The sequence below is a fragment of the Podarcis erhardii genome (assembly GCF_964252035.2).
Source record: "Podarcis erhardii genome assembly, chromosome: 7".
Taxonomy (NCBI): domain Eukaryota; kingdom Metazoa; phylum Chordata; class Lepidosauria; order Squamata; family Lacertidae; genus Podarcis; species Podarcis erhardii.
In genome coordinates this window covers 60,699,985-60,842,689 of record NC_138511.1, presented here as the reverse complement: position 1 = coordinate 60,842,689, position 142,705 = coordinate 60,699,985, and the positions used below count along the sequence as shown (strand labels likewise).

The window sequence follows — 142,705 nt, the reverse complement described above, 5'->3', positions numbered from 1 at the left end:
TCGCTGAAACCATCAGCCCAGCAGTCATGTGCAAATTCTCGCAAGATCTGAATCGCAAGAGCTGAGCTACTGAATCAAGTCATTGAGTGATTAGAGGAGCTCTGCCGGGGAACTAAGATAAGCTTTGCAAGAGGTGAGCGGCACCGTTGAGATTCTCACAACCAAACAGAGCAGGAGAGGACAAAATGACTTTGGCCTCGTCCAAACTTCTGTTTGGTCCCTGACTTCTGAGCATGGGTCTAAGAGGTTTTGCTTTGTTTACCAGGGGAAACCCGCTATTTACTGCTTAATTGGAGCAAATATCAACTGAGTTTTCTGAGAACTGACGTTTGTTCTGATTCAGCAGTAAATAGCTGGTTTTCTGGGGAAACCAGTGGGACAAAAGAAAAACGTCTTGGAGCTGTGCTTAGAACCCATGGACCAAAAGGAAGAAATTGTGGGACAAAGGGAAGTGTGGATGAGCCCTTAGTCTCCTCCTGCATACTGGGAACGGCTTCCCAAGGTGGAGCCATGTGAGCCATTTGATTCTATGTGACACAAGTTCTAAAGGAATTACCGTATTTTTTGCTCTATAAGATGCACTTTTCCCCACCTAAAAAGTAATGGGGAATGTGTGTGCGTCTTATGGAGCGAATGCAGGCTGCGCGGCTATCCCAGAAGCTAGAACAGCAGAGGGATCACTGTGCAGCGCTCCCTCTTGCTGTTCTAGCTTCTGGCTTAGCCCCTCTGTCCCTTCCCCCACCTCCCAGAAAAGCCCCCAAGAGCCGCGCTCCCTTTAAGCTGCACTCCCAAGGAGAAAAGGCCTGCAAATGCCGCACACACGCTCCACACAGCTTGTGAAAGGGAGCGCTGAGGAGAGCCTGGGATGCATACAGGCTCTGCTCAGCGCTCCCTTTAAAGAATTTTTTTTCTTCTTGCATTTCCCCTCTAAAAAATAGGTACATCTTATGGTCAGGTGCGTCTTATGGAGCCAAAAATACAGTATGTTGTATCCTTGTATGCTCCTGAGCCCAATTCAAGGTGATCGTCCTTTGCCTGAAAGCCCTAAATGGTGTGGGGCCCAGATACCTGAAGGATCCCTTCTTCCTGTACCAAGCTGTGCATTAAGATTGTCAGGTGAGGAGATATTTCTTGGTGTTCCATGTTTAGAAGGCATTTCTCATGCATCTGCAAAGGAGAGGTGGTACACCAGCTCTGAAATGCCCTCTGTCCCAAGGGATGTGCTTCCCCTGGCACAAGCACTGCATTCAGGCTAACACCTTTTTGTTTGCCCTGGCATTTTAGATCATGTTTTCAGCTGGTTGGACAGCTTTATTCTGCTTAGTCTCACTGCTCTGTTCTTGTAATTTACAATTTTGCATATGCCTTTCTGTTCAGATGCAGGGTGATGGTTTATACAGTTTATAAATAAGTAGATGATGATGATGCCATCAAACCAGGTACCTTGTATGGCTTCCATTGCACGACAACTTATTCACTTCTCAGATTTGTAACTGGTCTTCCAGCCCTCATCAAGTGGCTATTTTCTTCTCCTTCTCCTCAAGCAGCAAATTTGTCTCCAGACAGCCCCTGGGCATGCTTCCCTTCTGCATCTCCCTGGCAATGTATAGTTGCAGGTTGGGAAGAAATACATAAAGTGGCAACATCACTCTTTGCATTTCATGGATGCTTTAGTTAAGATCTCTTCATGGTGGGGGGTTGGACTAGATGATCCTTGGGGTCCCTTCCAACTCTTTGATTCTATGATCTGTTGCAACTTGTGGGAGGGGGGGGAGTGCTAACATTGGGCTTTGTGGGTGTCATGTCCCGCCCCAGCCAACATGACCTGTTACAGCATCTTGCTTTTGCTATTTCAGCCGGTGAAGACCCACCTCTTTGTACTGGTCTCTGAGCAAGGCAGAGGAGGGGGGCTCCCTGCACTCTGGCTACCTGGGACTTTATTGGTTTCTCAGTTTATTGTGGAGCTGTTGCTGTCTTTTTTTAAAAAAATCTTGTATCATTATTAGTTTTATATTTTTCATTTGTGATTTTCATTCTGCCCTGGGACCTTTGATTATAAATGTTCCTAATAAATAAACACACACTGGGGAGCTATGGGGGAAGAGGCTGCCATTGGCAGCACCCAGTTATTGATATTATTGCACTCAGCCAGCGAAATGTTGTCCCTCTAAATCTAGGCTCTCTGACTGGGGAGAATTACGACAGCTTCCCAAATACGGGACTGGAGGGCAGACTTCCTGCTTACCTTCCCCTGGCGGCTGAAGTGGAGCAACAGGGACAAGGAGATGCTTAATTAGAGATAAAAGTAAATAGAGTGGAGGAAGGAGAGCCGAGTATCCTGTTTCTGTGAGTGTTTGCCTACCGTCCTCTCCAGATTTATCTGCCTCTCTCTGGCAAAGCCAGGAATCTCAGCAGTCACGGGAAGACTGCATACATGGGTCTAGTGTTCACAAGATAATAACACATAGCCAGACTTGACACTGGCCAAGGGAGGATAGGGAGGAGGATTTGAGCAAGTTTTTTAAAAAAAAAAAAAATGGCTGCATCCTTCTAGAAACTGGTTGCTCCAGAAGTTTTGAACTACAACTCCTGTGCTAGCTAAGGCCAATGGAAGTTGTAGTCCAAATCAGCTGCAGGCCCCCAGATCAGAAAAGGCTGGAATAGATGACATATGAAAATCAGGAAAAGAGGAATGTTTTTGCCTGATGCCTAAAGATATGTAACAAAGACACCAGGTGGGTGTCCCTGGGGAGAGCACTCCACAAACAGGGAGCCACCACCACAGAAAAGGCGCACACTTGCAGGCTCCAGGTCAGTTCATATGAGGAGAGGCAGTCCATTTTGCTGGTGTTTGTATTGCTGTTACTGCTTTTAACCTGTCCCAAGCTTTAGAGTAAGAAGGAAGGAAGGAAGGAAGGAAGGAAGGAAGGAAGGAAGGAAGGAAGGAAGGAAGGAAGGAAGGCTATGTGTCTCCCTCCCTGCTAGAGAGCATAAGAACCACATTTTCTGAAAAGCGTAGCCACAATGGATCTTCAGCATTCTCCAGTTACAAGGACTTCCAGACAGTGGTGTAGCGTGGGGGTGCAGGGGGGGCCGCCGCACCGGGCGCAACATCTGGGGGGGCGCACTCGCTGCCTCCGGAGTCGCCGAAGAGCCTCGGGCGCAGGCTGTAGCAGAGCCCCATGTCTCGCGGAACCGACGAGCTGTGCGCACGTCCGGGCTGAAGGCGTCCGGCAGGCAGTGGCTCTCAGCGCTCGCCGCGGTCCCCGCGCGTCAGGGCCGCGGAGGGTGCACCAGGCAACCCTTCCTCACAGCCCCACCGCCGCCACTGCTGCTGCTGCAGCTGCTGGGCCATGTTGCATTTTCCTCGCCTCTCTGCCCTCCTCCTCCTCCGGGCAAGCGGCGTCGTTTGGGCGGCAGCGCCAGTGGCAACTCGCCTCAGATCACCTGACATGGACCCGCCGCCGCCGCCGTGGCTACCTTACCGTAAATACCCCAGCCCAGGCAGCAGCAAGAAGAAGCTGGCAGCGGCAGCAGGTTAGGGGTTAGGGGCGCAAATTACTTGCCTTGCCCCGGGTGCTGACAACCCACGCTACGCCACTGCTTCCAGAGCAGCTGTGTTAGTCTATTGCAGAAAAACCAACCAAAGAGGCTCATGGCAACTTGAAGACCAACACATTCATTATGGCATCAGCTTCCATGGACTTCAGGCCACTTCATCAGATGTAGCTCAGGATAACACTTCATGCATCTGATGAAGTGGGCTGTAGTCCTCGAAAGCTTCTGCCATAATAAATGTGCTGTTCTTGAATGTGCCACAAGGCTCTCTGTTCCAATTGCAAAGATACTTTGACGATACCAAGGACAGTTGGAATGAAAGAGCTGCCTTCACTCCTCTCACTCCTGCCTTTTTATTTGTTTCTCTCCTAAATACACAACAATATGTTCTCCTCCTGTCTGGCAGGCAAGAGAGGAAAATATCCCCTGGAGTTTACACCTCTCCTGCCTTAATTCCTGTGGATGGGCAGCCCCCATCTCCTGAGTATGTGCAAAACCTGAGAGGCCTTCTTGATTGACCACTGTCTTCTCCATCCATCCCCCCACCCATGCCACTCACCATCCAAGGGCAGAACATACAAATGGCATGTACTGAGCATGCCTCTGTTTGCTTTCAGCTGAATCTGGTCAGGATTGAGCCCCAAGATCAGTGGAGGCCTAGATGCATTCAAGGAAGTCTGTTGAGATCAGCTACACTCTGGGATTTCCAACCAGGCAGCCCAGAGTGTAGCCAATCCCAGTGGGGTTTGAAGCCATGGCCATGCAGCTGGCATCCCAGTACTGCTGGAGTGAGCTGGCATCGTTCTTGGCAGCGTGGCTCAAGTTCAAGCCTGGCTGCAAGGGGAAAACAAACCACTTGGCATCATGGTGACATCCCACTCCTGTGCCACAGAAATCCAGTTTCCACAGCATGGAATCTGGGGTACAGAAGTAGTAAGGACTGTTCCACATCTCTGAGAAATTGAAATCTGACATGTAACCTATATCTGACCCAAACCTTAAATAAAACACACAGGTCCATCCAGTGACTGTGTAGCCTTGGATGGAAGAGAAGTGAGTCAAGAGCCCCTAATCCTCTATGGGGATGGGATGCAAAGAGACCCAAAGGTATTGGCAGATCAGGTTATCTAACTTAAATGGATTCATGGAAGATTTGTGGCTATTGGCCATAGCAAGCCCATGATGTGCCTTTGGTAACTCCAAAGCCTGTCAGAGGAAGCCGTGTTTGCATTCATTCATTCATTCACTTCTACTGCCATGAGCAGCCAGAGGCACTCAGGAGTCGAGGTAGTTTAAGGCACCCCCAAGAAGAGCTGGCCGCCTGCTGTGGACAAAGGAGGATGGATGGGATCAACTGTTTGGTCGGATCTAGCAAAGCTCATTGATTTAAAGAACACTTAGGAAATATATATAATATTTCCAGAGCAGCTGTCAAGTTAAAAATCATAAAACAAGACACACCCGCACAATTAAGAAGAAAAGAACACTTAAAACAATGCAAAAGTTTTAAAGCCTGAAAATTTTTTCCGAAGGTCTTGTGTAAGTGCCCAAAAGACATCAATGCACTTCCATGAGGAAAACATCCCCCAAGTGGCTGTCAGCATGCAGAGGGCCGGGAGGCCAGCTGGCTAGCCCTGGCTGGGCCGTCTCCTTCAAGCCGCCCCGCTGTGAGGAACATCACCTCTGCCCAACATAAATCAGCGACCCGGGCTTACTCAGCCAGGACACACTATCAACAGATCGAACTGCACACATAGAATAGGTGTGAGGTTTATGGAAGCATACTACAACTACAGATTTATTAAGCATAAATGAGGACAAAGAAACATGTCGTCTCTCTCTCATATCATCTCAGAGAGAACAGCAAAACATGCAACAATTCCACACGCCTGTTCCTTAAGGTGGAATGGAAACATCAACAGTGGCATGCCACTCACTGCTGTGAAAGGCCCAGAGCTGGTCCAAGACATTGTACTACTTAAAGGGCAGGGTGCACTTAAGAAGCACATCTTTACCAGGACTTTGACACCTGAGATATATATTTTAGGACCCACACAATTCTTTTGATCATAAATTATTTTAACTGAGTTCAGTATTGTAGTTTTACACCATTGTAGCCTGTCCTGGGACCCTGGGCAGAAAGTAAGAATAATAACGGCAGGCCACTTCCCATTCCACTACAGAATCCAACCAGACTGGTAGGTGGGTCTTACTTCAGTGCTGGTGATGATGGGATGACAGTGTCGTCCACGGCCTCCAAGGGCACGATAGCTTAGGGGGCCCAGGGCTGGCCATCTAGCACAAACAGTGGTGTCCCCCAACCCCATGCCATTGCTCCCCCACCTCTCTGAGGCATGGACGTAGCCAAGATTTTTGTTAGGGGGGCAGGACCAATGTGATTGATTAATTAGTTAAGCATTTTTATTGTTTTACTTGATCTGGGGGGTGCAGCTGCGCCCATGCCCTGAGATGAATGCTTCTCTCTACCTAATGGAAGGGCTGACCCAACCACCTCCGTTTCAGGCAGCCAGAAGTGGGTCTGAGGCTACACATGTGAGCAGAGTCATGTTGAACAAGGGTCACCTTCCCATAGGCGACGCCAACATGTGAATTGTGCCCAGAAACAGAGCAGCAGCTGGCAATGGTGTTCTTCAAGCACTGGCAAGGTATCATCAGCTAGTCCCAGTTAGCCGCATGGCAGCTGTGCGTTCTGAACTAACTGTACAAGGAATGGATCCTGCCATTTTGTGCGTTCTCGTGTGGCTCTTAACAAGTGAGCCAAGCTGTGTGTTCCACAGGAAGGCACACGTTGCAGATGACCCTTGGGATCCCTTCCAACTCTACATTCCTATGACTCTATATAATGTTTACTTGTAAGGATCTCACCGTTGGCGCAGCCTTTTACATTCCTCGGTGTCCTGTTGCTCCCATCCCTCCGTTAGCCTTTCAGCAGGATATGCCATTTTCCCTACAATTCTCTGCCCCCCTCCCACTGCCATCCACCTCCCTTCCAAGCAGTTGACGGCTGTGCTCTGCTGCAGATAATGATTTTGACATTTAAATTGTAAAGGGAGGAAGAGAAGCCGGGGTGCGCCTTCTGCTCAGGCAGAATTTGCTTCACATTTCCCTGATGAGACGTGACTGCCATTTGCTGCCTTCAGAAGAGCACGGAGGTGGAGGGGATAACAAGGAGGCCCGATTCTCATGGCCTGCCCTTAGGCCGCTTCCTCAGGCATGGTGGGGCTCAGGGATGCTGGTGAGAGTCCTGAGCCCTTGAGAGGCTGGAGGAGGGACAATAAGCTGAAGATCAGTCCCAAGAAGACAGTAAGTAGGGAGTCGATGCTTCCATGGATCCAGCTTTGCCGCTCAAGGAGCCTTGTTGACCAGCTGGGGCTGCCCCGCCAGCTGCAGACACCTTGGGGCAGAGGTTGCTGCAACGTGGCAGGACTTTGGGCTGTAACACTTTTGGCTTCTCTCAATGTCTCATTTTCCCAGTCCTAAATTCAGTTCACTTCATTCCTGAATCAGTTTGCAATACATACATACATACATACATACATACGTAAAACGTAAAGGTAAAGGACCCTGGTTAAGTCCAGTCAAAGGTGACTCTGGGGTTGCGGTGCTCATCTCACTTTCAGGCCAAGGGAGCTGGCGTTTGTCCACTGACAGCTTTCCAGGACATGTGGTCAGCATGACTAAACTGCTTCTGGTGCAATGGGACACCGTGATGAGTGCCAGAGCTCACAGAAACACTGTTTACCTTCTAGCCACTGTGGTACCTATTTATCTACTTGTACTGGCATGCTTTTGAACTGCTAAGTAGGCAGGAGCTGGGACAGAGCAATGGGAGCTCACCTGGTTGAGTGGATTCGAACCGCCAACCTTCTGATTGGCTAGCCTAAGAGGCTCAGTGGTTTAGACCACAGCGCCACCAGCATCCCTTATACAGTGGTACCTCGGGTTAAGTACTTAATTCATTCTGGAGGTCCATTCTTAACCTGAAACTGAAGCACCACTTTAGCTAATGGGGCCTCCCGCTGCCACCGCACCACCAGAGCATGATTTCTGTTCTCATCCTGAAGCAAAGTTCTTAACCCAATGTACTATTTCTGGGTTAGCGTAGTCTGTAACCTGAAGCGTATGTAACCTGAAGCGTATGTAACCTGAGGTACCACTGTACATACATACATACATACATACATGTGTATGTGTATATGTGTATTTTGAAAACACTTCAGTGCTTATTTCTCCAATTATGCACATTTTGGGCATGCCATTTTGCCTAAGATGCATGCTAAGGTTGCCATATGTCCCCTTTTTCCAGGACACATCCTCTTTTTCATGGGTAGAGTCGTCATAGTGATCCATAGTTAAAAGTAGAAGTTGGCAGGTGTGTCCTCTTTTCTGCTCTTCAAAATATGGCAAGCCTAAATAATGCATTGCTGTATGTTGTTTTCACAAATATATGCATTTACATGCACACACTCCCCCACCCCCCAGTGTACACATTTTGGCATGTGTTTTGGCTGGAGAACACCTGTTGCAAAATTCAAAGAAGTGTGAACGGCAAAGGGGTGACACGATGTGCTTTGTGTGTTCCTTCAGGAAGTGCAAACGAGGCCAGTTCACACACTGAAATGTGAACTGAGCAGCATTTCTTTCCCCCCCCCCCCCCGCCCCCCACCCCTGGCTACCAGTGCCCTCGATCAGGGGAAACCAGGCCTTAGCGACTGTCAGAGCTGGGCGATTTAGAAGGGGTCTCCAACAGGCCTCACTGTCAACCACGGCTGTAATAGGGACCATGTGCTATTGATTTAATGGCAACTAAATTGATCTGATGTTTTCATTAGCCTAAACAAATTCTCGACACACAGGTTCATTCAAGATGCACTCACTGGAGGAAGCAGGGCAGTCAGATCGCCTTCCCTTTTCTTCGTCGAAAGATGATTCATCAGGAACAGCGCAAACGCTGACCAGAGGCTTAATAAGACCAGGTCTTTGAATCTATCTGGCAACCTTCATGGGTGAGACAAGGGGGAAGTCCCTTCAAGAGAATACAGCAGTCTCACAGAGGGAGGAGTAAAGGAGCTTATATGGCAGGCAGGGCCGGCTCACTTGAGACAAAACACAAAATGCCCCCTGCCTCTGATACTTCCTCTGTCCCCACACCCTCGCTGCCATAGCCTCCTCCTCCACTGCTACTGGAGGCAGCTTGGGGCACCGAACACAGTGGGGCAGGGGAAGAAGGAGGAGCAGGCATCAGGGGGGCAGAGGAGGGGTGTCAGGAGCAAGCCAGCAGTAAATCACACCGTGTGAGTGAAGATAACTCTTTATTAGAGAAAGCAGGATCTGCACAGGAGTGCAAGGCCTGATGAGCACAGCATCTCATCTCCAGTAGGTCTTGCCCCTACGTTGCAGTTTTGGAGATTTCCACCTTCCCACAGTTCCCTAAGTGCCCTCCTCTTCAGAGTTTTCCCAAGCAATCTGAGACTGTGCCTACCTGCCCTTCCCCCTCCCACTTCATGCCTTTATGGGTACTGGGAGATCAGGCAGGAGGGGAGCTTGTCGCAGTATGGTAGAACGCCACGAACCTGGTGAGTACAGGTATCTTTTTTTTCTAGAAAAAAAGCACTGGAGCACACAATAGTCATCATGTTCCTCCCACTGGTCCGGTCCACAAATGAGGTGGAGTGAAGCAGCCACCTTGAGCAGGAGAATCCCATGATGTGGTGTACCCATGGATATTCCACACACCCCTGCTGCCATTGCTAGGATTGCATGGCTGTGGCTTCTGGAGAGATCTTGCAAGAATCCTGCAAGACCTCACACAATCTTGCTGGAAGCCGCAGCAACAGTAGCAGCAACAGCAGAACCCCAGTAAGTGAGGCTCTGGGGGAAGGCAGTAGCTGTGTCACATTCCCATTTTGCCTCCGGCACTGAAACAGGGCAGGCCACCCCTGGCCACAGAGCTCGTTCCCCAGCAAGGCTCTTCATATGTCCTTGTGCAGTTGCCTGTAATCAAACAGGCCATTTCCAAAGAAAAAAAGCCTCCCAGGAAGGAAGGGAAAGCGCTATCATCTATTCTCACTAGAAGTGACTGACACTGCCCTTTTAATCAGTGCTCATTGCATCATGAAAAAACATCACCGTTCATCTGCCTTTAATAGGCTTATTCATTTGCCCACTTAGACCCATGTCCCCTGCTCATTAAAACTCCATTCATAGCAGGGTGCTATTTCATGAAGTTCATTTCCCTAAGAGCTTCCCCCACCACCACCACCAATCTGGCTCGATAAGGCTGTGTGGTGTGCCCAGCCAGATCGACATTCACTCATTCCCTCTCTCTCTCTCTCTCTCTCTCTCTCTCTCTCTCTCATTGCACAGACCTGCTTTTGCCATTTCCCTTCCTTGCCATCACTCACCCCACCTCTGTGCACTTGCTAGGTTTGGACGCCTGCTTCTGCAGCATGTGGATCAGCAGGGGTGCACACACACACACACACACACACACACACACCACTGGACTCCTTCCACAAGCAGGTTGGAGGGTGATCACAACAATCTGGGCTTGCAGCAAAACTAGCCCACTGGCCCAACTAGTGGGGGGGGGCATCAGCCAGCCATGAGAGACAGAGGGAGGGGAGTCAGCTCTCTGGAATCACAGAGTTTGTTTGAAACCAATATGGGGCTAGCATGCAGCAGCATTTGCCATCTCGGCCCCCTTCCGCCAGGTGCACTATTTTAGATTTCAGGGAAGGGATGGTCAGACCAAGGTGCTCAGGGAAAACCTTCATGCAGCCAAGATAAAAATACCCCAGACCAAAAGTTGTCTATATTAAGGGGGGGATTCACAATAAAATGCTTCTGAAATTTAATGAAGACTTAAAAAAAAAGTTTGTGGAGATGCAAAGCACTGAGAGATGAGAAACAGAGAGAAACCAAAATGGAGAGATTCCCTCGCCTCTGTTGCTCATACTGGGACTATTAATGACACATTATATACTATGGTGCTGGAGGAGACTCTTGAGAGTCCCATGGACTGCAAGAAGATCAAACCTCTCCATTCTGAAGGAAATTAGCCCTGAGTGCTCACTGGAAGGACAGAACCTGAAGCTGAGGCTCCAATACTTTGGCCACCTGATGAGAAGAGAAGGCTCCCTGGAAAAGACCCTGATGTTGGGAAAGATGGAGGGCACAAGGAGAAGGGGACAACAGAGGATGAGATGGTTGGACAGTGTTCTCGAAGCTACCTGCATGAGTTTGACCAAACTGCAGGAGGCAGTGGAAGACAGGAGTGCCTGGCGTGCTCTGGTCCATGAAGAGTCGGACACGACTAAACGACTAAACAACAACATACTAGATGTTGAAGAAGCACCAGTTGAAGAAGCCCCTTCTCAAGGGATCCAGAGCCAGGATTATGCCCTGTGCAAGCACTTCGGCTTGCAGGGGTGGAGGGTGCGGGGGCAAATGCTTAACTGCTCTGCCATATCTAAAGCAACAGCAGCAGCAGCAACCATCAGCTGATTCTCCCTGCCCATTCAGAACTACCCTATGAGGGAGAGTCTGATTCTCAGCAAGTTTCCTCTCCAACATGCTAGCTTTGCAAGTGTGAATCCCCAATCCCCACACACACCTGAATCTGAAGCGATCCTGTCCAGAAATAGATACCTAAGCAAGAAGGGAACAAGAAGCAGCAGATGGAGATTAGCAAATGCAGGTGGGACAGTGGCTGGTTGGCCCAGGAGGAAATCTGGTTTGAGGTGGGGGGGTCCCCTGCCAGGGAAGCAGACCACAGAGAGCGGCTGCCTCTGCCTTGCTACCCCAAGCCTTTGGAGACCAGAGCCCCCTCCTTCTGCCTGAACAGTAAGGAGAGAAAATTAGTCATCCCCCTATTGACATCCAGCTAACCTGCTTATTCTCCCCTAATTATCCCACTGGTCCCTCAGCCAGCCACTGATTGGAGTTCAATGACAATAACCATCCACCACTCAGATGCCGCCCAGGGTGCTAATTAAAGGTTGCTCTTGATCTTGTGCGTTCCCCTCATCAATGAGGACCAGGCTCTTGGGAGTTTGCTGCTCCTTAGCTCGGGGGGGGGGGTGACATCTTTGGCAAAGGCCTCAAGGGGGTTCTGGGGGTCATGCTCTGATGTAGGTGAGTGTGTGGTGACCTGAGAAGAGGCAGTGGGGGGCAGGGAGTGGCTTGGCCTACGATCCAACTTTTTCAAGCCCCAAAACTGGACAAAAGTGTCTTCCAGGGTGGGTCGCGTGACCCATGCCTCACTCATGCACTGAAAAAGTGTTTTTTTTTTTTTTCGGCATGAGAGGACACAAGAATTCAGAACCCAAAATGGCCATTACAATCTCATGTGAAAAAACAGGAGGTCTGGGGGTTTTCAGGGCATTTGGCAGGTATGGCTTTGGCTAACTGGCATAGGGCCTGTGTAGAGATGGGAAGGCCTCAGGGGGGGACAGAAAAATTGGAGGGGTCTGTTTTTTTCCTGTCCCCCCCCCATTTTTTCCATTTTCTTCCAAAGCCATTTTCCCCCCAGAAAAATTGGAGAAAAACCAGTTTGATATAGTTTGAATATTCCACACACTTTTTCTTTCGATTTTTCTGGGGAAAAGCAGCTTTGGGGAAAATCGGGGGGGGGGGGACTGGGTTGTTGTTTTTCAAATTTTTCGAGGGTTTTCCAGGCCTTCCCATCTCTAGGCCTGTGTAAGGCTTGCTGGGAGGCATTGCTGCTTTTGAGGCAAACAAAGGTTAGCCACACACACACGCCCTAAAAAGTTCCTACTCTAGACTTGCATTTGCTTTGCATGGGCCTGCCACAGCTCTGGGGCTCCACGCACGGGTGTGTAGCCACTGAACTTTGCTGCACAACTAGAATCCTGCTTATGGAAGCCACCTTTGCCTTTTTAATTTCCTGCCCTCCCCAGCTGGGCTTCAAGTTCCTGCAAACGTATCTGAGGTAAGTAAATGTGTTAAATAGCAAATGAAGCAAAGCACAAACCCAACTTATTTCCAGCAGTCACCTCCCCTGCTCACTTGTTGGGTGTCATGAACTGGCAGGGCCACAGGGAGGAGGAAGGGGGTCCTGGTGAGGGTTGTAGCAGGACTGGGACACACTGGGGCAAACTGGGGAAGGGGAAGGAGTGGGTGCTGTAGGAAATACTCACAGGGTGATGGAAGCTGGTGAGGGGATGGGGGTCCATGGGCATAGTCAGGATTTATTCTATGGGGGCAGGTTTTATGCTGTGGGAGCAGAACCGAGTTATTTGTGATCAGTTAGTTAAGTATTTTTCTTTACAGTGATACCTCGCAAGACGAATGCCTCGCAAGACAAAAAACGCGCAAGACGAAAGAGTTTTCCATTTTTTTAGTCATTCCGCAATACGAATTTCCCTATGGGCTTGCTTCGCAAGATGAAACGTCTTGTGAGTTCTTGCGAGTTTGTTTCCTTTTTCTTAAAGCCGCTAAGCCACTAAGCCGCTAATAGCCGCTAAGCCGCTAATAGCCGTGCTTCGCAAGACGAAAAAACCGCAAGACGAAGAGACTCGCGGAACAGATTAATTTCATCTTGCGAGGCACCGCTGTATTTACTTGATTTGGGGGCACAGCTGCCCCCGTTAGCTATGCCCGTGTGGCGGTCAGTGCACAGGAACCAGAGCAGCAGGACCCATCACCAGAGCCAGAGGGACCCTTGTCTCCACAAACACAGTGGGCTCTGAGCTGTAGGGAGCAGTGGGAGGTGCTGGGTCTGCTCAACTGCCCATGATGGTTAGACCATGGCTTGGATGTTCCAGGGAGCTCTTTGGTGTGGGATTGACTTCCAAGTGCCTCAACCCCTGGATTGACTGCAGAGGTGGGAACCTGGCCTCTCTGGCCCTGTTGGCCTGCTGGACTGTGTAGGACTTGTTGCCGGATACCTTGTGGTTCAGGACACGGGGTATGATGGCTTCCAGCATAGGGTGGTTTTTGTTGGTGTAATTTGGAAAAATGAGTGAAACTGCACTAAGTTCTTGGGCAATGTCTTGAACTGCCCACCCCCTATGTCTGGATTCTGCTTAGCGTTAGCACCCCAGCTGCACTGGGTGGCTTAGAAACAGTCCAAGGCTAAATGCCTGGAACATGACTCATCTACCCTCCCTTCGTCTAAGGAATGTGTATACAGGCAGAGGTGGCTATAAAGTCAAGGCTGCATTCAGAGTGTGAGGTATTCATTGAGAAAAGGTTTTTGTTCAGTGCAAGAGATCTATGGAGAAGTCCTCCAGGCCTCTCCACCTCACCCTCAGACCCCTCCCAGCCACGTCCCTTCTCCCTAGGCCACACCCCTCACCAGCCCTGCTTTGCACCCTCCCTGAGTGTTCTTGCTTGGCTGGGAAGTGCCCTTGAACTCTGATCATGCCCTTTGCTTTTATAGCATTTCACTTCCTGTTTATATTGTTCTCTGAAGTCCCTGTGCCCTCTTTAATTCCATTTTCCATTTCATCCTTCTCTGGTCCGCTTTCATTCACCATTACATCAATCTCTGCTCTAATAACTTTTATTTGCTCATCAAACAATTGCTAAAGCATGCCAACAGTGAATGGAATGTCCAGCAATGTATATTTGCCATACTAAACATTCTTCACCTTATTCACAAGTCCGTCTCCACCTTAAGACCTTCAATCTCCCATCTCCACCTTAGGATCTTCACAGTGTTCTCTCTTATCAAAACACATTCCTTTCCCACAGAGGAAATATGAAGTAGCACCATTTCAATTTCAAGGCAACGCTTTCGTCGGGAAAACAGAGAATTAAAAAAATTAAAATTCTTAGCACTCAGAACTCCCTTGATGGTTTAAAACTTTCTTGGTTCAAACAATTAGAACATGCTTTTTGTTCTGCCTTCAACCCTTTAATGTTTATTCTTCTTAAAGTCCCTTGCTTTTATCAATGGAAGATGGAGAGTGGGGTGTGAGTGTATGGAGAAAGTAGCCTACTGCACAAAGGGAACATTTACATGTTGTTGCTCTGGTCCTGGCCACTGACAGAATAGAATGGGACCCTCAGGCAGCTCTAACAGCTGCAGAAATCATGATTCTCACTTTAAAGAGGAAACATGACTAGTCCTTTCTCCTCCCTTACTGGCCCTCCCCCTGTGCCTTTAACAGCCCAAACCAGAGGAATTCAAGAAGAGGTTTTCCCTGCCACTCTTCTCCAAGGAAGACCACCAGTGAAATAATGCCTGTCAGGCTGCTATTGAAGGCACAATAAGGTGGCAACCAAACTGACAATTGTCCAGATAAAACCAGACACAGCTGTAAGACCCAAACTCGCCTCTTGGCTAAATCCAGTGATGCACTGCCTTGCCATTCAGAGTCCGGGAGAGATTTCAGGCTGAAAGGAATGAGTTTCTCTCTGATGCACTGAGTTGGTCCAAAGTGTTAGGCTGGGGAGTGCCTGAAGCTGCCTTCACCAACCTGGTGCCTTTCTGATACATTGGAACTACAACTCCCATGAGCCACAGCTGGCTGGGACTCCTGGAAGTTGTAGTCCAAAATTTATGGAGGGCACCAGGTTGGCAAAGGCTAGCCTTGAGGGAGGCAGGGAGATTCCATGGGACTCAGTCTCTGGCGGGGGTCAGGGGGAATCCATCTCACCCAGGAGAGAGGGTAATTCCCTGGGAATTGGACCAGTGAACAGCATTCCTGTTGAGTTTGGGGGTGCTCAGCAGACACTTCTTGCCTGAGCATCAGGATTATTCTGATCACGTTTGCACAGACCGGGAGATTTATTGACTAGTCTCTTCTCCATCACAATCCCAGGAAGAATTTCCTCCAAGCTTTGCAGAGCAAAAGTGGCCGGGAAGGAGAGAAAGGAGGGTGGGAAAAGAGAAAGAGAGAAGGGGAGAGAGAGACGACTTCAATTGTCTGTTAATTAAGTGTTTCGAATTGGCCGTGGCTCTGCGTGGCGTAATAGGGCATTAGAGGGCAGGAATGGATTTTGTGCAGGCTTTTTCAGCAGCGACAGGATGGATCAGGAGGAGAGTGCACAGCGCAGAGTTCCAGCAGCACCGTCCATGCATAGCTCTGCTTGGCAAGTAGCACTGCCATTTGGCAACTTGGAAGGCGGGTTGGAGGAATGGGATGTGACAAAGGCAAAATCATCCCTCTGCTGACAAGACCCATTGCCACTGCACCAGCAACATTTGCTGTCCCCTCTCCTTGAGTTTTCTACCCCACTTGTAACTAAGAACTTGAACCTACCTGGGTTTGCTTGTTTCCTCCTCCCTCCTAATTTATTTTCCTTTAGTATCATACCTTTTCAGTAAGTCTGGGGGATGATACTGCATTTTTATTTTTATTTTGTGAGAGATTTATAAGCTGCTCTAGCAGCCTTTTATTTTGGTGTAAGAGCAGGGTTTGTTTTTTTTAATACACAAATCTTTAGACAAATAACAACAAGCACATGTTATTATAAGGTCACAGACCCAGTAAAACAAATTAAAACTCCAAAACCATGCCATTAGTAACATACGCTGAGTTAAAATATATGGTACTTATATAAATAAAGCACAGAAGCTAACCAAGATATAATTATATTAACAAAATCCTTTTACCCGTTCTTGCAGCAGCAGAAAAAAGAAATCTAGCAACTGATTATGTTATTATTCTGTTCATGCCAGCCAGTAAATAGGCCAAATACCATTCAGAGGTCCTTCCCTGGGAATTTAAGTAGGCGGAGAGTAAATGATCTACTCTGTAATAGCTGCATACATAGAGCGCATGCAGTCATGTCTTCATTGCTCCATATAAATGCCTGTCGCTGGCAGTTGTGGCTGGTGCCCATTGGGACTGGTGGGGTGAGAAGCAAGGAGCTCAACAATAGGTGGCGCCAGAGCAAACAACAGGCAGGATCCAGCTCATTCTAGTTTTGCTCCCCATCTGCACTATACATTTAAAGCAGTATCATGCCACTTTAAACAGTCATGGCTTCCCGCAAAGAATTCTGAAAATTGTAGGGTGACGAGAGTCGTTGTGAGACCTTTATTCCCCTCACAGAGCTACAGTTGGCAGAGTAGTTTAACAGCCAGTTCCTTTTCCCAGAAAACTCTGGAAATTGTAACTCCATGAGGGGAATTGGTAAAGGTAAAGGGACCCCTGACCATTAGGTCCAGTCGTGGCCGACTCTGGGGTTGCGGAGCTCATCTCGCTTTATTGGCCGAGGGAGCCAGTGTACAGCTTCCGGGTCATTTGGCCAGCATGACTAAGCCGCTTCTGGCGAACCAGAGCAGCGCACGGAAACACTGTTTACCTTCCCGCCAGAGCGGTTCCTATTTATCTACTTGCACTTTGAGGTGCCTTTGAACTGCTAGGTTGGCAGGAGCAGGGACCAGGTAATGGGAGCTCACCCCGTCGTGGGGATTTGAACCGCCAACCTTCCGATCGGCAAGCCCTAGGCTCTGTGGTTTAACCCACAGCGCCACCCACATCCCATATGAGGGGAATAGGTGTCTCCTAACAACTCTCAGAAGCACTTATGCTCTGGAACACTAGAGGTAAGCTCTGGGATAGCTGAAGTTGTCTCTCTCACCCCACCCCACAACTTGGAGGGGGGCATGAGCTTCTAGGCAGACTTGCTTCTCCATCACTTCTCACTGTAATGATCTAAGGCAGCCCTCCCAGCCTGGGTCCCCTCCAGGTGTTTGGGGCTGCACCTCCCATGTGCTGGCTGGGACTGGTGTGAGTTAATAGTAAGAAACATCTGGAGAGCACCCAGGTCAGAAAAGGCTGGGCAAGGCTCTTTGAGCTCAAGTCACCCGGAATCAAACAATTCCTTATGTCACACATCTACAGCCTGGTTCTGTTTGGGGTAGCAACCACTCCCACCAGCCCTAGCCAGCGCATGGCTTATGTCCTCTTTGCAATCACATCTAAAGGGCTGTCACATGGAAGATGGAGCAAACTTGTTCTGTGCTGCTCCAGAGGGTGTGACCCAAAGCAATGGATGCAAATAAGAAAGGAGATTCTGACAAAACATTAGGAGGAACTTTCTGGTGGTAAAAGACCCCTGTCAAAGGCGACTATGGCAGGAGTCAGCAAACTTTTTCAGCAGGGGGCCAGTCCCTCAGACCTTGCTGGGTGCCAGACTATATTTTTTTGGGGGGGGGGGGGAAATAATGAACAAATTCCTATGCCCCACAAATAACCCAGAGATGCATTTTAAATAAAAGGACACATTCTACTCATGTAAGAACACGCTGATTCCCGGACCGTCCGCAGGCTGGATTTAGAAGGCGATTGGGCCGCATCTGGCCTACCCATGGACTATGGGGTTGCGGTACTCATCTCGCTTTCAGGCCGATGGAGCTGGCGTTTGTCCATAGACAGCTTTCCGGGTCATGTGGCCAGCATGACTAAACCGCTTCTGGTGCAACGGGACACCGTGACAGAAACCAGAGTGCATTGAAACGCTGTTTACCTTCCGGCCACAGCAGTACCTATCTATCTACTTGCACTGGTGTGCTTTCAAACTGCTAGGTGGGCAGGAGCTGGGACCAAACAATGGGAGCTCACCCCATTGTGCGGATTCAAACCGCTGACCTTCCGATCGGAAAGCCCAAGAGGCTCAGTGGTTTCGACCACAGCGCTACCCACGTCTCTTTTCTGATAGTAAGTGCTGTTCCAACAGTTGAATGGACTACATCAGAAGGTTGTGGACTCTCATTCCTCGAAAGGTTTTTAAACAGAGGCTGGATGGCCATCTGTCGGGGATTCTTTAGCTGTGATTTCTGCATTGCAGGGGGTTGGACTAGATGGCCCTTGCGGTCCCTTCCATAGAACTCTACGGTTCTATGATTCTACGGTTGCCAGGCTGCAAATGTTTCACTCTTCTAAAAGACGGCCCCTCTGCGTTACATTCTGAGCTTTGAAGCAGGGAGAGGGGGGTGTTTGGGGGTGGTGTCTTGGCTGATACACATTAAAAGGTTTGTTTTCATGTTGTAGTCTCACTACTTACACAATCAGCCTGCTCTCTCTGTGTGGCTGCCATGACATGATGCAGCTGCCAGAGGCTTCGCTGGAGCTTTGCTGCCCCCTGCTGCTCTGCACTGGGAATGTGAAGTAGTTTTCGAGAGTGGGGCTGAATTTCAGCCTAGCCAGAATGCTCCAGCAAGTTTCTACCCTTCCACATGCCAGTGTGGTGTAGTGGCTAAGAGCGGTGGACTCGTAATCTGGGGAACCGGGTTCATGTCTCTGCTCCTCCACATGCAGCTGCTGGGTGACCTTGGGCTAGTCACACTTCTCTGAAGTCTCTCAGCCCCACTCACCTCACAGAGTGTTTGTTGTGGGGGAGGAAGGGAAAGGAGAATGTTAGCTGCTTTGAGACTCCTTCGGGTAGTGATAAAGCGGGATATCAAATCCAAACTCTTCCTCTTCTTCTCTCATGCCACGTTCATGGCCATCTCCACTTGGTTGCTGATTATTTCTCCAGGATTTGGGAGTCCGCTTGGCGGAACATCCAAATGGTCTCCTGTCCCCACTCCCATTATGAATCCACTTGCAGATTGTTTCTGCGCATGCAGCCCAGGAATGGGATCTGGGCCTGTGCACTAAATCCTGAGGATCACGTGTCATGAAAGCTTAGGCTACAAGATAGCCTTCTCCAGGCTGGTGGTGCCCTCCAGAACATAGAACAATAGAACAATAGAATTGTAGAGTTGGAAGGGATCTCCAACCCTAGTCCAGCCATCTAGTCCAGCCCCCTGCAATGTAGGGACTGATGGGAGCTGTCATCCAAAACATCCAGAAAGCACCACCAGCCTGGGGAAGAGTGCTGCTCTATGGAAATCTATTAGCCTTTAAGGTGCAACTGGACTCTTAAGGGGAAGGGCTACAGGTCAGCAGTAGGGCATCTGCTTTGCATGCAAATCCCAAGCTCGGTTCCTGGCACCTCCAGGCAGGGTGGGAAAAGCCTGAGGAGCTACTGCCAGTCAGCGCAGACAGTACTGAGCTAGATGGACCAGTGCAGCCAGACTCAGCATCAGGCAGCTTCCTACGTTCTTCCGGTTTTTGTTGTTTCCACCTGCCTCACGGGAAGGTGTCTTCTGTTTCCCTGTCTGAGCAAAGAAGAAAAGACTCATGGGAATGTCTCCTGCTCAAGCTCTGTTGGGTGGAGCAGGAGCTGCACAAGAGACAGGCCCTTCCAGTTAGCCCCCTACCCAGGAGCGATGGCTCCCCTCTGACACCCCATGCTCTGCCGGCAGCATTCGTCAGCAGCGTATTTCCTTCCATGGCAGCTGCCACCTGCATTAACATAATTAATTATATTAGGGGCTGGTGGATTAGCCAATTATGAATGTGCCGATGTTCTAATTTTCCTTTAATTAATTTGTTTTGTTTACAATGCAGCAACATCTGTAGTGTCCCCACTGGACTGTACCAGGAATGAGGCAGGACGTTTCTCCTGGGGACTGGGAAATTTCTGCATGACAGAACTGTCTTTGAAAATCCATCATTTATTTCTAGGTTGATGTTTAAATACACATTTGAAGGGGCCAAGCAACTCTTGGCTGCATCTGCCAGCAGCCATCCTCTCTTCTGCTCATCAACATCTATGAAATTTCTCTGCTTAATAAAACTTACCAAACATCCTATAGCAAGAGTTGCTTTGAACTGCTATCCGCAAAATCCATTAACACAGCTGAGAGATTTAAGTGCTGTGTGGGTCATTTTCTCCCTATTATCATTTTCTCAGTATTTGCCCAGCCATGCCTACACTAAGTTTGAAGATATATATTAACATTTCTAAAGGGATGGAGGCAGCTTAAAAGAGGAATCAAATTTCACTTTCATTGCTGGTCAAAAAGGTTTTTCAGGTTTTGTTATTGCATCAGAAACCTGCTGCACCTGTTTGGCCAAATAAGACCATAGGAAAAAATAAATGTATGTGTATACTCCTGGGACAGGACTGATGCCTAAGAGAACATTTAGTTCTCTGGAAAACTATTATCTGACACAGAGCTTTTAAGTGCAATCCATGTCATGGGACACAAGTGGCGCTGTGGTCTAAACCACTGAGTCTAGGGCTCACTGATCAAAAGGTCAGCGGTTCAAATCCCCATGACGGGGTGAGCTCCCATTGCTTGGTCCCAGCTCCTGCCCACCTAGCAGTTCGAAAGCACATCAAAGTGCAAGTAGATAAATAGGTACTGCTCTGGCGGGAAGGTAAACGGCGTTTCCATGCGCTGCTCTGGTTCACCAGAAGTGGCTTAGTCATGCTGGCCACATGAGCTGTACACCAGCTCCCTCGGCCAGTAAAGCGAGATGAGCGCCGCAACCCCAGAATCGTCTGCGACTGGACCTAACGGTCAGGGGTCCATTTACCTTTACCTATGTCTGGAAAGAGCGGAGGAAAGCCAAGTAAGTATAAGCCCTAAATCTCAACAGGAAGTGATCTGGCCATAGCAAGAGACTGATGTCTAGATGCCCCACTTTCAGATCACCTTCTTCCTATCCTAGTTGAGGAAACAAGGTCCAGAGTGTGGCCTGCCACATGCATTGGGCTGATGACATGCTGGGTTGTCATGGCAGTCATGAAGTCCTGAGCCACCCCAGAGCCAGGCGCCTCAACATGGATGTTGATGTCCACCAGAAACAGCAGTCTGAGTCCTCAACACCGCTTCCAAAACCAGCTCTGTCAGCTCAGGCAGGCAGCCTGCTAGGTGGTAAACCAGCAGAATCCCTAATCTGTGCCAGTTGCCCAATGCCAAGAACAAACCATCTAGACCCCTCCTCAACTGGACAGAGAGCCTGGAGAGAGAGACGGAATCTATGCAGGCTACAGCAGCCCCCCTTCCCCGACCCTGAAGTCTGCCCTATTGCTGCACTGAGTCCCCAGTTGGGTGAGACCAACTCATTCTTGCTCACCCACCCAGAGCTCAGTGATACAGACCAGATCAACCTCCTCATCCACAATCAGATCATAGATGAGGGAGGTCTTCAGAGCCAACCTAGCATTATTCAGCAACAGCAGCCACTCACCCAAGGGCCACCGGTGGAGCTACCTGTTCCGGCACTGGGAGCAGTGTACATCCAGGGGCATGGCTAGCGCACATCCCAGGGGGCGTGGCGGGCACCGCAATTCCTCAGGTGTGGGGCTGGAGCTGGCACATTGCAGAGTCACCAACTGCCTCTGCTATGTGCCCCTTACCTGGCCTGCCCTACTGCCCACACCATAGCTCCCCTTACGCTCAGTTGGTTCAAGCACGGTGCTGATAATGCCAAGACTGCAGGCTTGACCCCCGTAAGAGACAGCTGCATAGTCCCCCCTGTTGCACTGGATGAATCACAGGGTCTCTTCCAACTCTATGATTCTGTACAAAACCATTGTGATTGCGGTCACCCCACTCTCCCCAGCTTCCCTCTGTTATAAGAATTTTAAGGTCCCGGATATAGAATAAATATTCATAAATGCACACATATCTAAATTTATGGACCATGTATCTGAAATAGTACAGGAGAGCGATCCTGAAGCCATTTTGATTCTCCCAATGACCTCAAATATTCCTCTGCAGTAAGGGAGGCAAATGGGGAAAGCCTTCCCATTGTCTTTTTGCTTACAAATCCTGACAAGGGCATATTTGTGTATGAATAGGGTGAGCCTGTGACCTGGATTCAGGAACCAAAGTATTAACCATCACAAAAGAATGGCCAGTCTGCCCAGGTAATGTAATCAACGACCATTATCAGGTATCCTGACCGACAGGATTTCTGCTGTAGACCACCTCCTATGATGTATGCATGATGACTGGGGGTGGTCTTTGGCTAAGAGGGTTGGGCAATGTCAAAAATCTTTAAAGGTTCCTGCACACTTTTGTTCAGCGTTCTTCCCTCCTTGGGAGGAGGGGAGGGAACTCTGTTGCAACAGAAAAATAAAGATCTGCCTTGCTTTCCACTGGATCCTGCCTCCATCCATTCTTCTCATGGACTTAGGGGACTCAGATTCCCATGGGGAATTGGGCAGCAAAAGCCAAACCCCAATTTTTACATCACCTCCCTCCCACACAACAACAGCAACAATACAAAACAAAAATCAACCACAAAAATTAAACCCAAAACAGGTAGAAACACTTTAAAACAGGGCAAGGCCATCACCCAAAAGGTGATGTGAAAAGGGTGGCTTGCTCTGGTGGTGAGCCTGATCCCACAGCAGCCCACTTGTATTCCACCAGTACATTACTAGAGGATGTCAAATATAGAATACATATTTATAACAGTATAATTAGCAAGAGAAGATATTGTCTTAAACGTAGAATATATCCTCTGCTGTTGCTGCCAATGGTAGCTCATGAGCAGCCTTAATTTGCTGGCCTGTGACTGGATCCCATCCGAAAACAACTCCTCTCTGAAAGTGCATCATAAAACATCTTACTGAGCAGAAGGGGACACTGAGGTGCCAATGGTGTGCTCTGCCCAACAGGGGGCAGCAGAGAGACCTCTTTCCAAAGCCCTGGGGGAACTGAAGGTGGAATAATAGACCGATGCACTTTAGCACCATTTCCCAGCCAGATCAGGCTTGAACCTCTCCACCGCGTTCTTGCACAGAGCAGATAGAAGCTGTTCACAGGGAACCTCATTAGGAGGAATTAACACATCAGCCTTTGACAGCCCAGCAACCTCAAGGTGTTGGCAAAGGCTGAACTAACTGAAGAAACATCTCCCTCGCACCCACCCCCTCCATTTTATCCTCACAACAACCACCCTGTGAGGTAGATTAGTCCAAGAGACAGTGACGGACCCAAAGACACCCAGGGAGCTTCATGGCTGAGTGGGGATTTGAATCCTGGTCTCTTCTTGGTCTTAGTCCAGCATTCTAACCACTGCACCAAACTCTCTGGTTTTCACACGTCCTTCTGCAAAGCTAAAGTAGCTTTTCAACCAGCTCCAAACAGATCCAGTCCCACGGTTGTTTCCCTCTAGGTGGATCATCTTTACCACAGGGATGAGGAGCCTGCGCCATAAGAACATAAGCAAAGCCCTGCAGGATCAGGCCAAAGTCCTATCTAGTCCAGCAGTCTGTTCTCGCAGTGGCTGAACAGATGCCTGTGGGAAACCAGCGAGCAAGATTCTCCTTTGTGAATTGGGTGGCCATCACTGTGTCCTGAGGGAGTGAGTTCCATAGCTTAACGATGCATTGTGAAGTACGTTCCTTTAACCCCTCCTGTATTCCTGAATACTGTATTCCAGTATTCAGACCCCTGAGCCGCCTGAAAGAAAGCCTGTATAGGGAAGTTTTAAAAAATGTTTTATTGTGTTATTATATTTGTTGGAAGCTGCCCAGAGTGGCTGGGCAACCCAGTCAGGTGAGTGTGGGGGGGTATAAACAGTAAAATTATCATTATGCAATGGGACGTCCCTATTTTTACCGCAGAAATGTTGGAGGGTATGGTATCTGTCCCTCCTTGGCACAATCCCTGCTGTGTCTGGAAGCTCCCTTCCTCCTGGCCCTCCAGAAGCTTTTGCCCTACTAAGCAGACAGGAGCAACACCATCAGTTAAGGCTGCACTTAGCGCTGAAACAGAAAGTTTCCTGGTTATCAGCAGAACCCACCACCACTACCCCCTAGCTTTGTTTGCTGTCCCAGGGCACAGAGCGGGAGACAGAAGCTAGCATATGCTGGGGCAAAGGAGACCGCTCCTCAGACACCTGGAAGTTCTGCAGATGAGCCGCAGCCCTTTGCTGCTTTCTGACCATCACATATGCTACCCTGAAGCCAAAAAACACTTCTTGGGTTGTCTGTTTGAAAAGCAGCAAAAATCAGACAGCAAGGGGGAAACAAACCCAGTTTGTGTTCAAACTGGGTAGGAGGTCAGGGAGGTGGGGGTGGAGAGAAAGAAGCAGGAAAAAAGCAGCTGCTGTTCCAAAGAAGCTGCAAACAATGACACAGTTAGGGTAGGTTTAGACTCTGGACTTAATATCTTACCAGGGCTGGGAGGGGCAGTCTTTTCAGACATCAGTTGTGTGTTATTTACCTCCGTTCCAAATGTAGTAAGCTAGCCCAGTTCATACTCATTCTGCTGCTTGGGGCCCTGAACTTCTGCCCTGATGATGGCACAACTGGCCTTAAAACAAGGCTGCAGGGCCAGCGCAATACCTGTTCTGTCTTCATAGAGCTGTCCTCTGGGCACAAAGTGTTGCATGGTCAAGGGATAGGCAACTGAGGTGGGATTGAACATTTGGGCTGGAGGGTGGTGAAGGGAGAGAGTCCCATATTCTTTAGAAGTAGTTTTCCTTTTCTGATTCCTCTCATGTGCCTTGAAGGGGGTGTCCCAGGGAACGTTGGCCAGAATGATAGAAGGCTTATTCCTTACAAAGGCTGCAGTGAACAAGTGTCTTGTGGTGAAGAGACCTTTTTAGTTGCCCAGGAATTTTAGATTCTAGATCATTGTTGGGAATGTGCTGTTTTGCATTTGGGTGTTGGTGTTGTTTAATTGTCTTGTGCTTTATTATGTTTATTTGTTGGTTTCAAATCACGCTTGTATGTTCTGCAAATTAATTTTGTTCACCCTTTTGTAGGCTGCCATGGAATCCTGTGATGAGAAGGTTAGAAATATTTAAAATAAAGGCCGCATGCTCAGAGACATTAGTGAGCAGCATTGTGAGGGAGAAGGGGCGGCGGTGGCGGCAAGGAGAGTCCCGCTTATCAGTAGATGGGGACTCTGCTAAGGCATGAAGGCTGCCCAGCAACACCAACCCCTGAAGGCAGTCCAAAGGAGAGCCAACACAAGACCACACAAAAGTGGGTCTGGGAAGCAGTGGAGTTCACCTGACTTACCTGGGGTCCCAGCAGGGTACCTGCAACATTTCAAAGAACTGGCACTGCCTGCTCTGGGCCCTTTCATTGGAGCAACAGAGGTGAAGTGTGAGAAAGGACTTTTGCAGGTCGTATAGAAATCGCAGAATGCCCGACTTGGAGAGACCAATTAGATTTTATTTTCATATCTGGAAGCACTTTTTAAATTGCTCATTTAAGCAGACTTTTAATATTTATAATGACAATTTTATTATTAGGCTTTAAAATAAATAAAAATATGCTTTTTAATGTTTTCATCACCTTTTTATTATTGATGTTCTATAATGTGTTTTTAATGTTGCACACCACCCTGGGATTTTTTTTTGATAAAGGGCAGATTGTTTTTTTGTTTATCAAATGAATGAATGAATGTTAGTGCAGCTTTCACCAAGCTGAGGATTACACAGCATGGATCTCACAAAGTGATCTCTAGTCTGTGAAAGTTTATGATGTAAGGCAGCCTTTGCAAAAGTGGTGTCCTCCAAAGGCTTCCGACTACAGCTCCCATCAGCCCTAGCCAGACAACCTTCCTTCCTTCCATTCATTCATTCATTCATTTTGAATAGCATTTGTGCCCTGCTCCTCAGGGTCAGAAAGGCTTCCAGTGTGGATGATTTAAAGTAAAGGTAAAGGGACCCCTGACCATTAGGTCCAGTCATGACCGACTCTGGGGTTGCGGCACTCATCTCGCTTTATTGGCCGAGGGAGCCGGTTTACAGGGTCATGTGGCCAGCATGACTAAGCCGCTTCTGGCGAACCAGAGCAGCGCACGGAAACGCTGTTTACCTTCCCGCTGGAGCGGTATCTATTTATCTACTTGCACTTTTGAACTGCTAGGTTGGAAGGAGCAGGGACCAAGCAACAGGAGCTCACCCCCGTTGCGGGGATTCAAACTGCCAACCTTCTGATCGGCAAGCCCTAGGCTCTGTGGTTTAACCCACAGCCGTGTCCCTTTGGATGATTTACAATAGATTAAAAAAAACTGAAAGACTTGCAACTAAAAGCTGCAACACAAAAGGGAAAGGGGTGAAGGGTGAAGCAGGGGGAGAGAAAACCCAGGCACCAGTTCTTAAAGTTAAATAGTTTTCATAATGACCAGCTGGAATTGAAAGATTGCATTCTCTTGGAATGGAGGATTCTCTCAGGCTACAATCCTTCCTTCCTAGGTACTATATGCAAAGTGGAATTGGTAGCATATGTTGGCTATGTTAATAAAGTTTTAATTTAGGCACACCTGTGCCTCACCATATAATGTGGAACTGATCATTACTCCCGCGAACAACAAATGCAGCCTATGGAAAGTAGAACGGTGGGTTTCAAGGCTAGTAACAAACAAGCATCATTTTTAAAGAGCAATTATCTCCCTCCATCAAATGGGGTAATAGAGATACTCTAATTACCAGACACGACTATTGGGCAACTGGGGATTGTAAAGTTCGCTTTTAGCAGCAGCCATTAAAAGACACTCTCTCTCCCTCCCCCTCCCTTTATTAATTTATTTAAAGCACCTACCCCATGCATTTGCCCAAAAGGTTCTCAGGATGGCTTACAAATCAACAAGAAAAACTGCCATTAGACTATTACTAGAATAATTACCATTTATACTAGTTAAACACCAGCAATCCATAAGCAGTAAAATGATATATAGTTCAGCTAAAAGCAGGCCCCTTCTTGCATTAAGAGGATGAGAATGAAAACGCATCCTCTGCTGCTTTTTGGAAGGCGAGGGTGGGCTTAGTCTGCCAGAGCTTCTTGGGAATTGATTACAAAGCGATGACCCTACCACTAAGAGAGAGACTTGTTTAATTCTGGGCGAGGAAGAAACCTCAAAGATCGCTGTATGCAGGCAAACACATCCCACATAAGTAACTAATCCTCACTCCTTAGGTGATTCAGACACTAACTAAAGGCCTTTGAGTTTAAAACACCACTTTGTAATGGTATTCAGAAACTAATCAGGGGTTTTAGCACAGGGTACTGGTCTACCAGATCAGAAGGTTGGCGGTTCGAATCCCTGTGACGGGGTGAGCTCCCATTGTTCGGTCCCAGCTCCTGCCCACCTAGCAGTTCAAAAGCACGTCAAAGTGCAAGTAGATAAATAGGTACCGCTCCGGCAGGAAGGTAAACAGTGTTTCCGTGTGTTGCTCTGGTTCGCCAGTAGCAGCTTAGTCATGCTGGCCACATGACCCAGAAGCTCTCTGTGGACAAACTTTGGCTCCCTCAGCCTATAGAGTGAGATGAGCGCCACAACCCGAGTCATCTGCAACTGGACCCAACGGTCAGGGGTACCTTTACCTTTACTTTTACTGGTCTACACAGGCCACAGGCAGTAAATCCAGGATGACTTGAAAAGAGCTTTGTTTGCCCTAATGCAGCCTTCTCTGTTATGGTATAGGGTGAGACTGATGGGAGTCCAAAATATCTAAAAGGGCATCAGGTTGAGGAAGGCTGCCCTAGTAGATGACCTGCCCTAGGAGGAGGAGGAGGGGGAGGATGGCTATGGAAGTGCAACTCTGTTGGTTCTCCTGAATCTGTCAGTAGCTTTTCATTACGTTGGCCATGGTATCCTTCTGCACCAACTAGCAAAGATGGTTCTGGGAGGCAGTTTCATGGAGACGTCAGTCCTTTCTGCAGGGAAGGTCCCAGAAGGTACTACAGGGAAAGTGCATCAACCCAACAGAACAATGAAAGGCAGACCAAAAAGTTGCTCACGACCATCTCTAAAGAGGAGTTTTGAAGGATCTACAGACAAAGGCTTAAATTCCACAGTGGAAGACAACTCTTGGGTCACCTGCATGCATCACATCATGGACAAGATCCTCGGGGCATACCTCACACATGGATGCTACACTCGAACACTGCTGCCCCAAGGGACCCTCTTCTTTACTTGCTTGTGCAGTTGCCCTGTTGCTGGTGGATGGATTTGTTACATATGATCAGGGATGCTGCACTGTTCCTGACATGTCTTAGAAGCACATCTAAATCTTGGATTCCTACAGCTTCTGCCTGCCATGTGAAGCTAGCTAGAGCAGCTACTCAACCAAAACATCTGTTCTAAGAAACTGAAGCTCACAAAGTAATCCTTTAGCAGCTACTCTATTCTGCAACATCAAAGGTCCTTGATAGCTCACTTTTATCTATGTGTGGCTGATCTGTATGCCTCCAGAAAATGGCACCTTCACCTTAACTCACCAGGAAAAATGTGGGGGAGTGGGAGGCACTGCACAATTTTGAAATAGATACCACATGCATTAAAAGTCAAATTACAGATTGCCATAATAATAAGCTATTATGGCGGTGGGGGGAGTGTTTAAAAATAGTCATTGTTCCACGTGCCTTAAGTTAAAAATAACTCCATTAAATGACTTGCTTTTGCAATTAAGGCTACCCATCAAGCTTGAGGATTATAAGTCTGTTTTTTATTGCCATAAGAATAAATCCATGTTGTACAATACAGGGCCACTTAAAGGAAAGTTATGCAGCTATATTTAAAGATTGTTTCCAGCAAATCAAATAAATGCATTATGAAACAATGTTTGCAACTGGAAGATCTATTATTTTTGCTCACTTTTGCAATTTTGCGTCCCTACTTTCCTATTTGCACCAACAGCAGCAGGAGGGTCTTGCTTTATTTCTTTATACCATGTGTCAAGTGAAGCTCCACAGGTCCTGGAGCAATGACTGAATGCAGCGGTGGGTTGCATGAGGGCCAATAAGCTGAAGGTGAATCTCAGTAAAATGGACTAAGTGTGTGGCTTGGATAGCTTACCTGAAAAGGATGAGGATGAACTCCATCTGCAACAGGGGAACGGAACTGCCGGCCAACGGGTCAAATTTGAACCAGGACAGGTCCCAATATAGCATACTCTCACCAGCCTCGCACCTGATGTCCCATGTAGAACTCGAACATGCAGCTGATTCCTGCAGAAAACTGCTTTCTCTGCTCTATGCTTGGGACTTGGAAAGCACCGAGCAGGTCTAGCAAAGCCCCTTGAGCTGCAACTTCCAAGCACCCAACAACCAGCTGGCTTTTGGGTGCTTGGGAAGTGCTGTGTAAGAATCTTTACAGGTGAGTTGCCCCACCCACCTGTCAAGGATCTGGGCTGTTAGACCCAAAAGGTTCCCCACCTGTGCTCTGAAGAGTGGTTTACCAGGGAAAGCGGAAGGGCAAACAGAAAGCTCAGACCCATGCTTTCTAGAAGTGGGACAAAAAAACTGGACAAACCCATAGTCTGTAAGTTCTGCTTGATTTGCTGCTGCTGCTGGAGGCTGAGCTGGCTTCCACATCAAGGAACATCATTTTCCATATATGGCTCGTTTGCCAGCTACAGTGGTACCTCGGGTTAAGAACTTAATTCGTTCCAGAGGTCCGTTCTTAAGCTGAAACTGTTCTTAACCTGAAGCACCACTTTAGCTAATGGGGCCTCCTGCTGCTGCCGCCGCGCCGCTGCTGCGCAATTTCTGTTCTCATCCTGAAGCAAAGTTCTTAACCCGAGGTACTATTTCTGAGTTAGCAGAGTCTGTAACCTTAAGCATCTGTAACCCAAGGTACCACTGTATAGCCATCCCTTCACAGGGAGAACCTGGTGAAGTGACCCATGCACTGTTAACTTCAAGGTTGGGCTAGCGCAATCCACTCTGTATGGGGCTGCCCCTGAACTTGGTTTGGAAGCTGCAGCTAGTGCAGAATGCAGCAGCTAGGTTGTTAGCTGGAATGCCTTACACCACCAGCATGCAACAACTATTCAGAAAGAAATGCATTTGAGCTGAAGCATTTGGGACTATTGGTTTTGCAGGTGCCTTTCTGTAGTTAATGAAGAAACATTTGCTTTCTGCTTTTACATGCTACAAGCTGATTTTGGAGGGGATAGAGAGGCCTGCTGCTAGAAAGAAGACTCTGGATCAGATGTTCCTTCCCAATCTTGTGGTCCTATTGCATTTTACTAGCATAATGCTATCAACCAACTCTGCAGAATACAGGTTGTTGGAAAACTAAGTTTAGTAACTTTTTGCAACCTCAATGAAGCTTCAGGTCCACCTTGAACCTCTTCATACACAATACGTCTAGACAATTCCTCTTATAACAATTAACAAAGCTTTTATTGCTATGAACAGCTTAACAGAAAAACAGAAAAATCTGTCATGCTAGCATTCTGTGTGCAGATAACACCAGTACCAACCCAACTTTCATCTTATAACATCAGTTTTTTTACCACTAGGGTCACTCTCTCTTACCCCACACAACCACATCTAATTTCAAAAAAACCCAGAAATAGTGGAACTTTATTCACTTGTATCTCTCACCATCAAACCCTTTTGTTCAGGAAGTTATTAAGCATGAATCTGCATGGTCATACTGGAGAATGCTTGTTTTCAGGCTATACTGAAAATGTGCTTGTGGTGTACCAATCAGCTTTGCCACAGACAGTTTGAGATTTTGCATGCCAAGGCTCACACCATTTACAGAACCAATCAAGATGAACCACAGTGGCAAATGCATTATTTTAAAACCCAGATCTGCTCTGATCATTTAGAAACGAGGGAGTCCAATTTGAAGGGTAACGGAGGGTGAAAAACCTTCCACCACTTGCAGCTTACACCATCTGCTCCCCAATGTGATTTCCCCCTACCTGAATGCTGTTGTTGTTGCCATTAGAATTCCCATCTGCTGTTTACAATATGGTTGGCAGAGATACAAGTCTCAATACATCGACCTGCGACTGTTGCATCCAATTTGGTAGCAAGAAAGCTTTCCAGGAAAATAGAGGTGGCCCTTTAAGAAGTGGTGTGCAAACATTACTTGGCAAACCAGTCCATGTGGTATCATCTTCAAAACAAGAGGTGAAGATCACATTATCTCTCCCACTGGTTCTCCAGTTTTCTGGCCAGGTACAGATGCATGGCAAGATTCTCCATGGCAGGACAATACACCTGGCTGACTGACTGACCAAAATTGTTACGTGAATGCTTAGTACAGTTTGGTCATCAGTATTCACCTCTTAGTGGCTTGCAAAATCATCACCAATGGTCATAATGTTTTTTTCACCACGAGCACACTCTGAATATTGATCAAATCTTGCCAGAGGGCAAGGATTATGAGAGTCATGAACAACAACAACAAAAGCAAATATATATTTAAAAAGTTGGAAAAGCACAAATCCAATATTAGGTTTCCTTCCCCCCCACACCTTTTTCCCCGAGATAAATTCTTAATTGCATTAGAAGATGGCTGCTATGCCTCACCACAATCTTTAAAGCCACCTTTCCCTTTCTTTGCATTTTGTTTTTAAACAACTACAGTTTAGTCCTTGAGGGCCACAAGGCTCTTAGGGCATCTGTGCATTAGGCCCCTGAGTCTGGAGATGGGACTCAACCTGCTGGATGAGGGATAAAGTTTCTTGCAACAATGAGTTGGGTTCTCCAGCAACATATGCAATGCAAGGAATCTGGGGCGAAGATAGAACCTGTGACACTTCGCAAGGTGGCAAAGCATCAGCACAAAGGATGCTCTGTAAGAATGAGGAATCTATTATGTTTGCTCCATCTGCTTCATGTTGATCTGGGCACACAGGCTCAGAAGACAAAAGAAGCTCAATAGTCTTCCAGATATGTGATTGATCAGAATCACCACAGAGCTGCAAATGATCCCTGTCCTGATGTGGCTGTGCTCCCAAGATTCCCAGACTCAAATTGCTCCACTGTTCCACTGCCCAAGAAGAACTAGTTAGTGACTGGAGAGTCTCACCTACAGGAAAGTGGTTGGCTTCATTTCCTGCCTCTTCATGCCACAAAGAGGAAGGATCTCTATGAAATGTCTCTCCACCAAGCTCTTCAGGGTGAACAAAGACAGCATCAGCTGATAAAGGCTCTTGTCTTGGAAGGACTAGCAAGGGCCCCTCATTTCCACAGAGAAGGCTATCTATGGACAATTGTGGTGGTGGCCATGTCTGGCAAGTGTCCACTTTTGGAAGAGAAAAGCTATCAGCTCCAGTGCTATCCTTTAAAGTGATATTCTTTCTCCTGGCTTTTGGCAAAGGATTAGACATTGTTTCCAAACTGCCTGTACATGTTCTCTTGGGCAGAATTAGTCCCAGCAACAAAGAAGGGTGGCATGGCTCAAGCCCTATGGAAAGAAAGAAAGCAAATAAACGAAATGACATGTTTCTGTAACTCTAGTGACAACCCAGGGACAAAAGCATGAGAATCTCAGCCGTTCTTAAAACAGGTGCCTTAGCTCCTAGAAAACTACAATAATTTGACTGCAGCATGCACCCTGACCTTTTAAAAGCAAACTGGGGGGAGGGGCAAATCATTCAATAATTTAAAAAAATCAAGTCCTTAAACCCACTAGCAATCATCTAACCTGTTTAGAAAAAAGCAGACGTGTACTGCTTTAGAAAATGTAAAATTTATGGTGTGTGTCTAAGGGTTTAACACCAGACACAGACCGAAGTGATGTAGTAGAATAATCCTTATTATGAAACTTCATTTACATGATGGAATCACTTCAATCAATTTGGTGCTTCCCACTGCCCTGCCTGCCTCTCTTCATCCCCTCACATCAGTCCTAGGAAATAGCATTCTTGATAAATGGACACATGATTCCCTAGCGCTTTGCAATGAGAAATAAAAGGATACCACCACTTCCAAATGTCAACAAATACATTTTAATATCCTGCTCCAGCCAGATGATCAAATTCTGTGCTGTCTCAGAATAGGCATGCAAAGGTCATATCAGATAACATGATGAAAAAGGCCAACGGCAGAGGGATTCAGAAAAGTGGACTTTTTAAGATGACCAGCAATTGAAGGATTCTGCTCAGGGCGGCATACACATATCTGCCTCATACGCCAAACATTCAAGATTCGTTTTCAAACTCTGGGAAGCTCCATCACTCCAGAAGCTCCAATGTGCATACAGCGGTTCCAATGAGTACAGGCAGCTCCAAAAAATCAGTAATGATCCAATTTACTACACAAACCAGCTCTATGCACATACTGGAGTCAGTGCCAACATCTAGGGAGGACTCAGAAGCCCCAGAATCCTTCAGTGTACTTCTTATTTTCTTTCCATGGCCTGTATTCTCTGGCAGATATTTTGCAATAATATATGCTAAACATCTGTTTCCTAGTTCCAAAATTTGGATTTGTTTTGGTAGCAAATATACAGAGCCTTGGCACTCTTGCCATTAGCACATGGCCTGGGTATTTTTCACTGAGTTACTCCAAGGGATATGTCATTCTTCACACCATCCAGTACGTTATCTCTGGTGAATCAATGAAAATAATAAATGAATGGAAAGAAAACCTACCCACGTGACTGAAAAAATGAAAGTTTACTAGCCCCTTCTTTCTCCCCACCCCACTTTCTCCCCAACTCTCTTCTCCCCCAACTGATGTACTGTATACATCAAAGTTTCACATCGAATATAACTGATCTGTAGAAAGAACTTTATGATCTGAAAATAGAGATGATGTATGTACTTTTGTAACCCCAGAAAATCTTTAATAGAAAACATTTTTTTTAAAAGTCCTCTTGTTCGCTTTTACACCTTCTGCCTATCAGTGTCATTAGATTCTGTATACACCTTCTGCCTATCAGTGTCATTAGATTCTGTACAAGCTTCTGTATGCTGAGAAGTAAAATTTCTCTTTTGTTTACCCTCTCTGTGCCACGGTACAAATAATCTTATAAACCTCTATCATGTTCTTCCCTCCTCGGTCTTCCCCCACCCCCAATCTAACAAAACTGCTTATACAAACAAAATTCATGCAGAAAAGAAATTGTAGTAGAATAGCCATATTAGTTTACAGTGGAAAGGAAAATCTGAGTATTGACTTAATGTGGCACAAAGTGTGTTCTCCAGAAAGATATCTATGATAATTGTTCAACTCCACTTCCATGAACTTCAAGAAAAAGGAGAAAGATTTGTTCCCAGTTCCTACCTGGACCACCAAATGCGTGCAGTTTAGAAGGCACAGGCTGGTAAGCTGCTAATGGCACCATGAATATCTCCATCTGGTTGCTGTCCACGATGCCATATCTCTGTTTATTGTTCAAGTAGGAATACAGAGTGTTATAAGGGTTGAAGCCTTTGGGTAAGCTGGGGTGGAATCTTATCACTCCCATCTCCTGCGCAAACATGGGAAGAAAAAGAAAGGAAGCTATTATCAGGGAGTACTGAGCTCCTATGAAAAGGAACATTTTGCCTATTGAGCACCTGCTCTTCTTGTAAGTGTCAGGGCATTCAGGCCCAAACAACACAGCTACCAGATCAGGAGGGGCTCTGTGGCTGAAGAGCTTTTCACACTTCCTTTGGAAGAAAGCCTAACACCTCCCTTCTGCCATCTGACTTACTGTTGCTGGTACACCACTGTGGCCTCAAGCCACCCTGCAGATCAGGTCAGGTCGGGATGAAAATTTCTTCAGTCAAGAATAAGGGTGGCAGCAGGGAATGGCTCATCAAGTCCGGGGCCTGGAAATCACATCCACTGCTGTAACGTTAGGTCATGCTGGACTGTTTCTAGCTACAGTTTGACTCAAAGCCAGAAGGTAGGGCCTGAAGATGAGTGTCTTATCTGCCTCCCTGCTACCACTTTATAGTTGTTGGTAACTTCTAGGTTGCCACATCTGGCAGCAACTGGGGGTGGGTTGGGGGACATCAGATGCTGCACAAGATATCTGGGAGTTCCCAAGTGGTGTCCACTCCAGTTGCAGCCTCTCTGACAGAGAGGGAAGAAGAATGCATTTAGTTTCCAGTGGATGTGAGGCTTTCAGCCCTTCTATTCCCACATTAAGCTTCTAGTTTTTGCATTCTTTATCTATTTCGTTCTATTTGTACTTTTGTTTGATTTTTTGTATACATTGCTCACTTCTAGCCATTAAGAGGCTCCAAGAAAGAACCTTCCCTAATCAAGGCAGGAAGATGACAGGAGTTCAAGAAAGATCCTGCCTCCTCAGAAAGTGTTTGTTAGCCCTACCTATTCCGGCCCACAGTCTGGTCCTTTACTATCTGCAACTGCAACACTTCTGGAAACAGGAAAGCGTAACAGAAGAGAGTTCTGGATGGTGCTGACATAATTTTTTTTACTAGGAACTACCAACATAGTAAGATAAAATCCTTGTACAACAACAACAACAATAATAATAATAATTTATTTATACCCCACCCATCTGGCTGGGTTTCCCCAGCCACTCTGGGCAGCTTCCAACAGAACACTAAAATACAATAACTTATTAAACATTAAAAGCTTCCCTAAACAGGGCTGCCTTCAGATGTCTTCTATGGGTTTCTTTCCTTATAAATGCCCCACCACCATCTGTTTGATGAAACAGATTTGCATGTAAAGGAAAGGCAAGAAGTAATTACTAAATTTGTTCTTTAGCTCAGAAATTACAGATGTAACTATCAGGAGGCCCTAGATTGCTAAGAGCAATGTTATTCACCTTCCAATCTAGCTACAAGGGCTCATACTGTTCTTTGATTTATGCTGCGCATCTGGTGTTGCAGTATACTGGGTGTTACTTACTTACTTACACACACACAAACACACACACACACACACACACACACACGGGCTGGGCAATATGATGATATATCATCCAAAACCAGTTTGAAGTCTATAGCGTGATAGTTTCATAGTTTTTGACCGGACAATATGTCATGAATATGTCATGTGTGTTAGGGCTATGCAATATATCATCCAAAACCAGTTTCAATACCATATCATGATACTGGTTTTATCATTTTTGACCTGACAATATATTGTGAATCACAATGTGTGTGTGTCTGTGTGCTATGCAAAAATCACAATGTGGCGAAAACCGTAAAACCCGCCAGTGCCTCTACATAGCTCCATCGTTATTTCAGACATTATGATTTATCAGTATATTGCAATGTTTAGCTAGTGATATATCACAAAGTTGAAAAGCAGATATCGCCCAGCCTTACTGTTCACCTCTACATAGTTTCAGCCTTATTTCAGACACCGTGATATTGGTATATCGCAACACTTAGGTGGTGATATATCGCGATGTTGAAAACCAGATATCTCCCAGCCCTAACACAAAAACCTTAAAACAATGTCATTAAGCTACAATCCTGAAACAGTTCAGAGCAAAACTACAATCCTTGAATGATATATCCCTGGACCCAACCAGCAGAAAAGCAAAGTCTGGATGAGAGAACTTTTGTTCAGAGCTGCATCTGTGCTACCTTCCCTATACAGATGACACACACATGCACCTGCAGAATTACCTATGGTAATTACAGAAGCAAAAAATCTGCTACATAGCTGATGCTATGTAACATGTAATTTGGCTCCAAATCCCACTCTTTACAAAGGAGGATCCTGAGGAGGCACAAATCTGCATTGGATGCTCCTGATGGGGCTGTGGGAACCTTCAAGGTCAACTGTGGTATCAAATAAGCAACAGAGCCTGATTAAAATAAGAACCTTTCAGTGAGATACCTTGCTGTTTGCTGGCCATATGCTGTCTAGATAGGACCAGACATCATCCGGGAGAATACAGCCCCTTCCCTGTAGAAGATGTGGTAAGGCCTGGATGAATCACAAGAGCATAAAGGAAGATCACTATCATAAGAGAAATCCAGATGTCTGTGATTGAATTTGGTTTTCCAACAATACACTGATCTAGTGGAAACAGATCTAGAATGAACATTATCTTAGCAGCCGTTCTAGGGCTGTTTTAAGGGCAGCAGTTCTCTCCTTACTGAAGATGGGGAGTGAGGGGAGGCTTCCTAAAACTTTCATGGAAGGAATATGATTTGAAGCATGGATTTTTCATCTCATAATTTACTGTCTTAGTACACTACACCAGCTTTATGACTTATTGTCGCAATATCAGAATCCCTGGAATATCAGTTTCAACTTAACCAGGGAAGAGTAGAAAGATACCTTATTTTGTCCTCTCTTTTTACCCTGCTGCTCTAACAGAGACAGTAAGGCCTATTTAGCTGTTGCTTATCCCTCCTCCAGAGCTATTAGGACTTGGTCAGCAACATAAAAGGGATGCTCCGATAAGAGTAGTGGCAAACTTGCTGAAAGTTCTTAAATGGGTGGAGGGAATGTGGAGGTATTGCGCTGTACCTAATCTAGCCCTGCTCATACCCAGTAGAGGCTCTTACACTTGGACTACTGGGGCACAACCCTCCCAAGGAGAATGTCAAACACATTTTTAAAGGACCCCCCCTCCCCAATTTCAAAGCCACCCATTCTTTCCTGTCCCTCTGGAGATATTTCCATCCATCTCCTTTTCTCTGGCCAATCTACTCTCTGTATCACTTAGCCACACTTAATCCAAAAGTATTGGATAGTAAAGAGGTCCCTCCCATGTTCCTCAAGGAGAACTGCCAGTTTTTGAGCCCTGCTAGAAAAATGCAACCTGTGCCGTTAATAAAGAGAGTGCAACTCGTACAGCACGTAGGCGAAAAATATTCAGTTGTTCAAAAATAATTTTACACCATTTATCAAATATGTGAGAAAGAGACAATTACTTACAAAGTGCCATGAAAACTTACAAACTACCTAAAATAAAATGAACTTGCAATATCATATTTATGGGCTCTGGCTGAACAGTTTCCCCTCCTTCCTGTTATGAAGGCAATCTACATTGACTAGAGAGGACCTAGTCTCTTCCAGCCTTATCAAATCATTCAACTGTTCTGAGCAAACTCACGAGCCATTTCCCTGAAGGCCAGATCTCCTCATGGGTTTTAGCAGTACTTTTTTCTGGAAAAAATGTGGAGGAACTCAACACAAAGCTTGTCTGTCTGTCTGTCTGTCTGTCTGTCTGTTTGTTTGTTTGTTTAATGCGGGATCCAGTCGCAGTGCCACACACATACAGGCAGTGGTTAAATGTAAGATGTGATTAATAAACTCAAGCAAACAATGATCTGGATTAGAAATGGCCACAACTTTATTGATTACAGATATAGGTGGATTTTTGGCTCAGGCATTAGGTGTATATCTGTTTCAGGCCCCCCCCCCCCAAAAAAATTTTTTTATTAATTTTAAAAAGGTAAGGGAAGCAAGCTCCTGCTCAAAAAAACCCCTTGGATTTTAGTAACCAGAGAATTAACATGTTTCCTTCCCCAAAAGAGCCATTTTATTTTAATATTTTGTTTTGTGACTTTGCTAGAGAGCAACCAAGCAAGCAATAGCGGTCACATTGTGAGTCGTTTTCCTTTAAAAATATCTATTTTTTTATTTGGTCACTTTGCATTTATTTTTGTGAATTTTCTGGGAGAATGGTGGATAGCTTGTGTATGTATTGCAACGAACTGTGCATTAACCATTTCCCTGTACTCACTCATTAAAAGCTGCAGCAGGTGTTGGTAAGGATTCTTTTAATTTAGAAAAAAAATGTGTTTTGGATAATGAAAAGTTAAAATTGATTTGGGGTGAGGATAACTACATGCAACTGGAAGCAAGTGTTCCTCACATTTTAAAACTTTTTGCATGTTTCTTTAGTTCTTTGGAAATGGATATGTAGCTGTAATCAATACACGAATTCACAAACTTATGCTGTGAGGTCTGTCTTAATTTCTAAATAAGAGATATGCAGTCAATATTGTCTGAAAATGATACTTGAACCCTCTTGCTTAGGAGGTCTTCCCCTGTCCATAGATGTGCAAAGAATAATGGGTGTTTTCCATCAAGGAGACGGTGGCAATCTGCACGTCTGTAATGGCACACTTTCTTAAATAAGTGTTGTATGAGTCCTATTGTGATGAAGCAAGGTTAAAAACTGCAACCTGTCATGGGCCAGGAGTCAGCTTCTCCTGCTGAACAGCAGCCTGAAGGGGGAGAAGGCAGAGTGACTCCACCTGCAGCTGATCAGCCTTCAAGGACACAAAGAAGGCACTGATGAGAACCAGCTGGCTCCAGCCTTCTTAAACAGAGCTCTCAGCAGCAGTCAGAGTCTGGAAACAAACCCTGTGGTTCCTGGCCCTACCTTGCTGCTTCCTGCTCTCTCTTTGGACCCTTGGCTTCGTGATCATCTGATTCCCCAACCTCTGGATTGTCTATGTGGATTGCTGTTTGCCCAACCCTTGGAACGGACTTTGTATGCTGACTCTGCCAGGTGCATCTCAAAGACTTTTATTTCCTGTTTGTTTGGGCTCGCACTCCACCAAGCTCTGCACGCTGTTGCTTGGCAACGGGACTATAACACAGCACTACCAAGTCAAAGTGTTACCAGCCACCACTGCTCATACCTGTGACAGATTACAGCTGGATCCAGAAACAGGATATGCTTTTGCCACAAATTGCTTCACACTGAACATGTGAATGACTCCTTCCCAGATGGCGGAGTTCCTGGGCTGCTTCTCCAATCGTCGATGTTTCTTTGGAATGTGAGGTGAGATGGGGCTAAAAGAGTTGAGGAAATATGCAAATCCAGTTCTGTTCAGAATTGTAGAAGTGGAAGAGACCTCGAAGACCATCTAGTCCACCCCCACCCCACCCCCGGGGCTCAATGTAGGATCTGCAATACAGCATCTTGCAACTACAACATCCCAAACAGATGGCTATCCACTCTGCTTAAATAACTACAGAAAAGAACTCGCCACTTCCAGATTCATGTTCCACCATCAAATAGCTCTTAGTAAATGTCTTCTAATGTTGGCATTCTGCCAGCTCTTGAAGACACACCTGTTTACGCAAGCATTCCCCTGAACTGAACTTCTGGTTTTATTGTTTTAAAAACTGTTTTTAAATGTCATTCTTTTCAACTGCTTGTTTTATTGGGTCCAATCCAAACAGACACAAAGGAATGTGGTAAATGGAGCCTGCTATTCCTCCTGCTCCTCTCGCTGCTAGCTATCCCGAAGAGTGCAGCTATTGGCTATTCAAAGCGGGATCGGCAAGGCTGGGGAAGAACATTTCAAGCTATTGGGACACTCTGTTGTGGACCTTAAGGTAGCTATCCCTGAACAGAGGAACTTCAAAGGGAAATCCCAACATGAAACGGCCGAGTTACAATTTATCAAGAAATTTGATTCTAGTTCATTTGGGCCTGAATAGAGACAATTGTTTCCTGTCCAACTACAGGTGTTATTTTACTCAGCAATGCTAAGCAGATTCTGTTATCACCAATTGTTATAATGTTTCATAGTGTTTGCATACAGTTAAGCTCTAATTAAATTGGCACAGGCTGTACTTTTGTACTTCCTTAGCAATGAACTCCAGTTTTTATACTCCCTCACTCCCCCGCCCCCTTACACACATACAAACTGAGAGGTACTGCAATGCATCTGATGAAGTGGACTCTAATCCATGGATCATTGTTTTTTAAACTTTTGTTAAGTCGGAACATTCAGAACTATTCCTCAACAACTCAGCCAATAACAGAGGACATACTGATACCAAATATGACAGCCAACAACTACAAAGGTTCCAAAAACACCAGACTAAGTCTCAGAATTTTTCTTCTATCTGTTGGATGGGTGGTAGAAGAGTAAGAATCACATTTCCCCTATAAATCTAGATGTGCTGTGCTTTATTATCTCATTTCTCTCTTGGACCTAAAAGGCTATCCAATGGAAATTTTCCTCTTACCCTTGTATGAAGGGGAAATGGCAATGCATGCCTGAGTTACTGCTACAGCTTAAACAAAGCTTCACACATCTCAGACTGACTTATTTCTTTTAAGGTTTAATGTATCGCATTTTTAAAAGTGTTGCATTATTTATAGGGTTTCTATCTTCAATATTAAAGTTCTGGGGGTTGAGAAGTATGAATTATACAGACCTGTCCACATGAAGAGGCCTTTCTCCTTCCTCTGAGAACATGGTGCTTGGGTGCCAATGTTTGGTGGCATTTGCTTTCTGTTTTAAAGCGTGCTTGTACGTAGGTGGCTTAAATCCCTGCTCACTGCCGGCAGTAATTTGTCCTAGAAAGCCAGAAGGAACAGTGCTATTTTCCCCCCACATTAAAAGATTCTGAATCAATTTTCAAGAATCCTTTTTCTCCGTTGTCAAATTTAATTGGCAGGCCCAAGATTTTTCTACTGCCGCTTGGATTTGAAGAAATAATAAATAAAAACTCACAAACTCAGAAGGTCAGTCTTATAAAGAATGGCTGGAATCTTTAATTCGGTGGTCCAAAAAAGCAATCCCTCTTTTTGCTGCAGAATGTTAACAAGTTTGGTAACTTACCAAAACAACTAAGATAGTTAGGATCCTCAGAACGATTCCGCTGAACATCATCTGGGTCTCTCACAGATACTCTAGGAATCTCAGAACTATGGTTCACCTCTTTAGGTGACTGTGATCCCTAAAAATAATGCAAGGTGGCAAGTTACTGTGCCCTTAACTTTTGGTTTCACCGACTACAATTAGTCTCATTAGTTAAACAACTCAATAGTCAATTAATCGGGGGGGGGCAATTAAAAGTTTACAGCACTTGTAAGAGCTAATGTTGACTCCTTTACAGCATCTGCCAAATCATGCGGCTCTCTGATCCTATCCAGAACAGGCTCTGACCAAAGCACTACTGAAAGCATGATCAAACTCACTAACAAGAAGTCGAAGGGACTATAGTGTGAGGTGCACCATTACTTTTCAGACCTGCACCCCCAGGGTCCCTACGCAGGTTCCGTAGTACAAGCAAGTGCAACCCATTGCTCTTCTTTTATAGTGATTACAGGAAATTTTAATGACAAGCAGGGAAAAGTCTAGGGCCACATTTAGGCTCTGTTTTTGCTGCACCTGCTTGGACTCAAGGCACTGGTACTGTTAAGTAGTTCTCTACTACCCAACAATCTGCACAGAAACCTGTGTCAGAAATTCATCACATGCAGCTCAAATGCCTGCTTCATGCAATCTGGTTGATCTCAGGCACCTATATATTTTTCCTTGAGCATGAAATGATTTGCACAGTATATGCTCTGTTGGTTGTGCTTGTCTGAACATCGCTATCTACTCACAAATATTTCTTGGAACATCAAGTCCTCTTCTGCTTCTCTCTCTATCTCTACAATTCCTTTGTGGTTGAATTTTGCAGAGCAACACCTTGGTGCTTCTTGTTCCTCTCTCTCTATTATTTCCAGCGCCTGCAAACAGCACAGTGATGTAGGCATGGCTCTAAATATGCATTTTGGGGGGCCACTTCACATATAATGCTTTTGGGCTTACACTTGATATATAATGCACAAATGCAATAAACATGTGTTTACCAAGATAGTATCATACACATACACTTGTTATAGAACCAGGGTTGGCTATGACCTGAAGCATACACTCAGTGGCACAGGTTTGCCACCACGTATGTGTGAAAGAGTCCTAAGGCTAGGATACACATGGAAAAATAAAGCCAAGCATGTCCCACCGCTGGGCTTCTATTAGGACATATTTTTCTCTAGTAAGTAAATTGCCGTCAGATAAGCATAGAGCAAGCTGCTGACTCAGAAACAACTTCGGGGTCCAAGCTGGAAACTGATTCACTCTGCTTTGCCTTTTCCTGGGCATAAAATGATTACTTACACGTTTGTTCTCTTTGGCTCTCCACTCTGCTAGTTCCGGGGGTGCCATCTCAAAGGAGCTCATCTGAACTAGTCTCTTGGGGGTAATCTCCCCAAATATTAATTTGCGGAAGAGGTACTGAAATAAAGTGAAACAAGCAATCCTCATTAGAAAGATTATTTATTAGAATAACAATAAATCAATCCACAGCAGCAACCTGAGAGAGTGAGCCATTTTGCATAGTCAAGGATATCTTACTAGCACAGCCAATTTAAAAAATAACAGTGATGGCCAGACACATCTTTCAGCCCTAGAGAGGGAATAAAGATTACTGGATGACAAGTGTAACGAAGGGTACAAGTCAACAAAACATAGGGGGGGGGGAATGTCTATCTTTCACCGCGATTTACAATCTTTGCTTAATAAGGAGAATCACACTGCCCATTAAAAATATCATGAGGCAAATAAAGAGTTTTGTGTGCTTTTTCATTTTGTTTTTCTGACCTGGTTTTCTGCAGATTTTAAGTTGAAGAGCAGACTGCGGTACTTGTTCTTGTAGTTTTGTTCAACACAGCAAAACCGTTTGAAAATCTCCTGCTCCACTTTCTTTGCTATCTTCAAGATTGTTTTTTTCTGTACACACAGGTCAGGCAAATCGTCCAACCTGAAACACAGAAGGCAAGGAATGTGTTGATTTACCTAGACAGGGCATCCACACAAGGGCTGATCTGCAAACATGTCTGCACTTTCACAAATAAATTGGTCAGTGGGCCAAGCCCAGAGTCCACAACATCTCAATGCAACAGATAAATGTGTAATGCCAGTGTGGTATAACTGCTAGTTATTGACTTGGGCCATTGTGAGGATATCATGGGTTATCATGATATGTATTATGTCTTGTACTTTTTGAAGGAATGGTGGGATAAAATGAATAATGCTACAAATGTTTCAGATTAACTTTACCACCTTACAATCAAGACTCATACGTAAGTTCCTTTCCTGTGTAGACTGAGATGTCCAGGCATTTTTACCTTTTCAAAAGAGCTTCCCTCAAGGCATCCACAACCTTACGACGACTTTGTTCCTGAGTCAGCTGAGAACTGTGAACTGGAGCTGGTGCCTTATTAGGTCCCTGGCATCTCTTATTCTTCCTTGTCCTATTATCATCTTAGAACGAAAGAAAGAACTTTCAGATCTTCCAACATTCTCCCAAAGGAATTTACAGAACAGAAATTATATGAAGACCCAGTACTGCCTGCTTTTAAGGCAGGGGTATGGAACCTCAGGCCTGGGGGTCAAATGTAGCCTTTCAGACCTCTCTGTATGACCCTTGGAACTCTCAAGACCACAACCACCCATCACTGGCCTTACTTTAAAGAGAATTTTTGCCTTGTGTGCTTGAAATATGCGGCCCTTGTTTTTCTTGATGGAGGGGTGTGTGTGTGGAGAAAGTAGTCTACAGTACAAAGGTAAAATTTCTATTTGTTGCTCTACCCAGTTTTGCCTCCGGCTCCACCTACCACTGGCATGTGGCCTTCAGAACATTGCCTAGAATGGAACAAACATTGTTTCCCATCTGTTTAAGGGGTTAAGCTTTTCTGAAAAATCAATGGCTACATTCTCAGTTATAGAAGTGAGAAACACACATGCACTCAAAACAGCCAACCCTCATTTTCTTCTCCCAGCTGAAGACTGCTCTCTAGTAATCAGCAGCCAAAAGCAAAATATATCATAGAACTATATAATTAGAACTTGTATAAGCAATCCTTTTTGGGGAGTAATGGCCCCACAATTTTGTTTCAAGGCGCAAATATTATTTCCCCCCACTGCTGCCCCAGGCTGTGCTTGTTTTATACAACACCTTCGTATTGCTGGTTAAATGCAATTCACCCTCAAGCTAACACCTGTTGCCACTGAGACACTACAAGATGACTGCATGATGGTCAGCTACATGAGCACTTCCCCATTTTTAACATCTGAACATTCATTGATATAACCTATAAAAAGGAGGGGGGAGTAGCCAGCATGAGCAGACCCAGGAGTCTAGAGCTGTGAAGATGTTGTCAAATGCTGTTGCTTTCATTCCACAGTACTTGGAACCACCGAGGAATAAAAAGGAACATTTTGCTACCACAGCAAAAATGCATATTATTATTCTAATTTGCCTAATGTACTCCAGCTGCTGAACTGCAGCATTTTAAAATCAAAATTTGAGTTTATTTCCCCTCCTAAGTACTAGCCTCAGTCCTAGAGTAAATTTTAAAATATCCACAGAATGGAAAAAAAGGGTGAGCCACAATGTGTCATAGCAGTTGTTGTTCTGGGCATAGCAGGACTCTCAACAGTTTGGTACCCATGATGGGCTTGCTTTGGTTACTGCCAGTGCTGTGATAAACCGTTCAAGAAATAAAGAACTTGCCCTCTTCACAGTTCCTTCCCCAGGGAAGCCACACTGCCAACAGCTTTCTCTACACTTGGAAAAGCATCAGAGCTGAAACTATTTGAGCACACAACCCTTAACTGCTTCAGACAAGGTGTACTATAAGCATTTTTCAGTTGCTGCTTTTTTAAAAAAGAAAAGAACATTCTGCCCTTAGAAAATCTTCTGACTCTAGGCCACCAACAGGTGGTTTTGTAACACCTCATGGACTCAACTAGCCCTTCATCAGTGTGAAAATATACTGGGATTTATCAAATACCACTTCAATATTGAACTGGTTACTGAAATGTTTGAGCTATATAGAAGTAGAACACACAAATCTGTAGCTAGTGAGCTGTAACTGAGCAGGGATAGGGACCCTTCTAGAAGTTATGATTGCAGGGCCCTATCCTCTTGGGCTGTATATAAAGCATCTATTTAATGCACATTTAAAGGACATGAATTTCCCACCCCACCCCCCAAAAAATCCGGAGAACTGTAGTTTAAGGGTGCTGGGAACTGCAGCTCTCTGCTACAACTGCAGTACCCAGGATTCTTTGGGGAAGTTGTTTTTTTTAATACATGTCGTGTACACAGCTTTATACCACATAAAGCACTGTGAACAGTGATACCATGAGCCCCCTCCTGCCAACCAAGCAGTTTGAAAGCACACCAGTGCAAGTAGATAAATAGGTACCGCTGCGGCAGGAAGGTAAACGGCATTTCCGAGCGCTCTGGTTTCCGTCACAGTGCTCTGTTGTGCCAGAAGTGGTTTAGTCATGCTGGCCAAATGACCCGGAAAGCTGTCTGTAGACAAACGCCGGCTCCCTCAGCCTGAAAGCGAGATGAGCGCTGCACCCCATAGTCGCCTTTGACTGGATTTAACAGGCCAGGGGTCCTTTACCTTTACCTTTATTATCTATGAACCCCAATGGATCAGACCAAAGTTTCTATGGGAAGTTACAGGCCTGAGTACAACTGCATTCACCTCATGCGATTTCCAACCAGTAGCATTCAGAGGCATACTGCCTCTGACAGTGGAGGGCAAACATAATACATCCTGGCTACATAGCTTTTATTCTCCATAGATTTGTGTCTTCCTCATTCATTCATTCATTCATTCATTATTTGTAACACTGGTGAGAGGGAAGACTTCAGCCTTGTGAGCTCTATTCTGCTATTCTGTATTTTTGCTATATCTCCATTGGATAACTCCAATATCCACCAACCAGAGTCAGGCATAAAATTGTGGCTGAGTGTATGGAGTCAATTATCTATTGTGTCTCAAAAGCCATACACTAGAATAATCTGCATATAGGAATATAGATCTGTATCTGTGTCGTGGCAAATCAGGTATATGAACAAGAACTCTTATATATATTGTTAACAAATCAATATTCAAATTTTACAAGAGGGACACAGAAACCGATATGCAACTAGCAAAAGCCCAGCCACGATACAGAATTATTTTTAATTAGAATTTACGGATCTACTGTAAAGATGTCTACCTGTCGATTTTACCTTTTGCCCATCCATGGAGACTGATGGCTAAAAGCCATACATGTTCAGTAAATAAGCAGCAACTTACCTAAATTCAAAGGCTTGTGCTGAATGACAGTTTCTGAATACAGCTTCCCTTCATTTTTACTATTTGGTGGCAGAAGAGCACAGTTGCCTTGGCTTTCCTTGTGCTGTGGGAATTGCAGTGAGGATGGTTGGAAGAAAAATGGAACTAAGTTACTGGTTTCTTTGGACCTTTAATCAGGAAAAATTGATAAAGTAAGAGACCTCTTGCTGAATAGCCATAAATGGATTCCTTCTATGAGCCCTAACCATGGCCAAGACTGGTATTGATGAACTGGAAAGAATAAAGATATGGTCCCCTTTAATTGATGGATTGAAGACATGACAGCGCTCACAACATATGAACGGATTGCTTATTGACACAGACTTCATTTGGAGAAATATATTGGCATTTGGAAATAATTTATACAGGATATAGTAGGCTATCAACAATCATATATATATTATGACAATAACAGTACTTACATATCTATAGAAAAATGCAAGTGTAACTGATTATATTGCGGGGGCTCAATTAGTGCCAGCGCCTTCTGTAAAGAGCTTGGGTGTAACCTTTGACGCCTCCCTTTCCGTGAAGGCGCAGGTTGCAGCCACAGCAAAGGTGGCATTTTTCCATTTCCGCCATATTAAGCAGTTGGTCCCTTACCTTTCTCGCCCTGATCTGGCCACAGTGATCCATACAACGGTCACCTCCAGGCTTGATTATTGTAACTCGCTCTACACAGGGCTGCCTAGAAACTGACCTAGAAACTCTAGCGGGTGCAGAATGCCGCGGCGAGGCTCCCTACAGGGTCCTTGCTGTGGGATCACATTCATCCAGTGCTTTACCCAGTGGAGTACAGGGTCAGGTTTAAGGTGCTGGTTTTGACCTTTAAAACCCTATGCAGCCTAGGACCCACGTACCTACAGGACTACCTCTCCTGGTATGCCCCGTGGACCTTAAGGTCCACAAATGAAAACATTTTGGAGGTCCCAGATCACAAGGTGGTTAGATTGGTCGCAACTAGGGCCAGGGCCTTTTCAGTACTGGCCCCGACTTGGTGGAACGTTCTGTCACAAGAGACTAGGGCCCTGCAGGACCTGACATCTTTCCGCAGGGCCTGTAAGACAGAGCTGTTCCGCCTGGCCTTTGGTTTGGTCTCAGTCTAACCCTTGTTTCCCTCCCCTTATGGTTTTTGATCTATGGGCAATGTTTAAAATGAGGCTGCATTTTAAATTGCATTTTAACCTGGATTTTAAATTAGTTTTTTCCTATTATGTTTTTACTGTAATTTTATTGGTGTTAGCCGGCTCTGGCCGAGGAGGGCGGGGTATAAATAAATTATTATTATTATTATTATTATTATTATTATTATTATTATTATTTAGTCTGCTATACCCTACTCTATATATCTACAGTGGGTGGGTGGGTGTGGGTGTAAATTTTTTATTCTTTTTATTTTTCTTTGCACTTTTTTCTTCCTTTTCTTTTTTCACTTTCTTCTGTGAAACTGAAATTCTCTTAATTAAAAATTAATTGAAAATAAATGGGTTCTTGATCTGCTCATTATGTTAAATTTCTCTTTTCAGATAAAGCAGTGTGAGTGCTGCACAAGTAAGTAATCAAACTGACAAAATAGAAATGGTACAATACTTCTTATTCTCTTTACCCATCTCACCAACAGGATACCTTCTGTCTATGATAGGAATTGACAACTTGGTGCTTTCTTGGCATTCCTAAGTCAATCTGTCAGTAATATTGCTGGTCTATAGCTTTCCACTCTGAATGGTTTGTAAGTTTCTAAGGGGGAGAAGTGCAGAGATGGGTCTCTCTCCTTGTGATCCTTCCCATCCACTTAGCCTAAGTTTTGTTGTCTATGCTCAACCTCTAGCCTGTATTACTGCAATGTGTGTGATACATGGGGCTGCTTCTGAAGACGATTCAGAAACTTCAGCTGGTGCAGAATCTGGCAACCAGGTTGCTCACTTGGGCAAGATGGTTTCAGCACTGGCTACCAATTAGCTTCTGGGTCCAATTCAAAGTGCTGGTTTTGACCTATAAAGCCTTAAATGGCTCAGAACCGCAATATCCCAAGAACTACCTTTCTCCAGATGAACCTACCCAAACCGAGATCATCATCTGAGGACCTTCTTCCTGTGCCTCCTTCATGAGATCCAGAGGGTAGCAACATGAGAACAGGCCTTTCTGTTGTGGCTCTCCCATTTTGTGGAATGCTCTCCCCTGGGAGATATGGCTGGCCCCTTCATTATACACCTTTGGACGCCAGACAAAAACATTCCTCTTCAATCAAACCTTTGGTTGATTAACATCTGATACCCTTTTAAATCTGCTGAGAAGATACTTGGTTTGTTTTTGTTCTTATTTATATTACATATTTTGTGGGTTTTATATTGTGTTTTTGTGTTGTGAACTTCCCCGAGATCTATGACTGAATGGCTGCATGCAGATTTCAATGAATAATAATAATATTTCAGCAGCAAGGATAGCAAGAAAGGAAGTTTAAAAAGGGGATATTTTTGTTGCATGGCATTTGCTTTGCTGGATTTTTCAACAAGGCAATCCACTTGACACCAGAGGCAAGATTTAAAAAACGCAACAATGAACAAAGGGATGGATGAACAAATACTCCCTTTAGCCAGCTCTGTGCTGAGAGGTATCAGTCACATTCTCCTTTCACACAGCCTCTGCAGCATGACTGGCACCAGAGACAAGTTCGGCTTCCAACAAATTAATAAGCTTTTTACATCACTATGAAGCAGAAAGAGGCCTGAAACTTATTGCAAACTCCTATCCAATCATCTTCATTAAAAAGGAGCTTCCTCAACTATCTTAACCTTTATTGCTGTCAGCTGCTAAGCATTCTACTCAGTTATTTCATCATGCTGCAATGTAAGAGGGAAATATATACTGAATGGGATCCAGTAATGTGCACCTCGTCATCTGATGAATCCTCCAGTTCTATGAGCTTCCCCAAAGTGAACATTTCATCACCGTGAGTTTGAGTTCCAAGGAGTTTGACTGTTGACCCAGACAATTCCTAAAAGAAGTAAATTATAGAACAAATAGAATCAAACAGAAAATGGTTTTAAATATAAGACTAGGAGAGTATGGGGGAGGAGTGGGAACTGTCGTAAATCCCACCATGGATCTATATTTGGCAGCTAAGCTTTCTGCTTTATTGGATCCAGGAACAGGAATTCATACATGAGGCTAAAAGGCATTAACTGACACATTTGGGTTTGTAATGTAGGTATAATAAACTGATCAAAGCGCTCGTTTCCATTACAAATGCTTCTTCTCTGATTTCTTTTTGGACATTAATAAAGCAGCAGGACAAGAGAGAGGCTCTTATAGTGTTTTTTGCCCTTTTCTGTATCTGTAATACAGATGCAAAATCTAAAGTGGACAGACTGTACACTCAATTTAACGTGACTCTACTTGCTACCTCACATTAATATTTACATGGTCACACAATTTAATTTTATTTTTTAAAATTATGGACAGCTCCTTATTTAAGTCACTTTGTCATTATAGTAAAAAGAAAGGTTGAGGAAAGTTTTAGTGTTATGTAGAAAAAATCATCGTAGCAACAAAAGGCAGCTGTCAATCAATATGCAGCAGAATCCTATTCAGAAGCAAAACCCATTGTATTCAGTGGAGCTTACTCCCCCAGTGACTGCAACCTGAAAAAATTGTTGATCATATACATTTTTCTACCAGTTAATAAGCACATGTGCCCTTCACTAGCAGTCTCACAAATTATAAACTGAAACTCATTGATTAATCAACTAACACTGTAATCACAACCCCCTCTTGCATTGGGCTGGGGAGGAGCCGGTTTAAGAGGTGTCACTCCACAGGTAACAGAGCTCCCAATTTGCCTGTTGGGTGGAAGTGATGCAAGTGGGATCCCCTCCACCCCAAGTGGCAGCTTGCATAAAACCCTAAAACAGGGCATTATGGGAATGGGGAAGTGCTGACCTGACCTGACTTGACCTGCTAGATCTCAAGTCAGCCTCACTATCATCATGTGATGACATCAGGCCCAACGGCTGCACAAGCAAATGGTGGCAAAGTTCCATTAAGACTTTTCAGAACTTTACACCTTAAATTAAAAACATCTTCCTTGCATCTTCTGTTACCTCAAAGGAACAATATTAGAGTCAGAGGGTGTAAGTGTCTAATTAATGTTGATGTGTACCTTTGCTAAACAGTACTCAACATTATAGGAAGATCTTGGTGTTAGGAATAGATATTGCTTGAGTTACATGAAGTACTGTGTAGAACTACCATTCTAATTCCACTTCCAGGCAATCATGGAAAAGCAAGGCTTCAACCAAAAGCACTAGGATATGAGTGTTCAATTCATCCAGTCAGTGCCTGGCCATCCCACACTGAACCACTTCTGATTTCAGAAGTGCCAACTATCTAAAGCAGAGGTTTTCAACCTTTTGGGGACCGCAGCTCCCTTGACCAACTACATTCTTTCTGCGACTTCCCTGTGGGGAAACGCGCTCCAAACCTCAGAAGCCCAATTATGTCACCCCTTGTCTGCAGAGTCCACAGCCCTTTACCCTTTGCCCCAAAGAGAGGTGCCTCTTCACTCCCCACTTGTCTATCCATTCCCCACAGCAAGGACTAGTGGACTGGCTGGCTGGGCTCCCTCATCCACTTGCTTGCTTACTCCAAGGCCGCCTCAGCTCCTGGCAACCAGAACCCCCTGGCCAGCCCCAGAGGCACCATTGGCTAGGGGAAGCTTATAGCCAGGCCTGCTGCAACCAACAGCCACGCAAGCCCTAAGGGGGCAGAGACGCAAGAGGGCAAAAAGCCACATACAAAAAGATAAAATTAGAGAAAGAAGAGAGATGAAAAAGTGTGGTATCTCAACATCCCAGAGACAAATCTCAAGGGAAGAAGAGTCCACTAGAAGAATCTGATTCCTCTGTTCTGCAATACTGATATTTCTCAACTCCTTGTGATGATTAGGATCATTTTCACCCCTCATTTCACTTCATAATTACAAAACTGATCCTTTTGGAAAGTCTGTAGCTTCTTGCTTTCCTCTCCCTTCCATTTGGCTGTTGGTAGGACAAATCAAATAGGCCTACATATGAGCTGGCTCTAGCACAGACACATCTACAAGATAGTCACAAATATAGCTGCAGAGAGAGGCTGGGTTGCAAGTAATTACTGAGCTGGCGCAGATTAACCTGTGTGTGCAACAGCTGATTTACACCTGTCTATTCAGTACATCCACAAGATGAAGCAGCAGCAGACTGCTCCGCAGGCCATCACAAACACACACTGGGGTTCAAAAGTAGTGCTGTGCAAACTGCCCCATTATCAGATTTTAAGTGGCCATCACAAGCTCAAAGTTAATCTGCATCAGTTTACAAATTCGTAGAGTTGTGTACATAACCAAATGCCTATGTAGTTCAGAACACTGAGACAGAACTACTTATTAACTTTCAGAGAACAGGCCCAGCTTTAGGCGTTGGTGTGATTCAGGGGAATATGACTCTTCACGTCAAGCCTGATAACCTCACAATATTTTATCTGCTGTATTTCCAGAGAACACGGGAAGAAATGTCAATCTAGCTTAGTGCTGCCCACAATGGTTGGGCATAGGCTCTCATAGGGACATTCTCAGCCCTACTTGGGAGATGCCACACATGAAACCACTTTGACCTTTTTTTATAATCACATGGTAGATTTTATGAAATGAAATTAAACAAACATTGGACCTGCATGCCGAGCTACAGCCCTTCTGATATTAACATGCCCAAAGGGCTAATAATTGAAGCTGCAGTCCTAGCCCTACTTACTCCCAATTTAATGGGACTTCTGAGAAGACTGCAACCTTAAATTACAACTGACACCCTAAAGCTGACCAGTTTTAACCTGGAACAAGGCATCTACGGTAGGTAATTAACGGTTATTCAAGGGGATAATTAATCAGAGTCAGCTTATTTCCATCCCAGTGCTGAAGTTGTATATCCTACCTCTTTATTATTAAATTTAAAGGAGCTATGTTGCATAACCATACTGCAACTTCAGAAATAAGATGGTAAAGCCTAGAATTCAAATACTGCATTAAAATTAGATGTATTACTTAATCCTCACCAAACCATAACCATAAAGCAATGAGGACAGTAAGAAGATGACATACGTAAAAGACCATTTTTACACCGTGAGATTGATGTGGTCGCAGGCTTTCTTCCTCCTTGGACAGAAAGAGAACACACCAATTATAAACCAACTTTTAAAAGCAATCTCTTTTTTAGTTGGCTGATTAAGAGAAATATCTAACAGATCACCCATCCCCCACACTCACTGTTCCCAAAGAACACCTTTCCAACCATCAGTGTTCAAAATCCAGATAATTTTTAAAGAGTGTACAAGTGTTCTCTGAAGCTTGCCAAGTATGGCAGGAGGAATTACATTTCTTACTCTGGCGGGATTGGCTGAGGCTTTTATCATGAAATTCTGTAGAGGTCTCATTTTAGGGCCAGTTTTCGTAGATGATATTTTTATGTTATAAATAGTCCTGAAACTGTGATAGGATAAAATAACAAATCCCATTTTTTAAAAAATACAAATATTCAGGTTTTCTACTTCACCAAGATTCTTAACCCAGGTTTGAAACTAATTAGAATTTTTTTAATTCTTTTTTTATTTTTCCATTTTACAAATATTTTGACTAAGTTTACAGTCAATGTGCCAAATCTTAATGACCCCCTCCCCGTTTTCTGCAATTACTTATGGTGTATCATTTACCCCTGCATATCCAATTCAAACCTGTTTACTAAATTTTCCTTTTGTATCCCCTTTAAATTGTAACTGCACATTTTTATGTCAATCCTGCTAATGACTTAAGTTGTTTACAATAATTTTTAAAACAGTCCACAGATTTTCCCTATTCTATATTAGGTTTGAAGCTAATTAGAAATCATTGGTGAAGTGGGAAAGCAGGTTATTTGGGACTTACATTTTTAGACTATTTTAATTGATACATTTTACCAAGACTGCCAGCCTCTTTGAGCTTCCTGTCTGGGATGTAAAGGTAAGATACATATGACAAACATGGGTATTACTTAACGGCTGCTAAGGCCAGGTAGGAAGAATTTACAATAAAAAGCATGTGGAATAGGGGGAGGGAATATGCTATCCTAATTGGCTTACTCTTGGTCACTTAACTACAGTAGTGTTTGCACCAGCCTACAGTGAACATGCTACTACAACCACACCTGCACAGGACTGCTTTCTTCGGCTGGTTGAGTATTCACACTTTCTTCTACATTGTTGATCTCGCCATCCAAGTCCTCTTGGTGATCACTTGACATTCTTTTTTTCTCAATGAGCTTGGTAACTGCAGTGCCATCTGTGAATGACTGATACCCTGACTTGCTCTCCAACTGTGGAAAGTCAAGACCATGATCTAAAATAACATCTCCACACTCCAGGTCTCTGAATTTGTTTTCTTCATCTGTGGCACACACAGAATCTTCCTGATCTATAACTTCATCAATTTTCAGAAGAAACCAGCAACTATCCATATTCATGTTCCCAGACAAGGTATTGTTTGGGTTTAGAGTCTCATGTTCTTCCACACCCACTTGTTCTCTGAGAAATTCTTCAGCCGATGCATCCATAGAATCTGAAACAATTCTTTCTCCTATGGACATCTCACTTTTCATTATGTCAGAAACTGTGTCCTTCAAGTCTAATTTAAGATTGGCCCCTGAAACAAAGTTAGGTTCACATTCAGAGTTTGCTTGACATATGTCTGCTTTCTTAACAGTTGTATCAGGCAACAGAGAAGAAGCACCCATTCTTTGGGATATTTTGGAGACCTTGGTTTCACTAAATGAATTTTCAGATGAAAAAGAGGAATAACTTTTGTGAGTCTGTAAAGCTTCTGTATGAAAAGTAGCTATCAGATTTTGACTAGTATCACTGACTGATGTTTCTCCTAAAAAGCTAGGTGATGTGTCCAGATCTTGATACTCTTGATACTGCATCTCATGAATTGGAGAAGTATCTAAACACTCTTTCTCTTTTTCAATTCCTTCTTCATGACAATGATGGATAATGGAATTATCATGGCATGATTCCTTAGAAGAAAATCTTGCAAAAATACCTTCATCACATAGGGCAGATATATCTGTAGATTTTGCTCTTTCAGCTTTAATGCCAAAATCATTATTTGTTTCCCCAGGGTCTGATTCTCCAGAACTTAGCACTTGAACAGAAGTGTCAAGTTCCAAGCCACTTCCCACCTTGTTCACTTTTTCATATTCCAGTTGTCCCCCAGCATTCTTAATCTTGGGGGATGTCTTTAGCTTTTTAGTACAATTTTTATCCAACAAGTCAAACAGGGCAACCCTTAGTTTTTCATAAATACCGTCCTTCCTTTTGTTTTGCATTTTCTGTGGCAATTTCTTTGGATTCAGATGCATTAAAGAATGTTTTTGTTTTCTTTGCTGGTTGGTATCTTTCAAAAGCACATAGCAAGGCTTTGTTAATTTTGTTGCTATACTTTTCATTCTGCTTGCAAGGTTCTGACAAAGTTTCAGAGGCCAACAGTCTGTGTGAGATTTTTTCAGATGGTACAGATTCCTTTCTGAGACCTTATCTGCAATGTCTTTCAGAGTAAGAGCTAACTGTTGCTTGTACTGTTCTTTTCCTGCAAGGTGCTCATTGACCCATGTTGTTTTCTCCACCTTGACTGCAACCTGCCTATTTCGGGAAATGCTGCAAACTGTGGTAGGAAAGAAAAGGTTTTAATTATGGTAGTGGTGTGGTGTAAGGCACAGAATCAGCTCTGCCTCCTAATCCCCCCCCCCTCAGTGTCTCTAAAGACTAATGTACCCTATGCACGCTCAAAATATATAGGCTGAACCAAAAAAATCAGCTTTGCACATGCTCTGCAGAAGCCACACATGTGCAGAATGTACATGTTCACATTAACAGATAAGCCCAGCATATCTAGAGGTGTTCCCTCTTGCCAGATGTTGTGATGCTACTATCCACATAGAATACATGTTCATATCAGCCTAACAACTAATATCACCATCGTACACTCTTTGAAACTCCCTCCACAGGAATATAGGTACAGCCTCATCACTTTAAAAAACCACACTAATGAAAGCATTCTTACTCAAGCCTGTCTGGCAGAATTGTGTTGCATATATATATATATATATATATATATTACACATACACACACAGTGTGCGTGTATACAATATACACATACACATCTACGTTTTCCCCTATTTAAATAATTTCCATGTGTTTAAGTGTCTTGCAAGCTACTTTGAAAGGCCAGCATGCCCAGAAAGGCAGGTTTAAACTACTTTTGCTTTTAAAAGCTGCCCAGACTTCCACCGTCAGTAAAATAATATATATTGTTCTGGGAAGAGGATAGGCTGGCTTGGAACCTAAAGAGCTCTTCATAACTCCAATTTCCCTCCAGAGCTGACCACCGTCTCTCCTATCGATTCTAGAACACCCCTCTCCCTTCCTCACAAACGATTCAAAAAAACGAGACGGGTGTGCCAAACAGGGAATGGGGAAGAACAATTGGAGGGAGGGGGAGGGAAAATGCAGAGAGTCAACAAGCACGCGCTTCTCCCTTAACGATTGCCACACGAGCCTCTTTCCCGGGCGCTGGCTCCTTCCTACGCCTCCTCGCGCTCCACCTGCAGCGCCGCCCACGCCAGCACAACGCCAAGACGGGGCGGGGATAAATAGGAATCTGCGCCACGTGACCTTGGATCAAGCGGGAAACTTGCAGATTCTTTGCCTAGACGCACGTCACAAAGAGGAGGAGGCGAGGCTTGGGGTTTGAAAACGAAAGGCCGTTGGCCGGCTGTTAAGAGTTGTGTGGGCGGGGCCTGCCTGGGCAAAATTGACAGAAAAGCAGCAGGAGCGTTTAAAAATGGGGGTCCCCCCCCCTTCGGAGCGGATTCCTCCCTGCCTCCGAAAGGGGTTTACAAAAAAGAGTAACACAAAATTATCAACGTGCGTGTTGGCACCCGCCCGTCTCCGGGACATAAGCGCAAATTATCAGTAAAAACAGTTTAAAACTATTAATAAATAATTCAGCATTTTAAAAAATCAACGCTTAAATGCTGCATTTTCACAGGTCACATCAGAGAAGGGGTGAAATTCACCTGACACGAGAACTTTTTCATTTACCACTTTCCCTAACAAGGGGGCTGCAGAGGGTGTTGACACAATGGGCTTTCTTGGGGGTGGCTTCCAACCTATGCAACATTCTCCCCTGGGAGACACACCTGGCACCATTTCTGTCTTTTTGGCCCCAAGCAAAAATGTTCCTCGTCCACCAAGCCATTGGCCTTTAATTATCTGCAGCATCCTTCCGTGGGTGGGATGCCCTAAGTCTGTCTTTATAGATATGAACATGTTTTTAGCTTTGACTCTGTTTTAGTTTTCAGTTGGTGTTAATGTATGTTGTTTTTATTTTGTAAGTTGCTTTAAGTTACTTTTCATTTAAAAAAACAACCCCTAGAACAACTACTAGAAAGTGCAGTTAAAAGGTATGTGCAGAATGCCTCCACCCCACAAGAACCAACATGTAAAAAGAGAACAGTACAAATAACAACAATAACAACAACAACAACAACAATAATAATAAATACGAAGACAAATTGGCTCTGGGGAAGAAACTTTCCTTGTCACCTTCCTTCAGATGCTGATCCCAAAAGTCCAAGGTCCATATGGGGGAAAGGCAGTTCTCTTCAGTATAGGGGTCCTGAACTGTGTAGGGCTCTAAAGCACTTTAAATTACTCTAAAAACAAATTGGCAGCCAGACCAGAACCAGTTTTATGTTCATTTCTTCTTGTTCTAGCCATATTCTGCACTAGCTGTTGTTTCCAAACCATCTTCAAAGACAGTCCCAACATCCAGCACATTGCAATAGCCTAACCTGTAAGTTATCCAAGCATAGACAATTGAAGCCATTCCTTTCAATGAAAACTTGCATGCCAGGTACTATAAGCCAGTGCTGAAGCAATGACCCACCTTAAAAAAAAAATCAAATAATTTAAACTGCTGGGTGGAGAAGGCAGTTACTGTATTTTTCGCCCTATAGGACACACTTTTTCCCCTCCAAAAATGAAGGGGAAATGTGTGTGCGTCCTATGGGGCGAATGCAGGCTTTCGCTGAAGCCTGGAGAGCGAGAGGGGTCGGTGCGCACCGACCCCTCTCGCTCTCCAGACTTCAGGAAGCTATCCGCAAGTCTTGCAAGCCCGGCGGGAGGTCCCGCGGGCTCGCAAGGCTTGCGGGCAGCAGCCTGCAGCCCAAAAGCTCGGGGGACAGCGGGGAGGCGCAGTGCCTCCCCGCTATTCCCTGACCTGATCTCGGGGGGGGGGGGAAGCAAGCTTGCTTCTCCCCCCTGGCAGCCCCACAAACTCGGGGGACAGCAGGGCAAGCCGCTGCCCCACGGAGGCTAGAGAGGCTGTCCCTGAAGGCAGAAGAGGGAGACGGAGCGCTCCGTCTCCCTCTTCTAGCTTGGGGATGGCTGCGCAAACCGGGGGGGGGGATAAAAAATTTTTCCTTGATTTCCCCCCCCCAAAAAAAAAAAACAAAAACCTAGGTGCGTCCTATGGGCCGGTGCGTCCTATAGGGTCAAAAATACGGTAAGTACCACTATAAACCTTGATAGACCAGGGTCAGAAAAGATTTCTTGCAGGCCACACCTGAGGGTGAACTGCCACTATCCAGCTGGAACCTGTTCGGGATAGTCTGCTTCTTTTCATGTATTTTACAAATGTATTTAAATCCAGTTCATTATGATCTGCAGTCTCAGTCTCTTTCCAGAGTTAATCCACAATTATATTGGTAAGCAATAGGGTATCATGTGGAAAGAAATGATGGAATGTATAGCTACTATAACTTTCTTATGAAAGTTGGGTTATTGACATGTGTCAATATACCCTCATAAATGTATGAATTTAAAAAAATGATTATCTGGTAGACTGGGGGTACGACTGGAAACAACAGATTGCTGATACTTTGGAAAAGGAACTTCTACATCTCCCTTTAAGTTTTTTCTATTTAGATGAACACTACTAGTCTTGTAAGCTGATGAGGAATACACACATGCAAACTCCAGTACTGAATAAGCTTGCAAATACCTCCCCCTCCCAATTCCTGCAGGAGATCTGATCTCAAACTACTTCAGTACTTCCTGCTTATTGATTGTATTCTAAGCAAAGATAAAGAGCAACTTCAGAGTTTCATTTACCTAAAAATAAGTTTCTATGAATCAGCCTTTACAGAGTCAGAATATGGAAGGCGCCACCTTCTCAAAACTCAGTTGTTTTCTGAAAGCAGCAGATATTGAGGTAATGATCTGTAACATCACAGTTAATGTTCACCTAGTGTAAAATCATGGTTTCCTGGACAAGTTGCAGAGACTTGGAGCTGTGTATTCCCTTCATGATTTGTACGTGATAGGTTTAGAAGCATCTGCTTACATTTTTAAACAGGCTATAGTTCCGCATGACAGTTATACTGCAAAATTGCAGCAGGCTTAAACTCAAATCAGTGAGAACAAGCCAGGATCAAATCACAGAATCACAGTTGAAAGGGACCAAGAAAGTATCTAGTCCAACCCCTTGCAATGCAGGAATCTTACACCCAATGTGGTGCACAACCCTAACAGTCTCATGCTCTACAAACTGAGCTATGGTGACTTCAAATCCTGTTTTCTCTTTTAAAGCATATGCTTCAGATTTCCTCCTTTGGTGCACAAAACGGTTTTGGAGTGTACAAAATTCATCATAACTCATTCACATTGAAGGAAATCATGGTTTCCCATAATAACAGAGCTGGGCCCAAGTGTAATTAGTGAATTGCCAGGTTTTATATCGCATATGCAGTGAGATCCAGCCACGGACTTTTGACAACTGTGTTCTACTGAGCACTATCTTACTAGCTGGTAACAGCCGTATTTTTAGCACAGTGATTGTCTTGTGGATGTCGATGCATGTGATGGCCACAGCTCACCACATCCAGGAAAAAGATGCTTCCACAGCCCAGTATCACATTTGCACACTGCTCTTCATGCAAGGTGCCAAGGGCACCATTCATGTGACTGTCCTTTATCACAACCATCATCTTAACATCGTATTACCAGAATCACTTAGCAATATGAATCAATCCTGGCCTCCCCAAACTCAGCCTACCACTACATCACACTGGCTCTGTCAGTTGGCTCTGTCAGTACAGGGGATCATTGGGCTCTTGCTCTTGACAAGCCAGCAGGAGGCCAAAGCTTGGACCTGAGAAAAATCTGATGTTGATCATGGTGCATTTCATTCCTAGCTTCCCAGATACCAAGAGGCACAGCAAAACATAAGTGCTCATTCCTGGATCAATTTTTGTTGGACTGCATATCTGACACGCACAGCTATTTGTCTGAAGAAAGTATCTTGTACCAGTTTGGCATGGTTATTCTACTAAAGTGGTGCATACAAACCCCCTCTATCCATTTCACAGGACCACCACCCTCAGGTACTTGCCCTGACATACCACCAGAGCTAGTAGTTGTAAACAAAATTCACTGAGAACCAGGGAGGAGACTTTATACAGTAAGAACTTTATTGCACTGTGTTCCAAGTGCTGAACCAGAAATGTTTGTGCCTGTTGAGCCCGACTCACAATGAAGCTCTAGCATTTCTACTCTATGACAGAACGTGCATCCCTGTGCGCTTAACCGCCCCACCTTCTCAGTTCTGTTAAGGTTGCAATACAAGCTAATATACTGTAATACATCGATGTGAAATTAAAAGGGGGAGAAACAAAACTATACATAGGAAAAACAAAAGTAATCCACTTGTTCTACAAGTCTGGGGCTGTTTTATATTTGGCTACAACATCTTAAGTTGTAGCTTTTTTTAAAGCAAAATACTCTTACACGTGTTGTAGACGTGAGACTAGTTACAAGGACAATTTGTGCCTTTATGTGCACGAGGGCAAAATGGGACAGAAGATGAGGAGGAAAATTCAACAACCTGTTCTTTTCCACATTTCTCAACCTATAATCATTGTTCCAAATAAGCACTCTTTTTTTTAACGCACAGTCCATGGTACTATGATCATTTGCATGTTTTAAATATAATGCCAACACCCACTCCAAATATATGCCATATTTTAGAGGAAAGATGGCATTTGTAGCCAACATTTTCAGACTTAAGTCTATTAAGCCACCCACAAATTAAACTGATTGGCATAGTACCATCACAATTAGATTGATTTAAGTCTGTATGGAGCTTTAAAGACTGTGATCCACTTTCTGCACTTAAAATGTTTAAAGGGAATGTTAAGTGATCAGATGCAACGCAGAAATAGTGCCCTGTTTATAAGGTCTGTAAGGCCTTGTCTATACCCACTGAAAGAGCTGCTGAGAGTGACTTACCAAAGCCTTTGACACTGTGCAAGAGACTAAATTGAAAGCTAATTCATAATTTTGAGTAGCCAAACAAATTTTAAAATAGAAGAAAGGGACATGGGTTCTGTTGGCACTGCAACTGTGGACCCAGCTTAGCCAAAGCAATTTCCTAGAGAGGTCACCCAAAACTGGCTAAGCACAAGCAATGCTCTTCTGACCTTCTGACCAAATTCAGGACACATTCTCCGTATTTATTACGCTCTGAATACAGCATATGCCAATGAGGCATTGGTTGTGTGCAACCAGCAAGGCTCCCTTAAGAACCTGATGAAAAGTCAGAAACAAGGCAATCAGTGGTTACAGTAAACTATACATGAGCCCAGTCTGGAAAAATACAGGCATTGAGAACTCAAGATCAAGAAATGCCAATGGGCACAAAAGCCCTATTAGAACTAGACTTCATTCAAGTTTATTCCCTTCAGAGAGGCGAGGATCATCCAGACAAGCAGCACACAGCCTTCCCATCGAGATTTTATAACAGGAGTTGTTTTAACCTTAATCAAACACACATGCCTATTCTCTTCCTATGCTGTGTCAGTTTTTCTGCCTAAATGGCAGGAAGCTAAGTTCCAAATTATTTAGAGAAATCTATTTGCAGCCAAATGGTGGGCAACATTTCAGCACAGAGGATCCCATCTGAAACACCTGCCTTAATGTGTTTGATTTGGACATCCGCACATCACTCTTTTAGAGGGATCAGATCCTCAGCTACAGTGTCCCAAGGGTTACAAAGTAGGCCATCCTTCATTTCAAATGACTGTTTACATGTTAACTGAATGATAACTGAAAATGTTCACTTAAGAAAAGGACTTTCACCCATTGTGATAGGTTCACCAAAAGCAACTCTCCCCAAATGCCTGTCAGCTGCAAACGCAATGTACAGAACTTCTTGGAACACCCACTTGGGATTAAGGCTGCCAACCACATACTAGCTATACAGGCGCACCTTAAATTCTGTCTGCCATCTTTCACCAGTAAGAGGAATAACTAGTACAAAACTAAAAAATAAATTTGGGCTAGGACCTAAGTGAGGGATGCTGTCCTGCTCCAATGGTTTCTGCACAGTCTGATACTCTGGTTTTCCTTGAGACATAGAATTCATTTTATTAATTTATCTCTCTCCAAAAAGTTAAAAATACAGAAGGTTCAAATAATGCTCGTCTCTTGGCAGATGTTCAGACTGCAACATGAGAAGACAATCCTTCACTGAAATGTTTACTTTTAATTTTATTTTTTATCACAATCATCATCATTGGGACAAAGGCAGAGGAGCACCCACTCCACTACGGTAAATATGTCGTTCAGCTCCAGAATTACATTTCCAGGTTCCAAAAAGACAGCCATAATAGCGTCAAGACTTCATGGAGGGCCTCCCCCTTACTGCATAATGCAGTGGCCGTTGGCATCTCTGAAGCGTAATCGCATCTTCGGTCGGTATTTCTCAAGGTAGAGCAGTTGTTTAGAATTGAAAGCTCCCCTCCTCTTCCTGAAACAGAAGCACATCCAAGACATTAGATCTCAAGCACAAACACTAAATGCATTTCTCCAGTTGGAGGTAGCAATACCAGTTGCTCTGGTGCTTGAATTCTGCTTGCTGGTTTCCGACAGGCAACTGTTGAGCCACTGTGAGAGTAGGATCCTAGCATCATCCAGCAAGTTTGTCTGACATTCTTAATAGACCTGCACAGCTCACACCTAACTTCCTATATGGTACCTCTGCTTCATTTCAAGCTTGGCAGAAGCCAAGAGAAAGAAAACATGAGGTGCATATGCAGATGAAACTGGATCTATAAATTATCAGTAGGACTGCAAGCTTTGATCAGTTTAATAGGTTGATCAACAAAAGCTTTAGTTAATTAAGACAGAGTTATTACATTACTGTCACTCTTTCTTTTCTGCAATGTTAGCCTCAAACCACAAAGGAAAAGCTCACTGCTGCTCCTCCCCATGCTAGTGTCAGTCTTTGGAAAATGCATTAAACACTGGCATGGAGGTCCACAAACTCACTTGCCAAACACAGGTGTATTTTTCATTCTGATGAGATCCCCCCAGACCCTATATTGAGCCTTAAGGAACTCATATGGCCCCAGACTTATTGTGTTACCCGGTGGTGTTGGAAAGATATGGCTCCTACACCATCAAGGTAACCCAAGAACCCAGCCTAAATAGTGACAGCCAAATTCTAATCTGTGAGGAAAAATAATAATATATTATTCAGGTTCAAAATCCTACTCAGTTTATGGAACTCATTATGTGACTTTGGGTCATTCACCAGTGTCAGACATGAGAAATCTATGGTTTGTTGAGATGAAAACACACTCCAGTGTACCTTAGGCTCATGCACTCCCCTTCTTCCTCCTTTCAGCACAGACAAATATTATTAAAGTGTCCATTACAGTGGTACCTCTGGATGCGAACGGGAACCGTTCCAGAGCCCCGTTCGCATCCTGAGCAGAATGCAACCCGCGTCTGCGGGTCGCAATTCGCCGCTTCTGCGCATGACATCATTTTGAGCATCTGTGCATCTGCGAGCGGCAAAACCCGGAAGTAACCCGTTCCGTTACTTCCAGGTTGCCACGGAGCGCAACCTGAAAACACTCAACCTGAAGCGACTTTAACCCGAGGTATGATGGTATAAATATACTGGTTTAATTAATTATGGTTTGCACAACTCAGTTTGCCTTAACTGGACAAACCAGGGAACTGCAGTTTAAATACACCAGCTGAAGCTTTAACTTTAGCATGAATCCCAATATGACCTTTCAGCCCAGCCTGCCTCATACAGGATAAAATGGGGTGGGGAGATCATGTGCGCTGCTCTGATCTTGTTGGAGGAAAGGTAAGGTAAGAATACAATAATCAGTAAACACAGGCTGTATTGACAAGCCTATCTCTGCTCTGAGGTGAACTCATTAGGCTACAGTTCATGTGGAGCGAAGTGTCTCATTAAAATAAATAAAGAAAAGCATGATGTGCCTAAGAGCCATCTACCTTGTATTTCAAAAGCAGACGGAGGCGGCTCTATTACCGGCTAGCCCTCCCCCCCAACTCTGGATTCCTTCGGAATGACTGACTTCTACTAGCTGGGTTGTAGCAAAGCAATGCCTAAGATCAGCAGTGCCAGCCAAGACAGGCTACATTTATTCTGTATTCCAAGAGACTTGGTCAGTTTCCCAATAAAGAAAACCGGGGGGGGGGGGGGAGTTCTGTAGCTTGCTTGTTCTTAAGTGAATGTTATATCCAAGTGGCCCAAGTCACAAGCCTAGCTAATTCTGTCTAATCACCACCCAGAAGGAGGGACTGTGCCTAGGCCTCAAACATTTTTGTAGGTCACAAGCTCAGCAATGCTATGAGGAAGCAGCAGCTGCTAACCAACCTTGTGACAGAAGATTGCTCAGTGCAAAGAATGCTATAGAAAGCGAAAAGAGGGGAAACACTTACTGTCTTATAAACTGCACAGCGTCCTCATACTTCATTCCACATTCAATGAGTGCTAGGGCAACCAGAACTGGGGCTCTGGAAGGAGAAGAGAAATCAATATAAATTTAAACTAGGTCCAGTAAACCTCTCAAAAATAGATCCAATTAGTGCAGCCATGGGCCCAAGACTGCTTCTCTCTCTCTCTCAGCTATAGAACAATATTGGCCTGCTTTGTTTAATGCTGCATGCAGTATGAAATCAATAGCTTTATGGGTGCCCAATATAGGACAGCAACACTGTTTGCACATTTCAGTTAAAAAGTTTATCAACTATAATTGAGACTAGATGGGCGATGCATCTTAAAGAAAAGTACCTGCCACCTGCAGTTTTTAAAAATACTTTAAAATATTTATTTTAAAGATTTTCCAATTAATCAAGGGAATATTTAAGGTCAAAATGTTTTGATAAACTGATCCATTGACCAAATGTTAACAGTCCTGCTGGCATGTGGCACAAAGTAGCTCAGGGCAGCAGTTCCTGGCACTCCAATTTTAGCAAGTGCATTGTTTCACAATATTGATCATGTTGAGGAATGCAATTGCAATTAAGAAGGGAGTGCCAGCAGCTATCATAAGCAACTAAAAAATGACTGGTCACTGGAGAGGTCAAATCATCAAGAGCGACAGCACGCACCAGCAGATTACAATTCTTACCTCGTGCATAAGCATGATTGCAAGGGAAGGAACTATCTACCCATTTACTACTTTGCAGCTGTCCTAGTTGTGGGCAGCTTGCTTCAAGAGTGCCTAAGCCAAACTTTGTGATTTAAAAGGTCTCCTCTTAAAAACCCAAGGGCCTATTCTTCTTCATGGTGTAAAAAACTTAAAAGTTAACTGCAGTGCTTTACAATGGAGCATGGGGTTGGTGTTAGATGAGAACTATCCCTGTTGATTTAGGAGTCTTGAAAAAATGGCTGGGGAGGAAGACAGCAGTGTTTGAAACCAATGAGTCAGCATCCTAGCAGACAACCAAATGTGTCTCAATATACTGGTGGGTTCGTTGTGCTACAGACCTCAAATCACAGGTTGAGCTGCAAGAAACAGGAAATCCTGAAATCAACCTCTCCAATCAGAGAACAGGAAGTTTACCTTCCAAGCCCTGCAACACAGTGTACAGCAACGCAGCAGCCAGGTTCCTCACGAAATTTTGTTTTCAAAAGGTTAAGCCAGTCATCCACGATTTCACTTGGAGGTGGTGCTCCATCATCAAATGGCCAGTCCTTTGGAAGAAGGAGACAGAACATGTTACTTCCTCTCAGTATTCAAAGCATGGTGGAATGCCACCCCACGTCTTTTCAGAAGACCCGCAACCATCCCATTTCTCAGGCAGATGCAACTTAAGTCTGCCTGAATCATTGCACCTTCCTTTTCTCCCCTCCCACTCTGGGCACTGCTACCACTAAATTGTTGTACCTGCAACCTGTATTTATTGGATCTTAATTGACTATCCATGTGTTGTGTCTGAATTTTTAAATGAAGAGTGATATAAATCTGTTTTACAATAAACAAAACAAATTTGGCAACTAATTATACCACTTTGGCAATAACAAGAGAAAAAAGCATACTCTCATTTTCATGTGTGTGACAGCAATACCTTGAATACTGAATATGATATCTGGGAGGGATATCAGCTGTAAGCTTTTATGGTCTGCATTTTATTGTGGCATCAATACACTGTTTTGATGCTAATTTGGTTCATATATTATATTTTTAAAATTATTATTTATAGCACCTTTAGTGTGTACAGCACTTTGCAAAATACAGTGGACACTCGGGTTGCAAACGTGATCTGTGTGGGAGGCACGTTTGCAACCTGCAGCACCGCATCTGCGCACGCGCAGGTCGCGATTCAGCGCTTCTGCGCATGCACGAGTGCTAAAACCTGGAAGTAACCCATTTCGGTAATTCCGGGTTAGGCGCGGTGCACAACCCGAAAACATGCAACCTAAAGCGTCTGTAACCCAAGGTATGACTGTACATGAAGAAAGATTCCTGCCTCAAGAACCTTATAATCTTAAATTCAACACGGGGAAATCAAACACATGGAAGGGGAGGCAGGGATAAACAGGGAAGCAATACAGTGGTGCCTCGCAAGACGAAATTAATCCGTTCCGTGAGGCTCTTCGTATAGCGGTTTTTTCGTCTTGCGAAGCAAGCCCATTGACAGATTAGCGGATTAGCGCTATTAGCGGTTTAGCGGCTTTTAGCGGATCAGCTGCTAAGCGGCTTATCAGCGGATCAGCTGCTAAGCGGCTTAGGGCTTAGGAAAAGGGGGGGGGAAACCCCGCAGGAACTCGCAAGACATTTTCGTCTTGCGAAGCAAGCCCATAGGGAAATTCGCTTTACGAAGCGCCTCCAAAACGGAAAACCCTTTCGTCTAGCGGGTTTTCCATCTTGCGAGGCGTTCGTCTTGCGGGGCACCACTGTATGCAGTTGTTTCAGTTACACATGTTAAGGCTGGGTTACAGTACAATGTTGAAATTAAAGGGCTGTGCCAAAAGCTTCAAGGAAAAGGTGAGCTTTTAGGAGTGATTTGATGATCATAAGGTAGTTCCAAACAGTACAGGGCAGTAAGGAGACAAGGCTGGTATCTTTTGAGGGACAGGAGACAATGTTCACATGGCTCAGGGTGAGGGAGTTTTATTGTTTTAGCCATAACAAAATATTTAATATGCTATCTGTTTAAGTGCAGTGTTAAGTTAAGAAACATGATTGGCAGCCCCCCTCTTCTCATGGATTCCTATGAAAAAACATTATTGAATATTATGTTTATGAAGGACAATTGCCCAGAATTATAATGCTATTATTATTATAATTATTATATATTATTACTGCTCCTTCCTCTCTCTTTGTATCCCACTTTTCTTGCTTTGATTTCTTCTCTTATTTTTTTATAGTTGCCATTATTGCTTTTGCTTTATTAGAAAATAGAAACCAAAACTTCAAAAGTGTCTTTTCACGGTTTGGAGGGAAGGGGAAGACCACCACCCTACAAAGGTGTTCTGAGCAGAAGGGGCAGAGACAGAACGGGTAGAATCCTCTTAGAAAACAGGAAACTTAGAGGTAGCAGGCTTGGAGGAGCCAAGGCCATAGACAAAAGATATGACCCCAAATAGGGCAGAAAGATAAAACATGTCTTCCTTTGAGCACCCTGAGGAAAGATCCATTGAGAGCTGAAAGGAAAGAGCAAATCCTTCATTGTATCTCTTCTGCTGAGATGCCTGCTCAACAGAACACCACGTTATCAGCATGAAACTGTCAGCCGCTGATCACAGTTCCCAGAATAGACCTCAAGCACCACAATAAGACTACCAATGCTGACTGCAAAGCCTGGGGTTTTTCACAGGTTAACAGCTAAACAAGGCTTCCACTGCAGCAGCTTATCAGGCCAGATGCCAGCACCAAGGGGACTTCCAATGGGCAGATGAAAGGAAGTACAAGAACTGACATTCAGTGGTGGAATCACTCAAATGAAAAGTTCCCCCTAGCAGACATTCAGTTAAATTTGATTAAGCATGGCCTGATCCAGGAAAGCACTGAGTTCTTCATTTAACAAGCCAAGTGGCACTGAGGAAATTCCACAGCTCAAAAGATCAAGCCTTTAGATTAACAAGCCCTAAAAGAGTCTAGAAGCATAGACGCTGCATTCATTGCTACTGGGAGTAATATTTATATTGTGCTACATTTGCTTCATGTTTATTTGCCTTCACAACAAGCCTGTGAAGCTGGCCCCAATTATCCTAATTTTACATATGAGGGAACTGATGGTGAGCCAGAAGGATTTGCCAAAGGCCACACAACGAATCTCCTAGATCGAACTTCAGCTTGTTCAACCAAATCATTCAGCTTATACTCTGCTCTCAGCTTGTTATCGCTCAGCACCTAATGACAGCAGACATGCATTTTGGGCCAATCCTGATCTCGCAGCTGCCTCAGGAAAGTCTACTGTTTTTTCAAAAGTACACCTGCTTTTCTGCAGGCACTATATTGCAGAAACATTTTCAGAAGATAATTCAACCTTGTCTTTCCTAAGCCGTGTCTGCTGTTTAGACAAGCTATTTTTAAAATCAGACACATGAACCTGTGAAGTGTCAGCAGCTGGCATGGAACAATGCCAGCATTATCCACCCCACCTCCCTTGCCTTTTCCTGCATTAAATGTATTGAACACTACCAGTTCAATCAGCTTATGTCTAATTCTGATGACCTATTACCATGTGTTAGGGTAGAATAAGCAATTGCTTTGTGTGTCCCATCTCCTAAACATCTCTACAAGTAAAGTCTGGACAAACATTTTATCTTTACAACCATCCTTTGAGGTAGTGTAGCTATCCCTCAGCCAAACCTATCTCACAGGATGGTTCTGACACAATTGTTGGGAGACTAGAAGAACATCTTGGTTTTTTATTTCCATTTTCTTCTAACAGTTTTTTCAGGTTTTGCTGGCAAATTAAGAGCCCAGAGGTAAGTCAAAGCATGGGAAAGATCTCGGCAGAGTTCCTTATCCTGTGGAACTGGTTTAGAGATAGTCCACTCAGAATGGACTGAACTACTGCTGCAGGCAGTGGAGACAAAGGTGGGGAATAAGGTATACATAGCAAGCTGCTTGTTGCAATTGCTCAGATCAAGGACACCATAAGTGGCCATTCTTCTGTCACACTAGAGAAAACAAGGGCAAGAGGAAGGGCTGGCCTACAGCCACAAGATGATGCTGTTGACCTCTAGGAGAGAGTAGTCTGAGTATCACGCAACATAGATCTCTCTCATCACTACCTTTTCATGCTGCAGCAGAGTTTATTTTCCAGGCATTGCTTGACACAAGAGATTATCTTGGCTGTGACTTCTGGAGAACCTGCTCTCTTGCAGGCCTTTGCCACCTGGCCTGGGAGGGTAGGGCCCTGACTGACTCCAGCTACAAAAGCTGAGGCAGATGAACAGAATCTTGGGTTGGGGTATTGTTTAGGGGGGTGGTTGTTGGTGGATTCTGTTGCTGTTATTATTGTCCTAATTGTTTAAAGAAGTTTAAAATGTTTTCAACCGCTTTTTAACATGTGTTTTTAAATTTGGGTTTGTTGATGACACAATTGTTCCTGAATGCCCCCTCCTGCTTTGTGGAGCTCACTTGGCTCCCTGTTATACTCCATAGCTTAAGTCAAGGAAACAAGCTGGGAGGCGGCTCAAATGTGAGTGGAAGAAAACTCTGGTCAAATGCAATCAAATACTGGTGAGGGCTCATCATCAAGCCTACCTAGTGACAGTGAAGGCAGCAAAGAAGGCTTACTTTGCTGCCTCTGTAGTTCCCCCGGCCCTGAACTACTGCAATTTACACACACACACACACACACACACACACACACACAAACAAACACACATACACACACACCTTCTCCCAGGACAAAATCGTTTTCCAGCCAAGAAAACATAGTACTGTGCCGTGTCACTCACTTTCTCATGCACACACACACTTGTTCCTGGCTTTAAAGCTGAAGGCGGATGGGTATCCCCACTGGCAAGGTTTATCTAGTTAATACTCACAAAAGTCTATCTTTAGAGAAACACAGAGACATTGGAACTCAATCCCCCAAACTGATTAGCCAAATACTTGAATGCACCTGATATGGCAGGACTGTAGATTGCTCAGTGACCCAGAATCCATGCCCAAGTGTTGCACAGTTCCACAGCTGCAGGCTAGCCCAGACAGTGCCATCTCACTAAGAAGCAAGACCACTAGGCAGTTCAAAAAACCCCACCATTTTCTGCTGAATCATAATTCCCTCTCAGAACTTTATACTCACCAGAACTTGAATTCCTTCTTTTTCAACTGGTGCTTTATCATAGGTAGCATCACAGACACGCACCAAGGTTGTCACTCCATACTTCTTCAGCTCCTTTTAGAAAAAAATGAAGTCAAATCAACTTTTCATACCAAGTGAAAAAATACCTTTGCTTCCAGAGGCATGCAAAGCTGTATGAATAACTGATGACAGGTGACAGCCTGGGGCAGCCTTCCAAGGAAAACTATCTCTTCCTTGAATTACTGCTGCACATACTTCAACTGTCCAGAAACAGCAGGGTGTAAAGGAGGATAAGCAGAAAGGATGATCTGCCAATGGAAGGATCCACAAAGAAGCAATGGGTGTGACAGACTGAGAAGTCAACGAGCGTCCTCTCTTAAAACAGCTGGAACTACAGAGCTCTTAAAAGCTTTGTTAGCTGCACAAAGCCTGTTCCTTTCTCCTTCATTATTTAATTTGCAACTGGTTAAGTTTAAGTGTGCAAATTTTGGATAGACTCTTTAGGTTAATGTGACTTTGCACTGCACACTATTGCAACAGTGTTTATTGTTAATATTTGTTACCATGGTTGTTATCTGTATATTTTGAAAATCTTTGAATAATAGTATTTATTTCAAAAAGTTTAAATCTGCAGCACAAAATCATCTAAAACATAATCTAAAGCATAGTAGGTGATATCCAACATTAATCATACTAGGTTGTATCCACCAAGTTCTGCTCAGAGTAAATCCACAGAAATTAATGGACCCAAGTTAGTCATGACCATTGGTTTAAGTGTGCTCACCCCAAGTAAGACTTAGCTGGATACCATCCCATTTGTTTAAGAAGCACCCTTGTCTTTAAATTGGAAGCGAGTTATTCAAAACAAGAGAGAGAACATATGGCAGCATAAAAGAAAACACATTTAACAGAAGAGAGGTAAGTACTGAAAAGTATTACTTGTAAAGTGGCCTAAACAAGAAAAAGGAACACAAAGGCAAAGTGGAACAGCAAAGTTAGCACCCCAATCTTCTTTAAATGGAAGCATGTGGTTGTCTGGGTTATGTAGCCTCAGACATTTCTGGTCTAAAGGACAGCCTTGTTTTCTGGCTTCCTGGAAATGCATTACAAGTATAAATTCTAAGGCACACAAACACAACTCTGGTTTAGTTGCAAAACGTGGAAAAAAACAAGCTGAACTTCAAAATCCCTTAATTTACTTTTAACATACATTCTACCCACAATACACAATGAGAGCAAAATTCGCCAGTTGTGACATCACCCTGAAGAACTCTCAGGTGATTAGCCACCCCGAATTTATTAGTGTCTGAATGATTCCTCAATTAAGTCTCACTGATTAATTCCAGTATCTGGTGTAGAGGCTAACACAGGATGAATGAAAAGAGAGAGGAGGAAACTTTGTAGGTCAATTTAGTAATTGCAGTCTTGTGCCTTCTAGGGCTGGATGGTGTAGCAAGACATTTTCCAAAATCAGTTTGAAGTCCACATCATGGTAACGGTTTCATAATATTCAACATGGTGATATTCTGAGAATCACAAAGTTTGTGTGTGTGCTATGTAAACAATCATGAAAGACCATGAAGCCGGTCATCGCTTCTCTCATGATTCCTGCTAACCCTGTTGCTCTGTTGACTGAGGTAACAAAGTTACAGACATGGCGTATCAATGGCCGGACTATCCCTGGACTAGGTGTGAACACTGTATTTATATTCTGGCCTTTCCTGCTTTCATATTTCGTATTTCATGTGTTAACTTGTTTCAACCCACATACTGTTGTGGGCTCCAGGCAAGGGGGTCTGCTTGAAGAGTGCCTTTTCTTGGGAGTAACCCTACAGGAAGAGAGGTGAAGGGGGAGAAAGACTAGCAAGCAGCCCTAGTGCATGGGGATTCCAGAAATAAATAGGCCATGCAAGATATGAGTCACTGCAGCTTTACACTCCAGAAATCCTGGGACTGCGGGTTTTGGATAAGAGTTCTAGAGAATTTATCTACTAGGCCCTACTTTAGTCCCACATTAATCAAGAACTTACTTTAGAACTCACCCAGCAATTTCTATGTCTGTGTATTGCCAGGGGGAAGTTTGGAAATATTGGGCAAGTTACCTTTTAGCTATCATCTGTTGGAATCTGGTCTCAATAACTGCAGGGTACAGTTGTCTACCATTACTGGTATTTCCACTGAAGAGTCCTTGATAAGCTTCCCACCTCCACTAGGCTTCCCAGAAGAAAATTTGAAAACCACTCATCTAAGTAGACTACTACATTGGCCTGCATCTTTTGCGCACTCTTTGTCTGCCTGTTCAAACATACAATACAGATAGCCTCCTTACCTCTGTGAATTTGTTGAGGGTTGCATTGGTTGGGTTGTGGGTAATTAGGAAGCGCATACTCTCATAAGTAATCTCCACTGGAGCGGGACGGTTCATAGTGGCAGGAGGAGTGATGGGGCCCAAAAAAAAATCAAACCTTGCAACGTTTCACAGCAGAAAACATTTAAAAAATCACTAAAGGGTCTGGGGATAGATCAGAGCTTTCCTTGTTAAGTTCTTTAAGATGATTCTTCACTTCAAGAAAAGCAGGTTTGCTTAAAACGTGCTGCACTTCAACTTCAGCCTCAATTACTACAGGCGGTTCTCCTCAAGACTCTGCCCTACTACATGCACAAAATAGGCAGCCTTTATTACATTTAGGCACTGGTGAGGCACAAAGAAAATTTAAGGGCAGATCTTCTTTCCACTTGTGTTTGGCCAAGCTTTGCTTCTCTAGTGTCACCAAGAGGAAAAGGTGTCCAATGTGCAGAAAATATCCCCATATATTTGAGGCTTATGTCTTGGTGTCTGGAGTCTTCAAGGCAAAGTTTCGTTATGGCACGTAGGACCCTGGCCCCCAGCTCACTTGTCAGCCAGGGTGCTGTGCTGGGCCCGGCAGAAATCTGCCCTGACGCTCAGAATCGCCATAAATGTGTGACGTGGATTCGAATGGAAAACCTAAGAGAGGGGGAAATATTCATGTTTAGAGACAGCTGTGCACAGATTATATGTACAGAAGCATCAAAACACCTACAGCATTAAGATTTCAAATGGCAAACAAGTATCTGAAATTGCTTTAGTCATAGAGTGAACAATATATATTAACGAAGTGAAACAACATTTCTGTGATCTGTATGCTCATTCCGATTAATCAAGGCCAGTGCTCATATTACTATCTGATCCTTATGCCTTGTCTGTGATTGCAATCCTAAGGTTTCCAAATCTCACACAGCACTATTTCCCCTGCATGCAGATTCAAGCAATTCTCACAACTTAGTTTGAACTAGTCCTTAAGTACAGCAAATATGACCCTTAATACATATCAAGAAACATATGCTATCCATAAAAATCTTTTACCTTTCATAAACTGCTTGTGGAAGATTTGGTTTCAACTCAAACATGTGAGCTGAAAGTTTCATTAAGTGCTCCGTTTGCCTCAACCACATGCACACAAGTTATGCCAAAAGGAACTTGAAAGCCAAGAGCAGTCCAGTTCACATTTTCACAAGGCAAATTGTTCCGTGACGCACAGTATAAAACAAATACCAGGAAATTCTAACCTGCTCACTTCAGTGTTGATCCTTACCAAGGTTATGACGTATATCATCTAAGACAATGCACCAAGGAAAGGATTTTATGTAGCCTGGTTACATATTCCAGTTAAACATTCAAACAGTATCCTCCTCCACACTATTCTGCATGGTTAATACAGATGAGTTTTGTCCTGGAAAGTGCTACCAAGCATCCACATCAAATTACAAAACTTATTACATGTGAAAATTACTGTATGTTAGCCCTCACAACATGGGAATTCCAAATATAAATTTCAGAAAGGCTGAAAGCAGCCTAATCTCATGTTCACCTGTTGCAGAAACAGAACTGTGTGGGTCTTTCCCTTCTAACCTTAAAGAATGACTGGTTTTCAATGCTGAAAGGAAGATTTCCAACAAGCAGCTCCAGTACAAGAAACCCATGCTGTATGATGGAGGCTGCATATGCATATGCATCTTTCTGTCTCAAAGCCTACTTCCAAGGCAGGGAGTGAGGCAGAGTCCCACACTCAAGAGTCCATATTTTTTAGAAGCTGCTTAGTAGTTTAAAAATCTCTTAAGTGGTGTACAACCTAAAACAATACACATAATTAAAACAAAAATATAGCATAAAACCAGTAAATCATTAGTGCAAAAGCATATAAAAACAGAGTTCAATCTTTTAAGTCAGGGAACAAATCACAGACAAAAAAACACAGTCCATCACCCTACAAAGTCTCAATGCTACCAGGTCCTGAAGTTGTACAGAGACATATAGCCCGCACTGTAGTAGGAAAACTTTCTAATTTAAAGAGTATTGAATGCAAAGCATCTATTAGTCAATTTAGCACTGGGGATTCAATTATGTAAACTAGATGCAAGAGGGAAGGAATTAGTATAACTGCTGCTGTTCACAGAAGACACTGAAGCCTGCATATAAACATGCTTGCTGTGGTTTTCTTCTGTAGTCTCCATGGGGATGAAATTTCTCATGGGTAGCAACCAAGCCTAGACTATGCACCTACTCTTCAGTTTCCTCAGCTGTGCCTTTCCAACATATGACAGCAAAAAATTCACCTGTGGAATGCTAAGCAAGATGTTCAGCAAAAATGAATGCAAATCCACCTGCAACTGTGTCAACAACTATCAGAAAAACTTAAATTTTGTTAGTTGTAATACTTTTTTAATTTTTACATGAGACTTTATCAGGTATCATGGTCCAACTACTATAGAACCTTACAAGCTAGGTAAAGAAAATAACACAAAGGTAGAAACATTTTAAGAAATTGAGTGTGGGCTATCTAGAGGCACAAATTTAACATGAAAAAATGTATTGTTCAAACCAGGCTTTTAGAGGAATTCACAAAGGTTACTATATTTTAGTAAACTGTCTACTAACACATACAAATAAAAAAAACACTTTTTGTGGGGGGGGAGTGAGGAATCTCAAACTTTAGAAAATGGAATTTGAAAAAAATCTAATGTTCCAGAATTACAGGTTGTTTGGTTTTTTTTAAAAAAAGTATACATAGATGGATGTTCACAGGAGTATACAAAAAGGTCAGTGGCACAAACACAGTACTTCATTACTGGCTCCCTTTCACAGATACTATCTGATCAAAACCTTTTCTGGCTCAAATTGTCACCAATTTACTCTTCACAGTTTTGTCTAATGAGCATTCAGTTCTCAACTCTTCCCTTCCGCTTTCAAACTAAGCTTGTGTTTGCTAGAATTGAGGCCAGAATGTGTTTTCACTGGCAGAGCTCAGTCCACAAACTTGTGAAGTAAAGGTGTTTCTAAGAAGTAATCAATTGTCTTTTTATTCCTTGGCTCGACAGATGGTCATTCATGGTTTATGAGGCTGAGTGTGTGGCATTTATTTGAAGGCTTCTTATTACATTGTAACTAGGTAACTCTGATTTAGTATCTGATAACAAACTAGAAAAATAAGCCAGGATTCCTGATTTGTTAACATGTATTAGGCCAGAGCGGCACATTTCAAACACAACAGGGTACTCTGGCTCAATACAAGCTAGCATCTTTGCACCAAAGCCAGCATGAGGAGTGCTCAGCCCTGACCTTTGTTCCATCAACCATGGTTTATGAAGCCTTAAATAACAGCTCAAACCAGGCCATTGAGTAACTATGAGCTAGCCCTCAAATAGATTTCACATGGCAGAAGCAAAAATAACAGCCAGCTAGAGTTATTTCACACCTTACCGTCTGACGGCCTTAAGGAAAGGAAAATGTACACAGAAAGAGGTAGAATCTCCTTCCAAAAGCAAAGACTATAGTCACACAATACAGACAAATCTACTGACTGAGGTTCTGCCTTCATTTACTGGATCTTGATCAATGTTAAGATGATAAAAACAGCAGAGCTTTGCAAAACAAAGGTGGCTTCTGGTCCAGATGTACTAGGTCTAAGAACTGACCAAAATCCAATCAATACAGAATGAAGCATGTCCAAAAGTTTGTTTGCAAATCTGGGGCTCTGAGTTAACAACTGGTCTCCAGGGGAGGGGGCAGTTTCTAGTCACCAGTGGTGACTAGGCAACATGTTACCAAGTAGAAGAATTCTACATTATGTACTCAAAAGCAGGAGGGCAAATCACAGAAAAGATTCTCCCAGTTGTCATGTGTGCCTTTATTCACTGTTCATAGAATTTTAATAAAATACAATTAAAAAAATTAACTCAGATAACAGTGGGCCACTGGCATGCCCTTAGTCACTCCTTTGCAGGTTCTTAATTGCCTCCATTAAGTGATGCTCCAAAACAAGACAACATTTTAGTTAAGTTGTCAGGGGCAAGGACAGAGGTGTGCTCAATCACCTAACTGAGGTCTAGTCTTCCCCGCACCACCACCTGTGTGTGTGGAGCTCTGGAATATTAACTGGATTCAACTGTGAAATCTTCTCCTACAGAATGCTACACTTGAATCTTAGCATTATCACTACTTCAAAACCATCACTAGACCTGCAGCTACAGAATATGGAAACAAGTGTGCCCATTAAGGAGAAGAACAAAAGCTGTTGAGAGCTTGGCCCCTCTTCTCTTCCAGCTAGAATAAACAGGTACCAAAGAACTTTCGATGTTTTGTGTAATACTTAGAGGAAGAGATCCATTTTTATTTCCTTTTTAACAATGAAAAAACCAGTAGTTTTGTGTGAAGTCATACAAAACTGAATGGAGAGGATACTGGTAAGTCGCTTACATCAAGGGAAAGTTACCAGATCTTCTTCCTTATTTCTGCACTCCAGGCAAAGCTCTCCCAAATAAATGGGAATTTACTCCCAAGGTCTAGCTATTAAGCAAGCGATTGCACAACTGAAAATCTGTATGGGGGTATCAACTCCCTGGCAATGAAGGTTTTAAGAGCAACATAGTTCCTGCTGACAAAGTGTTCCTAGACTACCATCCTGGATTATCAAACCAACTTTAAGAGCAAGAGGTCTTACAAAGGTATTCATCCAGAAAAAAATATTTGCAGCTGCTTAAGAGCATCTCAAGTTAATTCTCTTTCCTGCCAAAACCACAGAACGTCTTAAAGTGACATAAAATAATCCACATATGCTTGTCAAGTCAAATTGTTAATTCTACCCACTTATTAAAAATCAAAACCTCTTGATACTCAAGTGTAAGGTAACAACTACTTAACATCCAGCTATTATATACATGCCCAAACCTTACTTCAGGAATATATGAGAAAAGTCTCAAAATTAACTCAACATCTTAATTTGTCCACCAATTAAAACTGACCATGATAAATTAACTAATGCTTTAACTTATTGTCCTACTGATGAAACTGAAGGGAACTAGCAACCCTACCACAGTCTCCCAAGGATAAAGAAAGATTTATTTTGCTTTATTATCCCAAAGACCCCAAGGCAAGTTACAAATCTGGGTTCAGCCCTACTACTGAATTCTAGGACTAAGCGAGAGAATAAGAAGTTTGTATGATTGTGAGGTGGGTGAGAATATATTTAGAAAGAGGCTATAAAAGGATGATTGAACAGAACCAGAAGTGAATTTTGTGGGAAAGGACCAGGTTGCACATTATACGCTGTGGGGTGTTTAATTTTTAAGGAGAAAATGGTGCTAGATCTCTGGCCTATGCAACAGTCATGCCATATGCTCTCCAAGTGTGGGAAGAGAGCAAATAACCTATAGTTCAGAGTCAGGAAAATGTGTTATCAACATGCACAAAGGCACCTTCTGCGGAGTCCAGTATTCTGTCTAGGAACGCAAAGCAGATTCCAGATTTCATCCCTATTGGGCCCTAGAAGAAATGAAGCTTAAAACAGGGCTTTACTCTTTGCAGATTGGTTTGTACACAATAAATTTATGTGCACATGAGAGCCTTTTGCTGCCTGAGAAGTAGCAATTAAAGAACAGCATGTAGTGAAGTAAATGGCAAATGATAATATAAGCCCAAAAGAAGGTATCGCACACCATTTCAGAACAACTAGAGTTCTGTAACACTAACAAGCAGAGCGGGGGTGAACACAAGGAAGTTTTGTAATAATCTGTGATTTAGGGAACCCAGAGAAGCTTGGGAAGGGACCTAAATAATTTTTACACACTGACTGAAACTTTATATAAACGTGGTCTGGCAGGCCATTAGTCTCATCTCATGAATCACAGATAGCAGAGTCCGAGATAAAGCAACCTGCCAACAGCCTGGCACTGGGCTTATAGCTGTCCAGGAGAGATTAACCAGGATCACTACAATGGCATCTAGCTGACCCATAAACTTTTAAAAGTAACAAATTCATCTGTACTAGATGCCTACATTTCTGATTTACCCAACTTTTAGTTCAGTTTCCTACTGCAAACAGAACTAGTCCAAAAATACTCCCTGCCTTTGAAGACCCCCCTTGCAGCTTGCATTTCAGCTTGTTGCCTTCAGGACTGAGGCCATAAGACGGACTGCACCAGCTGTACCTTTCCCGGACTGCAAGAGACATACTTTGGAAAAGGTTATTTGGATCACCTTTCAACATAGCATAGCACAACAACATAGTACAAAGCAAAACCTGCTAATTTGTCAGACATTCATCAGAGATTACCCTCCAGTATAGGCAAGCAACCTCTTGTAAGATTAGCTTATCTGAACTCATTTTACTTCTAGCTGAATTCCACACTTGATTATTTTTCATATGCTTAGAATGAACTGCCATGAAGAGTAGTGTAAAAATTGCTTTCTCAAAGCAGCAAAAATTATTTGAGGGACAAATCTCCAAAAGTTCCTTGTTTCTTAAAACTTAACTTGTAATAGCACAGAAATAAGAGAACAGGTTTTGGAATGTTGTTAGATATAATTTTACCATGATCAAATACTGTCACATCTCAGCAAGCCAATAATAAATACACGCCAGAGTCTGCCAAGATTCTGAACAGCAGCCAGCTTTTCAACAGTTTCATGGTGCTGGTTAACATGGACAGAGGTGCCTGCTCTTTGTCCATTCATGCAACCATGCACTTCCTCCTCCAAAGTTCTTTTATATGCCTTATGCAGTGGTACCTCGGGTTACATACGCTTCAGGTTACAGACTCCGCTAACCCAGAAATAGTGCTACAGGTTAAGAACTTTGCTTCAGGATGAGAACAGAAATCGTGCTCTGGCAGTGCAGCGGCAGCAGGAGGCCCCATTAGCTAAAGTGGTGCTTCAGGTTAAGAACAGTTTCAGGTTAAGTACTTACCTCCGGAACGAATTAAGTACTTAACCCAAGGTACCACTGTTAAGTACTTAACCCAAGGTACCACTTCCATTTCTACTTTTCTAACAGTGCACTCTCTAGAAATCTGCTACCCAAATACTACCCAAATCTTAACAAAGAAACCCTTTTGCCATAACTTAACAAAAGCTACTGTTAGTTGCTTGGTCATCTTTAACATTATTGTACAGTGCTTTTCCTCTAGAAAAAAGGGTGCTGGTACTCACCATGAAGTTGTTACAGTAAGTGCCACACTTTTAAACAGGGCTTTTATTCTAAGGGAAAAGGTGCCAGCAGTGCGTACCATTGAGTACCCCCAGAAAAAGTACCATTCTTGTTCATTCCTTTACAACCTCAGAAGCAAAGCAGCCTAAAACATACATATGCTCATTTTGGTGCCAGTGCTTAAAATTGTCCTACACAAAATATATTTATAGTTTTTTCATAGAACTGCAAGCTTTAATGTGGTCAATCCAAGATGCAAAAACCTAATCCTGGTGCTGCACAGAGGGTTTAAGGATTAACAGCCTGAAAGCAATTACAAAAAAAATATAATTGAAGTGCTGAAAATGGAAAGCAATGTTGTCACAAATGACCAGATACAAATAAATGTTTTCCAGCTGTGGCTAGATCTGCCTGAAATTTCCAGGCAGTGCTATCAAATTTCTAGAGGTTTTGATAACCAAGTGCCCTGAATTTTTCAAGTTTCCAGGCCCAGAGAGAGAGAGAGATGCCTGTATACAAAACACATACACATTAAGCACAGCCTTGTCTTTAACCATTCGCTTGGCCAACATTGGTGCTTTCCTTCAACAGATTTGACTGGCAAAGCTGAGCAGTCTTTCTGCTTTACCACCATGATTGGTTCCCATACTGACTACAGAAGAAGTGAAGCTGACCAGGCTAGCAAGAGCAACACTCTTCCATGCTTCACCTGCCTAGAAGGAATGTCAGTTACTTTTATAAATAAAAAACAGGTGAGTGAAACAAAAACTGGCAGGTTATTGAAAGCTTAGTAACAAGGGCATGTGAGCCCATTATCCTAGATGAGTTCTTGGACAAACATTTCATTCCCAAGTGCTACTAAGTTCATCAATGGAACTAAATAGATACAGTGGTGCCCCGCAAGACGAACGCCTCGCAAGACGAAAAACCCGCTAGAAGAAAGGGTTTTCCGTTTTGGAGGCGCTTCGCAAAACGAATTTCCCTATGGGCTTCCTTCGCAAGACGAAAGCCCATAGGGAAATCTCCGGGACAGCGGGGAAGCGCAGCGCGTCTTCCCCACTGTCCTCGGACCTCCTCCGAAGGCTGGCGGTGGGGCGGAGAGACCTTCTCCCCGCGCCAGCTTTGGGATGGTTGCTCCGAAGGCTGGCGGTAGGGCGGAGAGACCTCCTCCCGCCACCAGCCTTGGGATGGCTGCTCCGAAGGCTGGCAGTGGGGCGGAGAGACCTTCGCCCCGCGCCAGCTTAGGGATGGCTGCTCCGAAGGCTGGCGGTGGGGCGGAGAGACCTCCTCCCGCCGCCAGCCTTGGGAAGGCTGCTCCGAAGGCTGGCGGTGGGGCGGAGAGACCTCCTCCCGCCACCAGCCTTGGGAAGGCTGCTCCGAAGGCTGGCGGTGGGGCGGAGAGACCTCCTCCTGCCGCCAGCCTTGGGAAGGCTGCTCCGAAGGCTGGCGGTGGGGCAGAGAGACCTCCTCCTGCCGCCAGCCTTGGGATGGCTGCTCCGAAGGCTGGCGGTGGGGCGGAGAGACCTCCACCCGCCGCCAGCCTTGGGATGGCTGCTCCGAAGGCTGGCGGTGGGGCGGAGAGACCTTCTCCCTGCGCCAGCCTTCGGATGGCTGTCCTGAAGACTTGCGGTGGGAGGAGGGTTTTCCTTCCCACCGCCAACTTTCAGAATGCTGTTCTGAATGTTGGCGGTGGGGAGGAAAAACCCTCCTCCCACCGCAAGCCCCGGGAACAGAGGAGAAGCGCTGCGCGCCTTCCCCTCTGTTCCCGTACCTGTCCTGAAGGCTTGCGGTGGGGAGAAAAGCCCTTCTCCGCACCGCCAGCCTGGCAAGCGGTCTCCATAGGAATGCATTAATTGATTTTCAATGCATTCCTATGGGAAACCGTGCTTCGCAAGACGAAAAACTCGCTAGACGAAAAAACTCGCGGAACGAATTAATTTCGTCTTGCGAGGCACCACTGTATCCACAGTAGATGGAGCAGAGGAGGATGTGCACAAGAACATTTTCTACTGCAAACTCACCATCTCACCTTAAATTTCCTATCCCTCAGTCACTGTGCCCACTTCCTTCCCATTACCGTCAAACCTTGGCTCCCGAACGCCCACGTTTTGGAACGTTTCAGCTCCCGAACACCAAAAACCTGGAAATAAATGCTCTGGCTTTCGGAAGTCGACTGTCCAATGCGGCTTCCGCTTGAGTACAGGAAGCTCCTGTAACCAATCAGAAGCCGCACCTCAGTTGATGAAAATTTTGGAAGCTGAACGGGTTTCCAGAACGTATTACATTCAACAACTGAGGTTTGACCTTATCACAAACGCCTCATTCACCTTTACAAGCCGTATTCTGTGCAAACTCCACAATATTTCTAACAGTCTCAGGTTACTGTCCACTTCAGTCTACCCCTTAAATACTTTTAACGTGAGTAATCTAGAGTGACAAAGAAACATTATTTATACTGTATAGACATGCTCTTTCTACATCAGAGTTCACCCCTTTTGGAATCATGGGCACATTTACAAACCTTAGAAACTGTAATGGGCACTATGCATACACCGCAGCTTAATCAACTGGCTACAGTAAAATGCTTCTTTCACATTTCAATGGTCCTTTCAGGCACCAGGAAAAGCATCAGTGTCACCTATGTGTGTCCACAGGTGTCATGCTGACAAGCACTATTTTTCTCAGATTCCCTAAAAAGGCCAATTCTGAAGTGGCCTGAGATCCAAATTCTGTTAGTATTTATGAAGTGCCACGCTCTCTCTCTCTCTGATTCAAAGTACTATGTAAATAGCATGCCTTTTGGAGAACTCCAGTATTTATACCAAAGTGACGACATACAAAATAATTTAGTTACACTTTTTAGGTTAACTGACAAAACTCTCTTACAGACAGAGGCAGAGAGTTGGGAAAATTGGGAAGCACTTGCTGCATTTTTATTTCATAAACTGATTCTGAAATGTGCAGTATTTTCCAGAATTAAAAAGTAAGAGAACGCAAATAATTCTAAAAGTAAATTAAATTTAAAATCATTAGAAGATAGCTGATGGATTCCCAATTTTAAGCTTTCAATTATGTGAATGTGTTCCCAGTTACATTTCCAATTGGAGGGTAGAATATGTAGGTGGATGGAAAGTGTTGTTTTTTATAAATAGCCAATCTTTCTATAGTCAACATTCAAAGCCAGATGTCAGCTTCTAGCAACTTGATGACCCACCCACAAGCTTCTATGACCTACCATATTTTTCGCTCTATAACACGCACCCGACCATAACACGCACGTAGTTTTTAGAGGAGGAAAATCCATAGGCATGCCACCCATAGGCATTCCCTCCATAACACGCACAGACATTTCCCCTTACTTTTTAGGAGGAAAAAAGTGAGTGTTATGGTGCAAAAAATATGGTATGTCAACAGCAGTTTTGTTTACCCAAATGACTAATTATTTGATGTCCTCCAGGTCACACGGAAAATTAAGTTGGTGCAATTTATTTTCAGAAAGCACGTTTACTATAAGGAACTTATAGCAGGGAGATCAAACCCAAAATATTATTTTAGGGGATAATATTTTTATAGAATGGTGTTATTTAACATAGTACTATGTTAGACCGGACTGCATCCACTAATTAGACTAAGTCCATTTATCCTCTGCATTCTGATTATCAGAAATGGCCAGCCAGATACCATGGCACAATCAATATCCACTCTATTAGCCTACAACATCTGGTAGTTAGAGATACTTTAAAGAAAACACACACACACAGACACACAATTTGCACTTCTGGCTATCACTATCGGTAGTCCCATAAAATTATCTACATGTGGACACACTATACACTTCTACAGAGCAATTATGTGGATTTAAAAAGAATAAAAGTTTTTTTCTTAAGAATGCAACCCGGTCACTTATTAAAAAAATGAATTTTCTCTTCACTTTAGAAACATAGGAAGCTGTCTTATAGCAAGAAAAACAACTCTTTCATCTAGCTCTATACTGCATTCTGGCTGGCAATAGCTCTCCAGAGTTTCAGGCGAAGTCTTTTCCAGCCCCACCTGGAGATGCCAGACTGAACCTGTTACATCCACAGGCCAAACATGTGTTCCAAAACTGAATTATAGTCTGTCCCCTGTCCGTTTAGATTTGTGCTGCTGCCTGATCCCATGTTACTTTAGTTCTGATGTTGAATGCCACAATTTCAGAGGAGCTTCTTACTCCCAAGAAAGCATAGAGGATTGCAGTCATCTCCTCGGAATATAAAAATATAAGGAGATGAACAGTAGTGTTGTATGATAACTGAGTATGTTTTCCCCACCATTCTCTTTTTACAAAGAAAAGCAGCTTCTTATAAGTGAGTCAAAAATCCAGATTTAATAAGTATTTTTGCAAATTAAATTCAGATTTAATTTTAGACCAGTGTATATGTAAAATAAAACATTGTAGCTGAAAACTAAATTTGGAAAAATCAGATTTGTTTCACCTAAATTGGTCTATCATTTTTGTCCACCCTTGTTATAAAGCATTTATCAGTAAAGTGTCTTTGTCAAAGACACCACTTTTTTTAGTAAAACTATACAACAATATCAGAAAAGATGCAAAAAGAATCAGTACATTATATTTTATTGCTATGGCTAGTGGCTGATGCAAATAAAGATTCTTCTGATTCTGATGCTAAAAGCAGCAGGAGCCTGAAGAGATTATTTTTAATTTAAAAAAATTACAAGCAACACTACAATCACATCAGCTCTATTCCTTAATAAGGCCCCTCAACAGTTAACTAGTGCAGTGTTCTATGGAAGGACAAAGTTCAAAATATGGACAGTAAACTGAAAATTATTCACAAAGTGTTAGTGAAAACTGTTTCAATTTAGTCGTGTCTAGACGTTCTATAGCTAAACCACGGCATGCTCAAAAGATTCCTCCTCACTACCACAAATAAAATCATATATTAGTTTGAGACCTCAACTCCCACCTCTTGTAGATGTTCCAACCCCACAGAAGTCTAAGTGAAGATAACATTTCTGCACTTTGAGTCACATAGGGAGGTGCCTTTTTTCCCTTACTACTGCAGTTCTGAGTCACAACCTTCCCTGTTCATTCAACAAGCAGAGAGAATGTTCATACTACAACTTGCGAAAAGTGCTAGTCTGCTCATAGGTACCCAAAATCACACACACATAGTTATTTCACATGGGGAAAGTGGTTTGTAACAAACCATAGCCAAAGAAACCCAGGGGATGCCAGCAGATTTCAAATGTCAAGGGCTGTCCTGTGCTTTTATCTCATACACCCCCCAAGAAACTTATTTCCAGCACAAAGACTCCCCTTTTAATGATTTAACTAGACTATGCTTCCTTACACCATCTTGGTCTTTTATCACCTAACACTTTTTTGTTGTACTTCTTCACTCTAGGTTTGACTACTCAATGCAACCTCACTTCCCATTTATTTCCCCAGCAACCTCTGCCTCTGTTTCTTTCTTTCAAATCTGCTCCAGCTTTCCTTGATAAACCTCTAAACTATGTGGCGGCATACGTACTCCAGGCTTTGTCCTGCACTCCATTCCAATATACCACCACCTCTTCCTACACACACTCATTCTTCTCCTTGGTCTTTCAACACTGTCAGTTCCTGTAAATACCTTCCTCAACATCTGTATTTCCTACACAGTCCTTCCATAAACCTCCACTTAGCTTCCAGATTATTTCCCCAAGCTATAGGTACATCTTTGAAGCTCCAGCCTTGATGCTCACTTGCATAATCTCTCCTCCTTTCTAGAGACTTGTAGGTCCCCCTGGGAGACATTCTTCAGTACACACCCACTTCCTCCATTCTTCCAGAGGTCTGATCCTAAGGCTCAGTTTTATGCTGTTACTCTCTTACTGCTCCTACCTAACCTGCAATTTTCCTTGTAGCATTTCCCCATCATAACATTTACTGATTCCTTGTGGTCTAGCTGCCCCTCCCTTTTTTCCCTCCAAATTACGAATCCTTCCTTAAGCCTCCACTTTTTTGTCTTAGTATCCCCCACAACACCATGACCATCCTTTACCAAGTTTGTACGTATGTTTTTCTGGGCAACTCAAACAAAATTATCCCGTAAGAACAAGAGACAAAAAGCAAATCATTCTAAAGATAGCATACCTATTATTTACAAATGTTTATCATCTATTGGGGTATAATATTTATCATGGGGTGAGCTCCCGTTGCTCGGTCCCTGCTCCTGCCAACCTAGCAATTCGAAAGCACATCAAAGTGCAAGTAGATAAATAGGTACCACTCCAGCGGGAGGGTAAACGGCGTTTCCGTGCGCTGCTCTGGTTCGCCAGAAGCGGCTTAGTCATGCTGGCCACATGACCCGGAAGCTGTACGCTGGCTCCCTCAGCCAATAAAGCAAGATGACCGCCGCAACCCCAGAGTCGTTCGCAACTGGACGTAACGGTCAGGGTCCCTTTATCTTTACCTTCTGGTTCCTTGGAGGACTTGTATTACTTCTAAATCCAAAGTTTTTGCTCCTTCAGGTCTCCCTTCACATGTTGCTAAAGCTCTACACTGTTCCAGTACATTTCCTTTCCATGATGTCCACTCTTTTAAAAGTAATCTTTTAAAACAAAGTACTGCCCCTAGGCCAGGTCAAGCCAGTTTCACCACTCCTCCACAAATCAACAACTTTGCCCATCCTCCTTCACAACGGAGCGATGAAGCTCACTGGGTGTTCTTGGGCCAGTCACTTCAGCCTAACCTACTTCACAGGGTTGTTGTGAGGATGAATTAAGGAAGAGAACCATGCATGCCACTCTGAGCTTCATGGAGAAAAGGTGGGATATAAATGTAAAAATAAATATATAAGAGTAACCGAGAGGTCTGAAAAGACTTTTCTTCCCTCCACCAAATCAGGCCTTCTCTTCCCTTTGGCCTACCCCATTTCTGCAAACCTTCCTGTGGTATTCCCATTTTTTCCTCACTGCATCCCCTTAGCAATCCTCCCTTTAACCATACAATCAATCTTCCATCCCATGTTATAAGCAACCACTCAAAAAAAGAAAAAAAGGGCTTACAAACGTCAAGAAGAAATATATGACTACGATGGACATCTCTCTCCCCAAACTCGAACAGGCCAGGCCCCTCCTCTAGTTCAGCTTCTCAGACCCAGTCCCAGACATCCCCCCCCCCCCCCGCCAGCACCCCAGCCTGCCGGCTCCCAGTGTCTGCCTTAGACTTAGCCACTCTCTCCTTCAGACGCCGCTTCCTCCTACTCCAAATTTCAAGCGTGGCCCCATTCACTGCAAGTCGCACAACCACCAGAGGAAGTAGCGTATGAAAATGGCCCTTTCCCAATCCCCATGCTCTTTTAAATTCCGCATCCTCCCCATCTCCTTTCCCTGCCAGCCTGCCTCCCATTCTTCCCCTTAAACCCACTCACCACCACGGAAACCTCCTAACTCGAAAGTCCCAAGGGTGGCTCGCCCTCTCTCCACTCAGGAAAATTCACAGCGCCATCAAAAGAAAACTGAAGGGCCTGAAAAGGGCCCTGTGCAGATCCACTGATGACCCTCAACGCTCACCCCCATAATGTCTTGACCTCCCTCCCACCCCTTCTCCCCCCACCCCGCCGAGCAGCTCCCCAGTTCGCCACCCCGTCCCCCCTCTTCCTTCCCCAGACAGCCCACAAATACCGGGACACCCCCCCCAATCGAAGTAAAGGATCTCAAAGCGGCGTTCGCTCCCCTCCCTACGCCCCCCGCCTGCGCGGGCCTCCCCCTCGTGCTTCAGCCTTCCCCCATCCCCCCCCCGCGCCTTCATCCCCCCCTCCCGCAAAGGCCCCGGCCACCGCCTCGTCGTCGTCCTCTCACCCACCGAGAGCATTGAACGTCCAGGCGCGGAGCAGACCGGGCGCCTCCCACACGGCCCGGGCAGGGAGGGCCCCTCTACCTGCGTCAACGCGCGGAAGCGGGCCAGAGCCGCGGAGGGGGAAGAGGAAGAAGGGAGCGCCGCCGCGTCGTCGCCACCGCCGCGTAATCGAAGTCTCCCAAACCGGACCTGACCGGCAGCCGACGCGACGCGCGATTCCCCCTCAGCCAGCCACACAAGACAGACAGGCGGCCACCCGCCAACCACAAGGCCCGCCGGGAGAAAGGCCCCGCCCGCCGCCCTCGCGCAAGCGCACGAGGCACCTCCCGTCCCCGTCGCGCGCCTTGCCACAATGGTACCGTCCGGCTCACCTCACGCCACCCTCCCCCCTGCACCGCGGCGGGTGATGGTACAGGCTTAGGCGGCGCCGCCGCCGTTCTTCTCCGGCTCCTCTCCCTCCATTTGCGATGGTCTGACGCACAAATGAAGTTGCCCCTCTCTTTGAGAATGGTCCACGCCGCCCCTTTTCAGGAGAATGGAAGCGGCGCGCTCAGTTCCCTCCCCGGCGTGACCCAGAGTGGTACGGCCTGCTCGGAAAAGAAAGCGCGCAAGCACTACTCACATCTGCAAGTGTGGCAGTTGGTGTGCTAGACAGTTGCCTTCGCTCGATAATAGACTGGACAAGAGCCAACATACTGAAGCTCAATCCAGATAAGGCTGAGGCCCTGTTAGTGGGTGGTTCCCTAGACCGGATGGCTGAGTGGCTGCCTGCTTTTGATGGCAACTATGTTGCAATTGAAGAAGCTACATAGCTTGGGGGTACTTTTGGATCCATCACTGTCCAATAGTATTTTATTTAATGTTGTTTTAAATATAATAAAGCCTAAAGACAGAAAAGCCATTTACAACCAGAAAAGATAAAAACAAAAATACAAAATGCATAAAATGCTAAGATATCACAATTAATTTAATAAAGAGAAATGCCAGTGTTTAAAGCTGCATGCCAACTGCAAGCAAAAGTGGTCTGCTATTCAGTTTAAACTAGGTGCATATGTACCTAGACTGAGCATGGGAAACTGCTTTATAGGAAGTCAAACCATTGATCCATCTAGCAGTTTTGCCTATATCACAGGCAGCAGCTCTTCAGTTTCAGGCAGGACATCCCCACTCCTACCTGGAGATGCTGGGGCTTCAGCCTAGGACCTTTTGCATCCAAAGCAGATGCTCTGCCACTAAGCTCTGATCCTTCTCTGCTTGCCTTTCCAGTAGTGTACTGTTCAAAGAATTCCCCAATGAGAATGAGCGGGTGGTTCTCCCTGCATGCATATAATCTCATTTAAATTTGATGGATTACAACTACAGAAGATTAATTTAATAACTGAGTTTTAAAGTAAAAGTCTTTCAAGTAGTTTGGCAGATATATACTACAGAGTAAAAAAAGGCAGCTTGCCAAAAAGATGATGACTAGAATACTCTTCCTTAATGCATTGATGCATACAGATTTTAATCCACCGTGGTTATCAAACTGTTTAAAAACCAAACCAAATTGCTTCCAACCTAGTTGCAGAAAGCCAATGTGTTAGTGCTTCTATACTATAGATTAGTGTTTCCCAAGTGGGCGATACCGCCCCCGCAGGGGCACTGGAATGATCCAGAGGGGCAGTAGTAGCATCGGGTGCAATTGGGAGGGCCTTGAATAAAAATAAGGGACTGGTGTAAGCATGAGGAAAGATGAGAATAAAATTTTGAAAAACCATTAGTACATGTCTCATCTGTTGTGTAATCATGCTTACTGCCAGGTCAGGTGCCATTGTGCGATGGCAACACCACCTCCCCTGAATCCAGTGGTCCTGCTGAAGACGAGGGGTTTTCGTGGGCTTGAGTGAGCTGTTTTCAGCTTCACCCAGGCCTGGGAAGTGGATTGCAGCTTGCCTGCCTATTTGACCAATGGCAGGCAGGTTGCAGCACTGGCCCCACCCCTGGGGCAGATTCTACTGAGCTTACCCAAGCTAGTACACTCCATATGTTTTGAACTACAATTCCCAGGACTGGGCCTGATGGGAATTGCACACCAAAACATCTTGAGGTTGGTGAAGGTCTCTCTATACAACCTTGTACAAGTTTACTCAGAAGTAAGTCCCACTGCCAGGGCTGGTATCAGCATGTGGCACTCTTGGGCAGCTGTTGAGGCCCCAGCACAACGTAGAGCCCACTCCTGCTCCCTCCAGTCTGGGGAGCTGATATTTTAATTTCCTATAATGACTCCAATGTAACCTTGGTCCAGGGCTTTGTAAGACATTAAAATGACAGACCTCAGACTGCCCTGGAGGCCTGCCATTGACATTTCTCATTGTGGAAAATTAAAATGGTGGCTTGCCATCTGACCTTTGTTTGAAACTGCTGCCACTTCCTAACACTGGCAGGGAGCAGAGACATTTTGTTGAGACACCCCTCTTCCCTGTATTCACTGTGGCTTTCTCTCAGATAAGTGCACAGTATTGCTGCTAATATCAGTGACCATTGCACTTGGAATGTAAGATGAGGCCAGAGTAGTTTACAAAAGGCTTTGTTGAAGGAAGAGTACAGGGAGCAAAATTTATCTTTCTATTGCTTTCTATCCCATACTTCCTCATGTGTACACACACACACACACACACACACACTATAGAGCTGGCCTCACAACAATCCTGCGAGGTCTGCTTAATTTTGTTTTTTAGACTTGAGGGGGAAGCTGCTTTTCCATTTCAAATGCAACATTTCAGTTTTTGCCACTAGAGAGCAGCAGGAATCAACATTCCACTTGCAGAGAAAGCCTGCTCTCCCATGCTGGGAAGGAATGATTGAGTAGTAATATACATTGTTAGATGGTCATCATGTTTTGTCTTTGGGAATATTAGCACAGGGCTCTGTGAACGCCTGTTACCTTTGAACTTATTGAACTAGGTGGGACTTTTTATAATCCTGCCGCCATGACCATCCAATTGCTGTGTTAATGGAGGAGCCATTTAAACAGCGAAGGGAAATCTGGTCCTCCTTATAACTTATTTATAACTGATTTATTATTGATTCATTGCATTTATATCCCACCTTTTTCTCCAAGGAGCTGAAGGTGGTGTTCACAGTTCTACCCCTCCTTATTTAATCCTCTCAACAACCTTGTGGGGTAGGTTAGGCTGAGAGGCAGTGACTAGCCCAAGGTCGCCCAGTGTGCCTCATGGCCGAGTAGGGATTTGAACCCTGGTCTCCCAGGTCTTAGTCCAACACACTAACCACTACACCACACTGGCTCTGTTTCATCAGCCCCAGCCAGCATGGCCAATGGCCAGGGGTGATGGGAGATATAGTCTATCAAAACATCTGGAGGGCCATCAGTTCCCCACCATTGCACTAACACAAGAGATATGCTTGCAGGGGAATAGTGTTCTAATCTAATGGGGGGCAACATCTATGAGGGGTGTTAAAAAAGAACTAAGAATCTCTGGGGTCACTCCATCACTAGCAATCTAGCACAGGCCCTCCAGACCAATGTCTTCCGGAAAAGTAGCCTCTTGCCTATGAAACAACAAGCAGCCATGTCTTTTAAAGGCACCACAGGATGAGTTGGAGTTGTTGCTGCAACAAACATGGCTACCCATCTGGAATTTATCTAGAAAATGCTCTAGCCAACCACTTCTATACTGAGGCATATTTTTCTGCATTCCAGGTCCCCATTCCATGGAGAGTTTACCATGGGGAGGTAAATGGTAACATCTGAGATGTCTATGCATCTATGATAATTTCCTCCTCACCAGAGGTATTCTGTGTCTGAATGTGCTTTCTTGGGTTAGGCTGCAGGCATCTGACCTGGTCCTAGTTATGCTACTGTTATGCTAGTTATGCAAGAGGACCTGGGGCAGTGGAATGTGCTTGTTTTCTCCGTTAATATCTACTCCCACAAAGTTATCACCTTTCCAGACACTGTTCTGGCAGGGCCAGTGTGCCTTTAACAGCAGGCAGAAATAATGTAAGAAAAAAGTTTTTTCTGTGCTGGAGAAAGAAACCAGCACCTGTGGAAAGCCTGCCATTTACCCAACTGTTTAAAGCACAGGGTCCTGGCTGTAGCTCCTGCAGCAGACGCAAAAGAAATCTGTGGTAACAGGAGTGGGGGAATGCCACTCCAAGAAGCACAAAATGGTTCAACAATGCCAGCTGCATCATCAGCATCCATGGCAACACCACTAATGCCATCATCAGTCACAGATTGCATGGCAATGGCGCTGCTGTGAAAAACGCTACAGAACAAGCCAGTCTACAGATGGTGATACACCCACACAATATCTCCCGGCACAGCCATGCCTGCCTCAAAGAAGAGAAAGGATGCTAGGCCCCAACCTCTGCTAAGAAGTAAGATTTCACCCTCCATTAAATGTTGCCTGGCAGCAGCCACTGCATCAGGCTGTAAGAGAGAGAAAAGCAAGGATGCAGGCACACTCTTTGGCCACTGTGAGAATAGGATGCTAGTCTAAATGGGCCATTGGGTTAATCCAGCTGGCTTATGTTCTTATGCTGAGAGAAAGCAATATTTGGTGTCTCCTCTCCTTGAACTTTTCTATCCGATCTGGTCTTCAGAACAATTACCTATATGAATGCAAGTTTGCTTATTTTTTCCTCTATCTAATCCATTTCCTGCTTGTGTTATGTCTGTGGAAATTGTAAGTCTGAGGGCATGGACTGTATTTTTTGTTATATGTAAACAACTCAATCCGTAGCTGAAGAGTGGGATAAAAGCATTCTCCAAATAAATACTAAATAAAAATGAGTCTTGTACATGGGGGTTCCAGTCCCAGTATCTACACACACACAAAATAAAAAAATTCCTTCTAGTAGCACCTTAAAGACCAACTGAGTTAGTTCTAGGTATGAGCTTTCGTGTGCATGCACACTTCTTCAGATACACTCAATCTTTCAGTATCAAAATGCAGTTTTACAAATTATGCTGCGACTGCATTTGGAATACTATGTACAGTTCTGGTTGAGTTGGGGGGGGGGTGGAGAGAAGCTGTATGAGAGAGTCATGTCTGATTTCTGCTGGAATCCAAAGCTGTAGCTATAGGAGAAGCAAGACCCTCTTGGGGTGTCAATGCTGTGGGCCCCTCCAGTGTATCTGAAGAAGTGTGCATGCACACGAAAGCTCATACCTAGAACTAACTCAGTTGGTCTTTAAGGTGCTACTGGAAGGAATTTTTTTATTTTGTTTTGACCATGGCAGACCAACACGGCTACCTATCTGTAACTACACACACACAATTGTTCATAAGTACCCTTTTGACTGCACAACAGAGAACACATGGGGAGAACAGTTTTAAAGACCACTGGTGTCATGACCTTGGGATCAGATTCACCCCAGATTTTTCAGGGGATAAGATGGAGAACTCTGAGCCAGAGGAAGAAGTTGCATGCAGGGCCAGTCCCAGAAGCACATCTGCAACATGAGCCTGTAGTACTAGTCCCCTCCCCTGCACCAGTGAGGACGCCCCATTGTCATCCTGGAACTCAAAGAACACCATCACAAAAGCCCCAATACACGCAGAGCCACCCTTACTCCATTTAAATAAAAGATCATTGGAGCGGGCTGGGTTCCTATAACTGAAGTGGCAACTTCCCAGCATAGGGCACAAGGCTGAGAACTACGGTGGGAATTTATGCTCCACTACGTTGGAAGTGTTGGGATGCCACTCAGCTTGCACAGTAGGCAGACATACCTCCATGGGAAGAGTAGAAAGAGAGGAACCTCCCAATCTTTCAGTATCAAAATGCAGTTTTACAAATTATGCTGCGACTGCATTTGGAATACTATGTACAGTTCTGGTTGAGTTGGGGGGGGTGGAGAGAAGCTGTATGAGAGAGTCATGTCTGATTTCTGCTGGAATCCAAAGCTGTAGCTATAGGAGAAGCAAGACCCTCTTGGGGTGTCAATGCTGTGGGCCCCTCCATTGTACGCTCAGGTTGTAACTAAATCATATACAGTGGTACCTGGGGTTACATACGCTTCAGGTTACAGACTCCGCTAACCCAGAAATAGTGCTTCAGGTTAAGAACTTTGCTTCAGGGTGAGAACAGAAATCGTGCTCTGGCGGCGCGGCAGCAGCAGGAGGCCCCATTAGCTAAAGTGGTGCTTCAGGTTAAGAACAGTTTCAGGTTAAGTACGGACCGCCGGAACGAATTAAGTACTTAACCCGAGGTGCCACTGTACCATAAAGATACCACTATCTCCGCAGTTCTTCACTCCAAGGGAACTGAACCTTGGTCAAGCATCCAGAACTCCTGGAATCTCACACCACTTGGAGATTGGGGCACTTGGAGATTAGGGCAGTGTGCAATAATATTATAGAGTTGGTAAAGGTTCAGGAAAAGGCAATCAACATGATCAAGATGGAGAAACTTAAGAAAGGTGGTAGCATTTGCCATCTTTTGGTTCAGAGAAAAGGTACGGTAAGTCAGAGGTTACATGACAGAAGTTTATAAAAGCAGGCATGGCATGGAGGAAGCGGACAGAGAAAAGTTTTTCTCTGCTTATCATAACTCTGGAACTCATGGACAAAATCCAACAGAGCTGACTGTTGGAAGACTCAGGGCAAATAAAAGAAAATACTTATTCACACAGTACATAGTTAAACTATGGCCACCAACTTGGATGGATTCAAAAGATGAAGGAGGCAGCTATCAATGGCTACTAGCCGCAATGCCCATCCATGCACTGCCGCCGTCAGAAGAAGCAATCCCTCTCAGTACCAGTTGCGGGAAACCATAGGAGGGCAGAGTGCGCCTTCCTGTGCTCAAATCCTGCTTTCAGGTTTCCTACAGGCATCTGGTGGGCCACTGTGAGAAGAGGATGCTGGGCTGGAAGGACCATTGGATCAATGATGGCCTAATCCAGCTGAATTCTTCTTACGTTATATTCAAATGCCCCGGATTTTTGCTTTTTCTTAAACTGCGCGTTCATTAGGGTCTGGCACATGCGAGATTAAACACTGCTATTATGCAACTCGGCATTTAACAACGCACATGGTTATCGTACGGTAACTGTTGGGAAATTATTTGCATTTTGTCTTTTTGTAAACTTCTAAGAAAATTATTCACTGAGGCGGCGGTGAGGAGCCCCATGCGGGGGCGCGCTCCCGCGCCCTCCATGATTCCTGCGCACGCGGCTGTGCATTGTCCTCCTCGCTTCGCCATGAGGCCGCGCGCGCTCCCGCGCTCGGCCTCTTGCTCTCAGCTTTGTCCTCGGCGAAGAAGGAGCTTGTCACGAGAATTAGACTTACGAATGTAGACTCGCCCACAGAGCACAGCTTCCGGGTTCACCTAAACAGTCACAAGTGCTGAGGCGTTCCCTTGCTTGAAACGAGGAAAGTTGCCCATGGAGGACAAGAGAGTTTGGCACGCTTTTTAGCATCCATTGGGCGACAGGAGCAAGTTCCCTTCGCGAACAAAAGCTAGCAAGAAAGGCAGCTGCTCTTTCTTATGGCGCGGGGATTGAGCTTATTTCGTGCAAAGGAACGTGACTGGAGTTCTTCAACAGCTTAAGGCTGCGCTCTGTTGCACACACTGCTGCAGCGTCGGTACTCCTGGCTCAAGTTTTGAAGAAGTTTCCCCAATCATATTTCCACACGGAATAAAGCTGAATTAGAAAGAGCATTAACTTCTCATTTTACTGCTGTTTCCATTTCGTTTCGAGGAGGCCACGCTGCTTTCCGAATCCAGCTAAAAACTACTTCCTATTGTTCTCCATGAGCAGCGCTCACTTTTCTCTTATGGAAAGAAAAAAAAGGAGAGAGTAGTAGGAGGAAATTTGTACAGTGAACCTTTACTTCCAATGTATTTTCTCTCTATATATGTAGTCTACGATCCACGCATGAGCCCTGAATTACATCTAAGACGCATGCGCAGGGCGTGTGCGCACGGCGAGCTGATAGGAAAGAGGGCCGTCTCTTCAGTGGAATGCTGAGCCTGCGCGGCTCATCCCGGCGCTTCATTTTTTTTGTTCGTGGCGAAGAGGCCTTAGGCTGGCGCGTGCGCAGTGGGCGCCCTCGCGAGGTCTGCGCACGCGCATTCCTGCCTTGAGTCGAGAAGAACGGTTGGAGGCGGCCGTACTTTGGGCGCGAGGCAGAGGAAGAAAGAAAGAGGCGAAGAAGCAGAAGCAGTTCCCGCGCGCACGAGGCGTTTCCGCTCCGGCCCTCCCTCCGCTTCCTGTCTCGGCGGCCCCGGCGCTCAGTCGGCGTGGCAACCCTGTTCCCTCGCGCGCCTTTGCCGCTCCTTCGGCCGCGGATGCAGCGCCGCGAGGACCTCGCCGCCCCCGGCCGCCTGGGCAGGGCCTCGGGCCCGGCGGCTCCCCCGGGCCGCCTCCAGTCGCCTCAGGCCGCCGCTTCCCCGAGGAGGCCTCCGCGGGGCGGAGGTGGCGGAGTGCGCGGGCCCCAGCCTCCGCCGCTGCTGCCGCCCTCGGCCACCGGCTCGGCTCCGCCGGCCCCCAGCGTCGTCCCTACCCCGCTGATTCCCGGAGCCGGCTCCGCGGCCAAGGCCGAGCCCGAGAACAAGTACCTGCCCGAGCTCATGGCCGAGAAGGACAGCCTGGACCCTTCCTTCACCCACGCCATGCAGCTGCTGCAAGCCGGTAAACGCCCCTGCCGCGGGGGAGGGGAGGGGAGAGGGGCCGCCGACACTGTGGCGACTGCTCGGCTGATTTGGGGGTGGGGTGGGGAGATGAGTCCCAGCGTCCTGTAGAATAATAGTAATAGAAAAGGTGGAGTGCCTGATTCCATCCACTGGAACACTATAGTTCAAATTAGTAAGCCCCCCTGCCAGACTTTGTTAGTCTGACATCCTTTACTTTTCCAGGCATATACTTAAAAATGTAATCAAGTATAAAGGTGTATGAAGAAGGCCATATGTGCCTTAACTTTCCCCTTCAGTAGAAGTTTTGGTAGGCTAGAACCCCTTTGATCCGGTGCTGATCCTATTTGTTGATCAGAGTTAATAGTATGGGAGAACTCAGACAGTTTATACCCCAGTTAGTTGAGCAAATTCGTTGTCTCTTCCTCTTTCCCTCCACCAAACCCCCATCCTGTATTCTTGTCAAGGTCATAAAACTGGGCTCCTTTGCCATTTTAAATAAACTCCCACCCCCATGTAACCCATCTGCTTACATATATTTTCAAATGGTAGGTGTGGCATGTTGACGGTATGAATAAAGGAATACTGAACAGAAACTGCTCTTCTAGTTTAGAGAATCCTTCTTGCCTAGTTTATGGTGGTAATTCCTATTTTCCATAGGCAAGTGACTATTATACCCTTGGAGTAGGGTTCGAAATTGGCAGGGCGCCAGGCGCATTTCGCTCCTAAAAATTCTCCATTTGCAAGCACCTCAAAAAGCCTGGGTGTCATTTTTTGCACCTGGCTGACACTCACGGATTAGTGAAATGTATGCACTTTGAAGCCTCGAAGTGTATGTTAAGGATTGAAAATATGTTATGGAGTTTAACAATAAAAGAGTAGTGTTTTGAAAACTGAAGTATGGTACCAATATTTTTCTTGTAAACATTAAATCAAATATGTATTAACAATTTAATTCAAAAATGTGATACCAAAATAACAAAAAGTTTCGCCAACCTCCCCAAATGGTGACTAGACATTCTGTTTTGGTGCCCACAACCATGGTCCTAGGAGCCATTTGGCTCCTAGCTTTTCTATCCCAGTTTCTAACACTGCCTTGGAGAGCATGCCTATGAGTGGCAGAGAGTGTAGTAAAGCAGGAAATTGGAAGTTTCTTAACATGGAGTCTGAGGCATGTAATCTTTCATGTAGTGATGGAAAGGTGGGCCTTACCTCCAGAATCTTGTTTATCTTGTTTCTGAGAAAGGGAAGACAGATGTTTTCAAATGGAGGTGTGAAAGTACATAGGAATGACAGAAATGGTGATGAGGACTATAATAGTGATCTCCAAGGTAAAAGTAGAGTTCAGGGCTCCTGTTATTCTAATAGTGATGCAGAGGTGCAGCTTTTCTGGACACAACAAGTTCAAGCTGTACCTGCTGAAAGTATCCTACACTACTTTACATCTGTTGGGAAAGGCTCGTTTAGGTAGTTGGCAGGCTGTGTCAATTCTCTGCCATCCTCTCTTGGATCTGGAAGTTGTGGACGAGGAAGGGGAACTTGAGAAGCTGCCTCACGTGTCAGATCTTTGGCCCCTCTCGTTCAGTATTGCCTACACTGACTGGCAGCAGCTCTCCAGGGCTTCAGATGAAACTTTCCCAGCCCTGGAAATGGTGGGCATCCAGTCTGAGTATGTGCTCTACCACTGAGCTCCAGCACTTCTGCTTAGTGTCTGTGTTTTACTAGTCAGGCGGTAATGGTTAAAAAAAAACCCCAGTTAATTTGCATGTAGTGTTGGTCACCTCTTACCCTGGTCAAGCTGGAGAAATTACAGTGGTTTTCTGCTCAGTGAAGTCTGTAGTGGCTCTAGTGTATCTGTTATGACGATCGGTACTAGTGGCACTATTAGCCTTTATAATGTGATAGTGGGTACAGAAATGTCATCTAAGTTGGTGGTCAGAGGTAGACTTAGAGAATTGGACCGTAGAATTTCCACCCAAGTATTGGGATTTTTCTTTTTTTATTCCAGGAGATTTCAAGCAGAGCATTCTGTGTATCTCCCCCCTTCCCCTCTTGCCGAGACAGAGGGCTTTGTAATCTCATTGCTATGCATATCTGTATTTGTCCTTGTTTCCAGTGAAACTATTAAATAGAGTGGAAATGGCAGTCTTTGTCTTGCTAGCACCCTCCTTCCCCATCTTGACAGTGTCTAATCGCCTGCTGTAGCCATATCACCACAGTGCAGCTGCTGTGCTTTCAGGCTTTCACTATATCAAGAGAACAACAACTGTTTGGAAATAACCAGTCAGAATTTAGAACAAAGGGGAATGCTAGATTTTTGACTTGTGAGTAGAGTAAGGTGAGGAACATTCTTGATCTAAGAACTAATTAACTTTTTAAAGCAGAGTTCATGTGATTAAGGCAGATTTCTTTGCTTTTTGAAACAGTTCAGAGGTGCTTTGATTTTATCTTGCTGGATGACAGGCCTGTTTCATTGCTTTATTTCTCTGCAAATGAGAAGCTTCATGTTGTATTGCTATGCAAGAAGCAGTGCTTTTCTGTGGGTACTCAGGGGTACTCAGTACTGGCACCCCAAATGTTAAAAGTGTTGCACTTACTGTAACAACTTTATGGTGGGTACCAACATTTCCCCCCTTTTTTCTTTTTTAAAGCACTGGCAAGAACAATGAAAGTAAAGAAATTGTATCAGTAAAGAATTTTAATTTGAGATTGAAGTCAAACACCCCAAACAGTAAATTCTACTGTTGCAAAAATATTTATACAGTAACCACAGGCAGAAGAGCTTTCTTGACTCTTCCTTTATTCCACAAATAACTTCTAAGTACATAACTAATTTATTAATTGCAAGAGTCATTGTTCTAGTTGTCCTATATTTTTATGTTCCAAACATTTTAGAAAATCCTAGACAAATTATATGTGAGCCAGCAGAAGCCTCACAGCTGGAGAATTCAAATCAATATGTGAAAGTTGCTTTGCAACCACCTGCTGTTTCTTGGCCCTTGCTGTCCCCTTGGGTCACCTGGCCACAATGCCCAATTATGGCAGAAAGTGCTGTCAGGGTCTCAAGTTTAGACCATAACCTGCAATCCAAGAGATGTGTGAGACACCTCAGCCTCATTTTTTGCTACCTCATTCTTCCATCTCTTCTGAGTTCCTTCCTGTTCGTTTTTTAAAAGTGCTCCCTCCCCCCTTTCTACGTAGTTTCAAAAAAACTGGAAAGGGCAGTTCTTGATTAGAATTAATTGATTGGGCTTTTTTTCTTTTTACTGGTTGTCTGATGGGAGAAAAAGTTATTTTCCTCAGCTATTTGAGAACAGATTGGTAGACTTATATGTGTGTAGCCATAACACACTGAAGAATTTGGTAAAATAAAAATAATCTGTACTAGAGAATAGCCCTATCACACATATTATGGCTTCCTTATGAATAGATTTGATAAGGTTGGAACTTCTAAACTGAGGGGAACATGGTGAAAGTTTATGCAAGGGGCTTTTTATTCCAGATTAATTAAACCAGGATACTTACTTATTTCCTTCTGCCCATCATTGGCTTTAGCTCCATCCACTCCCAACCAGAATGTTGCCCACTCCTGCTTTAGACCATAAGTCTCTATGTGGCAGCCACAGGTGCAATACCAATGGAGGGACCTCCAAAGAACCTATGAAATCCCTGCAGTCCCTTCCTCCTCTTACACCAGGCTTCCTCAACCTCGGCCCTCCAGATATTTTTTTTGGCCTACAACTCCCATGATCCCTAGCTACCTGTACCAGTGGTCAGGAATGATGGGAATTGTAGTCTCAAAACTTCTGGAGGGCCGAGGTTGAGGAAGCCTGTCTTACACCAGTCTCAGCCTTTACAGCAAAGCTCTGCCCATTTCTTCCTTTGCCTGTATGTACTTTTTAAGGCCAAGATTGAAGCCAGGCTCCCAGGCACAAGAAACAGCTTTCATGGGCAATGACCCAGCCAACAGATCCAGGGCCCCAGGATGGGAGGCAGGGAAGAGAGCAGAGTGACGGGGGGGGCAGGTCTTAAAATGCTCTCCCAGTAGCACAATGAGTAGGACAAATGCTACCCTAGCTTAAATAAATTGGTGCATTGTTTGCATCCATTGTAACTCCATGAGGACCCATGACTTGCATAAGTGTTCTTGTGCCATGGTATTACTGGAAAACACCAGACTGGTTTTTATAGAACTGCTCAATAACAACACCTATGTAAAATTTTATTTTATTGTGGTTGAGTGGGCCAGTTCCCATGTAAGAAACATGTAGTTTCAGTATTCATTTTTTTTATTTACTAGATCTGACTCTATGCCTTTGTGGCAGCCATTTTATGATTTGATGACACCCCCGATGGCAGCCATTTTGTGGTGGTCCCCACCACACACTTTTAAAGTTCCCAGTGTGTCAGTGGAGTTGAAAAGATCAGGGATTAAGAGAAGTTGGGAAGCCCTGCTTTAGACTTGTACTTCCTAGCCTCTTTTTACCAACATGCTTTCTTCCTGTTAGTAGTGTACCTCTGGTGAGTAATTTGCATCAGAAAACTGTTGCCCTAAAGGTGATCTAATTAAGCATGTTTAGTTTACTTGTAAACAAAGTTAAAAACTTTAAAACAGCCATTTGCAGTTGGCTTCCATTCACTCTTACTAATGAACTTATAAAGCCAACCATTTCGGGGGGGGGGGGGAATAAAGCAGTAAAAAATCCCATCCCTACCACCTGCTCTGTCCTACTTTTTGCCATCCTGCCTCTTATCCAAACTCCTCTTCTTTCCCTTTCCCAATGATATACAACCCCTTCTGTATACAATGTGAAGTTTCTTTGCAGCCCTCTCATGTCTTGTCTTTCACTTGTTTTTCTATTGGATTCTTTCCAAATAGACTGCTCTTTCTTTTATCAGCAACTTGCTTCTCATTTCCTTGTCTCTTAGTTCTCCTATATCCAAGGGAGTATGCCTACTCCTTATTCTCCCTAAATGAAGTTCTGATTCTAGTTTTTACTTTCTGTGCATAAGTTATACTGTAATTCAGTTATTTTAAGTTCATTGAGAGACTGGACAATATAAATTTAAAATTTTCTATAAAACAATAAAAAAAGGCCATAGATCAATAGGTCTACAGTATTTCTGGTTAAATTATGGTACTGATATATATTTACCTAAACCGATTGTGCTTCCTTGAAACTATGCAAGACTAGCTCTTAGAATTTGTCCAGTCTAGCATATACTGTAGCTTTTAATTCTTTCATCAGCACTGCCCTCTGGCAGTCCCTTATTCCGGGCCTTTTTAGAATCCTCTTGATGGAGCCATATGAGTGAAGTATAACCTTGCTAATTCATGCACAGAGAATGGTGTCCTGACCTTGTTTAGCAGACTGCTGGGTATATGAGTGGGAGTTGAAATAAAATATTATTACATCTGCCAAATAGCCTTCTGGCTAGATATTTGCTTTTTTTTAAAGGTAGGACTAAAAATCCATTTGTGCAGGTGGCAAAGTATCTGCAATGTGTTGATTGTTTTGTGCATTAAAGACTAGACTAGGCCTTGTATTTAGTTACATGAAACAAATGGAGGTGCCATATTTTCCTTTACATTTGGACTTTGCCAAAAAGGTAGGTGCTCACACACTGCTGCACTGCAGTTAGCCACGGCTTTCAGCACTGGTGAACATTTATGCCAGGTTTGGGAACCCTTCGACTTCCAGATGTTGCTAAACTACAACTCCCACCATCCCTGACTGTTTGCTGTGCTTGCTAAGGCTGATGTAGTTCAGCAACATATGAAGGGGGAAAAGTTTCCCACTCCTGTTAAATGCAGAAGAATAGGAGTGTATGAGGATCCTAAGAGTATGTAAACACTTTCATATACAAAAGCCTTGTTAACATAAGAAATGTACCATGTTTGGGGTGGCTGCAAACTGCAGTTTCAGGTACCAGTATAATATTTTGAGCATGTGGAGCTAGTTACCCTGGTTTCATGGGCTTGTGAACCCCTGAGAAGTTCTGGGTGGTTTCCTGGCAGGGTCAGCAGTGCCATCGTAGGGCAGCTTCAGCTTGGATAGCTTTTGCAGCAGCAGCAGGCAGAAATCTAAAAGTGTTGCTTTTAGCGTTAGAAAAGTAATAGCATTAGAGAATGTCCATCTATACCTTTCTGGAAGCTGCTTTTTTAGTTACTCCAGAACAGGTTATTTCCAAGCAAGTATGTTGAGAAACAAAAGGAACTTGTTTCTGTTGGTGAGACACTTGTCCACATCTGCACATGCATGTCTATTGGGGGCGGGGTAAGATGGTGGCTGCAGTCTTCTGCTGCCCCCAACCAGGCTTTTGGCAAATCAATTATCAGCCTTTTGGTAAACAACCTAACTCACCCGTAGTTCATTATGGAGTTTGAGGTCAAAATGTTACAGCAAGGCTAGTTATTCCTTAAAATAGAATTTATATTGTTCATGCACATTGATGCATAAAACTCTGTTTCTCCTGGTGAAGGCAATCTTTTTCTAAAATGTAGTTCTTAACAGAATAAATTGGTTTCTGTGCTTGAGTAATTCTCTTAGCAATGTTGAACAGCTTGTGGTTTAAAACCTTTATTCTTCATGCAAAAAAAATCAAGAAATTTTAGCATGCTTCGGTGACTTCTATGAAAATCAATTTAATATTCAAAGAGCCCGAAATATGGGTTAGAAGGTCTCTTCAAGGTCATTTAAATGAAAGGGGAAAAAGTAAAACCTACTGATCAATTTCTGTCTTTTTATCTTGAAAGTTTTTGGGGGGTTTTTAATTTGGATGGGCATCTTCAATTCAACCTGAAGATACCTATTGGTCCTAGTATTTTTACTGTTGGACTGACTTTTGTTCCATAGTTGCTGAGTAAACTCTTAGAGCAGGGGTCAGCAAACTTTTTCAGCATGGGGCCAGTCCACTGTCCCTCAGATCTTGTGGGGGGGCCAGACTATATTTTGGAAAAAAAGAATGAACAAATTCCTGTGCCCCACAAATAACCCAGAGGTGCATTTTAAATAAAAGGACACATTCTACTCATGTAAAAACACGCTGATTCTTGGACCATCCGCAGGCTGGATTTAGACGGTGATTGGGCCGGATCCGGCCCCTGGGCCTTAATTTGCCTACCCATGTCTTAGAGCTTCTGTGACTTAGGTGTTTTCCTTCTTTCATCCTTGGAAAACTTTGGGCTTTGTTTAGAGAAGGCCTACCCAAAAAGTAGTATTATCTTCTTGATATTCCTATATTTCCTTCAGCCTGTCATAGGGAAGGCCTTGGAACTTGGCAAGCAGCCCAGTCGTGTCACTTGCAAATTGAGAGCTTGCCAGTTTCATTCTTGGACTTCCTTTTAGTGCAAATACACACATCTTCAAGTATTTGATGTCACAACCAGAGCAGAAAGGGCTCGTCCTGTTAAAAAATTGCCTGGTTAAGACAGTCAGGCAAGAAAGGGAACAGGCGAGAAGGAACACCAGAATGTTTTCCATTACAGCAGACGTGGTTGGCTCAGAATTGGGGGTGTTCTGGTGTGGCATGGGTCTGTAGAGTTTTCTTAGAAATGTTTGGGGGAGAACTTGGTAATAACTGGCTCCCGCATGGCTGCTGCCGTAATAAAATGTAATAGGTAAGATGTTGCTGGGAGCAAATGAGAAAAGCTACAAAGTAGCAAAACTGTATAAAAGCAGCTCTCTCCCTTTCACTTCGGTCTAGAAACAGTTAGCTAACATAAGTGCATATAGGACAATGATGTTTGTTTGTTTGTTTGTTTGTTTGTTTGTTTGGTGGACCTATTGGCTAGGTTGCGGAAAAACTGAGTTTGGGGCTCACTTGCACAGTCATGTACCTTGAATGGGGGGGGGGTGATTCTAGACAAGCTGCCTCTTGTACCTGCTTTTACATGCATCCTGTTGGGTTTTTCTTTTTTTAAAAAAGGTTGAAGTGCTGTCTCAATTGTATGCTTTGTCTTGTTTAGAAATCGACAAAATTCAGAAAGGTGAATCAAAGAAAGATGAGGAAGAGACCTATCTGGACCTATTTTCTCATAAGAACATGAAGCTGAAAGAACGAGTTCTCATCCCAGTCAAGCAATACCCTAAGGTGAAGGCCAGCAAATGCCTCATTAATGTCCTGTAAAGGGATGCTTATGACAGATTTCCACTCACAGCAGCTGTTTGCTTTGAGCTGTCCTGATTTATGCCAATGCATTTATTGCTGTTGTTAAATATTTCCAAGGCGTTTCTGCTGTATTTTCTTTGTGTGTTTGTAGCAGGCCAGAGCATAGGTTTATGAAGGATATTTCTTGTACTTGAAAATGTTTATTATTGGCAAAAAAATAAATATTTCATTCCTTGTGCAATATGGCACGTCACAAAACATAAGAGGACAGGTCCCTGCCCTGAGGACGTTACAGTCTAAATTTGCCATAGCAATAAAAAAGAGAGGAGGGGAGACAGTGATATACATGGGGGAAAGGGGCCATATTTCAGTTACAGTTAGGTAGTAAGATGAGAACTAGAGTTGTGCCACAGAAGTGGCATTGCATAGATCAGGGCTTTTTGTGCCCCCCTAAAGTCTGTCATTTTCTTTAAAAAATAGGGAAACCATCTTGACTGATCCTGCTGTGATGTCAAAAGGCTTTTGTTAGGGTTACCAACTTTTTAAAAATAACAATTTCTAGATTTTTTTTACTAGCAGTTTCTCTAGGTTCCCCATTGTGGTGTCAAAATAATTTGGGGGTGTCCCTAATGCCCCGTAATTAGTCCAACTTTTTAAACAACATATCTTATACATGTAAGTTTACCGAGCATTCCCACAAGCCCCCAGATGTGAATCTGTGATACCAAAAGTCTTTTGCCTCCAAGCCACCTTTCCTCCAGTGTGTTCTTTTAAAATGCAAACACTTTCACTATGCACACTTGATTGCTAACTTACCAGAATTTGGATCATTCACCCTTTGGTTTTTTTCTAGAAGGCTAAAATGAGTACAGTTTAAAATTTCGGGAAACTTATAATTGCTGATCCTAGTTATTGCAGTATAAATTTTAAAGTAACTTAATTCAGTTTTTGAAACTAAGAAAAAATCTGTTTCTCTCCTTTAGTTTAACTTTGTTGGGAAGATCCTGGGACCCCAAGGCAACACCATCAAGCGACTGCAGGAAGAAACTGGAGCAAAGATATCTGTACTGGGGAAGGGGTCAATGAGAGACAAGGCAAAGGTAGGGGTACTGGGCTCAAAGTACAAGTACTTTTGTGTGTTTTAGAACGCTGGATTTTTTTCATAGATGGTTGGGTTGGCCAACCGTTTGTTGACAGCACATTGCCTTTAAGTAAAAGTGTTGTGTTACCTACCTTTGAAAAATGCATTGATGACTTAGAACTGCAAAATCCCCAGGAGTGAGTACTTGTTGCTTTGCCATTAATCACAGAATGAGCAGGCAGCTAATTAACAGAATAGTCTTTTCTAATACAACCAATGCCAAGTGTTTGTTGTATCTAGGCTATGTAAAGAAAAGAGATTCATAAAGCATCACTTCAAAGTTGAGCTCTTGCTTCTCACGTTTCCATGTGACTTTGAAGAGGGCATCTAACTGAAATCTTGGTTTTCTTAACTTTTTAAAATTGTACTTGTGAAGGCTACTGTTAAGCCTCTAGATTGTTTAAAGCCAAGTAAGTAAATCTTGAGTTTATGCTAGTCAGGATTTTTCATTGCCAAGTAAGTGAGAAGAGAAATAAATGAATCTTATTGGAAGCCCATTTTTCATATTTCTTTGGAATATCAGTTGGCAAAATTCTTTGGAGTCGATATATGCAAGCAAAAGTTTAGGGCCTGGACCATCTGGGGATAACTAGTTTAGGGTTGGCACAGGTAAATAATTTTTTTAGTAAAACTAATGTTAGACTTTGTTTTGATTCCTGTTCTTAGAATTATGTACTAGGAGGCATAAATGAATGTTGTCGGGGTCTGAGATTTCTACCAAAATGTCTAGTCCTATACTTGTGTTTTATCCTGCCACCTTTATTTGCAAATAGGTGAGCAGTTGCTGTTGCAGTCATTGGGTGTGAGGAATCCACTTGTGTGTCCATGTCCAAGCACAGAGCAGTCTCAGCTTAAAAAAAAGTTTCCAGATTAAAAGTATGGGTGGGTAGTTAATTGTGCACCAAAAGATTAGCACCACTGGCCAGTAAAGCAAGTGCTGCCACAATTACATGGGCCTCTCCAAAATTCACCTAGGTCAAACAGTCATGAAAGTCATTACTAGCCCAGTAAAATAACTCATGGATTGAAGGGTCCAGAGCTGCAGCAACAGCCTCCTAAGTCTTAGTAGTTAGTTCTGTCATGAACATATGGAGCCCTTCAATAAGGTGTTGAATCCAGTTTCACACATGCAAACCGGAAGCAATAGTAAAATTGCCTTACAGCAGGCTTCCTCAACCTCAGCCCTCCAGATGTTTTTGAGACTACAATTCGCATCTTCCCTGACCACTGGGTCCTGCTAGCAAGGGATCATGGGAGTTGTAGGCCAAAAGCATCTGGAGGAAGCCTGCCTTACAGCGAGCAGGTAAGGATAATATATTTTTTTTTGAGAACTAGGGAAAGATGTGAGACATAACCCCAACACTTCATTCCTTTAAGCATCATAGAATTTGTCTCTGCTTCCGGGGGGGGGGGGGAATTCTGAGAGGTTGGTGGCATCTATTTGCAGATGTGGCAAAGCAACACTTGTCTCTCTATGTGAGCAACAGGAAGGCTTGTGTTCTCTTTTAAAACCGATAGCCATCTACTGAAACGTTTGTTTTTCAGGAGGAAGAACTGCGCAAGGGGGGTGACCCAAAGTATGCTCATTTAAATATGGACCTGCATGTCTTCATTGAAGTTTTCGGGCCACCCTGTGAGGCTTATGCTCTTATGGCCCATGCCATGGAAGAAGTCAAAAAGTTCCTTGTTCCGGTACATACCACCTTCTTTTTCTAAAATGTTCTGCATAATGACATGTTTGGTCTTGGCAAGGTGTGTTCAAGTAGAACAGATTGTGGCAAAGCATATTCCATAGAATAAGCTCAGTCAGAGAGAAAAAGGAGATAATGTTTTGAGTAAGGCAGTACTAAGTATTGACAATTCAATCACCGGAGCTGAACAAATGCTTCGTTCCAAAACTTAATTGCAGCCAACCCACCTATGCAGTTGGATGTCTTTCTGCAAAAATGACTCCCAAGCAGTCATAGATACGAAAGAACTTGTCCTACTTTGAAAAAAGTGTTGGGTTGACATTAAAAAATTATAATCTTAGAGATTTTGCAACAGTTACTTAAGAACTTAAAGGCTATTAAAGGGTCAAAAGATTGGACTCTAGGGAAGATGCCATCAAGAGATTGGCTGCTCCAAAAGTTGTCAGGAACTGAATTTTATTTGCTAACACCTGCAAATGTTCTTTTTGCGGGGCCGGGGGACCACCTGATCTTTTATTCATTTTAGATAACCAAGGATTCTAACATCTGGATTGCTGGTTTGGTTTTGCCTTCTGAAATTTGTTACATGAATTGTAGGTGCAGTTGAGCTTTCTGAAACGGAAACTCCTGAGGTTTCGACTCAACTAGAGAAGGGAACTTTAGCGCTAATGCACCATTTTAAGACTAGCGGGGGGGCGGGTTCCACCTCAGGTTTAATATCTGTCTTGAAAAGCAGAAAGACCTTTCTAGAAATATTCAGAAATGACTAGCTTTCATTATTCATCAGCAGAGGAAATTGTTGGATCTCATGTTCTAAAAGTGTGAGGTGTGTATGTGCACACATTGTGGAGAGTACACAGGAATTTGGGGGTGGGGGTTGTCTTAGTTACCCCTGTTGAGCTGAGCTTCTAGGTAGGGAATTATAGAAGCCTCTTGGACAGGCATTGCTGTGCAGCTAAAGCAGAACAAGAGTTCCATGTCTGCCCTGCTGTGGATAACAATGGACTTCTGATACATTTGTTTTTGTTCTAATGAACACAACACAAAATGGCTGTGACTGTCTCAGTTTTGAATATGGTGCACAAAGGGGTAGAGCTACATAGACACTGCATGTAAGGTTTGTGAAGCTTTGAAGGCTTCCACATATCCAAAAGGATACAAAAGTGATCGCTCTTCTTTGAAGCCATCTGTTCCTTTTAGTTTGCCAAAACCACCTCCTATCTTTTAACACTTTACTGTGTTACTGTTGCACCTCTCCAACAGATTGGCATCAGTGACTGGATTCCCTACTGGATTTAGGGAGTAAAATTCTTTTGCTCTGCTGCTAATCCCTCCACAGATTGCCTGAAATTGTACCCCCTGGAGAGTGCAGAATGCACAGAGCAGGGACAGAAGTGGAAAGAGGCAGCTTAAAGTTACTGGTGAGCATTTGCTCTTTGGACTGAAAACATTTCCTGCCTCCTCTGAATGGGAACAAGAAATTTAGGTTGCTAAGGGAGCCCACTTCTCAGAGCATTTGACAGGCAGGAAGGCCAGCTGTTCTACAAGGGTGCAGAGGATGTTTTGTGGCAGCTGTTGTGACTTAGGCAACTCCTGCCCATAGTACTCACCTATGCCTTTCCAAACAGAGCTGTTGTTAGCAGCACAAAAAACCATTTCAAATAAAATGAATGAGATTTATTTTATTTTATTTTATTTTATTTTATTTTATTTTATTTTATTTTATTTTATTTTATTTTATTTGCATGGCCTAGAAATTAATTCCCTCTGTTTTTGCTTAGGATATGATGGATGACATCTGCCAGGAGCAGTTTCTGGAGCTGTCTTATCTCAATGGTGTGCCAGAGCCAACACGAGGTCGAGGGATTCCCGTACGAGGAAGGGGAGCTGTGCCCCCACCTCCACCTGTTCCTAGGTAACAAATGGAAATGTTGCTGGAGATGAGCTCTTGCTGGTTGCAGTTGCATCTTTAAGCAGTAAGATTGTGCTTCTGATGGTTTGGGGAGGTGGGGAAGCGATATGGGCTTAATGGCTGTTTCAATTTTTTTTTTAGTGTGTGGAGTGGGGCAGCCTTGCTGAACAGGTGAGAGGCAATAGAAAAGGCGCTCAGTCATATTTCCCATAGGTGGTGGGTTTTGAGTCTTAGTTTACTCTCGCAATTGCAAGCTTTTTCTTGTTCAGCATGTTGACAATACCAGATCTTTGAGGGGGTTCATGAATTGTCCAATAGGGTGGTCGCCCATTAATTGTAGACCATCTTTAATTATTCCTAAACTTTACGGTCCTGCCAATGCATTCTGCACTAAGCAAGGATAACATGAGACTTTTGAAACTTTGGTTTTCATTTAAGAAACTTTGGTTTTCATTTCCAACTTTTGTTTCAGAGAGACAGTTGAATGTTTTCTATGTCTCTCAGGTCAGGTGGATATAGCTTTAAGTGCCCTTCACAGCTGCCTTTGCTCTGCTCTTTGCTACTTTATCTTAACCCTTCTTGACCTAGGCATCACTGCTCCATAAAATTGTTAATCTGCTTACCTACATCTGTGCATCTGCCCCTTACTTCATGTCTTTCCTTTATTATGTTTCCCTTTGGCAACTCCTGTCCTTAACATTAAAAAACCCCATAAATTATTCAACTTGTTTTTATTACTGGTTGTTAGCCGCCCTTAGCCCGGTCTTGGCTGGGGAGGGCGGGGTATAAATAAAATTATTATTATTATTATTATTATTATTATTATTATTATTATTATCATTATCATCATCATCATCATCATCATCATCATCATCATTCAAAATCCAAATATCAGAAGCAGCCTCAGTTGTGTAGGTTTTTCCATACACATTTTTATATATATAGAAACTGGGCTTTATGAACATCAAGTGATAATGCTTCCTCTCTCCTTTGCTTCCAAAAACTACTTTGTGCTAAACTTAGAAGACTATAAAGGCCCATTTCTTTTTTGAGATATCTTGGGCCTTTTGCATTGACAGCTGATGCTGCTAGTTTGGCTTATCTTTGAAGTGATTCTGGTAGGTACTTAAATCTTTGCTACTCGCTCAATCCAAGTTTCATATTTGGGCATTTTTAGCTCTGTCTCCGTACATCACACAGCAAATTTTACTAGATTTAATTTTGTCATTCATCTCTGCTGCTAGGCCTCTGCAAATTGAGCTTCTGTATAGACAACAGATTAGATTTAGTGGGTGTCCAGAGCATGGTTGTGTGCAGATTGTGTGTGCCTGCTAACTCTTCTGTCCCCTTTTTATAGGGGACGTGGCGTGGGACCTCCGCCACCACCTCCACGTGGAGCTCTTGTGCGGGGGGCCCCAGTGAGAGGTGCCATTGCAAGAGGAGCAGCTGTGGCCCGGGGTGTTCCCCCTCTTCCAGCAGTGAGAGGTGCCCCTGCACCAAGAGCTCGGGCAGCCGGCATTCAAAGAATACCTCTTCCTCCCCCTCCTGCACCAGAGACCTATGAAGATTATGTAAGCAGTTTTTAACTTTCTGAACGGAGGGAGAAAGTCTGATAACAGATTACTTGTGCCTAAAAACTTTGGTTTATCCGCAGCACCCAAGATTATACATACGTAAGAACATAGAGAGCATCCTTTGTCAGAATCAGATGACTGGTCTGTCTAGCACAGTATTGTCAGCAATGATTGACTGCAATTCACTGTGGGATTTCAAACCAGGGTCTTTCCCAGCACTGCCTAAAGATGCTGGGGATTGAACGTGCAAGCAAATAGCCTGCTCCTCCCCCAGAGTTAGACCTTTTTTGACCACATTAACACCTTACATTTCAAGCACTATGATATCACTTTAACAATCATGCCTTCTCCCAAAGAATTATGGGAGCTACTGTTTGTTAAGGGTGCTGAGAGGTGTTAAGAGCCCCCACCCATTCACCTCACAGAGCTGCAATCTTCAGAGGGTTTAACAGTCAGTCCCTCTTCCCAGAGAATTCTGAGAATTGTAGCTTCCTAACAGCTCTCAGCACTCTTAACAGACTACATCTCCCAGAAGCCTGAGAAAAGCTATGACTATTTAAAGTAAAATCATACTGTTTTAAATACAGTGGTACCTCGGGTTAAGAACTTAATTCGTTCTGGAGGTCCATTCTTAACCTGAAACTGTTCTTAACCTGAGGTACCACTTAAGCTAATGGGGCCTCCCGCTGCTGCTGCCATGCTGTTGCCACGCGATTTCTGTTCTCATCCTGAAGCAAAGTTCTTAATCTGAGGTACTATTTCTGGGTTAGCGGAGTCTGTAACCTGAAGCGTCTGTAACCTGAGATACCACTGTATATGGCGGGGTCTTCCTCTCTTGTGCACACACACAACTTTGAAAGAATATAACAGATGTCATTTGATAAGTACAGGGGAAAGGCATGCTTGCTTGGTACTGTACAGGAGAGTTTGATAATAGCATGGGCCTTTGGACCTGGCTACTTTAAAAAGTAATGGCCCTTAAGAATGAATAAGCCTTGTCTTCAGTGGAGAAAATAGCACCAAGCAGAGACAGAAATTGTGTCTGCTTGGCAGTTGTTTTCTTGAGGTTTTCCTCCCTGCTAGCCTCATCCTCCTTACACTGCATCTTTAATGCTTTCTGATTCACAGAAATAAGACTTGATCACAGATCCCGGTGAAGTACTGCTTGGCAAAGGACCATAGTTTAGGGGGACCTTGGTTGCTCGGAAGTATGGAGGGAGGGTGATTGTACCAGTTCTTAAAGAAATTTCACAAACTTTGTAGTAGCAAACCAGCTTTTGCCATGCTGACTGGGGTGATGTAGTCCAAAATATCTGGAATATCTGGAAGACAACAGGTTGGGGAAGTCTGGTCTATTCCATTTATTAGACCAAGATTGTTATATCTACACTGGGCAATTTTATTTTTTTAGTGCGTGAAATATTTCCAAGGACATAGTTTGGATAACTGCAAGGTAAAGTAATGTGTGTTTGAAGGGGGTACCTGTGTGTCACTTTTGTGATTTGGACTTTTATAGATGGTACTTTGCTTGGTATTTTATTTTATATTTTTATACAATATCTGACTCCTCCCTTGCCTCTTTGTCTATTCCAGGGCTATGACGATGCTTACGCAGAGCAAAGTTACGAAGGATATGAAGGCTACTACAGCCAGGGTCAACAGTAAGTGCTTCCTTTTGATTACTTAGAATCAAGTTGGAAGGGGACTTGTCGGGTAAAGTTGTCCAACCCCCTACAATGCAGAAATATGCAGTTGGCTCATACAGGGATCCAATCCACAACCTTTAGTAGCATCACGTTCTAACCAACTGAGCCACATTAGTTCTTAATTGCCCTGTATCTTCAGCAGAACACAAGGATATTGTGCTTGTGTGTGCTTCTGCATCTATACCATGAGTATCTGTGTTACAAGGAACAGCACTGTCCAGCATTCCCTGGGCCTTGAGTGATTGGGTAACTACAGCCTTAGCAAAACACTGTGTTCCCCAAAAGTCAGGTAAAGGGCCCCGTCACACCCACTAAGCCTTGGCCTCATTGGCATGGACTTTTCCTTTACAGTTTGTGAAGATAGCTGGGCCTGGGCTCCTTCTTCCCTTACAGCTTTAGCTAATAATAATAATAATAATAATAATAATAATAATTTTTTATTTATACCCCGCCCTCCCCAGCCAAGGCCGGGCTCAGAGCGGCTTACAAACAATAATAAAAACAAGAAGAATGATTACAACTTAAAAACAAAAATAAAATACAGCATTAAAATAATGGAACATTAAAATATTAAAATGTAGCCTCATCGCAGGAGGAGAAGGAAAAGGAAAAAAAAGAGGGAGGGAGGGAATCAAATTGGCTCCAAGCCAAAGGCCAGGCGGAACAACTCTGTCTTACAGGCCCTGCGGAAAGAAATCAGATCCTGCAAGGCCCTGGTCTCATGAGGCAGAGCGTTCCACCAGGCCGGAGCCAGAGTTGAAAAGGCCCTGGCTCTGGTTGAAGCCAATCTAACTTCCTTAGGGCCCGGGACCACTAGGGTGTTGCTATTTATGGACCTTGAGGCTCTCCGTGGGGCATACCGGGACAGTATTGCAAGGAAGCATAGTATCTGGTCTAGGGAGTCCCTAACTATTGCAAGAAGCACGTCCACATTACCCTCTCTGTGAGATAGATGGTCATTTGGACCATCCTAAATAATAACAGCATGATGATTAGAAAGATACACCACCTCAAGGGATAATATTAATAATAATAATAATAATAATAATACTCCGTCTTGTTATTGCAGGGAAACAGAATATTATGACTATGGACATGGTGAAGCACAGGAATCTTATGAAGCGTATGGTACGTCTGCATGCTCTGTTGCCATGGCAGAAGCAGAACTCTGTGTTCAATGTATTTTAGTCAGTTATTTTTTGCCTTGAATGCAAAAGATAAAAAGGTTATCATGATCTAAGTTTTTTGAGAGGCAGTATGTAGGATATAACGAGTCTTTTCAGCTGAGAACAAATCTGGAGATCTTGCCTTTAGCTAATGTTACTCTGAAAATGTCCAATAATCTTAAGAATATACTGGCTATCTTAGTGCAATGAAAATGTTTACTAGAAAGTCTAATTACCAGTGAGTTTTATCCCAAGTTTTCATTCTGCACCAAAAAGCAGAGCTGTTATTGTTCTGCTAACCACTAGAAAGTGCAAGACACTCAGCAGGGAATAATAAAGCCCTGTGGTCTTCTCTCTTTCATTTTTAACTTGCAAGATTTCAGCTGACATTTTGCCACACATTCTAGACCATTTTTAAATGCTTAAAGCTAAGGACTGTATGTGTGTATCTTTGTAAAGGAAAGGTTGGATTTCTCAGGATGCTGAATTCTTTGCCAATAATTCCATTCCACATTGGCACAGTACAGTCATGAAATCCATGAAGCTTTAAATATCACCAGTGTGAGACAAGAAGTATTTAGGTGCCAAACAATTCTCGGATGAGTATGAGGAAGATAAAAATGAGAGCTCCTTGCAACTCTAAGAAGGTTTGTCCCCTTCTACACTGAGATATTGGCAACTATGGAAACAGCTTTCTGGTCGTGACAATCTTTGTGAAAGATTGTCAGTGTTTCCATTTACCTGTCCTCTTCCTTTGGGTTGACTCTAAGCATTATTTTTCTGCCTCTTCAGTATTACTGTTGCATCCTCTGATTTTCCTGACTAAAGGGACCAAACTTCCTCTGGGCCACTGGGCACGACAATGCTTCTCTTAATTAGTTCAGTTGTAACTAATTTTAGTGTATGTGCCTGCTTTCCTGTGGACAAAATGAGAAAAATAACTTGTGTGAGCCAGCCATGTTGAATTAGAAGTGTGAAGTTTTAGCTAGTCAGAAGAGTATGGATTTCAACAAAACTAATTTTGTCTTGTTTTTGAAAGGAACCTGGTACTTTTCTGATGTTTCATTTCCCCCAAAACTGTTAATATTCCTCCTTATTATGCCTTCTATGTTTGGTGAAAATAATAGTTTCCTACTGCACCTGAGGACTGTATTGTCTCCTGTTGGGCATGTGCAAGGAGGGTATGTTTGGATGGCACATGATGCAGCTTGCTGAAGTCTGGTCTGGTCAGTCCTTTGGATAGGAATACATCTTGGAAACACCAATGCCACCTTGAGCTCTGTGATGAAACAGGCGAGATAGAACTTGTACTAAATTTTAAAAGTATTTTCTCAGGGCAACAAAGGCTATGGTGGTAACATATGAGAGCAGACAACTAAACCCCTCAGTTGAAGCTGTCCACTTGTAGAGAATCATGCGTCCTTTAAAAAGATACGTTCCATTAATAAACTACTAGGAGTAGAGTTGTGTGCAGCAAAACTTTGGCCAATTCTGTGTTTTGATTACTTGCAATGAACCATTTGGACTCTTGATGATTTGTGCAAGACTTCTGTGTCTTGCCAGCTCTGAATAGTGCTTCACATACACTCCAGTTCCTTCCAAAGCACCATTTGGTAGCACACTGAAATCTATGCCTAGGTCTCTTTTCAGGGTTATTTGCTAACACCATGATTCATGAAAAGCAAAACAGCTGTCCTTTTTCTGCTGCCTACATGCGCTATTTTCTTTCCTGCAGGTCAAGATGATTGGAATGGAACAAGGCCCTCGCTCAAGGCCCCTCCGACTAGGCCAGTGAAGGGAGCGTACAGAGAGCACCCATACGGACGCTATTAAAGCATACATGAGGGGGAAATATCACTTTTGAGCAAACAGTTGTTTCTGATTCTTGTATCTCCCAGGATTCCTGTTGCTTTACCCACAACAGACAAGTAATTGTCTCCCTGATTTTTCTCTGGCTCCCTTTTTCTCCCACCTTCATCCTCCCCCACCACTGACCTTGCATTCTGGCTTCTGTATGTAGTATTTTAAAATAATTTAGATTTAGAAGACTGAATTCAATTTTTAAGTGTGTAGATGGCTTTTTTTTCTCTGTTTAGATATATAAACACAACTGTACCTTTAAAAAGAAAAAGTTGAGGTAAAAAATGTTAGTTTCCAAAGTGACATGCTTGCTTAACAGTTATGAAATTAAAGTTTGTTAATCTTTAAGTATTTTTTGTTTTTTAGGCAACCCATAAAAGTTGTAGTTGCAGAATCCCAAAAGTAGGCTACATTTCAAAATTCAGGGTTGGCTTTTAATGACTTAAAATCATAATGTAATGGTAGCAACTGCCGCAGTTTAAAAAGTAAGCTCAAATGTCAACACTTTGCCCTTAAAAGCAGATTGCTTGATTAATCTTAAGTTTAAATGTTAATAGAAAGAATTCTCCTTAACAGATAAAACAGCAAATTTTTTTCTCAATCAGTTTAACTTAAAAAAAAAAATTAGGTTTGTAACATTGACCATGTGGGTTTTGAAATCTAGCCCCAGTGTTGAGATGCTAGTGACGGACGTTCTCCAGCAAAAGGTGTTCTTGGCTTAATTCTGCATGAAGAATTTTTAAGAGAAGTGGACATCTAGCTGCTCTGTAATTTTTATATTGCTCTAACTGCCCAGTGTTTTGATATTAGGAAGTATTAAATGAATAGCTGTGCATTGTGTCTCTCTCTTTTTTCTTTTCTTTTTTCTTAAAGGAAAAGCTGAACACTTGAGTGTTTGCAGTACATAATACAGCTCAGGCTTAAAATTGGCAAAACTGTAAAGCTTTTAGCCATTCCAATGACATGTTCAAGTGCGTCTCAACACTAGCTTTATGTTAAAAAGGGACATTGCAGCTGAAAAAAGCAAGGAGCTTCATTTTGTACATAGATTTGTACACTGTTCTCCCACTTTGTTCTTGGAAGATTAAATGCTACTACTTGTGTAAGCCTGCCTAAATAGGTAGCTAAAATTTGTCAAGATGTCTGCAGCAGTTTGTCAATAAAGTTTAGTCCTTTTTTAATCAAAGTAAATGTGATGAATTGTCATTTTTTTTTAATTTTGGTCAAGCAGTAAAATAGATTGTCCTCTTTCAATTAATTTAAATTAATGCTAAAGTACTTGGTCTGTTTTTTAAAAAGAAGTTCTCTTAAAATCCGAAGACGTTTTTAAAATGGTATGTTCTGAAAGTTTTAAAACTTTACCAAGCTGAGTAAGCTTAATTTTAAAACAAAATTGTTTTTCACCCCCTGGAAGTTGAGCAGTTGTGCCAGAAACGGGGCTTCATGTGGCAGCATCAGTGTTCTGTTTCACTGAAGGGTTGAGACATCTGCTGGCTTTTTATCTTGAGTCTGCGGACAGCTGCTTCTGCACCAGCCCCTTTGTAGCTGCTATTGATTTCAAAAGGGCAGAGTGGCCTTGCGCAAGCCCCATTTATTTTGGTGACACCTGCGCAAGGAATGTCCCCAGGGGATTGTGCCCTCTGCAGAGAGGCGGAAATTGTTGATCCAAAAGTAACTTTCATCAAAACAGTGTGACTCCAAAAGCCTTTTTCACAGATAGAAAAGAAGACTTCTTCCTTTTGCTGCATCCACAGATTTCCCTCTCCTCAGACTGCCTGCTTTTCAGGGCGGCATTCCTTGGGTTCCAAAGCAATTACAAAGTGGTGGCTTATGTAGGGAGCAGGCAGATTGTTCTCAATAGCCCGTTAGGAAAGGCACATAATGCAGATTTGCTAACTGCCCACCTGTCCACACATCCCCATGTTAGTGATTTGCTGCCTTCAAAGAAAATCAGCTTCCCTGCCTGGTTGTCTGGAGGAAAGTCTCACTCACTGCAGATGACCAGGTTAAACAGCTGTTGACAAGCCTGGCATGATAGCAGAACTGACTGCTGTGAAGAGCTGGTGGCTTGTACTTACTCTCCCTTCTTGGCAAAATTTAAAATCGAGTATTCACTGGGAAAGAACTGCTTGGGGGTGAAAAAAAAGTCCACTGTTACTGTCAAATTGCTCACAGCAGTGCATGATTGAGGGAAGCTACTTTTAAAAGCCAAAAAGAGTTGTATTTGTAGATTGTTATTTTAAAAAAATGTAAATAACTGAATTTTCCACAATGGTTTGGAGTCAGCTTTCAGGGCTTAATGTCTTGCTTGATGAAAAGAACACCCAAAACCCCCCTTTTAAAGGAAAATTATCGCAGGAGAATTCAGGATGTCTTAAAGCTAACATGCACCGAAAAACTCAAAAGGTAACCTAAATGTCTGATTTTAATGGCACATTTCTTTTACATAAAATGTGACGGCAACTTGCATAAACTTTTATTACTGAAGAAGTTCTTCAAATGTTAATTTTAAATGTAAAATCTTGTTTAAAAAAGATGGTTTAAAAATAGATACTTAAAATACATCCACTTGCTTATGCATAAATTAGCAATAATGTTTTAATACTTGTGCCCTTTGTCATTTGCAATGGACTGTAACCTTGGGCAAAAAAAAAAAAGCAAAAAAAAAGGAAACAGAATCGAACCTTAAATATCAAAAATGGATGTAGCTAGTCCTCTGTGTTTACCAACAAAATCTACTCAGTTATTCAAGTAAAACTCTGGCCCTTATTGACCCAGTATTGCTGTTCACTATATTAAAACATTTAGTACTTAGGTATTAAGTTGCATGTGTTGGTTTTTTCCCCCTAGAGCAGTGGGTCCTAATTGGTGGTCTGTGGACCCCGGGATCTGCGTAACCCACCCAGGGGGTCCATGGCACCATTCACAATAAAACTACCCTGGAGATAACAAAAAATTCAAAAGTAAGGGATCCATGGCTTAGCTTTTGAAAAACAGGGGATCCGCAGTACTTAGCTAATTGGGAACCACTGCCCTAGAGTTTTTAAATTGCATGCCAAGAGTGTATCAACATTTGTTTTGATTTGTGAGTCGTTATGAAGATGCTTACTACTTTTCTCTGTTTGCAGGAGGTGCTCTGCTGTTGGGGTGAAAATGACTTTTGCTGAGGACAAGTTGGGTATGCTATTCGGCTGTTTCTACTTTTGTGGTTTTGGAACAAAGAACTTTTGTATCTCATATAAGCTACATTTGCATGACCAGTCACTTCGGTTCAATAAGGCTGTGCTGGCGCTTAACTCGTCATTTAGCCAAAACAGGCCAAAAATCAAGACAGAAGGATGGGCAAGGCTGTGTATGCAATGGTTTAAAAACATATATTCAGTTTTGACACTATGGGAAGTGTCAAAATGCATAAACATTGCATATTTTGCATAGTTCACTCTAGTCTGGGGAGGGTCAGTCACTGAAGCCCCAACCCCAGCCCCAAATATCGGACATATTATTCACCTCTCTGGCTTCTGAAACTGTAGCAGGCACTTCAAGCATACTTTGAAATCTTCAGGAAGCTAAAATATTTGCACCTTCTGCTTGTTTCTAAGTGCCTGTGGGATTATGCCACACACAACACGAATACAGCCAGCCCTTCAGGAACTATTTTGGAGCTGTTTGTTCATGTGAATGTTGCCAACCCCAGTTGACACTTGATTCCTTCTCCCTTTGCCTTTAAAGCAATTGGCAGGTTCTCCTAAGACAGGTGTGGGGAATTTGTTGACTCACCAGGTGCTGAAGCCCCAGCTTCCATGCCTAACAATCAAGAGAGATATTTGTACTCCTGTAGTGCTTGGGGGGCAGGGGCACCAGTGGGTCTCCCTTATCTAACAAATTTGTGGCAGTTAGGAAATGAAGCCTTTGCTGGCCAAACGAAAGTGCCGGAAAAGAAAATAGGAGAGAAATTGCCAAAGTATACAGCTGTGAGGTCACCAATTACCTACTGTCAAACCTCTGCATCTTCTCAGCTGATTAATTAGCATCTTGAACTTGGCAGAGAGCCTACACTTCCCAGCTAAGCTAGATGATCTTATGAATAAGTCATTCAACCACAGTGGCCCCTCACTGACCAATAATGACCTAGCAGAGAACTTAAGCTAGTAAAGCATTTTACATGCTACAAAAATTATATAAATTACTGTTTCCATAGAGTTGAAAGCACATGTGTGTGGTTTCGTATGTTAGGGTGTGAACCATTGACTAATGGAAAAGCTCCCTCTAGTGGCTTCAGAATGATCACTTAACTATCTAGCTTGTTTCTTCCCGCTCAGATCCAAAGAAAACAACACTGCAAGCTGGGAAGGAACTATTGATAAAACAACTGAGTGAAACTATTTAACAGGCAGGACCACAGTGAGTCAATTCTGGACCTTTCTGAGCAATGTGCCCAAAAGACGAGCTCCCCAAACCTAGAATGCTGGCCCCAAACCAGGCCAGGGTTTATCATGGGAAGGGGGGGAAATTATGTGCTAGAAAACCTAACTTTTCCATTACAATAAACTGGGCAAACAGAATGCTGGAATCTGCCTTCTCCAACCTGGTGTCCCTCAGATGTTTTGGATCACAACTCTCATCATCCCAAGCCAGCATGGCCATGGGGACAATCAGAGATGTAGTCCATGGCCCCAGGTTTGGGAAGACTTTGCACTGTGGGATAGTGTGTGACCCAAAATCACCCATTGCGGAGCATAGATTTGAAGCTGAGTCTCCGCAGTTGGAAGCTCTAACCATTACATCACATTGATTGGATACTTTTTTTGAGACACAGCATGATTCTTGAAAGGTTTCCAAATTAACTCTGTTGCAGTTCTTCTCTTGAGGTTGCAACCCAGCAAGACTATATGTGTGCATGGGAAGAATATGTAGCTAGAAGAGTTGTCTCTTCACCATGTAGGTGTATTACAAACCTATACATCTTCAGCACTGCCCTCCATATTTGCTGTGAATTTAGGGGCCCTGGAAACCCTGACCTAAAGGAACTACAATATGAGAACCATTGATATAACTTTTGCAGCATAATTTACTGATTACATCCTGAGTTTCAGTAATTCTCTCATATTTTTCTCTAATAGATGGAATCATCAAATACAAGAAGAGGAGGCAACATTATTATGAGGCACATTTTTACCAAGAAGTGCTCTTTAGGGAATTTCTAATCTCTGTAAACTATATGTGTACTGGGGCTTCAAAGACCTGTTTTCAGTTGGTTCAGTTTTCAGTCTGGGATCCTTTAAGTTCAGTTTAAATAATCCTCACACTAGTCCTAAAATTTGGAAGTGCTTGTGAAAGAATATGTAGAATACAAGGTACATTTTGTGCTGGCACAAGTTCACTACAACATTCGTTGCAGGCAAACAAGGCAGATCAAGGCAGTGTACATCTGTTTATTGCTGGACCATGAAGTAGATGAGCCCCAGATACATTATTTTAGTGTGCTGTGGTATTGAGTACATTTTAATAAAGGTACTCCATTTTTTTAAAAAAAACGATTTCATGTTAAATCATTTTAGTAAATTTGTATTATTTCTACATCTCCCAACACCAGAATGGCTTCCTGCCTCTTTTGATCCATACCAAGGTTGAATTGTAATTATACAGGTAATTCAGTTGATATGCTCAAACACTGAAGTTTTGGGGTTTGGGGAAATGACTGTATATATGGTGTGTTACAGAAATGTGTGGTCTTTAATTTTCTTGTCTGAAATTAATTTTTGCATGGAAGCCTTCTGGCACTGATTAGCTGGATAAATCCCTGCTTTTCTCTGCAACCTCAAGGGCTAGAAATGAGCTTATTTTCTCCTGTTTTTCTTCCCCACACTACCACAACTGGGTGTTACAATAGTTGCCAGACTATAAACATCTGGTTCTAATGTAAGTGTATTCTTGATTCTATGACTCTTTTTACGTATGCTTTTTTTAAAAAAAAACACTTGATAATTTAAAAATCCCTGTCTTAATCTTGAAAGTGAAGTTTACACCCCTGGGGGGGGGAAGGTAATCTACTCTTTAAAAAAGGAGCTTCTTTAAAAATACAAAAGGTGACAAGCGTATTTTTGGGGAAACAGCAGCAGTCACATCATAACTGGTTACCACCTAAACCCTAGATTAATCTCAACTTTGATTTAACCTTACCTTGAAATTATTTACCAAAACAATATGTCAAGGGAGGAGTCTTCCAAAGAGAGGGTTAACATACAGCAGCCTTCTCCAGCCTGGAGTCCTCCAGATTGATTGATTTTTTAATTTACTTATTTATTTACTGGACTACAACTCTATAATTAGTTTTAGCAAGCATTGCCAGTAGTCGGGGGTTATTGGTGTTACAGTACAAAACATCTGGAAGGTGAAGGGTAACGAGAGAAGGCAAAGCAGGATTCATTTTGTTCTAGTCAGCAACTGTAAGGTCTAGGTGTGCTCAGCTCTGCAGCATGCAATACAGTGCTTCTGACTACACACAGAATGCATTTCCTGGTGTATATATCTAAATCAGGAGTGTGCTTTGGTGTGGAAGGCATGGTGACAGGATCTGGAGCTTCAGCATCTCAGCTTAGAAATTGAGGAAAGAGTATGCCCTTTGGTGGACATTGTACACAAGTTATATGTGTTGTGGGTAGAAACATTGCTTTGGTACCATTTTGTGTCTGCTGCTGCAGTGTGACCTATCTACAGATGCCTACTTCATCAGATCTGTTAAGTGAAACATTGGAAGGGTGCAAAGTAAGGTAACAGATTATGCAAGTGGTAAAATTTGAGGTGAATACAAAAGGCCCTCAGACCAACCTGTTGATGGCACTAACAGCTCTTTAGTTGAATAAAGGTATAAGAAAAGTGAAGGACCCCTGGATGGTTAAATCTAGTCAAAGGCAACTGGGGGGGTTGCAGCACTCAACTCACTTCTGGCCAAGGGAGCTGGCATTTGTCCACAGACAGCTTTCCGGGTCATGTGGCCAGCATGAATAAACTGCTGGTACAACAGAACACCATGACAGAAGCCAGAGCACACGGAAACGCCGTTTACCTGCCCACTGCAGCGGTACCTGTTTATCTACTTGCACTGGTGTGCTTTCGAACTGCTAGGTTGGCAGGAGCTGGGACAGAGCAACAGGAGCTCACTTCGTCTTGGGGATTCAAACTGGTGACCTTCCGATCAACAAGCCTAAGAGGTTTGGTGGTTTAGACCATAGTGCCACCCGCGTCTACAAAAAGGTGTAAGAGCTCAGTGGTGTGTGTGTTAATTGCCTTGCAGGCTGTTCTCATTTTAGAAGAACATAGCTCATTAAGGCAGTTACCCTTCCAAGTTCTGGAGTGGTGGAGCCTATGAAGTTTACTAGAATGGCCCTCAGCCAAAATAAACCTGTTTCTTAGGCATGCTTTATCAAATGACTGCCTTCTCTCTCTAGCTGACCCTTCCCCTCCAGCAGTCCTATGCTGGCCTCTCCTGTATCTACCTATTGTCATGCTGCAGTTGGTGGTTGTGGTAAGCAAGCAAAGGCCCCTCCATAAATTGTCGTGCAACAGCACTGTATTGCAATGTCGTGATCGGGAAGCAAAAAAGGGGGGCATTATTTTGTAAACCGCCCCCCCCCCAAAAAAAACCCACTGTGTGTGTGCTTATATGACATGAGGGGAAGAGTTGAGTCAGTGGAGTGCACAATCTTAATTGTCAGCACGAGGGTGGGGGTTTTTAAAGGCCTTAGAAATATACAAGTGTGAAGTACTCTTTAGACCAGGGGTAATCAACCTTTTTATATGTACCACCCACTAATGCATCTTACTGGAGGGTAAAATTTCCTTACCGCCCACCAGTGCTGCAGTAACGTGTGGTAGAACCCCCTAACGCCCACATGGAATCCTGAAACACCCACTAGTGGGCAGCAGGGACCAGGCTGACTGTTGCATCAGTATTCCACAAAGGAGATCAAGGTGGTGTCCGTTATTCTCCCTCTCCACAGTTAAGCCCCACAATAGCTCTGGAATGGAGGTTCGGCTGAGGAGATCCCGCAGTCGGTAGCAGTAAGCCAGGACCGGTGGCTCTCGATACTGGGCTTCAACTCCCATCCTAAGAAGCTTTTGTCCATGTTGGCCGGTGGCAGCTAGAGGTCCACATGCAAATCCTTTCCTCTCACGTAGCATGTGGCGAGTACACAAGAGCCGCGGGGAAAGCGGGGTGCGCGCATGCGTGTGGCTGGTACTGGAGGGCTTCTAGCAGTCGCCCGTTAGGATCCCCGCAGGGGCGAAGAGATCTCCGGGCTTCATCAGAAGTTGTTCACCAGCGATGAGGCATGATGGGAGTTGTAGTCCAGTAACTGCCTGAAGGTCCCACGTGGCTGGCGCCGGGTCCTAGAGACGGACATTTAACTATCCCCTGAACTGACAGCGGCTCTTCGCGCGCTTGAAGGGCGGCCTCCCTCCATCAACCCGCGCGCTATCCGCCGCCCAAGGAAGACGCGGCCTGAGGCCCCCGCCGTTCTTCCCGCCCAACGAGCCACGTGACTGACTCCGCCCCCTCCGCCAATGCCTTTTCCCCACCGCCCCTTTTGTCCTTCGTCGGATGCCGTCGTCTTCCCTAGCAGAGAACGCGAGGCTCCGCCCGCCATCTTCTTCCTCGCTGCTTGTGGTGCTGCTGCCGCCGCCGCCACCACCCGGTTCCGACCGAGCTCCGCCTACGGGAGATGGGTAAGGCGGCGGGGAGAAGGAGGGGGATGTCCGCAGGCTTCCCTCCGCCGTCGCTGGCCCCTCCCGCCGCGTGCGGCCCCCTTGACGCCCGGCCCATCCGCGCCCCCTGGGTGCCCACCCCCCACATGGCCTGAACTTCCCCGCCCCACCCACAGAATCTGTGTTTCTTAGTTTTTTACGCTCGCTGTTTAGCTGGGTGGGGAAACGGGGGCGGTTCCCACTTGTGACTTACAAGTGTTCCAGATAAGACCTGTCACCTGTCCCTGTCCTCGGTCTTTGAAGATTTAAATGGCCTGGCACAAAAGGAAAATAGGAGAAGGAGGGAGAAGGAAAAAGACACACTCAAGCATTTCCCCTGCTTTCTCTCTCCTTTACAGTGGTTGCTCGAAGTTTTGGTCTTGTGTGTTTACAGGGACCAGGAGGTCTGTCCCTTTATGGCAGGGGCTCCCATTGCTCCCCACCACCACCTCTGCAACATTTTACTTTTTCTTTGTATACTCCTCTGATTCTTTATCATTTTGGACCTGCTGCTCTTTGCCATTTGTCCCGTGTTGCCAGCACGAGCCAGGTGCTGTTCAGAGTAACTGCCAAACTATCCCTGCTTGTCAGCAGCAGCTGTTAGTTTATTGCTATTGTCACATGAAGATGCCTTAGGCAGAGCCAGAAGCTGGTCCGCCTAACTCAGTGTTGTCTGCACTAACCGACAGCCCTGCACACAAGCTTTGGCCCACCAAAGCTTTGGAGGGTTTGATGCCTGTCTGGGGTGCATGTGGGGACTCCTGGTGACTGTGATCTCCTGGCAGGCCACAATACATGGCTTGTGGGCTGTGTTTGGCTTGGAGAATCGCTGGTTGCACAGACCTGATGTATAATGTTAGGAACACACTGTACCTAGTTCTGAGTCTCAAACTACTGTTAAATGGGCAACCTCAGAAGATAGTGGACTCTCCAGGTTGGATAGCCATCTGTCAGGGATTCTTTCATTGTGATTTCTGCATTGCAGGGGGCTAGATGACCTTTGGGGTACCATCCAGTTCTACGTCTTTGATTCTGTTGGTCCATCCAGCTCTGTTATATTGACACCAATAGCTCTCAACCTCTTCAGTCCCTGTGTTTGAGAACCCACATTTTCATTTTATGCTACCAATTTGTACAGGGATAGTGCTGCTGCTGCCATTCACCATGTTACACAGGTCCAATTGGCCTCCATTAGAAGTCAGGCATTTTGCATTGCTGGTCCCATGCTGCAGAACACTCTTCCAGCAGAGATTCAGCAAGCATCCTTCCTTTTGATTTTTAGGTGTTTCTTTAAGACTATTTAGTCTTAATGCAGCTATTGGAAGCTTTTTTTGACTCACCAGTCATTTTAATGATTGTTTTGCCATGGCTCTAATGAAGTCTTATTGCTGTACCCCACCCTGATATTTCAGCATATAAAAGATAGGATATAAATACATCTATAAATAGAATAAGTATGCCTTAGGCCAGGCCATAAGCCACCAATGGGTCCTTAAGCACCAGTTGAAGCCCAGTGGTGTACACCAGTGTTTCCCAACCTTTTCCCAACAGTCCCGTTCTGACCTTGTTTCCTTCCTATGGCCCATCATGGGCATAGCCAAGAGGGGACAGGGGGGCAGTTGCCCCCCCATAAGTAAAAATCAATGCAAATCTGAAGTTCTGCCCCGCCCCCCCAACAAAAGCCCATGCCCTAACAAAAATCCTGGCTATCCCCTTCCTCTCCCACGCTACTGGTAGAAAGGTAGCTATTTAAATGTTTTGTTTATAAATAGAACATGTTTTGTTTGTAGTTTTTATAATTTATACAAAATACAATTACATAAAGTGATAGGAGCATAATGAAATATTGTTGAAGCAGAAAAACATAGAATCATGGAGCTGGAAGCGACCCCAAGGATCATTCTAGTGCAAGCCCCTGCAATGTAGGAAAGGTGCACAGGGAGTTCTGTATATATGGGAGAATTTAAAAAAAGCAAGTGGTCCTCACTGACCTGGTGCAAAAGTACCTTATCGTCTGAAGGAGCCCTGGCTGCCTAGATAAAACACTATAGCTCCCCACACCCTTACCTGGGAGTAAGGCCAACTGAACTCAGTAGACACTTAGTTATTTACAAGATGCAAGTCAGCAGCACCAGACGACCCCACTCAGCTAGGCGCTGGGGTGGCTTGCACCTTGCAGAGTCAGGCTCAGGCTGCCACTGGGCACAGCACTGATGGCATCAACAAGCAGCTCCAGCTCTCCCAGCCCTACCCATTGCCACCCCACCATCGCACTTACCTGACCTGGGGATTTTGGATCGCAGACTCTACTGGTCAAAACAGGAGCCTCAACGATCGCCCTCTTCCGCTGGAAACAAACCAGAACAGCTCCAAGAAAAAGCATACATGGCAAAAAGGAGCTCTAGGCCCTGGTGGGTCTCCCTCTTACCCACTTGTGATTGGCCAAGCGGATAGCTAGCCAGTCAGGATTCCCCCCCTTTGATTCTCACATCCCTCTGTGGCCTCCTAGCCTCATGCTGTGGCCCCCAATTTATGTGATTTTCACCTGTGCCCCCCTTAGGAAATCCTGGGAGCCCCCAGGGGGCTCTATGGCCCCTGGTTGGGAAACACTGGTGTACGCTGACAAGCAGATGCTCTCTAGGACTTCAGGTAGGGGCTGTTCCCAGATCTCTCTGGAGATGCCAGAGGTTGAAACTGGGACTTCTACACGCAAAGCACATTTCCACCAAAAACTGTGACCCTCCCCCTTTTATTCCTTCCATAAATAGAAACCAGTACCTACTGCATTTCCATACTCTTGATGTCACCGAAGAGTGGAGTTCAGGGTGGGGCTACATAGGTAGGAGAGGGCTTGGTTCTTAATGGCTATTAGAAAGTAGTTAGGCCCTCTCCCAGTGTGTCCCTGGATGCTTTTCTGTAACTTTCTCCCAAAGAATGGAATGACAACATTGAGTGCTAGCTTGTAGTAGGGGCGAAATCTGCCCAGATGCCAAGTGGATTTGGGGAGGTGGGCTTGTAGAGTGCCCTCGGAAAACAATGAGTATTTTGCTGAGGTCTCCTTCTGTCACTAAGAGTATGGCAGGTGGGTCGATGACACAAGAGTGTCAAATGCTCTCTTAAAGGTTTGGTTGGCTCCATCTGTGCCTACCTTTTGTCAAGCTGCAAAAATATGTTTCATCTTATTGTGCTTCTAGAAAGCTTTTTTCATGGACATTTTGTTTCATTGTATCACTGCTGAGCATTAAAATTATTGTAATTGTTGTAAATGTTTATCACCATGGACATTTTTATACTGCACTAATTATTTTAAAATTCTAAGCCGTTTTGGTGATTTTTCTTACAAATGGGAAATGGGAAGGTACTTGGAAATGGATCATATTTATTGCCACTTTTATATCTCATTCCCCCACTCAAGGAACTCAAGGCAGCATGCGTACATCTTTTTCCTCCTCCTCCATCACCAGCCTTTCTCCCATTGTATTCTCACAACCATTCTGTGAAATAGGTTACCCAATAGGGTCTGGTTCAAGATCACTGTTTGTTTCATGGCTGAGCGAGGATTTGAGCCCAGGATCAAGAAACATCCTCCATTACACCACTGCCGCTTTTGCTGAACCTCTTCCCTTCCTTAATAACTAGGGCTAGGAAGAGAAAGTGATATTCTTAGGAGCCAACATTGAATTTTTAGACACAGCTCTGATGTCTAGACACCAGCTTCTCATTCCTAGGGAGTGCATTGTACACACTAAAAATATTTGTGTTCTAGTAGACAGGCAGGCAGACACGTCTGTGAGAAGGGGACACACTACAGTGGAGCACCTGTTTGGCCGCTGTGGATCCCCATGGCATGCGCTATTTTACGTGAAGACATCCTAATACTTGTAAAGGGCTTACTTATACTAGAACTAGCTATTGAAACGATTATACGTGAAGAGTGTTGGTGTAACATAAAGCTCAAGCTCCTCGTTCCAGTCTTTCATCTATTATGAAGACACTAAGCAATTTTGGGTGTGCCTCTGACTCTCAGCCCTGAATCCGCAATATATGAGTAATGTTACTGATCCACCTTTCAGGGCTGTTGCAATGATTACTAAGAGAATCTCTGTGAAGCCTAAGGGTTCACACACTAAGGGTTGGTGTCAGTGTGTGTACCAAATTCCTCTGGAAATTTTAGAACTGTGTGATGTTTTGCAGATACCTAAGGAATTGCTATGACTACCCAGACCTAACATTTCCAGTTCTTCAAAGCAAAGTAATCGTTTGATGAGAGAGCTCAACCCTCTTTGACTATCGGTGGTTATGGCAGGGGGAAGAAGGGGCCCTAACCGGACGTCCTACTGCCGCAATCCTCTCTGTGAAACTGGAGCCACTGGGGGCACTGGCCATTCCACCAGTTCTTCAGTCACCAGCGTGCGCTCCCGTACCAGGTGGGCATGAACCCCCAGAGACTGTTGGATCATTCTGTCTGATACAGAGTGCTGTCCTATCTGAATTCTCTCTTGCTCCTCCAGCACCCAAAGTTGACCCAGTACAGCTCATCAAGCTTAGCTACTTCTTTTCTCCTGTATACAGTGGCTTAGAAAAGTTGATAGGAAACTGCCATACACCAAGTAAGAGCATTGGTCCAACCAGCTCAGTGGTGTCTCCAGAATTTCAGACAGGTCTCTCCCAGCGCTACCTGGAGATGCCAGGGATCAAACCCTGGGACCTTCTGTACAACAAAGCAGATGCTCTAGCGCTGAGCTATGACCCTTTCTCTAAAAGGGAAATGCTGATTCAAATTTCACCCCAGCCACAAACACACTAGCTGTATCCATCAACCACTGCCTCCACCTGCAGTATGGTGGTAGCAATACTGACCTAACTTGCAGGACTGTTAAGGTTTTTCAAGCATGAAACACTCTCAGCTTTGAAAAAACACTGCAAATGCTTGGGATTTCATAGAGACTGCAGTTCCCAATGAGAGCACTTTCACTCTGTCCCATTTAGGTCAGGCCCTACTCTAAATCCCTTTGCTGTGCAATATGAGAATTTTTGCTACATGAAACTGGAGGTCTACATGCCACCCACTAGCCTGACTGACCTTAATGGGAGGCTAGAGTGTGAGGAGGCTGATGCCTTTTTAAGAGCCTGGTCATGCTTATATAGCTGTAGGGCAGCCTTCTAATGCTGTGCATCTAAGCCAGGGCTGAGGCATCTTTCTGTGGTGCTTGAGATGTTGTTAGACTTCCAACTCCTATCAACCCCAGCCTCTGTGTGTGTGGCCAGTGCTCAGGGATGGTGGTAGTTACAGTCCAGCAATTTATGGAGGATCACAGGTTCTCCATCCCTGCCCTAAACCATTTAGGTCTTTAGCGGCTACTGATGCTCTAAATTCAGTGTTGAATGTGTAACTACTACAGACACCACCTAGGCCCACAAGCAATCTGGTGGCCGAATTTCTGGATGTTTCAGGCTCCCTTTAGAAGTATCCCTTTCCAGAAAGCATTACAGTAGTCCAGTCTGGGATACTGTATGCTGCCATGACTGATTCTGTTGTTTTTAATTATTTTTGTCTTGAGCTGCCATGAATTTCAAAAAGGCGCTGCAAATGATTTACAGAAATAATAATAATAATAATAATTATTATTATTATTATTATTATTATTATTATTATTGCTGTAAGACCTTGGCAATGCAGGCCTTTCTTGCCTTGGGAAAGTGCACCATAGTGGCATTGAAGGGAGGGCAAGACAGGTAGAGTAGGGGGCATGGAGTGGGGGGCTGCTTATGACACAGAGGAGGGGAAATTGGGAGAACGCAATACATTGGTACAAAAAGTAGCATATTCATGTTAGCAATTTCAGGCCTAATTCTTAGGTGGGTGGATGCATTCAGAAGTTTTTCTGAGCTGTCTTTTTTCCTTCTGCCCCTCTTCCCCTGTAGGAGTGGCTCAGGAACGGGCCTTTCCAGCCCTCCTCTGGCAACCCAGACAGTGGTTCCCCTCCAGCACTGCAAGATCCCAGAGCTTCCCATTGAGAGGAGCATCTTGTTTGAACTCCAGCTCTTCTTCTGCCACCTTATCGCCCTCTTTGTCCACTACATCAACATCTACAAAACAGTGTGGTGGTACCCACCATCACACCCTCCATCCCATACCTCGTTGGTGAGTATCTAGATATCTTGCTGCAAGATTACAAAATCACATTGATAAGGTCAAGAAAAGTATAGACATATACACACAAAATAACACTGAAGCTTTTTTATTATTCTCTAAAAGCTTTCTTAAAGAGGAAGACCTTGCACTGCTTCCTTGAACAGGGCTCTGCAGTGACACCTATTGACAGAACATGTTATAACAGGACAAGTTTTGCTGCAAAAGATGTGCATTACATAATCAGAAAGTGAAAACAGCTGCTTCATTTCATATTTATGACTAGTAGTAAAGCTGGCTTCAGAGATCTGATCAGGCATTTGCCAGTGCCCAGAAGCATAATGGTGCACACTTTGCATGGAATAGCCAAGAAGGTCAGGTTCATTCTGTGAATTCTAAGATTGCACTCCCAACCTCTTTCAGATTAGGCAGGTCCACAAAGGTTCCTTGCCTGCGGGTGGTGGCGGGCAGTATCCTAATGCTGTGGGTATGGTGAGGCAAACCTCTCCAGTTCTGTGGTCATAGAACATTCATCCATATGAGTTAGAATTAAGGCAAAAAAACTCAGGTGGGATTCAGCAGTAAGTCTTGGAGTGAGTGAACCTTCCCTTAGTCTTCATCAAGTTGGATCTTTGGTGGGTTCTTTTTTTCTGCTATAACTTCTCATATGTTTCCCAGTGGCCCATGGAAGCCTCTTCATTTTCATTTTTCTATAAGCTTGTGGACCAATCAAGTCCTCTTTTTCTGTTTCTGCTTCTTTCTACAGAATTTTCATCTCATCGACTTCAACGTCCTGGCAGTGACAACCATCGTTCTGGCAAGGAGGTTGATTGGTGCTATCGTGAAGGAGGTGAAGGAGGTAGAGGCCTGGAGCCCCCCACCCTGTCTGGGGGGTTACTCGCTTCCTGTATTTAAGCCTGTACTTGTTTCAGCTTTTCTTTATTATGTAAAGAGCAGCTGTGCTCTATGGCAGCCTCCATTCATTCCAGTGGATATGTCTATTACTGGCTTCCCATAAGCAAGCAGGGATTAGCACTGGTGAGCTTCTGTAGGGAGGGAGTTCCAAAAAACATGACCCCAGCCTGTAAAGCATGGCCTTCCTCACCTGTCTTAATGGGTGCAGAGAGACCACAGATGGAGTAAAGCAGCCCTTAGTGGATGTTTGGCTTAAGGCACATAACAGTGCAATACCAAGCATGTTTATTCAGAACTAAGTCCCTTTGAATTCATTGGGACTTAGTGAATATGCTTTGACTCTGCAACCCTAGAACTAGGAATTCTGATGCACTGCTGATTTTTCCCCAAAGGGAGAGGGAATATATGATTTATGGGCTACTATTAAAATGAGGCTGCATTTTAAATTGTATTTTAACCCGTATTTTAATAAACTGGGTTTCCCCCCACATTATGTTTTATTATAATTTTATTGGTGTTAGCCGCCCTGAGCCCAGCTCTAGCCGGGGAGGGCGGGGTATAAATAAACATTTTATTATTATTATTATTATTATTATTATTATTATTATTATTAGCCCACAAGATGGGGTGATGTTTGCCACTTTGGGAGACTTTAAAAAAGAATTGGACAAATTCATTGAGAATAAGGCTATCTGTGGCTGCTAGTCATGACAATGGCCTTCATGTATTGGAGATGGGATGCCTTGGAATTCCAACAACTGGGGAACATGAGAGTGCTGCTGATCTTGTGTCCTGCTTGTGGGCTTCTCACAGGCATCTGGCTGGCCACTGTTGAAACATAATGCTGGACTACATGGGTCTTTGGCCTGATCCAGCAAGCCAGACTCGTCTTATCTTCCTCTTCCTCCTCCCAGGCTTCTCATACTGGCAAAGTCTCTCTTCCACGCTCTGTTTTCCTGGTGATCACTCGTTTTGCTGTCCTTACTGGGGCAGGTTGGAGTTTGTGCCGATCCATAATCCACCTCTTCAGGACATACTCACTCCTCAACCTCTTGTTCTTGTGCTATCCGTAAGTACCAGCAAACCCTTCTCATGTGATTATAGGTTGCTTTGGGTAGCCTTGGGCAGATAAATAATAACAGTGAGAAATTTCAGAGCCCCTCTCTTTCTGTTCTTCCCAGGTTTGGCATGTACGTCCCCTTCCTGCAGCTGAACTGTGACTTCCGCAAGACTGGCCTTTTCTCCCAAGTGGCCAACATTGGCCCCCGTGACACAGGTGAGGTCAGCTCAAGAGGCAAGGACTACCTATCTGTTCTGAAGGAGACCTGGAAGCAGCACACTCGGCAGTTGTACGGCATGGAAGCCATGCCCACCCATGCCTGCTGTCTCTCCCCGGACCTGATCCGCAACGAGGTGGAGTACTTGAAGATGGACTTCAACTGGCGCATGAAGGAGGTGCTGGTGAGCTCCATGCTCAGCGCATACTACGTGGCCTTTGTGCCCGTCTGGTTTGTGAAGGTATGTGAACAATGGGTGAGTTACCTCTGCAGCACAAAATCTAATTGAGGGGGGACTTTTTTGACCCAGGGACCGCACTTCCTTCTGAGGAACCTTTCAGAGGCTTCATGCCAGTGGTGGACGGGGCCAGAGGCAAAAGTGGGCGAGCGATAAATGCAAATTTTACCTTTGTACAGCAAGCTAGTTTCTACACGCACTGACAAAACAGATAATGTAAGAAACAAACACATAAACTGAAACATAAATTAACACAAACATTTCTTTTGTGGGTGGCAACCTGGAAGGAAACAAAAGTGGATATTGTTGCCTTTGAATTTCCCATTATTTACTTGCTCTTTAAAGCAGGTAGTCAGGCTTGGCAGCTTTTCAGAATTTGGGGTTTTTGTTTTTGTACATGTGTGGTCTTCGTTCCTGTTGGGCCACAGATGATTTGCATGAGTGTGTTTTGTTTAGGCAAAGGCAGCAAATGGTGTCAGTAGCCAGCAACTCTTTGAAATTTTGTACATTCTGGCCTCCTCTGCCACCACCCATGAAATAGAGTGGCCCATCCCTGCTGCAGAATGTTCTCACAATCTCATTGCCTTGCACCTACAAAAGCAGTTCTCTTGGAAAATGCAGATTGGATTGGTTTACTTTCTGGAGGTGAAAGGCCAGCTCTAAAGATGCCATGCCTGTCTAACATCTGTGCATGCTCTCTCTCCCACCTTCTTTCCTACAGAATACTCAGTATTACGACAAGCGATGGTCGTGTGAGCTGTTCCTCTTGGTTTCCATAAGCACCTCTGTCATCCTCATGCAGCATTTGCTTCCTGCCCGCTACTGTGACCTCCTTCACAAGGCTGCAGCCCACCTGGGCTGCTGGCAGAAGGTTGACCCAGCACTCTGCTCCAACGTGCTACAGCATCAGTAAGCAGATCTCTGATCGTGGATCCCATACTCTTTCTAAAAACATGTCTGGGGCTGGTAGGTAGCTACCTGCATCCTGGGGCAGGATGCAGGTAGCTTATGTGCAAGCTCAACATTGGTCTGAGTAAACTGAGAGGGTGTCCTGGGACACACAGGGTGTGATGAGCAAGTTGCCTCTTGTGTAAGTTCCTGCTCTCACTGAGCCTTAATCGATTTCTAAAGAACACCACTTGAAAAGCACCGGTTGACACCATTGGGTATCCTTGGACAACTACCCCTTTGCTCTTCCATCCATGCCTTCTTTAAGGTGTGTATCAGAAGCCAAATCAGATCAAAAGTGAGATAAATACACACACCAGTAAAAATGAGTGCTTCCCTTTTCACCCTGGCATACCTGGTTACATAAAGCAATAGCAAAAGCAGGTAGGGTGAAAATATTGGGTTGCCAACATTTGATGTGGCCCAAATCCTGTGCATATGGGTCCTTTTTTCCTATTTTTGTCAAGCTACCAGATATTGCTTTGAGCCCAACCAGCAGTGCATGAAGGCAGCAGATCTCCACTGTTCATTGACCCCCCCGCTCTGGTACTCAAAGCCTGCCATTCCTTAGCCTGGGGAGCTTTTATGGCAGGCATAGCCCTTGTTGGATTCTGGCGTCAAAGGCTTTAAAAGGGAGGGTGATGATAAGAGACTTCAACACCTTTTGCATAAAAGTAAATAGCTGGCAGCCCTAGGAAGATGTTCTCCACACACAACCTGCACACCCACACCTGAAATAGCACTATCAGGAGTAGCTCATGTCTGCAATTTCATGTCTGGGTAGATGGGTTAGAACAGCCTTCTCTAAGCTGGTGCCCTTGTTTATTGACTAGTGGGAATTATAGTCCAAAATATCAGTGACTTGCTCTGTAGTTCTCTGAGTGCTTCCTTGGGACTATTCACCATTACACACAGTAGTACTGAGTTTTCCCATCTCTCTCCTCCCATCTCAGGTGCCTCTTTATTTATTTTTCAGGTGGACCGAGGAATGCATGTGGCCCCAGGGGGTGCTCGTGAAACACAGCAAAAATGTGTACAAAGCCGTCGGCCACTACAACGTGGCTGTGCCTTCAGATGTCTCCCACTTCCGGTTTCATGTAAGCTTTTGCTCTTTTCCAATACAGAATGATGAATGCATGACTGAGTGAGCTGACATCCTTCTAAGGAGCCCAGTGGTGTGAGGTTCAAGGTAGAACCTCTTCCCATTTATCCTCACAGCAACTCCTATGTGAGGTAGGCTAATCTGAGACAGAGAGTGATTAGGTCAAAGAGTTTTGAGCATAGACACACTAAGCGCTATGCTGTGTTGGCACTCTTATGCATTCTGTCTAGTGGGCTACCTAAAGGAGCCACATTCTGAAGCCAGAACTCTACAGATCTTTAGAGAGCAGGCACAAATGCGTAAATTTGCCTGGTTGCCAGATCAGTACTTTTCAGAAAAAATGAAGGACCTTGCTGCTAGATCAGACCAAACGCCAACCAGATGCCTGTGAGAAATCCACCAGCAGAACTTGAGCACAACAGCACTTTTCCCGCCTGTGATTCCCAGCAACTGGTATTCAGAGTCATGCCACCTCCAACATAGAACATAGACACCATGGCTCTTCAGGCATTTCTTTCTGGCCTAAGTAAACATGTGAAGGGGTCTGCAGGGATGAGGGTGCTAAGCTGTGCTCTCATGGCCATTCCTGCCACCCTCTGTGAATCAGCAGGTCCCCAGTGCACATGGAGGCTCTCTTTGCTTTCAAAACCTTTTGTTTTTCCAGAGTTCTGAAATACCCAGGAAGCCTCTCTGAGTACAGTTTGCTGTCCAGCCTCATGGCGAGAGCACAGATACTGGGGTGGTGGAGGAACTGGCACATTTCCCTCTGTTTCCCCTGCCCCAACCTTCTCACATAACATGGAAAGAAGAATGTCTGAAGAGGAGTCAATAGGTAGGTAGGTAGGTAGGTAGGTAGGTAGGTAGGTAGGTAGAAAGAAAGAAAGAAAGAAAGAAAGAAAGAAAGAAAGAAAGAAAGAAAGAAAGAATAAAATGTTACAATACCCAGGTGAAATCATAGCAGTGCAACAGCTAGCATAGAAGAACTGATGCCCTGAAAATAAACTGATGCCTGTTTAATTAAAAGAGCAGAAAATTCAGCATGGAGAATTCAAGATGGAGAGAGAGAGGCGGAGTTTGTCTTAACCTCAACCAAGGAAGGCTGTGTCTGTAGTCCCTGCCAGTTGCCCAGGCACCAAAGAAGGGAGACAGAAGGGCCTCGGAGGCCAGTATTAATGCTCAGGCAAGCTCATAAGGTGAAGACAACCTGTTCACATCCCCTTTAGGGCTTCAAAAGTTAATACCAGCACAATTGGTCTCCCGTGGATAGAGGGTGCACCCTAGAAAACACCCAACACTTCTATGGCTGCAGGTTGCAGGGAATGATCAGTAGTGGCTGGAGTTCAAGGACATTTGTCCGCCATTGCTGAACCTCTGATGAACTGTTTGAGAATCACTGCAATAAAGGTTGGAAGGTAGTTTCCAGATTCAAATGGCACACCTGCATTTACTTTAGAATTCACTTAAGTAGATTTAATTTGTTTTAACAAAAGAGCAAGGTTCCAGTCCTCTTGCAGACAAAAGTCTAGGCCAGCCTTCATCAGCTTGGTGCCCTCCAGATATTTTGGACTACAGCTCCCATCAGGCCCAGTCAGCACAGCCAGTGGTCAAGATTATGGGAGCTTGAAGTCCAAAAGGATTATGGGAACTTGGGAGTCTGGAAGGGCACCAGGTTGGGGAAGGCTGGCCTGGGCAGTTCTCAGGAAATTGCCGATGCCTCAACCATCTCTGGGCCGTCCAGTTCTTTTTCAGCAAACCCCTGCGGATCTTAAACATCCTGATTCTCCTCGAAGGAGCCGTCATCTTCTATCAGCTCTACTCGCTGATCGTGTCAGAGAAGTGGCACCAGACCATCTCGCTGGCCCTGATTCTCTTCAGCAACTACTATGCCTTCTTCAAGCTCCTGCGGGACCGGCTGGTGCTGGGCAAAGCTTACTCGTACTCCGCCACCAGAGACACTGACCAGAAGCTCAACTGAAAGCCTCGCTAAAGCAGGCAAACCAACTCTGCCACTTTGTTGGGGGCAGCCGGAGATGCTTCTGCCGCCCCAGGCAGCTGCTCCTCCCTGCTTGAGAAGGAGGCTGCCACCCCAAGGGTGCAGGAGGGCGGTGCTTGGACGGCAGTGTGCAGCAGTCAGGCCGGCCCTGAGCTTTGTATGTTCGTTTTTTTACACTGCTTTTTGTCTTTGTTTTGTTTTGTTTTTCTTTGATAACTGATACAATGAGGTAAATATCTTATTTTTATACTCCCAGCTGTTGTCAGCCTGGTTTGTCCAGTAGCAAGAGCAAAGCAGCAGGTCCTTGGTTTAAATCTCAGAGCTGGTTTAGAGAAGTGGCGAAGAGTCCTGACCTGTTATCCAAGCAAAAGTCCCCTATTCAAATCTTGCCTCTGTTACAAACTCGGTAGGTGAACTTAGGCCACTCTTATTTCCTCAGCTCCCCACCCTCCATGGGCCCCAGTCTGCAGTATGAAGTCCTGCTGGCCCGCCTTGCAAGGCAGTTGTGAGGATTACTGAATCAGTGGAAGTTGAAGCAGTTTGAAATTGTTGAGATAACCTCTCTTAAAGCTTGGGAGTTTTTCCTCCCTTATCTAGCACCCTGAACATTTGTGGCACTTTGTGGAGTAATATTAGCAAGCATGACAGATGCCTGCCCAAACGTAATGAAACTCGAGTAGCTAGAGAAAAGGACCACTAAACTGATTCAGGATTTTATGGGGGTGGGGGCATTAAGATGATCTTTAGGAAGAAAGAGAGCAATTAGAAAGGGCAGGGCATGTGGAGCTAATAAAAGATTACTGTGGTGAGAACTGAAGCAGGTTTGTAGGATTACAACTCAAATCATAGAATTGTAGAGTTGGAAGGTACCCCCAGGGGTCATCTAGTCCAACCCCCTGCAATTGGTGCAAAGCAAATGAATGGAGAAAAATGGTGTGTGCACATTCTCAGCGGTAAGTTCCTGAATGTGTAGGCAACACGTGGAAATGAACCCTCCAGCTGTTTTGGGCTGGCTAGCTCTGATGGGAAGCCTGCTCTTAACAGCCGCTGGGCACAAACAAGCTGAACAGCTCAAGGGGGCCCCATCAGTCGGCATACTGTGCCTCTCCATCCTCAGAGCTACAGCCTCTGCCCCCCACCATTATGCCATCGCCTTTCTCTGCTACCCACAAGATAGGCCAAACTCCCTCTCATTGTTTTTGTTTGCGGTGGCACACTTTTTGCAGTTCCAGAGGGAGCTGGTCTGCCAGCAGCAGGTGCACAGCGCAAGTGAAGGCTGCCATGACCCTCCCATCTGATTGGATTGGCGCTTTCCGTACAGAGCGTGGCTTGCACAGCAGAAGCAAATGGCCACCAGGTGGCAGTTGCTGCAATGTCTCTTCCAGATCTCTCTCTGGTGACTTGTTGCTAGGGCTCTCACCATTTTCTATCCCAGAAGCAAGGGGCCTGTTGTTTTCGCTGCATATTTTGCCAACTGAAGTGGCAAGCAGCCCTTCTTTAAACAGCAGTTACACCTCCACTCCCTGTGGCTACTGTGTTGCATGGCCTTCATACATAATTACCTTCATCCTTGAGGCACAGCATTCAAGAGCAATACAGGGACTAGAAAGCAGTTGTGGTTAGTAATTGCGCAGGAATGGAGAGGTAGATCTTTCCTGAGTGGGCCATCTCCCCACCTCCTGGATGTGAGAACTTGGGACACGTAACACCTCTGTCTTTCCAGGATTCAGCTTTATTGTATTGGCCCAAATCCAGCTCCTCGCCACCTCCAAGCATTGTTATAACACCTCAGTCACCTCTCCTGATTTAGATAGAACAGAGAGAGAGAGATGGGTGTCATCTGCATGTTGATGGTATTTCAGATCTCCTGATGAGAGCTCCCAAAGGCTTCATATAGATGTCAAAGGACATGAGGGGCAAGAAGGAACCCTGTGGGATACCCCAGGTCAACTCCCAGAAGCCTCCTTTAACTTCTTTCTGAAAGTGGCTCTGTAGGTAGGAGTGGAGTTACCAAAGCACAGTGCCCCCACCTCCCTGTGATGCTTCCAAAGGATACTGCGGTCAGTATCAAAAGCCACCAAGAGATCAAGGAGAACTAGCAGGGCTGTGTTCCCCCATCTCTCTCCCAACAAATTAATTAAATGTCATCAGTTAGGGTGACCAAGGCAATTTCAATGCTATGGCCAGGCTTGAAGCCAGACTGGAATAGCTCCAAGTCATCCGTTCCCCCCGGCATGTCTGAAGCTGAACTGCCTTCACCTTTTTGAGCACCTTCCCCAAAGGAAGGATATTCACCACTGGACAATAGTTGGTTAACAACTTGCTTGTTAAGCCAAGGACTGGGGATAACTGACCAATGCTGTGAAGAGCTGGTGAGGGAACATCCTTCCCCCCCCCCTTCCTCTTTGTGTCCCAACCACCACTTTGTGTCCTTTGATGCTTCCCATCCAGCTGTCTTTGGCCTGGAGGCTGCTGCTTGGCTGGTGCCCACTTGCCTTCATCCACTGTCGATGAAAGAAGTTATCAGGCCAGCAGCTAGTGGGTGATGCTTTCAGCTGGTGCAAGTAGAACTGGAGCCTCTTCCTTGCTGTGCCTGGATCTTCAACCTGGTTTTGCGTATAGATCCAGCTGCTTGGCCATTGTCCCATCCGTTCCTGTCGTTGCCTGCTCCTGCTTCGTCGAAAATCTCACCAGACAAGAGTTCTTTTCAGCCCCACCTCAGGCTTGCACGAGTCCCCGCCTTGTCCCAAGGGATGGGAGGAGGAGGAGGAGGAAGACTCGGTGCTGCTGCTGCTTCACAAAGCCCCTTTTCCACTGCAGCTCAGAGGACTCCCGCTGGCTATCTAGGCCACCAGGGCACCATCTGTCCCTAGCAAGATTATTGCAAATGAAATAAGAAAAGTCTTAGCCCAGAGATTAAAATATTTAATAGACATGTTTGTTCCACAGAGAAGACTGCCCTTACAAGAAGGGAGCTGGCTGGTTGCCCTCAGCACTTTCCTTGAGCTGGCCTTTCACACTTGCCCCAGAAGGGCAAGCAGGAGGCTGTGAGAAAGAGCCAGAGCTCAATGACAGAGCATCTGCTGGTTCAGTCCCCAGCATCTCCAGAGCTGGTTGAAATTCGCTGCCTGAAACCCTGGAGCAAGAGCTGCTGTCTTTCTGTGTACATAATACCAAGCTAGATGGACCCAACAGTCTGAGTCTGTATAAGGCAGCTTCCTGTATTCTAGGGGTCAGCAATTTTTTTCAGCAGGGGGCTGGTCCACTGTCCCTCAGACCTTGTGGGGGGCTGGACTATATTTGGGGGGAAAATTAATGAATTCCTATGCCCCACAAATAATGCAGAGATGAATTTTAAATAAAAGGACACATTCTACTCATGTAAAAACACGCTGATTCCTGGACTGTCCACGGGCCACATTTAGAAGGTGATCGGGCCGGATCCGGCCCCTGGGCCTTAGTTGGCCTACTCATGCTGTATTCACTTAGGAGTGGGTGCCATTGAACCCAGTGAAGCTTGCTTCTGTGTAAATGTGCATAGGATTAGACTTTGTTACCCTCCCCGCAACATCAGCTGTCTCAGGTGATGGTGCGATGTATATAAATCTACAGGCAGAATTAATTTTCGGGAGTTCCTTGGAGAGCAGCTGCCAGTCAGTATAAACAGTACTGAGGTAGATGGACTTGTTGGTAGCTTCTTATTGCAGCTTTTAAGCTTTGCTGCTATACCAGGCCAGGAAGGAAATGCCTGTAAAGCAGAGGGATTGGGCTCTCAAACGTTGGGCGCACTGTTTTTCCATAATGATGCCAGCCTAGTTCCTCTGCTCTGCCATCGCAAATGGTTCACTTCTATAAGAGCTGCTGGGCTCAAGCCTGTGGGGAAATGCTGTCCTCCAATCCCAGGTGCGAATGGGCAGGCACAGCTGGGTAGCCTCTTTGGCAAGGGAATCGGACTCCATGCATGCTCAGAAGCAATTGAATTGCCACACTAATTGCTCAGCTTCCAGCCTGCTGCTGACGGCGTTTTTGAGGCTGAACCTTGCCACCTGTTAATGAGGATGGAGGCAAGCCTGGTCCACTGAAAATTTGCAGGTGAAAAGTCTACCCAACTTTGCTGGGAAGATTGGCAGTTTAAAGGTGCAGGCACTTCCCAAAAGTGTCCTGAACATTTAGCAGTGTCCTGTTTTTGCTTTTAAAACAAACAGCTTGTGGCAGACACACTTGAGATCCAACATTGAGGCCTTTCATCAGTTTCAGCTGCTTGATTGAAGTTCTTCATGCCCTCCACCAGCGGGGGCCAAAATAAATGTTACTACCTAGAAACTGCCCGCTCTGTGTGGACGACCTTCTCCGGCATCCAGATGGTTTGTGAGGCATGCTTGGGTTTCTCGGTGATGGCTGAGATGCCATGCACCCAGAGCCACGCTCATCTCTGTTCTTACTTCAAAACACTTGAGGACTGGATCCTGACACGGAAAGCCAATTCCTGAACTAGCAGCAATCCTTCGCCAAGAGAAAAAGCTAATCCCTGTGTACAGGGTGGTAGCTTTTTGAGGACAGCGTTATTTTGGGAAGAAGTTTCTTATAGGTAGGCTTGATTTGCACACCTGGGTCCATCTCTTGACCAAGCACAGACTCACATGCATGGATAGTCAGTCCCAGATTTAGTACCTCAAGAGATAATTATTTCCATCACGGACATTTTGCTTGTAGTTGGGTTCAGTGTGGCACAGCATAACACGAAATGTAGAGAACTCATGTACTATCCACGTACGCGTGAATCAGATCTCGCCCACCCTGTCCAGTTTGGCTCCTTTTATCATTCCAGAAGTTTATTCTGAACATCTCACTCTTCTTCAGTTCCAGTTTAACTAAAAGAGTTCATAGAATTAATTCTGGATTTGGAGCACATGGAGTTCCCCCTTGCTCTCAGTTCATAGCATCTCCCCCTTTGCTCACATGAACATGGATAAACCTCTTCCAGAAAAAGAAAAAGAAAAGCAACTTCGATGTGGTTAGATATAGGATTGTTTCAATATTCTTTTTGTGCACTATTTTTGAGGCAGCCAGGGCATGAAGGCAAAAGCCATCTACTTTTCTGTACAGGTGTATGTGTTTTCAGGAGAAAACCAGGCAGTGTGTATGTGTGGAACCACAGCAATATCTAGTCCCGGCTTTCCAAAACTGTGGCTGATGGGGATTGTAGTTTGAAATATTGGGGGGGGGGGGGCACCAGCTTCAGGAAGCTTGGTCTGTTTGAAAACCTGATATGAGCATTTAAAAATGACATACTCCTACTTAACAAAAAGAAAAGGGATCTTTGTCATTGGAACCTTGGGGGTGTTGTCCCACAATTCTGACTCAGGGTCCCAATCCCCTGGGATGTTCTCCTTGCACACAGGCAGATGGGGAAGAGTTATGGGCAGGCAGAGGTGCCCGGACTGGCCCAGCTATTCCTGCCAGTTGGAAGTTGCTCCTGGATGCAGGCACTAGTGGGCACCAGAGCACTGCTCCTGCCTCTGCTAGGAGACAGAGTCATGAAGGTGGCATCATTCTG

At 44.4% G+C, this 142,705-nt stretch overlaps 4 protein-coding genes and 2 long non-coding RNA genes across 10 annotated transcripts; 4 read left to right on the top strand and 2 right to left on the bottom strand.

The window, feature by feature from the left end:
- The first annotated feature begins 18,493 nt into the window (after window positions 1-18,493).
- On the top strand, window positions 18,494-20,200 carry LOC309346595. The gene is made up of 2 exons (XR_014158703.1): window positions 18,494-18,532; window positions 19,956-20,200. It is a non-coding gene; the product is annotated as an uncharacterized lncRNA (long non-coding RNA).
- Window positions 20,201-30,476: 10,276 nt separating this feature from the next.
- Window positions 30,477-56,575, bottom strand: SPOCD1 (SPOC domain containing 1). The gene is made up of 16 exons (XM_081870373.1): window positions 56,541-56,575; window positions 54,136-55,649; window positions 53,058-53,111; window positions 49,821-49,925; window positions 48,989-49,141; window positions 46,892-46,994; window positions 43,916-44,051; window positions 43,389-43,548; window positions 42,906-43,022; window positions 42,350-42,475; window positions 41,580-41,697; window positions 41,173-41,314; window positions 39,639-39,792; window positions 36,871-36,960; window positions 34,345-34,531; window positions 30,477-32,521 (listed from the first exon to the last, which is right to left on the bottom strand). The coding sequence occupies exons 2-16, from the start codon at window positions 55,432-55,434 to the stop codon at window positions 31,725-31,727; spliced, it is 3,741 nt and encodes a 1,246-aa protein (XP_081726499.1). The 5' UTR covers window positions 55,435-55,649; window positions 56,541-56,575; the 3' UTR covers window positions 30,477-31,724.
- Window positions 56,576-60,499: 3,924 nt separating this feature from the next.
- PTP4A2 (protein tyrosine phosphatase 4A2) lies at window positions 60,500-88,231 on the bottom strand. Its single transcript, XM_081870452.1, has 6 exons — window positions 87,999-88,231; window positions 72,973-73,629; window positions 70,644-70,736; window positions 65,939-66,069; window positions 64,812-64,886; window positions 60,500-62,856 (listed from the first exon to the last, which is right to left on the bottom strand). Exons 2-6 carry the CDS (start codon window positions 73,066-73,068, stop codon window positions 62,748-62,750), a joined length of 504 nt encoding a protein of 167 aa, XP_081726578.1. The 5' UTR covers window positions 73,069-73,629; window positions 87,999-88,231; the 3' UTR covers window positions 60,500-62,747.
- On the top strand, window positions 66,076-70,171 carry LOC309346584. Its single transcript, XR_014158689.1, has 3 exons — window positions 66,076-66,932; window positions 67,283-69,825; window positions 70,006-70,171. It is a non-coding gene; the product is annotated as an uncharacterized lncRNA (long non-coding RNA).
- Window positions 88,232-96,060: 7,829 nt separating the features above from the next.
- On the top strand, window positions 96,061-121,334 carry KHDRBS1 (KH RNA binding domain containing, signal transduction associated 1). Of its 3 annotated transcripts, XR_014158676.1 has the most exons (12): window positions 96,061-96,639; window positions 104,608-104,732; window positions 105,734-105,850; window positions 107,437-107,583; window positions 109,364-109,497; window positions 109,636-109,665; window positions 110,852-111,065; window positions 112,662-112,729; window positions 113,844-113,902; window positions 115,676-115,868; window positions 118,929-118,978; window positions 120,921-121,334. XR_014158676.1 is itself a non-coding variant. In XM_081870411.1 (10 exons), exons 1-10 carry the CDS (start codon window positions 96,297-96,299, stop codon window positions 115,771-115,773), a joined length of 1,335 nt encoding a protein of 444 aa, XP_081726537.1. In that variant the 5' UTR covers window positions 96,062-96,296; the 3' UTR covers window positions 115,774-116,991. The 3 variants fall into 3 exon arrangements, 2 of the variants coding, with proteins under 2 accessions (XP_081726537.1, XP_081726538.1); XM_081870411.1 differs by lacking the exons at window positions 118,929-118,978; window positions 120,921-121,334 and having other exon boundaries at window positions 96,062-96,639; window positions 115,676-116,991; XM_081870412.1 differs by lacking the exons at window positions 109,636-109,665; window positions 118,929-118,978; window positions 120,921-121,334 and having other exon boundaries at window positions 96,064-96,639; window positions 115,676-116,991.
- Window positions 121,335-123,758: 2,424 nt separating this feature from the next.
- TMEM39B (transmembrane protein 39B) lies at window positions 123,759-137,403 on the top strand. Of its 3 annotated transcripts, none has more exons than XM_081870393.1 (9): window positions 123,759-124,524; window positions 128,737-128,969; window positions 130,468-130,687; window positions 131,442-131,525; window positions 132,505-132,659; window positions 132,772-133,108; window positions 133,827-134,014; window positions 135,030-135,150; window positions 136,894-137,403. In XM_081870393.1, the coding sequence occupies exons 2-9, from the start codon at window positions 128,842-128,844 to the stop codon at window positions 137,128-137,130; spliced, it is 1,470 nt and encodes a 489-aa protein (XP_081726519.1). In that variant the 5' UTR covers window positions 123,759-124,524; window positions 128,737-128,841; the 3' UTR covers window positions 137,131-137,403. The 3 variants fall into 3 exon arrangements, with proteins under 3 accessions (XP_081726519.1, XP_081726517.1, XP_081726518.1); XM_081870391.1 differs by having other exon boundaries at window positions 131,442-131,534; XM_081870392.1 differs by having other exon boundaries at window positions 123,761-124,524; window positions 128,849-128,969; window positions 131,442-131,534.
- The last annotated feature ends 5,302 nt before the right edge of the window (window positions 137,404-142,705 follow it).

Coding starts and splice junctions, on each gene's coding strand:
- SPOCD1 (XM_081870373.1), bottom strand. CDS start 55,434: ATGAAAAGTATAGCAACAAAATTAACAAAGCCTTGCTATGTGCTTTTG. Junction 43,023..43,388: donor TAAAATCTGCAGAAAACCAG/GTCAGAAAAACA, acceptor ACTTTATTTCAG/TACCTCTTCCGCAAATTAAT. Junction 41,698..42,349: donor TGATGTTCCAAGAAATATTT/GTGAGTAGATAG, acceptor CATTATTTTTAG/GGATCACAGTCACCTAAAGA.
- KHDRBS1 (XM_081870411.1), top strand. CDS start 96,297: ATGCAGCGCCGCGAGGACCTCGCCGCCCCCGGCCGCCTGGGCAGGGCC. Junction 104,733..105,733: donor CAGTCAAGCAATACCCTAAG/GTGAAGGCCAGC, acceptor TCTCTCCTTTAG/TTTAACTTTGTTGGGAAGAT. Junction 107,584..109,363: donor TCAAAAAGTTCCTTGTTCCG/GTACATACCACC, acceptor GTTTTTGCTTAG/GATATGATGGATGACATCTG.
- TMEM39B (XM_081870391.1), top strand. CDS start 128,842: ATGGCAGGGGGAAGAAGGGGCCCTAACCGGACGTCCTACTGCCGCAAT. Junction 130,688..131,441: donor CTCCATCCCATACCTCGTTG/GTGAGTATCTAG, acceptor TTCTTTCTACAG/AATTTTCATCTCATCGACTT. Junction 135,151..136,893: donor TCTCCCACTTCCGGTTTCAT/GTAAGCTTTTGC, acceptor TGGGCCGTCCAG/TTCTTTTTCAGCAAACCCCT.
- PTP4A2 (XM_081870452.1), bottom strand. CDS start 73,068: ATGAACCGTCCCGCTCCAGTGGAGATTACTTATGAGAGTATGCGCTTC. Junction 66,070..70,643: donor AAGAAGGAATTCAAGTTCTG/GTGAGTATAAAG, acceptor CTTCTTCCAAAG/GACTGGCCATTTGATGATGG. Junction 64,887..65,938: donor TGTGTTGCAGGGCTTGGAAG/GTAAACTTCCTG, acceptor TTCTCCTTCCAG/AGCCCCAGTTCTGGTTGCCC.